The sequence below is a fragment of the Chionomys nivalis genome, chromosome X, assembly GCF_950005125.1.
Source record: "Chionomys nivalis chromosome X, mChiNiv1.1, whole genome shotgun sequence".
NCBI classification, from domain to species: Eukaryota; Metazoa; Chordata; class Mammalia; order Rodentia; family Cricetidae; genus Chionomys; species Chionomys nivalis.
Genome location: NC_080112.1, coordinates 101,055,298 through 101,199,476, shown reverse-complemented (window position 1 = coordinate 101,199,476; position 144,179 = coordinate 101,055,298). Strand labels below are relative to the sequence as shown.

The 144,179-nt window shown below is 38.8% G+C and overlaps 1 protein-coding gene across 6 annotated transcripts; it reads right to left on the bottom strand.

Moving 5' to 3' along the window:
- Positions 1-32,996: 32,996 nt before the first annotated feature.
- Positions 32,997-135,926, bottom strand: Pcdh19 (protocadherin 19). 6 transcript variants are annotated; one of them, XM_057759726.1, is made up of 6 exons: positions 132,080-135,926; positions 129,088-129,228; positions 128,075-128,402; positions 78,863-78,921; positions 71,421-71,593; positions 32,997-37,741 (listed from the first exon to the last, which is right to left on the bottom strand). In XM_057759726.1, the coding sequence occupies exons 1-6, from the start codon at positions 134,224-134,226 to the stop codon at positions 37,152-37,154; spliced, it is 3,438 nt and encodes a 1,145-aa protein (XP_057615709.1). In that variant the 5' UTR covers positions 134,227-135,926; the 3' UTR covers positions 32,997-37,151. The 6 variants fall into 6 exon arrangements, with proteins under 6 accessions (XP_057615709.1, XP_057615710.1, XP_057615712.1 ...); XM_057759727.1 differs by having other exon boundaries at positions 71,421-71,590; XM_057759729.1 differs by lacking the exon at positions 129,088-129,228.
- Positions 135,927-144,179: the final 8,253 nt, after the last annotated feature.

Here is a 144,179-nt window from a genome sequence, read left to right as displayed (position 1 = left end):
GGCTCCCACAAAGCCATTACGTGCAATAATTCTGGGTTTTTTGTTTTTCCATATAAAGTTGATTAATGTCCTCTCAAGATCTGTGAGGAATTTTGATGGGATTTTAATGGGGATTGCATTGAATCTATAAATTGCCCTTGGTAGAATTGCCATTTTTATAGCAGCATTGTTTGTAATAGCCAGAACCTGGAAACAACCTAGATGGCCCTTCAATGGAGGAATGGATGAAGAAAGTGTGGAATATATACATATTAGAGTACTACTCAGCAGTAAAAAACAATGACTTCTCGAATTTTGCATGCAAATGGATGGAAATAGAAAACCCTATCCTGAGTGAGGTATCCCAGACCCAAAAAGAAGAACATGGGATGTACTCACTCATAATTGGTTTCTAGCCATCAATAAAAGACAATGAGCATATAATTTGTGATCCTAGAGAAGCTAAATAAGAAAATGTACCCAAAGAAAAACGTATAGGCATCCGCCTGGATGGGGGAAGTAGACAAGATTGCCCGGCAAAAACTGGGAACTTGCGGGTGAGGTGGCATGGGGCCAAGGGGAAATGGGGTGAGAAACGTGAGAAGGGGAGGATGGGAGGAGCTTGAGGGAATGGGATGGTTGGGATATAGGAAGGGTGGATACCGGAGCAGCGAAGTATATATCCTAACTAAGGGAGCCATCTTAGGGATGGCAAGAGACTTGACTCTAGAGGGGCTCGCAGGTGTTCAGGGAGATGTCCCCAGCTGGTACCTTGGGCAACTGAGGAGAAGGAACCTGAAATGACCCTATCCTATACTGATGAATATCTTGCATATCACCTTAGAACCTTCATCTGGCGATGGATCGAGATAGAAACAGAGACCCAATTTGGAGCAACCGTCTGAGCTCTTAAGGTCCAAATGAGGAGCAGAAGGAGGGAGAACATGAGCAAGGAACTCAGGACCACGAGGCGTGCACCCACCCACTGTGACAGTGGAACTGATTTATTGGGAGCCCACCAAGGCCAGCTGGACTGGGACTGAATAAGCATGGGTTGAAACTGGACTGTCTGAACATGGTGGACAATAAAGGCTGATGAGAAGCCAAGGACAATGGCACTAGGTTTCGATCCTAATACATGAACTGGCTTTGTGGGAGCTTAGCCTGTTTGGATGCTCACCTTCCTGACCTAGATAGAAGTGGGAGGTCCTTGGTCTTCCTGCAGGGCAGGGAATTTGGACTGCTCTTCAGTATGGAGAGGGAGGGGGAATGGAGTGGGGGGAGGAGAAGAGGAGTGGGGATAGGGGGAGGGGAGTGGGAGGAGAGGGCAATATGTGGGAGGAGGGGGAGGGAAATGGGAAACGGGGAGCAGGTGGAAATTTTAATTAAAAAAGAATAAAAATAAATAAATAAATAAATAAATAAATAAATAAATAAATAAATAAAAAGTCATCGTGTTTGCTTTTAGCTTTCCTTACCACTGAGAAGCCTCATGATTTACAAGGAATACAAGACATACCATAAGTCTTGTTGCTTCTAGTTGACACGTCTCACACCTGCTTCTCACCTCACCTGTATCACACCCACGCAGTCGTCAGTGTCATGTCCAGAAGTGTGATTTAGGTTGACCTCCCTGCCTAACCACTCTGTCACAATTGGGGGAGTGGAGATGTGTAGCTTATCCTGAGTAAATATCTATGCTTTAAAAACAAGGAAAGAGACCTGGCCAATCACTCCATGAGTTTCCAACTATTTTGTCTGAGACATACCAAGCCATTCCCTAGGAAGTTTTAGACATCAACCAGTCAGATTTGTCACAGTGATGACCCGTCAAGGCTAGCCACACATGTTCATGAATGAAGGAGGTAACTTTGCCTCAATTATTGCTGGTTTTAAAGGGGAGTGACTTCTGAGAATAAGCTTGGGAGGGGCTTGAAGATGTTGGACATATGAAATGGAAATTTACTTCGCTTCATCTAGATTTGCCTTGCTTACTTTTCAAAGTTTAATTGAATCCAAGAGCCAGGCAGCATCATTTTCTGAAGCAAGGGCACTGTTGTGGTAGCCAGGCAACACAATAGCTCAACATGACAGGAAAAGCCACCAAAGGTGTTTTAAGATTCCAGCCCATTTTCACTTACACAGCTTGACATAGAGTCGACACAAGCTTGCATCTCTTTTAAAACATAATGGGCATTCTATTATATAGCTCACTAAAACCAAGAGTATGAGGCTTAAAATGGAGGCATCAGCCTGCAGTCATCCTCAGGAATAAATCCCTCTAATAGATGCTTACCCTGAGGCTGAAAGTGCAATTATCATACAATCTTAGTCAGACTATCATGTCTCAGCCCACTCTTTCTCTCTGCAACCCTCTGATCCACTGCTGACATGTCAGACAAGGAACAGCCAGGAAATTGTGGTCTTGCCATCAGAGAACATGTAGAAGTTTGATGCAAAAAAAAAGATGTATTTCACTCCGCTAGCTCCTTTTCATCCTCACTTGATCATTTTCCTGTCTTTTGTCTTTATTTTTAAAGCACAGCTTCCTGGCTTGTTATGAATAGAGTGACTAACTCAGAAGCCAGTGCCATATCACAGCAGTGATTCTGTTCTGTCTTAACACACACACTTAGCACCAGAGCTCAGAGTCTAACATTTGCTTAACTAGCAATAAATGGTGGATTAAATTGAACTGAATTGAACTAAGCCACATGTAATAAAATGGAAATGAATAAAATTCAATTCTTTTGGATTTATTAAACGAGGACTTTCCTTTTGTATACATGGCAGCTTTCCAAGTGTCCTCTTTCAAGTTCCTCAGACAAACTGAGAATAAACGCATGATCGATACAATTCAGCATACATGAAAAACAATGAATGGGCTAGTAGTTTGTCTTTATAATGACAACCATGTAAATACAAATTGTAATTATGTCATTGGTACGAAACAGACAAAAAAAACCCACAAGAGATTATGTTAAGGTGAAGTTTCTATTAGAAAGCACAGTAAACAAGACAAAGTTCATTCCCAATATCACTGACTTCTGCATTCTAGGCCATCCTTTAGCCCTCTCAAGCTTTCAGTGACCTGGATCTTCATGGGCTCTCTTTCCTTCCTATCCTTATTAAAAATATAAACTCAACAATTGATGAAATATATGTATTCACAAATATAAACCATCAAAAAATCTTAGAAGTATTATCCCTCCAAGAGATGCCTGCATGTTAAAAGGATTTAAGCAATTTACACTTAAGGTTAATGATTGCAGGAAAACACTAAGGACCATGTTGACCTTTTAGTACTCCCTAGATTCTGCTTTACCAACAGGAAGTAATTATTCCTTTGACTTTTCACTGGACACTGTTAGAAAGATAAAGGTGTCATTATTGGTGGGTAACTATTTTGATTTTTTTAAAATTAAACCTATGGCTTGACCCCCGTTGTCTTTAGTTTCCAGTTGATGAATTTTAAAATAGATAAAAATCAGACAGATCTTTTTGGGGACTCTTCTCAATAAGAGCCATAGAGAGGACTATCCAAACCAGGCATCTCTTTTAGTTTGTTAAATTTTTTGTGGCTCTAGGCTGAAGTGCTTGGAAGTATATTCTGAAGAGTCAGACTTGAAACAATCGAAATATACCTTTCGTTTGACTCATTCTCTTCCCTGAGGAAAAGTTAAGCTGTGCCTGTGGAAGTTCCCAACATCACATCATCTCTTCTGCCCACTCTGAAAAAGCAACTCTATTCATTCATGGGAGAAGGAATGAACTCTCAGCCAGAGCCAGACTACTAGGAAGAAAATTGCTGATGAGTTTACTCTTGATTGGAGTAAGAAAAAAAAAGAAAAATAGAATTTTTTCTTAAAAATATTTAAAGGCAAAAAAATCACTCTTCCTGCTGTTAAGGCTTACCACATCAATAAAGTAATCAAAAGACAGAGCAATTCACAGATGTATATGGAGAATCCAGAAATAAGCCCCACAAACATGCTCAACTGATTTATCACAAAAATGCAAAAGACAGTCAAAAGAAGAAAGTCTGGCAATTAACAAATGATGTAATAGTAATGGGACAATTAGACAACCATGTGTAAAGAAATAACAAAATGAAATGCTGCCTTATGGGATATGACATATCAGAATTCACTGCAGCAGTGGTTGTCTGCACAACACGAAGCCATTTAAAATTCTAGCATGGAGCAGGTAAGGTCTACTGAGGCCCTCCAGCTAGCAGAGGAGTTATTAGTATTTGATGGCTCCTGAAGGAGGGAAAGTCATTTTTCTTTGAGGGCATGGCCCCTAGTAGATTGCCCATGACCCCAGCAGATGGCCCCAAACACATGTGCATATGGGCAACATTAATTGTACTCAGATTATTTTTCTTTAACGAGTAAGAAGTTGATATCCAGTTATGCCAGCACTATTTGTTAAATATACTTTCTTTTTTCCATTTGATATTTTTTCCTTCTTTGTCAAAAATCAGGTGTTCAAAGGTGTATGGATTAATATCTGGGTTTTCAATTCAGTTCCATTGGTCCTCCTGTCTGTTTTTATGCAAATACCAGGTTGTTTTCAGTACTTCTATAATAGAGTTTGAAGTCAGGGATTGTGACGCCTCCAGAAGTTCTTTTATAGTACAGGATTGTTTTGGCTAGCCTAGTATTTTGATTTTCCACATGAAGTTGAGTACCATTCTTTCGAGGTCTGGAAAGAAAAATCTGGGATTTTAAATCTGTAGATTGCTTTTGGTAAGATTGCCATTTTTACTATGTTAATTCTACCTATCCAAGAGATTGAGAGATCTTTCCACTTTCTGGTGTCTTTTTCAATTTCTTTCTTCAAATATTTAAAGTTCTTGTCTTACAAATCTTCCACTTGTTTGTTTAGAGTTACTCCAAGATATTTTCTGCTACTTGTGGCTATTGTGAAGGGTGATGAAAATAGACCCATATCTATCATCGTGCACAAAACTCAAGACAAATGGATCAAAGACCTCAACATAAAGCCAGCCACATTGAACCTCATAGAAGAGAAAGTGGGAAGTACACTTGAATGCATTGACACAGGAGACCACTTCCTAAATATAACCCCAGCAGCACAAACACTGAGAGAAACATTTAATGAATGGGACCTCCTGAAACTGAAAAGCTTCTGTAAAACAACGGACACACTCAACAAGACAAAACAACAGTCTGCAGAATAGGAAAAGATCTTTACCAACCCCACATCAGACATGGGTCTGATCTCCAAAATATACAATAAGCTCAAGAAATTGGTCACTAAAAGAACACAATCCAATAAAAAAAAAATAATGGAGTACAGACCTAAACAGAGAACTCGCAACAGAGGAATCTAAAATAGCTGAAAGATTCTTAAGGAAATGCTCAACATCCTTAGTCATTAGAGAAATGCAAATCAAAACAACTCTGAGATTTCATCTTACACCTATCAAAATGGCCAAGATCAAAAACACTGATGACAACTTATGCTGAAGAGGTTGTGGGGTAAAGGGAACTCTTCTGCTTTTCTGGTAGGAATGCAAGCTGGTACAGCCACTTTGAATATCAGTATGGCATTTTCTGAGAAAATTAGGAAACAACCTTCCTCAAGACCCAATAATACCACTTTTGGGTATATATCCAAAGGATATTCAATCATGCCACAAGGACATGTGCTCAACTATGTTCATAGCAGCATTGTTTGTCATAGCCAGAACCTGGAAACAACCTAAATGCCCCTTGACTAAAGAATGAATAAGGAAAATGTGGTATATTTACAAAATGGAGTACTACACAGCAGGAAAAATATAACAAAATCTTGAATTTTGTAGGCAAATTGATCGAGCTATAAAACATCATATTGAGTGAGGTAAACCAGACCCAGAAAGACAATTATCACATGTACTCAATCATAAGTGGGTTTTAAACATAAAACAAAGAAAACAAGCCTACAAATCACAATCCCAGAGAACCTAACCTAGACAACAATGAGGACCCTAAGATATATACATAGATCTAATCATCTACATGGGTAGAAAAAGACAAGATCTCCTGAGTAAATTGGGAGCATGGGGACCGTGGGTGAGGGTAGAAGGGGAGGAGAGAAACAGGGAGGGGAGAAGAGAAAAATGCAGAGCTCAATAAAATCAATTTAAAAAAGAAAGCAAGAAAGAGAAAAAATAAGAAGTTGAGAGGAGAAGTTGGAGAGATGTCACAGAACTTAAGAGCACTTTCTATTCTTACACAAGACTTGGGTTTGATTCCCAGCACCCACATAGTTGTTCACAATTGTCTGTAAGTCTAGTCCAAAGGCATACTACACCTTTTTCTAATCTCTACAGGCACTGCATGTAAATTACATACATGTGATACACATATATGCATGCAAACAAAACATCCAAATAAATAAATTAATAAATAATAGGTAAGTAGATAGATAGATAGATAGATAGATAGATAGATAGATAGATAGATAGATAGATAGGTAAGTAGGTAGGTAGGTAGGTTCGTTGTCATTTTTAGAATGTTGCCACCCTTCCCAGATTACATACATATTTTTAATGATTTATTTATTTTATGCATATGGATTTTTTATCTGCATGTATGTATGTGTACCAGTGTTGCTGGAGTTCCTTCCGCTCCTTCAGCCAATAGCTGCTGAGATACCAGCCCATTGGGGCATGGTCTCTCTCTCTTTAAAAAAGCTGCCACTGCCCTCTGCTCTCTCTCTCTCTGGCTTCCAGCTCCGTTTCCAATGACTAGGCTCCCTTCCTGATTGCGCAGAGGGCTGTTGTCTGGGAATGGTGATCTGTAAGTTTTTCCCCCTTAAATAAATAACCATTCTATTAATCATAATTCCAAACTGGTGTGGGATTGTTTGTGACTTACGCCTTCATATCATGTGTGTGATTGGTACTGGTGGAAGTCAGAGGGGGATATTACATCCTCTGTAACTGGAACTGCAGATGGTTGTGAACCCCCATATGAGTGCTAGCAGTCCAACCCAGGTCTTCAGCAAGAGTAATGAATACTCTTGACCTGTGATCCATCTCTCCAGCCTCAATGCATATTTTAAATTAATTGAATAATTATGATAAACAATCAAGATTTGGAATTACTATAACTTCAGAATCCTTCAAAAGTTCATTTTCTGGGGGTTGGGGTTGTTGTTTGGCTGTTGTTGTTGCTCTTCCAGAGAACCAGAGTTCAGTTCCAGGCACCCATATGGCCCCTCATAACTCTGTGTAGCTCTGGTCCTGAGGAATTCCAACACCCTTTTTTGGGACACTATGCATAGTGGTACATTGACACACATGAAGAAAAACGTTCATACATGTAAAATAAAACAATGACTAATTTCTTTTGAGATCAGGAACGAGATATGTTAAAGAGGTTGAGAGTAGTAGAAGGGTGAAATAAGGTTTGAATATGATTGGTGAGTTCCAGGTTAGATGACAGCCCTTATCTTAAATAATAGGACAGAGATTGGCTGAGGACAATGTTGTCCTATTACAGTGTTGACCTCTGGCCTCCATATACACACACAAACACATGCACATGCACTCATGGGCACAGATGCACACAAACATGTAGGCGAAATATCATCCTACATATATACATATCTATTATATATAATTTGTATAAATTTTAGAAAATGAATAAAGTTTAAAAATTACTAACAAAGCCAAATGCTAGAAAAGGCTTTACCCAAACACTGATGAAATGTAAATTGATATATTATTCACTTTTGAAGTAAAATATAAGTTTCTTATAAACATCAATATTCAACTACTGTATAAGCGACCACCACTTGTGCAGTAATTTTTTATAAACCTTATTTGTAATAACCAAAAACTGGAAATATTTAAGATGTCGTTCAGTAAATTTAGGTTAAATATACTGTGGTATATCCATATTGTACAGTATTGTACAGCAATAAAAGGGACGCAGTTATAGGTACATGAAACATTTTAGATAAATCTCAAATGAATTATGCTAAATAAAATAGTTTATTGTTTTCTTTATCCATTTATACAATATTATTGATATGTATTATATAAATATGTAATATGTAACTAGAAATATATAAATAGGAAAAAGCAATGAGTGATAAAGCTCTAGATGAGGGATGGTAACAAAAGGGCAACATGAGGTTACTGTGTGGTAACAAAACTGTTCTCTGTATTGAGTGTGATGACAGTTTGTGAAGCTACATATGCGATAGAGTTCCATAGAGCTATATACATATAGCAAAACATTGTTCCCTAGCATACAAGATAATAAAAATCATATGGTAGAAGTGGGGTTGAATGGTGAATGTACATGTTTTACAACTTGTAAATCTATGGTATTTCGAAATATGAAAATGGATGTGAATGGGCTTTGATGTGAAAGCCATTTTGACTTGTTGTATTGGTGTCTTTTACCATGGTATCCATCTTACGAGGCTACAGGAAGAAAGATGCCCATGGCAAGCTTAAGCATACAAGTACCTTTGTAGAGATCTAACGTTGGACTCTCACTAGAAGCTGACACTAGTAGGAGTCACTCCACCAGGCCTTAGATGTCATTTTTGTTTCTGGTAATGCTTTAGAACAGGGACAGATACAATCAAATACAAGGACCGTAGTCCTTGAAGCAGGGAGCTTGGCAGAGAGTCAGAAATAACAGATCTCCCAGTGAAGGCGAAGAGAGTGGAATGGAAACGGGTCTTGAGGGCAGACACGAGGGCAAATCACTGAAGGAAACCTTCAAATGACTATTGCCCTTTTACTGCGACCAACCAGAATGGAAAAAAGGGACAGAAGCAACCAGTCTTACTAAGTTACTTTCAAACTGTAAAATGCTATGTTTGACTGTTCTACTTGCTGGTTTTCTCTTCTGTGATGTGAAGGAATGAGTTTTTGCTTCACTGAAGATTCTACTTCTAAGTTGTGTCCTTAAGGTATTACATGTTAACAAAATGTTGACAGATCAGACAGCATTTTTAAATGCTGCTTCTTTTTTTATTTTGACTGAGTTTTTTTCTTAAGCAGAAGTACTGCTAGCAGCACCTTCAGTGTTCATTTCATCAAAGGACTCTCTAAACATACCGTATATTTATTGCATCTTTGGGAGTGATAATTTTCTTCCCAGCTTTCAAATTACTACATATTTGTTACTGCACCACTGAGGGAGGAGATCATTTGTTATTAGTTCCTTGTCTGACGTGAAACATTTAATTTGAACTGAAACCACTGCACAAGAAAATAAACAGTGCATTTCATACTCAAAGTGTCTGTTTCCCTCACTGAGAGGCGGTGGGAATCATTTTGACCATATGGTGGGTGTTTATCATCAGATGCCTCATGAGTATCTCTGCTGTCTGTTTCGCTTTTCTCCTTAGAATGGTGAACTGGCTCTTTTACAAAGAATCCAGGTCAGCCTGCTTTCAGATGGAACATGTGACCTCCAGAAGCTCATCTGAGTTCCCCATGGGAGATTTTTTTTTGCAATGCCTTTGACCAGGCCACAACTCTCCAGAGGTGAAGTAGAGTCATGAGATTATCTTGGATCCTAAAAATCAGACTGTTAGGGCCACGCATACATCTTTGTCACTCAAGATCAAGAGTTGGTAGGAAAGCCATTTAGTATATATGGACCTCAGCTGTCTTAAACACAAAGTACAAGCAATAATATTACATAAATCCTCAGGGGGACTGGGAGGAGCAAATGAGCAAAATGCTGTAAATCAATCAAAACAAAGCCTGGGAGTAATAAGTGCATGATTTTCTCAGCTGTTACTTTTTATTCTGAAGACCTCTTCTATCCTTTTCTTCCAGTAAGAAAATTTTATCAGTGCCAAGCTGCTATTCTTGTGAATGGGACAACACAGCATCTTTCCTCTAAGACTTTAAAAGAAAGTATGAAAGATATTTAGGCAACCATGGTGATGGGACTTGATAGGTGTACCTTCTCTGACATTTCTAAGAGGAGACAATGCCTCACAGCAAACTTCCTGGTTTTCTCCCTTCCATGATGTTTCCTGAATATTAGGTGAAGAAGTTGTGCTGTAGATGCACCAATATGCACTGAGCAGGCTGTATTTCTTTATTTAGGAATATGTATGTATGTTTATATATGTGTGTGTGTGTGTGCGTGTGTGTGTGTATATACATATGTTTCTATGTATGTTTATATATGTAACAATAATTGAAGAAGAGATCATGGATTTGGAGAGAGCAAGGGGATTTGGGGAGAAGGAAGGGAATGAGTAAAATGATGTAATGATATTTTAATTTAAAAATAAAAACAAAGTATGAAAGAAAGAAATCTAAGCATTTCCTTCTTAAAAAACTATTTTTACCACATTGAAGTTCGCCTAGCTAGAGTTGAATAAATCCCAAACATTTTCTGAGGAAAAAGTTCTGCAAAACACAGTGGAAAACTGAAACCCAGTTTCAAACTAGACCAAAAACAAAGCCGTCTATGTGTGTATGTGTGTGTGTGTGTGTGTGTATGTGTCGTTTATTTTATTTACAAACAGAAACATCAATCATAAGTAGAGAAACCTATTGAAAAAGAAGCCTGGATCTTTATTGTAATTTACATACATGCATCTTTACAATGGCAAACTATTACAGTATTCTAACCATTATGTCTGTTAATTTTATCATCAACATATTATGAAAGTATCCTATGAAAAGGGAGACAATCTAACATCGAAATGATTAGAGCACTACTGTATGTGACTATAGCTACAAAACAAACACCACAGAAAAGATAATATTCATCCTTTCACCCAAATCCATACCTGATGCCCCTAGTTATCATGCATCTGTAAACACACACATTGCACTTCAGATTTCTGTGGTCCTGATCCTGACTAGATGAGTTAATGCGTGGGAGTCCTATTACCTTAAAACACGTTTCACCTTTACAAATGCATGACTTTTTAGGCTGAAATCTTGTTGCTATAAAGCAGTCCCTTTAGTCTGCCTTAGAGTTGCATATTGGCACAAGTTGATGAACTTTCAAAAGTAGAAAGTATAAAAGGGCTCAGGAGAAGCACACTAGGCAGGGATCTGAGCTACCCCTGCCCCTGCACAGGCCTTTTAATGACAGTACATGTAAAAGATATATCAATACCTATTTCCCCGTCTAATCTTCTAAGAACACCTAGCATAGTTCTTTCCACATACTATGTAGATAATCAAGATTTTGTGACTACCAAATATTATGTCTTTGTATATCCAAGACATTTTATATATGTCTATAGTGCAGGGTATTTACTGCCATAGCCTTTGCTGTAAGTTTTATTGTTTAAAAACAGACACAAAAAAGACACAAATGAAAAGTCTTTTACTTACAGTAATTTTTGGATCTCTTCTGGTTATTGCTTTTTTCACCACTCATTCATCTTATTTTACTGATGCTTGACTACAAATCATAACTTGTGCTTATTATGTCATCTTCATAACTCTGAATGAAATGCTATTTGATAAGCAGGCATGAAACACTAGCCTCTCTTATCTAAACCTATCCCACTACATATTTCTAGTGTCCATTAACCTATCAGCCATACATATTAAGTCAAATATATTCAATATATTGTCCTTTTCTGCTAGAGATAAGAATAACACTTCAGCATAAAGTTTAAGAGGCCTCAAATCACATTTTGATTACCATTTTCAAAACACGAATCTGCTGTGTCATATCTAACCCTCAAAATACACTTCTAGTAAAGCATTTCAAGAAACTAGCTTGATTATTAAAAGAATCGATAGTTTCTAATTTTGGTCCACAATAGTAAGTTAATACAATGGAAACTTACTAATAGATAAAGTTACCTCAGCAAGGCACTATCATAATAAGATTTTCCTTTTAGATCTTTGAACATTTTAACACAATAGAGATTTTATTAATCGTAAGAGAACAATTGACTGAGTAAAGTCTGGGAGAAGAACTTCTCTCCATTTCCCAACATTTCCCAGTTGCCTATAGTTCCCCATCTCAAGTGAGCTCAGCAACAGCATCCCCCATTCCTAACTCCCTGTGTAACTAGCGTCTGTGCTCAACTCATGTTTGGGAAATCATATTAGTGAGACGTTATGGGTATAGCTTCTGATTTTACTAGGAGAAACAATCTCACAGGGAAATCTTGCTGATCTTCTGGTTCTTAAGATCTTCCTGCCCCCTCTTCCATGATGTTCCCTGAGCTTTATGTGTGGAACTGTTTTGTAGGAAGAAGGGGGAAAGGTATGGTATAATTAGGAGGATAATGATATTATATGAAAGGGAACTTTACAAGTGTTTTTCCTTTAAAAAAAATTGACATGGACAGAAGTAGCAAAAAAAAATCTCCTGAGTGAAGTAACCCAGACCCAGAAACACAAATTCACTTAAAATTGGATATTAGCCATTAAGTAAATGATAACCAATCTAGAATCTGTAGACCTAAAGAGGTTAAGTAAAGGGAAAGGAACTGGCGAGTAAGGATGTATGGATCTCCCTGGGAAAGGGAAATAGAATAGATTTTACTATTGTACTAGGGACAGCGTGGGTTGGGAGCAGGAGGGATCAGGTACATGGGAAGATGGGATGGAGGGAGAGAGTATGGAGAGTGATATCTGGAACTGGGTGGCATTTTGGGGTGGTGTGGAAACTTAGTGCAATGGAAACTTTCTAGAACTTACTCAGTAGTACAGGATGGCCCCAAACTCACAGAATTCTGCCTGCCTCTGCTTCCCAAAGTTTGACTTAAAGGCATGTGTCAACACTGCCCCGATATTTATTTAATTACTTACTTTATGTGCATTGGTGTTTTGCCTGTATGTGAGGGTTCAAACACCTTGACTAGAGTTACAAGTAGTTGTGTGTTGCCATGTAGATGATAGGAATTGAACCCAGGCCCTCTGGAGGAGCAGTTAGTGTTTTTAACCACTGAGACATCGCTCTACTTTCAATTATTTAAAAAAGGAAACTGACAAAGGCCAGACTGATTGTTGAAAGGAAATGCTGCCATAGTTAGGAAGAAGGGGATTAAATGACCTGATAGATTCTTCCCTCAATGTATAGCTCTGACTTTGCCACTCAATTCATACTAATATATTCAGACAAATTGACTCTAATATTTCCATGCATACAATACAGGGAAACATGCAGTCATCTGAGTCCCAGTCTCGTGTGAACAGATTAATGTTGAAATTGACACATGGGTGGGTCCCTTACTCAGATGACAATGTGTATTCACTCTACATTAGCAGGATTAAAGCTGCCAGACAAGGAACTATCCAGAAAGCAATCTGGCGAGGTGACAAACTTGAGTCTCTAACATTCTGTGAATTTCTAGTCCACACCACTTCCATCTGCTAAAACTATAGCAGCCCCAACTATAGCCCCGCAGTCTCCATTGGGAGCAGATGTTCTCTCTGGAAATAAGTTTCCCTTTTAAAGATGAACCATCAGACTCCATTTTAATCTGCTTTCCTGTCATTTGCTTTGTTACACTTTCTGAGCCAACAGATTGTGAGGCACCAAACATTTTAAGTGGGGCTCTGTAAAATTGCAACATCTAGCAATAAATATTAATGTTCATTTATCATATGTTAACTAGAGGTGAATGTAAAGTTGGCTAACATTTGATAATAAATAGCAAATTATTTATGCAATTAACAGTTGATTCCATCTTAGCAAATGTGGTCAAAAGAAAACTTTTCTTACTACTAAAGATATGAAACACAGCCTGATATGGAATTCTATTACATGGCATTTTCTAAAGAGAAAAATTGTAAATAATGAATGGCAAGTATCTTTTCTAATATTGTAGTCAATTTATGTGGCAATATTGGAGACAGTGAGATTTAGTCTACTTTTTCACACCCACAGAAGCATGGGTATAAACAGATGCAATCGCACACACAGCATAGAAAAATAAACAGTTCTAAACTTTTTCTATTCAAACTTTTTAGAAATTAAGTTAGATAAAGCCTAGGAAACTAGCCCAGGGGCACTCAGTTGGAAGACAGGAGTAAACTGGATTGGAGTTCTGAGCTCTATAAGTAAAGATAAAGCATTTAGCCGTTAAGCCAGCTTCATCAAAACACTGCAAAAGTAGCCTGTACCACCAGAACAGTGCTTCTGGAAACATGAGGTTCATAATCTTTCATAAACTATGCAACCTGATTAGTGTTTCACAGTCTTTATAGCAAAGCACATAGATCTTATTGTGTGGATATTGTACAGATAGACCAAGAAATGATATTAGTGGCTTAAAAGTAAATGGAAACATTGGCTGAGAATGGGGACATTACAGGTTGGTTTTTCTCTCAGATCAAGTATGCATTTATGTAATTGTGTAAATATTCCAAATACTTATTTATAATACATATGATAGTGAAGAAGGATACAAGACTCAGCTGTAAGGGGAAACGATAATGTGACCAATCTTTTAGGGTTGAAAGAAAGATGAAATAAATGAACAAAAACAAGTCAAATTCTTCCTTGATCTTGCATTACTTTTTCTTCATTTACTTTGTGTGTGTGATTGGATGTGCATGCAGAGGTCAGGATATCACTTCAAGAGCTGATTCTCTCTACTTCCACAACCATGTGTCATGAGGATCAAAATTAGGCTGAAAGACACTTAAGGAAATGTTCAACATCCTTAGTCATCAGAGAAATGCAAATCAAAACAACTCTGAGATTCCATTTTATACCTGTAAGAATAGCCAAGATCAAAAAACACTGATGACAACTCATGCTAGAGAGGTTGTGAGATAAAGAGAACACTCTTGTATTGCTGGTACAGCCACTTTGGATGACAGTGTGGCTATTTCTTAGAAAATTAGGAAATAACCTTTCTCAAGACCCAGCAATAGCACTTTTGGGTATATATCCAATGGATGCTCAATCGTGCCACAAGGACATATGATCTACTACGTTCATAGCAGCATAGTTTGTCATAGCCAGAACCTGGAAACATCCTAAATGCCCCTCGACCAAAGAATTGGTAAGGAAAATGTGGTACATTTGTACAATGGAGTACTACATAGCAGAAAAAAATAATGACATCTTGAATTTTGCAAGCAAATGGATGGAGCTAGAAAACATCATATTGAGTGAGGTTATCCAGACCCAGAAAGACAATTATCACATGTACTCACTCATAAGTGTCTTTTTAACATAAAGCAAAGAAAACCAGCCCACAAATCACTAACCCAGAGAACCTAGACAACAATGAGGATCCTAAAAGAGACATACATAAATCTAATCTACATAAGAAGTAGAAAGGACAAGATCTCCTGAGTAAATTGGGAGCATGGGGACCTTGAAAGATGGTTGAAGGTGAAGGTGAAGGAAGAGGCAGAGAGGGGAGCAGAGAAAAACGAGGAGCTCAATAAAAATCAATAAAAAAAAATTAGGCCATCAGACTTGGCATTAGGCACTTTAATACACTACAGCATCTAGTCCACCCAATATCAAACTATTAACACAAGGACTGTAGCACATTAGATACTTAGAAGGTATAATGCTTAAGTTTCTTGCCCATCTCTTCAAACAACCCATAAATCCCTTAAGCCTGAGTCCCAAGGACCTACATTACCACTGAGGTGTTGAAGATGCAACTCTAGGTCTTGCACATATTATGCAAATGTTCTACCACAGACTTACATCCCAGCCCTCTTATTGTCTTTGAATGGTAACAGAGTACAATAGGTAAAAGCTGTCTCTACATAGCTTGAAGCTTAGCTCTGCCGTTTAGTCTCAGTGAGATATGTATCTTTCTTTTTCATTTCCTGATCTATACAATGGTGCTAATAATGTAATCAAATTCATAAATGTGTTTGGAAGAATTTGGAGAATTCATTCTGTGAAGAAATTATTTTCTCTCTTTTGCTCAACAATGCAATCCCAGTGCTGAGAACACAATAAGTGCTCAACACAAATGTGCTGAGTGGCTATACATAAAGGACATTCTCCAGACCTTGGAAATTCAAATTATCTAATTTGAAAAGATTAGCTATTATTATTATTATTTGTTCAATCAGAAGATAATACAGCACTTAGTACAGTTTATGCACTCAGGAAATAATTTCACATTGACTGAATAAAAACCATCCCTCTAGCCTAAGCAAGTCCTCCTTCGGGATATACTATTAGCAAGATCTGATTGTACATGACTCCCTTGCTGATGCCATATATTATGTAAATGTAAAAATTTTGAGAATCAGATCAACAGCAGACATGCAAGAAATCTCATAGATCCATAATTAAAGGCCCTCATTTCACTCTTTTATTGTGTATTTATTCAACAATAAGAATTGTTGTGGTTTGAAAGTAAATGTGTGGCTTTTTTGGAGTAGGTGGGGCCTTGTTTGAGAAAATGTTTCACTGTGGGTGGGGGGGCTGGCTTTGAAGTCCCCTATGCTCAAACTACACTCAGTGTGGCATAGAATTCACTTCCTGTTTCCTGCAGATCAAGATGGAGAACTCTCAGTTACTTCTCCAGCACCTTGTCTATCTGTGTGCCACCATGCCCTACCATAATGGACTAAACCTCTGGAACTGTAAGCCAGTCTCAAATAATTTCCTTTATAAGAGTTGCTGTAGTCCATGGTGTCTCTTCACAGCAATAAAAAACGCTAAGACCCTGTGATAGTCATGGAGTCCACAATGCTAAAATAGTTCTGATTCTTGCCATTATAGAGATATGGGTTATTTCTCTTCTGTTCAGTTCATTTTTTCTCATTTCTGAAGTTGGAACATTGAATATCTTTAAAGTATCTCCTATTTGGGAGATAGAATTAAACTGGCTGATTGAAAGTCATGCAGTTTGAAATTAGCCTACTTGTGTCAGAACTCCATTTGTAGTACTTGCCAGATGCTGAGGATTGATAAGGTCAGAGTCTTCATACTTCAGTTTCCTCTGTCACAAAAGAATGAAGACTGTGTGGGGATGTGTGTGTATAAACACACATATATACATAAATATATGACTATATATAAATACATGTATATATACTTCAAAGGTGCTAAGCACATAGTAAATGCTCAAAAAATAAGTCATTAATATTCTAATAATATCATTCTGTCCTGCACAATCTATAGATCCCAAAGTGAAATTTTGTTCCCTGTAAGTTCAAGGCCTAATTATGGATATCAAACATGGACAATCTTCCTATCAACCCTATTTTTTAAATTTATTTTGATTCATATCCTTTTAATTATGTTAGATTTGTCAGATGAAAAATGAAAGACCTTCATCCTCAAAAATAATATTTTTTTCTTACTTGTGGCATATTTTTAGAAATTCTCAGTAACCCCAACCACCATTTAATAACACCCCAGGAATGGGCGTATGATTTCCAATGGATTCTAAATTTCTTCTACTCACCTGGAAAGATAGACTTTCCCATCCATGTCCACTAACTTCTAACCAAGGCACAAAATTTTGATCTCATTACTCCTTAGTTTGTCAAAGACAGGTGCAGCTACTTCACAACATGTGGGAAGAATTTAAAGTATCATCAGCTGCCATTTGAGACCTCTGCCAGGATTGATCAAGGTCAGATATTCAGATAACTATCTGAAAATAAAGAAATGAAAAATTCCCATATGTTCAACTCAAATTCAACCCAGGTACAGGTTCTGGATCCTTCTACAACACCTCTCCAAGGTCCAAATGAGCATGATTTTCTTGAAGTAGCCTCATTAGAGTTTTTTGAGTTACACTAACAATTATCTATGCAAAATTATGCTAGCATTTATCAGAGTAGCCATTTACTGACAATTACCAAGTTTTTAAAAAAGTAATATTTTTCATACTACTTTTATCTACCCTCTCTCAATATATTCTAAGTAGGGTCTACACACACACACACACAAACATATAAACAACATACATATGCATACCTCTTATATTCCAACACAGTTACAATCCAGGAATAAGAGTAATGAAAATGCCACAAAGTTAAGTGTGACATTTATTCTATTAGGAAACCCCATAGAAAAGTTGAAGACTTTTCCCATGGATTCTATGATGAACTATAATACTTAACTAGAATTTTGGCTGGTAGAAAGAATAAAAGTACTTAACAGAATGAGTAAACTAAACTGAAATATTTGAGGAAAAGTAATTAACCACATTGTGCCAACTCTATAACCTCAGGATGGGAGTGTATCAGAAGCCCAGTACTTTTGGTTTTCCTTGGTGGAATTTACTAAATTCTAAAATTTATTTTTATATTATATTTTATATTTTCATTTTATATTGTTATTTTACTTATTATTCATTTTCCCTTTCCCTATTCCTGAGTGTTCTTAAGTCAGCAAACACTGGACTTGTCTGTTATTTCTATACTGGGTCTTCTGACTACAGGGTAATGAAGTTTCTTTCTCTTAGTGGAATAAATAAAATGGCCAAAATCAATTTGGGGTAGAAAAAGTTTTTCGGCTTACAGTCCATCATGAAGGGAAGTCAGGACAAGAACTCAAGGTTGGAACCTGGAGGCAGAAGGAGAATCCATGGAGGAATACTGCTTAATTACTTAATGATGTATTCCGCTTCTATTTTTTTCTTTTAAGTACAACTCAAGAATGCCTGCCTAGCGGTGGTGAGCTTGGGTCTTCCATATCAATCATTAAGAAAATGCCCCCACAGGTTTTTCTTACAAGTCAATCTGTTGAAAGTGTTTTCTCAATTGAGAAACTATGATTCCTTCACCCAGATGATTCTATCTTGAGTCAAATTGACAAAAACAAAGGAGCACACAGGGTGATCAAAATGCCAAAAACTCAAAAGGCAGTCTTACCCAAAGAGTCCTCTTTCTTCTTATTCTCTATGAACTTCAAGGCCTCTCATATACTGAAAATTAATAAATCTATGTGTGTACAAATCACTTGATTTATACTATTCTTTTAAAATATTTTATTCCATAACACACAGCTTTGTGATATTTTTGATCCCATTCTGATGATCCCTAGACTGACAATAAAGTTTACTTTGAATCACAGGATGGAGTTAGCTACTAGCTGACCAAAATTAATCATAGACGTTTTGGAGAACTGAGCACAGATAGACATGGAAAGTAGTAGTGCAGGCTTAGAGCGGGTCTTATCCTTTTTGGATAAAAGACCGAGAGAGAGAGAGATGATCACTGTTCGCTTCTCCACCACTTCTCTAATCATTCAGGCTCTTACCCTGATACCTGACTCCCAAGTTTTTCGTGATAAAGAATAATTAGTTGAACACTTCATCTGACTCCCCTCATTGGGCACCATGTGTCAATGGATTTTTGTTAGGGGGTGCCAGCTCACAAAAAAGTGACACTGAGACTTATTATGAATTATGAAAGTTTAGCCTTAGCTTAGGCTTGTTTCTAACTAGATCTTATAACTTAAATTAGCCCATATTTTTAAAAATATACATTCTTCCATGTGCTCATTACCTCATTTCCACTATGCCCATCCTGGTTATTCCATGTCTGACTGACAACTCTGCCTTCTTACCAGAGCTCTCTCTGTTCAGAAGTCCCACCTAAATTTCCTACCTACTTAATAGCCATTTAGTTTTTTATTAAACCAATCAGAGTGACACATCTTCACAGTGTAAAAAAAGATTATTCCACATCATTTTCCCTTTTGTCTAAATAAAAAGAAAGGTTTTAACTCTAACATAATAAAACTACATACAATAAGAACAATTGTCAGATATTGTCTAAATAGAAAGGAATGGTGTTACCTTTAACAAATGAAACTATTTACAATAAAAATAATAATTAAGAATTACATTCCTTTTTATTTCATATGTTCAGAGAAAATACTCTATTATTTTATCTTGATGAGTTGAAAGTCTCATACCTAAGAAAATTTTTATTATAACTTGTATTACCATTTTAAAACTATCTTTTTAGACCTCAAAATATTTTGAGATAAGCAATTTAAGCTTTTATGTCTCTCAAGCTTATACAATTTACACCTCTTTTGCAATTTCTTTTCTGAATTTGGTAACAAAGAAAACAGTAACTATAACGATCTAGTCTTTAAATCCATCAGAGACCCAAGAAGGATACAGTATTATCTGAGTAAATAGGAAGTACACAGCAAGCAATATATATATATATATATATATACACATACATACTTTTAAACTGTTATGACATTAATGGTCCTATAGAGTATGAAATAATTCTATGAAAAGGCTTCATCTAGTTTCCTTTACATGATCTAAGGCTTGAGCTTGAATCAGGTAGCTAGAAATTAAGTTTGTGTACCCTAGATATACTAAAATACTGTGGTCCTTTAACCTTTCTGAAATCTGTTGCATATGACATTTAAAATGTTTAAGTTTTCTATTGTGAACATAAGGCTTTTCATGGCAGTGAGGCATGTCTGCTCCAGGCAGTACTAACATACTTCAGAAAAGATGATGAACATTGAAAAAACTCTATGTGGAAATTGCTTTCATTTGTGACAAGGTTAGCCACTAAGCCAAGAAACTGCTCTTGCCTCAATTGTTGTCAGAAAGCTGACCAAATTGGACAAACAGGACACAAAAGAAGAAAACTGCCACACTTTGCCAATACAATGTAGGAGGGTCCTTCAAAATCCCTGCTTCATAGAAAACTTAACAAAGAAACCTTGGGGTGATTGTCCAGGAAGTCAAATATCTCTGTCATTTCTTAGTTTTGGAAGCTGTTTACTCTGCAGTTCATGCTTACTCAGTTAATAATATGTCCTCTCAGATCTTTGATGAAGTCGAGTACTAGATAATTATAGTTTTACAGTTTTCCTTTATACAAAATTCAGAAAAGAAACTTAAATAAGAAATGTAAAGTTTATAAGGTTGAGAGACATAAAAGCTTAAATTGTTTATTTAAGAAAATGTTTTGAAGTCTGAAAAGGGAGTTTAAGATGGTAACGCAAGTTATGGTGGAAAATGGGAAATTGGACACATCAAGAGAGAATAGAGAATGAAATATTTTCTCTAAATTTGCCAAATGCTAATAGACTAGATACTGTAAATGCAATTCTTACCTGATAATTGTTCTTTGTTTTTGTCTTTGGGGTTCACCTTCTTATTTAGCTTCTCTAGGATCACGAATTATAAGCTTAATGTCATTTGTTTATGGCTAGAATCCACTTATGAGTGAGTACATACCATATTCATTTTTTGGGTCTGGATTATCTCATTCAGTAAAGTATTTTCTATTTCCATTTGCATGCAAAATTCAAGATGTCATTGTTTTTTACCGCTGAGTAGAACTCTAATGTTTATATTGCCACACCTTCTTTATCCATTCTTCTGTTGAGGGGCACCTAGGTTGTTTCCAGGTTCTGGCTATTACAAATAGTGCTGCTATGAACATAGTTGAACAAATGCTTTTGTAGTATAATTGGGCATCTCTTGAGTATATTCCCAAGAGTTGAATTGCTGGATCCAAAGGTAAGTTGACTCCCAGTTTCCTGAGAAACCGCCACACTGATTTCCAAAGTGGTTGCACAAGTGTGCATTCCCACCAACAATGGATGAGTGTTCCCCTTATTCCACATCCTCTCCAGCATAAGCTGTCATTAGTGTTTTTGATTTTAGCCATTCTGACAGGTGTAAGATGGTATCTCAAAGTTGTTTTGATTTGCATTTCCCTGATCGCTAAGGAGGTTGAACAGGACCGTAAGTGTCTTTTGGCCATTTGAACTTCTTCAGTTGAGAATTCTCTGTTCAGTTCAGTAACCCATTTTTAATTGGGTTAATTAGAGTTTTAATGTCTAGTTTCTTGTGTTCTTTATATATTTTGGAGATCAGACCTTTGTCTGATGCGGGGTTGGTGAAGATCTTCCATTCAGTAGATTGTCTTTTTGTCTTAATGAGTTTCCTTTGCATTACAGAAGCTTCTCAGTTTCAGAAGATCCCCTTTATTCATTCTTGCTCTTACTGTCTGTGTTACTGTAGTTATACGTAGGAAGTGGTCTCCTGTACCCAAAGAAAAACATATATTTATCCTCCTGGATATTGGAAGTAGACAAGATTGCCGGGCAAAAGTTGGGAGCATGAGGGTGGGGGTGGGGTGGGGGAAGAGTAGATGGGGAGAAAGAAGGGAGAAGGGGAGGATTGGGGAGAGTTTGGGGAAATGGGATGGTTGAGATGGAGGAAGGGTGGATATGGGATCAGGGAAGAAGATATCTTAATTAAGGGAGCCATTTTAGGGTTGGCAAGAGACTTGGCTCTAGAGGGGTTCCCAAATGTCCAAGTAGATGTCCCCAGCTAGGTCCTTGGGCAGCAGAGGAGAGGGTGCCTGAACTGGCCTTCTCCCATAGCCACACTGATGAATATCTTGCATATCACCATAGAACCTTTATCCGGAGATGGATAGAGATAGAGACAGAGACCCACATTGGAGCACTGGACTGAGCTCCCAAGGTCCAGAAGAGCAGAAGGAGGGAGAACATGAGCAAGGAAGTCAGGACCGCAACGGGTGTATCCACCCACTGAGATGGTGTGACTGATCTAATGGGAGCTCACCAAGGCCAGATGGACTGGGACTGAATGAGCATGTAATCAAATTGGACTCTCTGAATATGGCTGACAATGAGGACTGACTGAGAAGCCAATGATAACGGCACTGGGTTTTGATTCTACTGCATGTACTGGCTTTTTGGGAGCCTAGTCTGTTTGGATGCACACCTTCCTAGACCTGGATGGAGGGGAGAGGGCCTTGGACTTCCCACAGGGCAGGGTACCCTGACTTCTCTTAAGACTGAAGAGGGAGGGGGAAGGAGGGAGTGGGAGGGAAATGGGAGGAGGAGAGGAGGTAGAAAATTTTAATACATAAATAAAGAAAACAAAAAAGTTAAAACCCTTTCCATTTTATTTTAACAAAAAAGAAAAAATGTTGTGAGATATTTGATTATACTGCATAAAGATATGCCATTGTGACTGGTTTAATAAAAAACTAAATGGTCAATAGCTAGACAGGAGGTATAGCATGTACTTCTGGAGACAATAGTTCTGGGAAGAAGAAAGGCAGAATCACCAACCTGATGCAGAGAGAGAACAAGATATACAGGAAGCAAAGTAAAAGCCATGAGTCATGTGGCAACACATAGATGAATAGAAATGGAGTGACTTAAGTTATAAGGGCTAGTGGGAAAAGCCTGAGATACAGATCAAGCTTTCATAATTAATATCTCTCTGTTTTGTTTTTGTGGTCTGGCAGCTCAAGGAATAGCCAGCCTACATATTTTTTCATAATATATTCAAAAGCTTGGGGTCCAGTTTCTAGAAATTCCTTGACAGTTACTAGCCTTCTAATAATGGGAAGAAATTCTAGGCGGCCATATAACAGCAGATGGTGTTTAGCCTCACAGGTGAGTATCACACAGTTTATAACTAGAAAGCAGACCAGACCAGAGGAAGGGACTTGCCTATAATTTCCATCCATGTAGGTAGCACTACTCCAAATATGGATGGGCTGTGCTGACCAATTAATTACTTTTCCAAGAAACAATTAGAATTTCTTTTTGCCTCGTTTAGCTTGGAGAAGAACAAGTATTTCCCTACTCTATAAATACAAAAGTGAACAATTTTGATATTTCAAAATGCTACAAATCAAATTATCTTTATGACTTCAGGTAAAAAGAAAGGCACAGTGATGGTCAGGTCTATGTAATTAGAAGCACTTGACACTGAAAAAGTAATTAAAAACATATTGTAATATAATTCACAGCCTTTATTCTACCATATAGGCCTCTCACAATTTCTCACAGTATCTTTCCTCACCTCCCCATTACCTCTTCTGCTTTGCATACCAGAACACTGAGCCTCCATAACATTTTACTACTGCTCCCCAGTCCCTGTCCTTCTGATTCTCTGTCTCTCCCTCTTTTCCTCCCTCCCTTTCTGTCTCTCTAGAGCCGAGATCTCACATGCTACTCAGGGTAGCCTGAAAATCTTGGCTTCAGTAGATCTTCCTGCCTCAGAGGCCTGATGAGTTCAACTGTAAGGGCAAGCCATATCTTTATTTCTACAGATATCAGATACAAGCATGAGCATTTGTAATTACAAAGAGGTGGTGAAAAATAAAGCAACCTTGGAGCACTTCCCATCCCCTCCATACTCACCACGTTGGTTTAGTTTCCCATTGTATATAGATTTGTCTCTCAACTTTTATTTTCAGTTAGATTGACACTGGAAAAATCTGAGTCAATTCAATGTGGTGCTGAAAACCTGAATATTCCTCCTTTGTCTTCACCTCATACTCAGGTGGCTATTTAGGTTCTTACACAGAAGTTATCTTAACAGGTTTTACCATCTGTTACAGTGCTGCTATGGCTCTTATGGGAATAAGAAATAGCTCTCTGTTTAGTTTTGAGGTCTAGTCCTCAAGAGAGAATATATGTCTCATATGGGACACTTAGTTAAGAGTCCATAGTTGGAGAGGTCATAGGCCCATGAAGGAACACACTATTATTTTGATAGGTGGTCTTGTTGTTGTCAAAGTGTCTTCTAAAACATCTATGTTTATACCCATAGCATTCATTTCAGAATATTCTTATTGCAGCAGACAGTAGTCAATGCAGGCACTGAAAACTGTTAAAATGGCCGAGCATAAGTGACAATGGATTGCTTGACCCCAAGTGAGACATTTATGCCATGCCCTCCAAGGCTGAGGGAATATCGTGAAACAAGGGGTAGAAAGAATGGAAGAGCCAAAGAAAACAGCAAAAATGTCTCTTCTGGAAATGGCAGAGCCTTTCCACTCATGAATTTGCTACAGTTGTGATTATCTGTAAGACTTCTATAAGTTGGGCCCATCAACATTTCCTCTTGAATAGGAGAGAGGCTTATGAGAACCCACCCCTTTCTGAGGAATCTTGGCAGTTGATAGTTGCTTAGGGAGAGAGGGTCTCGTTTTGTTCAGTGGTGTAACCATTGATAAGGTGATACTGCTTTGATGAATAACCTCCCATTCAAGCTTAGACAAAAAAGTCTAATGTCGGTGTCTCACCTGCAGAAAGAAGACATGAAAGTAGATAAGGGACTTGTGGGAAGAAAGGTTTCAGTGAGAGAGGAAAAGATATAAGAAAAGTTAAGCCTGGCGGTGGTGGCGCACGCCTTTAATCCCAGCACTCAGGAAGCAGAGGCAAGCGGATCTCTGTGTGTTCGAGGCCAGCCTGGACTACAAAAGCTAGTTCCAGGACAGGAACCAAAAAAAGCTACGGAGAAACCCTGTCTTGAAAATCAAAAAAAAAAAAAAAAAAAAGTTAAGGGGGTTGAAAAGAATTAAAATTCATTGTATAAATATCTCAAGTTATTAAGGAACTAAAAAAATTTAAATTAAGAAAAGGAATTATCTTGTCAGTCAGGCCTACCTTGGAAAACCTAGCTGAAGTTTCAGTAACCCTGCAGATATTTAATATTCCTGTTTTCTGCTGGTTTATTCTCCTTTCCCTAGCATTTTTTCACAATAAAACATAATGTATTCCATCAATTTATCTTATTTATTGTCTGTCTTCCATCGATAAAATGTAAATTCTGTGGACAAAGAATTTTGTCTCTTATTGTATTCCTAGCACAGCTCTATCTTTCAATAAGTACTCAATATCGGTTTAATGAACCAAAGAATTAGAAACCACAATAAGTGTACATGTTGGTCATAAATGTACAGCCTCACCTGTGTGAGTGTGTGTTTGTATTGTTAAACTATAGTTAGGGAAATTAGGAAAGAAAATAAGATAATACCATCCACTTTATCTATAAATTCCCCTACTCACAAACTCTTGTTCTCACATCATTCTATCTTCTCTTCAAATCAGGTAACAACATCTGCAAAGGTTTTTGATTTAAGGCTTTTTATGTGTACACGTGGTTTACTTGCATGCATATGTGTGAATGATATGTGTGTGTGAAGCTGGAGCAGGCCAGAAAAGCGTGTCAGATCCCCAGTGTGAGCCAGGATGTGGGTGCTGAGAACAGAATCTAGGACCTCTGCAAGAGCAGCAACTGCTCTTATCCACTAAGACATCTATCTCTCCAGTCCTCCGTCTTGGTTTTTAAATACCACTATTACTGTCCTACTTCCATACTTTGCTTTCCAGGTATAAATCATAGCAAAACTTACCCACTTCTCCCAAGCGTCCACCCTATGTACAAATCCATTCTTCACAGAATCTGACATGCAGAAATACCACGTTCCTCCATGTCCTCAAAGTTTGAAATGCTTGCAATAAGTCTGCATCTAAGGAGGTCATATTAGCACATTTGAGATCAGAGTAAAGTGAGACTTGCTACAGCTATATTGCTTCTGAAGATTAGAGAGAGAATAGTGCTTACAGATAGACGAAAGGCAAAGTCAGGTGAAGAGGAAAATAATTGGCTTGACATCCCAGATGCAATGCTAAACATCAGTGTGAAAAGAATCATTAAAGAATATGATTTTCTGAAAAAAAGAAAGCAAAACAGAAAGATTCAAACTGCAACATTCTCTTTCAAGATGTATAAGGTATAGATAACATGATCTAAAAATGTCAAGCTAATATGCTTTGAAATATAAGTATTTTTTTCCTTCTTCTGGGTTGTGTTGTTAGAAAAGATCAGTCTTGCGAAGTGAAGATAGACACTGTGTTTTGTGTTAAATTATCCTCTATCAAATATACTTATTTATGTACATTCATATAAATGTTATCTATATTAAGAAAGAAAAAGAGAGACAGTTTGTTGTGTGACTCATTGATTTTCTTCCCCTTTGTGATGTGTAACATTCTTTCATAACTCATGGCTCACTAATCAATGTTAAATGCTTCATTTGTATTTCAAGGGGAAAATATTAAAATAGAATATATCTATATAAAAGGGATGTTTATTTGAAATAATCCTCTACTTAGACTTGTGAATAAGGATTGAGTGATAGTGACATGTCTCTGGAACATTTACTACCCAGGGTGGAGGGTAGAATATGCTACACTGTGAGAAGGGGGTGTTTCTCTGAGGATTCACAAAGTCCCTGGAGTTATGAACAACAATATAATGAAACACAGAGGCAGCAATAGAGACCATATGGCCAGAAAGTCTAAGAGATTTGCTATCTGGCCTTTAATAGGAAAAGCTGACCCTTTGTGCTCAGAGTTGAATGGAAAATCTGAGAGTTCATTGTAGGTAACAAAGATAAGTATTGTTTGTGAAATGTTCATTTCAGTTACAAATATGTGGTGTAAAATGGATTTCTTACTATAGGGAGCTGACAAAAAAATTGAAAATCCCTCTTGTAATCCGTGTTAAGGAAATTAGATTTCATCTTAGTGAGACCATTGACAGATCTTCTGCAGAGGTGTGATTTAACGGATGCTGTATTTTAGCAAAATCCCTCTTGCTGCAGTGTGAACATCTGACAGAGATAGAGGCAAGGAGAGTGAGAAGAGAAGAGAAAAGTTAGAAAATTATTTCAGTTACCCAGATGAGAGATGCTGATGTCTGGACCACAATGTTTACAATGAGAAAAAAGAAAGTTGACCAGATACTTTGAGGGCAGTTCCTGGATATTGATTTGGAGGCAAAAAATTACCTGTGTCTTAGTCTCTGATATACCCATTTTTTCTGCTATATGTCAAAAGGGAGGAAGGAAGAGAGAGAGAAAGAGAGAGATAGAGAGAGATAGAGAGGGAGAGAGAGAGAGAAGTTATAATAGCATGTACAAAGCATCTCAGTGCTTAGCATTTTGGGTAACTCAGCTCTGACAGACCAAATTCTTAGGGCTATATTCAAAACTGAGGAAGCATTGGCCGCTGAGGCGTGCTGGATATGGACACTTGAATAACAGGAACTATTAAATGAGGTGTGTTTTTGTCTCTTTATATAGGGCCCCTTTAGGAAGCTGCTCTATTCATTGCCAGAGGCTTGTAAATTTCTTTTGCCTTTCCACTTAACTTTGTCTGAACTCACTTCCTAGTTTAGATACATATCGGGATGCAGTTAACTTGTGAGAACCAGACAAAAGGATCTAGGGGACTCATCAGTACCCTTCCAATTCCACATAAACTGTGAAGCATGCGTGGAAACCAACTCAAGTTCTTGGTGACCCAGTGCTCAAAACTAATTCTTCCATGATGCTTTTCCTAGTAATACCCAGTGATTTCAATTTCTTTTTCAAACATGCCTTCCATCCCCATCACCACTAGCACCCTGCTTTTTAGCCTTTAACGTCTCTCATCTTCTGCCAACTTTTTGCATCTAAAAAACTAATCCATCCCTGTTGTGAACATATATTGGGATTGACTCCAGCTGTGCTGACCTGTAACACACATGAATACATCCTTGACAGATTGCTTGAAATCCAGAGGGACAGAAGAATATAGGGTTACCAGACCTTCATTTCAAGGGCTGTTGACTAGCTAGAGTGCACAGACTCTAAGAGGAGCCACAGTTCTGCCATGCATGACTAATACAACTTGAAAGGGAGCCACTGAGTAGAGGAGTAGGGAGGTGCCTAGGAGGCTGATCAAAAGCACCCTGACCTGAAATTCCCACTGCAACAATCACTTCTCAGAGACACAACATTGGGATCCCAAAGATGTTCAAATGTTTTTATTTTTAAGATGAATAAATAAATGTGTTAAGATATTAGCACCCACTATTAAAACTGTATCCATGAAGAACTTATCAGGATTCTTGTTGATTCCTGAAAAGTAATTGAAGAGAGTAATATTTTCTTAGTAAACAGGCATGACTTTGAATCTTAACACTTCTATTTAGTAATCATGTCTCCTTGAATAATCTCCCATATGCACTCTGAGCCTCAATTTGTTTGTATATAGAATAGAGATGTTATCATCTCCCATACAAGGTTGCCTTGAGGACAGGATGCTGTACCGAGAACAGGAAAATGGCTCAGTAGATAAAGGTGTTTACCACCAAGCCTGAGGACCTGAATTCAATCCCCAAGACACACATAGTGGCAGGAAAAATACTGACTCCCACAATTTTTCCTTTGACATTTACATGTCAGCAGTAGTATGTGCTCCTGAACGTGCACACATGTATACATATCCTCTCACACAAAATAAACAAAAAGCTGCTGGGGAGATACTGCTTATAAAGTGTTTGACACATAGTGGTTCTCTACTAGTCCCTGGTACTCTGGCACATCCATACACAGCTGAACTTTAAAAAGTAAAGGAGGAGACAGTGGAAATACTTCTAAGACAGGGAAAGCCCTAGTTTGGGACAAAGATCAATACTAGAGGACCCGGAAAACTACAGTGAAGTCAAGGCTTTGGGCATTTGGGGGAAGTTAAGATTCTAAAATGCAAGATACAACCAGTACACTAAGGGATTTGGGTAACTGGAAGATTCTTGTCTGACCATTTCCCAGCCATCTTCCTTTTCCACATAAAAAAATGATCCAGTCACTTTGGAAATCAGTATTGAGTTTACTCAGAAAAAAATTAAAAGTACAGTCAAAACACTTCTGGATAAGTATGCCTACATGTGTGTGTCTGTGTGGGGGGTGGGGGTGTACATGCACACGCACACATGTGCACGCATCGGTACAATAGCACAAATGTGTATGTTCTGTGTAATCCAGGTCAACATACAAAAGAAATATCTGGTATTGATAACTAATCACCAACTTGATGGATTTAGAATAACCATGGAATCAAATCTCTTAAGTTAATTAACATAGGAAGACTTGGCCTAAATATGTATTTACATACCATGGGCTGGAGTCCTACACTGAACAAAAATGAAAAGGTGAACTGAAAACAAATGTTCGTCATTCTCTACTCCCTGACTTCAGTTGCAATTTGACTGGGAGCCATCTGGACCTGCTGCCATGTTTTCCCTGCCATAATGAATTGTACTCCTTGAACTATAAGCCAAAACACACCTTTTTTTCTTAATTTGCTTCTTGTTAGGTATTATGTCACAACAATGAGTAAAGTAGTCAATACATATGCATTCCCATATTTATCATGACACTACTCACAATGAAAAGATTATGGCTCACCAAGAAATGAATGGATGAACAAAATATGATATATATGTATGATAAAGTTTTACTCATCTATAAAGAAGAAAACAACATGTGATATTTTAAGGAAATAGGTGGACCTATATAGAGTATATTAAATAAAACAAACCACTCCCATAAACAAGTAGTGCTTGGTTTCTCTCATATGTAGAAGTTGTGGATAGGGAAACAAAAGATGTGAAACTAAAAAGAGATCCAGGATACGGAAGAGAAAGGGGAAAGTTGAAAGTTGGGAGGAGTAATAATAACATATGAGGTGAATATGTTCAAAATACTTTATATGCATATATAGAAATGTTATAATGAACTATGTTGTATTATATAATTAATATACACTGATAAAAATACAAGGAAAAAGTAGGGAGTTAAAGCGTCAAGCAGGTGTAAGAGCCACTTACCAAAATACGGGAGAATTATAACTATAATGGCAGCACCCATCTGTTTTGATGCTAAAGAATTTTTTTCAACCCCTATCACCTTCCAAGTGGTGGAAGTTGCATCCAGGACATCTTTAATCATGTCTATACCCTCAATTTAAAATAATGAAAGTGGTTAGGCACATTTTTGTCATCAGTACAGAGTCTATAATCTAGAAGAGAATACCCTCAAAGCCATCAGCTATGGATACCACACACAGAATGTCAACATGACACATAAAGTACCTCACGGGTACTTCGTTACTACTATGAAGCAGATAATTTCATTTGTTTCGGTTTCTAAACTTGAACGTATTTGAGTTTATGTTTATATAATATTGTCAGTTTCCCATACTTAGATAGTGATCATTGTATTCCTAGGGTATGTCTTTGTTATATATGTGAAGATTCTTCATCATACGAGAATTTATTTTCCCTTCTTTGTTCCTAAGAAGGAATTGACTTTTTTGTTCTATCGTCCCTTCCCCACTCAAAAGAAAAAATAGTAGATGGAAAACAGTCCAAAAACTATTTTCTTTGTGTTTTTGGTGCAGGCTACCCCAGAAGCATTCTCTTGACCTCCTGTGTCTTAATTGTTTCCAGGCCAGTGACATATCAGTCTCTTTCCAATATGCCTTTCCATCTGTGAGACCATGTGAACATCTGTACATATACCAGTGTATGTTATTCCACTGCCCCAGCATGTCTGTTTGCATTCTGATGAAACAGCTATTAAAATGCAGTACCGAATCTCTGTCTATTGCTTTGACTCTAGGGCTAATTCTGGGGAATAAGATACAATCTCAATTTAATACAGGTGAGCAGAGATAACAGAAAGATGGAGATCCAGGAAGACAGTGGATTTCCTTGAGATCACTTTTAATTGTCTGGAAAGAATAGGTCATGCCGAAGCAATTTAGCCTTTAACCACTAAAGGCACTATTTGTAATGGTCTGATGTGCCCCCCTTCCCTCCAGTCACCCCCTCCAGTTGCAGCCAGAAGAAATACTTGCATCCCGAGTGCTAAATCCTACAGAATAATTGTTTGGATAAAGAGAGCTTGTCGGAACTTTTTCTGCAGCCTTGTTATGTACAAAGTCAGAGCCTCTCCTGATGCTTCATTTTTAAACCTGAAGGCATCAAGGGGCAGCCAGGTCATCTTTGTTTTACACTCTCTTTTCCCCAACTGACAGCCTCAACTAAAGCTTGCCCTTTTAACAAATTAATTCTGCAGAGAAGTCCCACTGTGCAGTTGTCCCTGAAACGATTTATTTTAAAGAATAATTTTAGTGTGCTTGTTTAAAATGGCTCATGGGAAAATCTTCAACATCCCGAATGTGAAATGGGTTTCCCTCCTTCTGTAACAGTATTGATAGGGCTGGCAATAGGAGAGGTTACAGTGTAAATGACTGGGGCCTGAACCCAGGAAGAAGCCCCTCAGCTAGCAAGCTGGAAGTTTTTGAAATGGGAAAGGCAAACGGAAGTCTTTGCCTGAACATCAGTGACGCCCAACACGAACTGGTTACTTCCAAGTTCTGAGATGCTTCCACCCATAATCAAGGGGAACAAAACACTCTCCAAGACACAGTTCACCAAAAACTCAATTATTTTTCCACAATAGCCTTTAATACTAAAATGCATTAAATTTTTGAAGCAGAGAAAACACATTTAAGAGGGAAACAGAGAACCACCAGATAAAAGGAAACAATGTGGCAGGTAACACCATTTAAAACAGAACTGTAATAATTTAATAAAGCTGCTTTATCATCTTCATAAAATAGACAGAGTGGTGGTGATTCTTTTTTGTCTTTTCTGTTTTTACAATGATTCAATCACTGTGAAAATGTACATAACATACAGATCAGCATATACAACCATTTCATCTTCATATAATCAGCAACAGAGACTGCTTAATGAAACGTACTGTACTTGTATCCTTCTAAATTGCCACCCTGGTTTGACAGGTAAACAGTAATAGTGTCATCAGGCTCATTCCCCTCACTAGAGGAGCAAAGACGTAAGCCTTTTGCAACTAATACCTTAGCATTCAAATAGCACAAGGAGGTATTTGTTGCTGAATTTCTAGCTAGACCTAGTCTGGCCCTTGGTCATTAGTCTGGATCTTAGCCTTCCTCAGCTGAATGCCAGCCAGTGCCAGTAAACATCTACTTAACCGGTGCTGTAAAGTGTTAGCTGGTTTGTTTGCTAAGGTTGACAGCAACATTCAGTTAGTAACAAGGTCATCTTTAATTGCCAACACAGCTGGAGCAACAGTTACCATCATCAGATTTCCCTAATGACCTACAATGCTTTCCAATCAAGATCAGGTGTTTCTAGGTTGTTCTTTCCCAAGCGCGCCTTACAACGTATACTTCAGACAAGGTGGTTGATTTTCTTTGTTTTACAAAAGCAATGTGATTCCTATTTGAAATTAATTCACTTTTGCACGACAAGTGACCCACAGGCCAATTTCAGTTTCACAAGAAAACAAAGAGAGCTGCAACAACTTCATTAGGACAATGTGTTTTGCTCTGGAATATTTCATTATCAATATAAAGCCACCCAGTCCCAGTCCCACCCCCATACATCCCCTTTGAATATTACTTTGATACATACTTAAACTAAAGAACAACATCTCAATACACTTTAGTGTCAGCAGATACAATTTGACTCATGAAATGACATCCTTAAAATGTAATTTTTACCAAGAAGGCAAACACTAGGACTGTATACAATGGACTTCTTCAGCTCATTTATGCCAGTTTTTCAAAGTCAGAAGGGTCTTATTACCCTGTGAAAAGAGCCAAGCGGACCAGACTTGTCGAGAGTGTCTTGGGGGAACATTTGGCATCAAAATGATCCCCATAAAATGGATTATGTACAGTAATAATCCTTTCTCCACCTTGGATGCCCCAAAAAAGCTATCCCTTCCATCCCTGCCTCTCCCAAACTGCCCCATGTCTTTCTACACCAAGTAGACCACTTGTGTTTGCATTTTAGTGGTAGGTGTAGAAAAAAAAGTCCTCTGAATTCCCCTCTAATAGTCATATGCTGAGACGACAGGATCTGGAAGGTACTCTGTGTGGTTTTATTTTCAGAGTTCAGAGTTACATCTTTCATTAATGATCAGCTGGTCACCATGTCAACAAATTTGTATCAATGTCCAGCTTAGGTGCAGTTAGTCCTATGAGGCAAGTTTCCTCTGGATCATTGTCTCATCAGTATCTCCTAGGCATCTGTAGATAGGAAAAGAAATCCTACCCCCAAACAACTGAATAAGAAACGCTAAGGATTAGGCTCTACCTAACTGTGCTTTAACAAGCCCTCAAACTTGAGTGGGCAACTAACTCATGAATTTCTGTGCCAATTCCTCCAGATTTCTTATACAGCCATTCTAGGCAGGGATCAAGACCTATCATTTCTAAGAAGTGCCTAAGTGATGTTGCTTTGAGATGATATTTTGAGAACCACTGTTGTGCAGGAACTACGTGATTCCTTAACCCACTATCTATTCAGTACCAAGACAGACCCTCACTTTTTCTACTGGCTTCAGAGGAACAATGAAATACTAAGTTTCATTCTGAACAGGTTAATTTACAAGACTGCACAGGGGGGAACAAGTTTCCACAGGGCATTGTGGATCACTTCTCCCCATTTCTTATTGAATAGCATGTTCCCATGTTTGGGAGAAAGCAGTCAATCAAGGCAAATTAGATACCCTATACTGAACAAAGACATTTACCTGGCCAGGAAATTTTTAAGCATGTTACACTTCATGACCCAGGGACATCAGAATACGTGGAATATTGGGAATTAAAATTGTTCCCACATGTTTCTGTGTAACATGTTTGCAGAAAGAAAAAGAAAAAATATTTGCTCCACTGGCCTTGGTAGCTTTACATCACATGTGTTAAAAAGGGAGGGGGAGAATCCCGAGTCCGTGGGGAATTTAAGACCCTTGCACAAAAGTCCTATTTGCAAGCACAGTTGGCCTGTAGAACCTGCCTACAAAGCTCTCCTAGGATGCGCTTGCACTTCCATCAGACTATTGAAGGGGGAAAGATACTTCCTTAATGAGAATTCTTATGTATACTCAGTAAAGAGTTCTGAAACAAAAAGCAAAAAAAAAAATCTCTGACTGCCCGCTGAGAACAATGATTTTAGATAGACTAAGCTTGGAACTAAAATGAAATTCTGGGGAAAAAATTTTTAGTTGCTTTTTTTAAAAGGCAAAAAAAAAAAAATCACTGCTAATGCCACCCATTTTTAATTGGCTGGTAAGACACATGGCAGGCAGTGGCCTCTCTGCATTCCACCATTCCATCTCCACTTTCCACAGTCTTTCCAACTACCTCGTTTCCACGGAGCAGAGTAAGAAATTCACCTGTAGAAAGCTATCCAATCTGACTACAAAGAGACCTTGAGGTCCTAGAAACAAGATACTATCCGATGGATCCTGGTGAAGATCAGTCTCAATTCTATAGGCAGCCATCCCAACTTAAAGGGCACTTTTAAAAAGCTAAATATGTTAATCAAATAGTCACTTGGAAGGAAAAATAAATACCTAATTTATAATCTACTACCACAAAAATGAAATAAACTAGAAGAGGAGAACATATATGAGAGAAAGTTAAATGAAGCAAGAGAAAGATGTAAAGGTCTCTAACAGTGTCAGGGAGAAATTTGCAGCCAACCCAATATTTTGCATGAGGTAGTATTCAGGAAATAAGGATGGATTTGTAGCTTCGTTATATGTTTCTTTTATCCCCAGAAATCTTCTCCCCTACCTAACCCCATGCCCAGTGCCTTACCCACCCCTTCCCTTGCAACCCTCCCACCTCCCACAAAAGAAAAAAAATCCTAGTAATGTATAAAGCTAGGAACTCAGATAAAAATAATGAAAACATTTCAAAGAGCTGACTGTATCTACCTAAACTTAAGAAAATAAATTCTGTTTTGAATTCTAGTGCTCTAACTTCTAGGCTTTCTTTCTGAGTGTTCTTGAATTACAAAAAAATGAGAGATAAGGGGGAAGGAGGGAGGGAGGGAGGGAGGGAGGGAGGGAGGGAGGGAGGGAGGGAGAAAGGGAGGGAAGGGGGAGGGAGGCAGCGAGGGAGGGAGGGAGAGGAAGGAACCAAAAAACTTGTTTCTTTAGAAGAAATTCCTTTAAGACAAAAGTAGAGCAAAGGGGACATGTTTCTTTAGTTTATTTTAAATAATGAACTCTTAGGCTGCAAGAATACTATGTTGGCTAGCGAATATTAATAGACAGATGATAAAAGGGGGCATTTGTGCAGTGTTAAAAAGAACAAAAAGAATGGGTGCTCTGTCAGTTTAAAAAGGCATATTCCTAGCCTACAGCAAAAAAGAGTTACTAAATCTAAGGGATTTTTGTTTTAATAATTTCTTGTTCACATTTTTAATCAAAAAAGTGTTAGTCATAAAAAGACGTGTTCAAGTGTCTGAGTGTCTCCGTTTAGAAGGCACAGTAATTAGATCAGTGATGTTAGTACCTGGCTTTTCCTAAGTGTACACTTCATACTGCTTACTCTATCGTTATTTATAAGCCTAAGGTAAAGAGCAGCATGGAGCCCTTGATTCCAGCCCATGATGTGCTTTACCATCTAATTCCAATCATGATTGGGAAAACACTGAATCAGGAAGTGTGTGTCTAAAGAGATGGTAATTTAGATCTCAAAATAGACTCAGTCATGTTGCATGATTTTTAGATGATTGGAGACAGGGAATTTCTCAGCCTGAAAACTGATAACATCAGGAGTAACTTTCCTGTTCAGGGTCTGAAAATTAGAAAAAAAATAATGCATCTCATAAAATTTTCAGCACAGTATTTCTGACAACTGCAAATTAGATAGCAGCATATCCAAAAATGACTTTCTACAATGATCTAGCACAGACCCGGGCAGAAGACTGAAAGACAGGAGAAATCCTCTGCAAGGTAGTGAGCAACCACTACATGGATTAAAAAACGTGAGTATCCACCAAGTACTCAACATCTAGGTGTGGTGTTGCTCATTCATCTGCTGTCTCAGTTTCTGCGTTTTGTTTTTGTCTGTATTTTTATTATTTTTTTAAGAAAAGAAAACAACAACCTTTAAAAGCCTTTTGCCATCACCACACACATAGCAATTTGCAATATCAAATACAACAACAGCACAGCTAGCAAAAGGGTTCTTAAAGCAGGGGAGTCCACAGCAAAGAAGCGGCATAGGAAAGTACTCGAGCTTCAGAAACAACCTTTTGGGGACTCGATTTCACGTCACTGAATCAATGAATAGTATACAATAAATGACCAATAACTTGTCTACACTACAAAAAACAGTGGCGAGCTTATTAAAGGTGTCCAGAGCTTTTTTTTCTTTTTTTTTTCTTTTTTAAATGTAATTCTTCACAAACAATGGTAATTTATATTATCATTTTGACATAGAAAAATATATAAATTCAAACACTTAATACATAATACTTTTCACAACTGAATTTGCCTCTGTTTCTCCATCATCAAGGCCCCATGAACAACTCAAGCCAAAGCTAATTTGCTCCAACTGAACACCCCTGCTGCCTGCTGAAACGAGAGGGATTGTCACGGAATGATAGTCACTTATACACAATACATTTAGGGAAATCTCTACAGTGCAGCCACTCAAGAACCAACCATCGGTGAGTAAAATGAGTAGATGCTGCATCTTCACTAGCCAGTGTGATTTCTTTTCTTTCTTCTTCCCCAGATGGGTTTACAGAATGATATCCTTCAGACGCTTCACGACAGGAGATTGCTTGTCACGCCCTTCCTTCAGAATAGGATTGACCTCATGCATGACTTTCTCACTGTCGGCTCCACGGGGTTCAGCTTCAGAAGGACGAGAGGCGCCATTGTTGGCATGGTGCTCCAGATCACGAGCTGGAGGAGCCAGGGCAACCGTGTAAGACATAGTAGGCTTGGTAGGCAGAGGGCTCTTGAGATGCAGTGGGGAGGTGACAGGGCTAATAGCCTCACAGCCATTGCCTGCCTCCCGGATAGCGCTGTTGACTTTGGGGCTGCAGATGGTCACATCGACAGTCCTCTTGACCTTCAGGATGGGCCGCTCCTCAGCGCGGTGGGTGCTGACATCTTTTCCAAAGGTTGCGAATGTCCGCTTGGTGGGGCCGCAGTCGTCATAAGGCTCAACATCAGCAGCAGTAGCTTCAATGGACAGAGTGATGATGTTCCTCACGTGCTCAGGAGACTTGGAACGGATAGGCATGGGATTCCGAGGCATCCAGCATCTATCAGAGTGGCCAAGAATCCGGCATTCCTCCCTGCAATGAAATCCTTCATTCTGATCTGTAAAAAGAAAAGGAAGATATCAATTTCATCAGCTTTTTTCCGGTAATCACTGTAACCCCACAATGTTCTGGTCTCTCTGGTACCCACAGGCCCTTTTGGGAAATAGCACTTTGGATAGTCCTTTATTGCCTTTTGGGACTAGTGTGGAGAAAATGGATTTTTAAAAAGCTATAGATCTCCCTCTAAACATTACTCGTTTTTTATGATCCTCGCCGTTCCCACTGCTGACAAAACAAAAATCCTAAAAAGAAACAAGTTATGATGAAAACATAGTTTTAAAAGTTTATCCTGAGTGCTAGCATGTGGAGAGTCAGCAGTTTTATCAACACCTACTGCTAAAAACCACCTATGTTTGAAGCTGCATTCAACAGAAGAGGACGTAGTAACAAGGTAGGAAATCGAATGTTCACTTTATCAAAGAAACTTGCCCACAATTTTTATGAACACTATTAGCCTCTTTCCATTTTACCCATCATAGATTACTGTGGATTCTACTTGAAAACCTAATACATGGTTTCTTTTTGACGACCAGTTCCCCCAAGAAAGCACTTCATTATGACATCACGATTACCAGATTTCTTATCAGAAGGAATACACTGTGACCTTTTTTTCCAGAGAACTCACAGGCTTCAATTAGTCCTACACACACACACACACACACACACACCTCTTATATTTTGGATAACATTTAATTAGCCACAAACTAGCTCTTTCTCCTTATTTGTTTGAATTTTCACTTTTGCTAAGGACTTACTTTGTAATGAAACATCCATAGCTAGTAGGAATGCAAATTACAACAGCTATGAGGGAGAGCAAAATAGAAGGTTCCTCAAAAATTATAAAGCAGAAAAACTATCTAATCTACATCATTCTCATTTCTGGACATCTATTATTGCCATGAAGATGCACCATGACCATGGCAACTCTTATAAGAATGGTCATGGTGCATCTTCATGGCAATAAAACCCTAACTAAGACAACCACAAAAACATGTACAGTCTATCCCATGTTACTAAAACATAAAGATTTTGCTGATTGGTTTAGACATACTATAGAAGATCTCAATAGTTAGAATCCACAATTATTACAATAACATATTTTTATCTTTCCAGCTCTGTTTCATTCATGACTAAGTCTTTTATTTGGCTCTCAGAAGCCTACAAAGATTACATTACTAAAGCATGGATAAAGGGTTAACAAGAGCCCAATCATTGAATAAATATGAATTAAAATAGTTTGTTTATAGCCCTAATTTTCCAGCTTAATTGATGTTTATGACATTCTTATATAAAGATGACCTAATAAAAATTTTCATCATATTTTACAATGCCTCACAATATGATCAGCTTAATATTTACAAAAATAAGACTCTGAGGTAGGACTGGAGGAGGTAGAAAGGCTAGAAGAAAAACAAAGGCAAAGTAATTAATATTCGAATTCATATAAATTAAGTATAAGTGTGTCTAGTAGAAACAGAAAGATATAAGGTCCTTGGGTTGCTGTAAATCTATAGACACCTCATCAGGTCTGAATTCCTCTTATATAAGAGGCAAAATTAACTCTCCTTTATTTAGGCTATTTATTTTCTTTAGTGGAGTCTTTATTTCTAATAGATAAATACACCTCATGGTGGATAACATTATTCATGAAGTCTCAATTAAAATTTCACTTTCTCAACAGTCTAAGGAATCACTCAATAATCCCTTAGACTAAGGGCTCATAGAACCTCCCTTTCATAGTACTCATCCCACTTGAAATTGCTTATTTAGGTCATGTATGTTTTGCTTGCTTTTTGAAGCTCTAAATGAGCAAAAACTATGCCAGTTTTGTTTTCCGCTACCCAATAAAGCTAGCAAAAAAAGCCACTACAGAGTAATAGTGAATAACAGTTTAACTTAATGGAATAATAAAAAGTACAGAAAGAACAAAAAGAAATCTAGATCGATCCTCAAGATACTATGCCACTCATGTAACTCTTAAAATTGGAATTAAATGTTCTAACTAATAGAAACAGTTTAGAAACCTAAAAAGCAATCTGTGTCATTTTGTCAAAGACAATAAAAGTAGAACTTGAGAAACATTAGTCAAGTGACAAGTGGTTTTGGATGGTTCTAAAGAAATCTTGTATGCATTTGACATCCATTTGAAAATATAATTATTTCAACCTGGAAGTTTTCTATACTAGCAATAGTTAGCATGGAATCAATCTATTGTGATAAATTAAAAACTTTTAACTTTGTTTAAAAGTGTAGTCTATGAATTTAATATGTTGTTCAAATATCAAACACTGCTTCTTAGCATCTAAAAATTGTCATTGATTCCCATAAAATATAAGACTAATATGACCAGAGATAAATCTTTCAGATCTACAGGAGAAGTTAGTATACTCTGGCAAACTTATTACTTAAAAAATATTACAAGACTTCATAACAAAGTTCATGTATCAATCTATTGTGCAGGGAAATTACCAAAAGGAAGAATTATTCAAGAAAGAATTCTTTTTTATTGATTTTTATTGAGCTCTACATTTTTCTCTGCTCCTTTCACTGCCTCTTCTCTCCCCTTCAACCGTCTCCCAAGGTCCCTATGTTCCCACTTTACTCAAGAGATCTTGTCTTTTTCTACTTCCCCTGTAGATTTCTTAAAGGCACTTTCAAAGCCTTCAGAGTCTGAAGAAAGAACATCTGTTCTGTTTCTATAATGTGACAAAGCATGCAGAGTACTATTGCGCTCAATGAAAAAAGCATGAACAGGAAACTTGAAAAACAGCTAACAGGAAACTTGAAAAACTCAGGACGGCGAGGGGTGCACCCACACACTGAGGCAATGGGGATGATCTATCGGGAACTCACCAAGGCCAGCTGGCCGGGGACTGAAAAAACATGGGACAAAACCGGTCTCGCTGAACATAATGGACAATGAGGACTACTGAGAACTGAAGAACAATGACAATGGGTTCTTGATCCTATTGCATGTAATGGCTTTGTGGGAGCCCAGGTAGTTTGGATGCTCACCTTAATAGACCTGGATGGAGGTGGGTGGTCCTTGGACCTCCCACAGGGCAGAGAAACCTGCTTGCTCTTTGGGCTGAGGAGGAAGAAAGACTTGATTGGGGGAGGGGGAGGGAATGGGAGGTGGTGGCGGGGAAGAGGCAGAAATCTTTAATAATTAAATTAATTAATTAATAAAAAAAATCAGCAAGAAAAAAAAAGAAAAAGAAAAACAGCTAAGAGCAGGAAACACGGTGGAACTCAGACATTATATGTTTGCTTGAATCTGATTAATAGTTTGAGAACTGACTTTGCTTAGGTGTTCAGAAACAGGAGAAAAGGACCTTCCAATATCTGAAAAAAATCAGTAAAGACTTAAGGACAGTATCTCAAAGACATAGGGGAGTGGAATTACACTCATTTCATAAAGAAAAATTTAACCATTAAAGATAGTAATCCACTTTTTGGGTCTGGGTTACCTCACTCAGGATAGTGTTTTCTATTTCCATCCATTTGCATGCAAAATACACAATGTCATTGTTTTTTACCGCTGAGTAGTACTCTAATATGTATATATTCCACACTTTCTTCATCCATTCTTCCATTGAAGGGCATCTAGGTTGTTTCCAGGTTCTGGCTATTAGAAATAATGCTGCTATGAACATAGTTGAACAAATGTTTTTGTCATATGATAGGGCATCTCTTGGGTATATTCCCAAGAGTGGTATTACTGGGTCTTGGGGTAGGTTGATCCCGAATTTCCTGAGAAATCACCACACTGATTTCCAAACATGGGATGTACTCACTCATAATTGGTTTCTAGCCATAAATAAAGGACATTGAGCCTATAATTTGTGATCCTAGAGAAGCTAAATAAGAATGTGAACCCAAAGAAAAATATATAGTCATCTGCCTGGATATGGGAAGTAGACAAGATTGCCAGGCAAAAACTGGGAACTTGGGGGTGAGGTGGGATGGGGGTAATTGGAATGGGGTGAGAAAAGTGAGAAGGGGAGGATGGGGGGAGCTTGGGGGAATGGGATGGTTGGGATAAAGGAAGGGTGGATATGGGAGCAGGGAAGTATATATCCTAATTAAGGGAGCCATCTTAGGGTTGGCAAGAGACTTGAATCTAGAGGGGCTTGCAGGTGTCCAGGGAGCTGTCCCCAGCTAGTACTTTGGGCAACTGAGGAGAAGGAACCTGAAATGACCCTATCCTATAGCCATTCTGATGAATATCTTGCATATCACCTTAGAACCTTCATCTGACGATGGATGGAGATAGAGACAGAGACCCACATTGGAGCACTGGACTGAGCTCCCAAGGTCCAAATGAGGAGCAGAAGGAGGGCGAACATGAACAAGGAAGTCAGGACCGCGAAGGGTGCACCCACCCACTGTGACAGTGGAGCTGATCTATTGGGAGCTCACCAAGGCCAGCTGGATTGGGACTGAATAAGCATGGGATGAAACCGGACTCTCTGAACATGGTGGACAATGAAGGCTGATGAGAAGCCAAGGACAATGGCACTAGGTTTCGATCCTACTGCATGAACTGGCTTTGTGGGAGCCTAGCCTGTTTGGATGCTCACCTTCCTGGACCTGGATAGAAGTGGGAGGACCTTAGACTTCCCACAGGGCAGGGAATCTGGACTGCTCTTCAGACTGGAGAGGGAGGGGGAATGGAGTAGGGGGAGAGGGAGAGGAGTGAGGAGACAGGGAGAAGAGTGGGGGCAGGGGGAGAGGAGTGGGGAGAGGGGGAGAAGAGTGGGGAGAGGGGAAGGGAAATGGGAGGCGGGGAGGGAAATGGGAGGCGGGGAGGAGGCAGAAATTTTCTTCAACAAAAATAAAATGAAATAAAATAAAAGAAGTCTTACCTCTAAAAAAAAAGATAATATTCTATCTATAAAACATGTAAAGGGATATCCATGAAGGCTTATACAGTTTTACAGACTTAGAAGCCAATAGTATGAAGCCATCCTGTAGTCATTCTAATTCTGATGAAACTTGCATTACAGATTTTTGTAATAAATAAAATAGCTACTTGTATCTCACTCTCGTATGCCTTTATTCCTTCCCTAAATCATTCATTTTATTCTCCACTTCTCTAGCCTCCTACTTCTTAGCAGTCCTTAGCCCCATAATACTATGCTCTGATACACAGCAGACAGAATCAGTAGGGTGGCATAATTGTGATTGACATTTGAAATACTGATGTGCAATTATTTGACAGATGTCAGAAAGTGCGCTCTGCAAACCAGTCTTTATGCCATGCAGAAAAATCCCTATACTTTTCATTTATTTAGATATACACATTAAGAAATACCAGTGGTAATAAGAGGGTCCTTTGTCAAATTCAGACAATCTTTTTCCTTTGGTAACTTAGAACACACCAAGCCCAAATTTTATGGAGTGAGGAAGAATAAACACAGCTTCTGGTGGAGAAGGGTCCAGGTGGGAATGGGATATTGAAACAAAGTTATTGAGAATGGCAAAATGATGCTACCAAAAACAGAGACCAGAAGAGAAAAAAGCCAGGCCTAATAGCCTAACATGGCCTTTTCATAATGGTGGAGAACACTGGGAATTCTATAAAGGTTAGTTTTTGTTTGACACAGGGAAGGCAGATGAAAAGACTGGTGAATTCCAACTTCATCCCAGACAATTAGACAGATCAGCATTCATTATCAAGGGCCACCCAATAGCCAGCCTCTGATGCCAAGTGGTACATAACCCTTTCTCTTCACCTGCAATTCACTTACTACCAATGGAACATGGAAAGAAATTTAAAACATGGCCCTTTCAAAATTCAAAGAAACTGAATTATCTCCACTGGAATGTTTAGTGCTGAGCTGGTTGAAGAGACAAGTTAAAACATATTGAAGTATATGTGCTTGAGAATTTAACATTTATGATAGATGACAGTGTGGCATGTGCAGTTCATATGATCTAAGGTGCAATTTTGGCAATTACAATAGTTCCTGGCATTTTCATTCTTGTACTGGTGCTCCATTCAATTCAGTCCATAAAGAACAGATATCAATATGTGTATAAGTATAAATCATTTGTGCTGATTCATGGGGGGACAAAGAACTGAAGCAAAGGGCTACAAAGAAAATTGACACAGAAGAATAAGTTGTGACAGTGACTGAGACTAACAGAGATTGAGTGGACTAAGATCTTTGTATGTGTCTTCTGTGATGAAAAAAATATGTGACAAAGTGCTGGGCATGATCTAAGTGCTTATAACCCACTTAAAAAGGCATCTTTACAGGCGAAATATGAGATGACACAGGTCGATGAGCTATTCCTTACAATATGGAGCACCGAGGTACAGCAATGAATGACATGAGACTGTTTTCAAGGGTCTCGCTGTAAGATTTCCACAGAACCTAGCCCTTTAGCCCATACAAGTAGAACTCTTACAACACCTAGTCAGTTCTCTGAAGAATTCAATCCATGTATTTGTTTTTGTGTAGATTAAACAGTCAGATCATTTCATACACTTAGAAAGTATCCATGCTGCTGGCAATGTGGGCTCTTTACACTGTGCTTACCAGGAACTCTGAACCTAAACTTAGCTATAATTTGGTCTTGTCAGAAAAACAGACAAATTATTAACACATCATGAAATTGTGCAAAAGCCACTTGGTGATGGATTTGAGCTTTTGAGTGCCTGAGACAAAAACACATAGTAAGGATAGCATAAGTAATGTTGGCAGATAAAGCAAAAAGACAGGGTATGTTAACCAGGAGAAAAAATATTCCCTTGTAGCAGAGTTGGGGATATGACAACAATGCTTGACTAACATATGGGAGATTATGGGTTCGACACCTAGCACTGAAAACAAAACACTTTCATTTTTAAAGTGAAAATGTAATGTTGGAGGTGGGAGGAACATCCAGCAGCAGTGGCCCCTTAACAGGAACTGACATTTCCTTCAGTTAAGTCCCAGGACACTTGATTCTATGGAAAGTACAATACTGGCCATGAGTCAATAAACATATTGCAATTTTAACTTTCAGATTCCTTAGAGTTTTTTTTTTTTAATTCCAAACAGTTTGTAGGACTGATGGGGCAAATTAAAAGACTACATTTGCAACTCTCCAATCACTCATCCAGCTTTGAAAATAAAATGTTTATTAAGCCAATCATTGCCTCTTGCAATGATTCAAAGGGCTAGTATGCCAAATCCTTAGCTGAATAGTAATCATTGGAAATGACCTCTGGAAGTAAGCAGGAATGTAAGGGCATCGGTATCTGTTAGTTACCCAAGGTGGACTATCTCTTATCAACAGAAGCCTTGTAGAAAATTTTAGCATTATCTCGATGATTCAGTGGAACTTCAGCAACCATCTGGAATGCTGGGGCGTGGTGACACTGCTTCTGGGTGCAGCACACAGCACCATCATTAAAAAATTCATTTCAGATATCTTCCTGCAAGCTAATAAATTTTATAGCAGTTTCAATCCTTCTTTCTTGTGACAAAGAAAAGCTTAGTTCCAGACAAATTAAAAGTAAATTGATTGCCTTAGGGAAATATATTCAAATATCACTTTTCTGTGCTAGAGATCTTTGGGGGTGGAATATTGGGTAGAATCGTAAAATAGCTAGTGGAGATGATGTAGAACATATAGGTGTGAGTATATGAAAATGATAAGCAACACACAAAGCACACTCAACTCATGAAATCCTTATTTGCACAACTAGGAAGAAATCAACTTAAAATAAAATGTAAATGTGTCACTGGGGTGCAGACCTAACATTTGTGCTGGAATTTATGAATAATAACCATGAATAATGAATACTAAAATTGAAGGGATAAAACATCACCTTCTGTTTACTTGTCACTAGCCGTCTCTCATGGACAGTGCTCAATTTTGTTCTTTTTCTCTTTTCTTTAAAACCACATAGAATTATTCCTTTTGGGTTGTTTACTTAATCACTCCACTTAAAGGAAAGCAGACGGCATGTTATTAGGTATTAGCTCAAAATCAATTACACAAATTCAGAGGCAAGATCAATTAATCTCCTCTTTGAAGAAGTCTGAAAATATGTGGGTAACCTAAATTTGCCCTATGATCTTATCCAGAAGGAAATGGCCCCTATACTTTTAACACAGACATGCATCACTGTGCCCCTCCTTGCCATCAGCTTTTCCAACTCCTCACTGATGCAGCGAATGGCAGCTACATAGAGCATTAAAGGATCCTTGCTATCTATTTGAGCCACACAGCTGTGGGGGCTTTTCCTGAGTTGACTCAAAACTATGCCCACAGGAGGAGCAGAACACTCTTGGGCTAAAACAACCTGGATTAAAACACTGACACCACAGTTTTAGAAAAAAAATCTTGTAGTAATGGATGCATAGTAAGCCTAGATCTTAACAACCAAATCCACCCCTGCATCTCTCCTCCCTCACCTACTCTACACACCACCATCTACACCACTACCAGTCTTAACAATTATTTACATTCACAAATTAGGGCAAGAGAAAAAAATCAAAATATTGCTGAAAAGAACAGACTTATAAATTTAAATCCTGGGCCCATTGGCAGATATCCTTGGCATAATCTCTTTATTCCAAAACATTGCATCTACTAAACTCCAATCTTACTCTATTTTCCCCTTGTTGGTTAAATGTGTATCTTTCATGACTGGATCTGTGAAACATAGGGCTAATGAGCAAATTCCATGCAGTGGTGAGAGAAGCCTTGAGCAATCTGTGTAGAAAACAAGACAGCACTGGGAGTAGAGAATTGGAAGCTTCATTCAAACCTACATGATTTCCACTCTCTGATATTCCAATTTGGCAGTTATACGACAGAAGGAGCAGAAGTGTTTAACATGAAATGTTGGACTTCAGCATGAAAATACTCTAAGAGTAAATTGAAATTATTAATTACAGAAAAAGCTTCTTTGGCCCTAGAGCTTTCTTACACCCTTAATTCAACTTCTTTTTTTTTTATTTGCTTCAATCAGCTCTGAACAGAAAAATAATCTGTCTTATTATTAAAATGCACATGAAATAATCAGCTTTGAAGAAAAATGCAAATGATGGTGAGTTAAGAAATTAAAGATCATCATTTGCTCATATATTAAGACATGGCACAAGTTTTTTATCTAACCTAATATGAATGAGCCAATGGGTTTTTCTGGGAGTGGAGAGCTTTGGAAAGAAAGAAGAGAATGGAGCATATAGAAATGGTATATAGAAGACTTCAAGAAACATCCAAAGAACACTCTGAATACATACACATGCACGCAGATGCACACACAAACACACACACACACAAGGGAGAGGAGTTGCACACAGAGCTGTAATGCTAACATAACTTCCTGGATAAGATGTTTATGGAACAAGGGCACTGACAATTGATTTTCTTCTCTTGGGAAATCTTTGCACTCTTCAGAGAACAAGGGTTTGTACAGAGTTTGTTCAAACTGAAAAGTTTACATTTTAACACTCTGTTGTCCATCCCAACCCAGGAGATCTGTGGTAGTTCAACGGACTACTTATGAATAATCATTTTACCAACACAAAAGTGGGCAAACTGTTAGGAATGAATCTAATTCCCTGTGTACCCACCACTAAAAAGGCACACGTGAACCCAGTGCTTGAGAAGCAGTTTTGTACTGTTCAAAAGACTGAAACAAAAATTTGTTTTCTTGTCTGCATGACTATTAAAAACCACATTTTCTCCTGGCCATGTCTGTTTCCTAAGGAAATGAAAAGGAAGCTGTCCTTCCTTCTGTACAGCCCAACTAGACACAGGGCTTCCAAAAGAATCTTTAACACTAACTAATATTTAAAATAGAAATAATCACAGTAACCAAATGTTTCAGGTTACCCAGGTACTCAGAAGAAGCCAGAAAAAATGGAAGAGAGCTACCAAACAGATTATACAAAAAGTAGATGTGACAGGTTATGGCGGTACACACCTATCATCCAGCATTTGAGAGGTAGAGGTGGGAAGGTCAGGATTTCAAGATCAGCCTCTACTGCACAGAAAGTAAATGTGGCTGGCTGTGAAAGTGCACACCTATACTGATATCACCAGAGTGAGAGAAGGCTAGAGGTTCACAAGTTCAAAGTCAGCTAAGCTACATAGCAAGACTCTATCAAAACAAAAACTAACAGTAGAGGTTAAAGAGGATGCTCCCATCTCCCCTTTGTTGAAGAAAGTTCTTGAACTCACCTCAGAAGAAATCATCCATCTTCACTATTTACTTTCTTTTGATCACAGCCCACAGATTATTCAGAGCAGGGGGACAGTGGACTGATTGTGCACTAGACAAAACAATCCTATGCACTGCACACTGTCAGCTCATATGGTGTATTTAAGACAGAATTGTCTTTACAAAATTTCATCATATTCCTAGATATTGCATGAAAGAAGCTTCCACTGCTCAATGAAACTTTTATTCCAACCTCCAAATATTAAGTACTTTTGTAGCTTAATTCCTGTTTCTGTCTGCATCCCATCTTCCTTGTCTCCATTCCATAGTGTTCAGCTCCTTTCTGCTGTGACCAAAATACCCACTCATCTTACGGTCTCTCTTCAGACCTCGTTTCTCTTCCTTCAGCTTTGTGGCCTTTCCTTGTCACAGCAAATTTTTCTACTAAAAATCTCATACCTCTGTGAGCTACAGGGAGTCAATGAAAGACAATAGTAATGGGCAAAAGTCTGCCAGGAAAACCACTGATAATGGAAACAGTCCATTTTCTGGAGACATTTCCTCCTTTCCAGCAAAGACCCTTAAGAATATGCCTGACATTTCTGTGGGGACCCTCCTATTATTAGAAACAGCTGTGTCTGGAATGTCCTTAGTAGGATATGTTACCAACACTGCTTACAAGATAAAAACTTTAAGGACAGAAATATTAACCATACAATTGCCTAGTCTGCATACCCTACAAAAGTGCTCACACTTTAACATTTGCCATAAATAAAACTTTAAAATCTTAGCAATGTCTTCAGTTTCTATAAAGGTGCCATAAATTTTTTATTTTTTCAAAGAACAAAATCCAGACCATTCAGTAAAGGACTCAACTATTTGCTCAGTGGAAACTCAGAGCTTAATGTAACACTGGCCTTCTCCTGCCCTTCACATCAACATCATTGGGCCATCAGCCACGGCCTAGAGAAGTGAGTTTCATCTTGGTGAATTGGAATCTTTAGTGTCAGACACAGTCAGTCTGACTAATGGGAGCCACAGCTTGCCAAAACCCACAGCCTCCCTGTCTGTTCCACCCATCAAATATGTTTAGAAGTCTATGGCACAAACCCAGCATGCTACAGATCCCAATCAACTACCAATAGCTTAAGTGTAAGTGATTGTGGATGAAGTACAAGCCAAATGTGTTTCCCTTTTAGTTGCAGGAATTCCAATGCTGTTATGGCACCCATAATGCTACCACTTAATGATTCAGACAGGCATCCACCAGCTAAGTGTTATGGGATGATCTGCACATGCTACAATTACAGCATTCAGCACAGTTAATAGGTATCCCAGTTTGAAGTCCCAAAGGCAACACATGAACAATATTGACAAGACTTCCCACATGTCAGTTAAATATGATGAAAGATGGAGGTGTCCCTATATCTCCCACTGAGTACTCTGAAGGCATGTTTCCATCTCTTTGGAATCCCACAGATATTGAAGAAAAATGCCTGTGTGTGTGGATGTTTTGAGTGAATCTCTGACTTCACTGACATTCCAGTATTGATCATCAAGAGTAATTTACTGAACTGTTTTTGCCTTTCTACTTTTTAATACTTGTAGAATGACTCAAACCAAACTCAGTGCTCTATCAACTCAGCATTCTTTTCTCAATTCATAACTTCCCATTCTATAAATATATTCAGAGACAATGATTTGAAATGAGTGGCTCAGGAAAATGACCTTGCTTTTTATTAAATTTGTGACAATCCCACATGTACATACAATGAATGAACTGTGGTCATACCCATCCCCATTACTGTCTTATTCTCCTCACACTCCAGTTGACTCCCTTCTTTCCAACCAGCTCCTTCCTCCTTTCATGCATTTTTCGTATGTGACAGTCTTGTGCATGTAGCCACATTTTCTGTGTGTTCACGGATTCAACAGCCTTGCTATGTCCTGAGACAACATGTCATAACACTGTTCCCCATCTTCTGCCTTTTCCATTATCTTTTTATGTGATGCTCCCTGGGCCTTGGAGGAGTTAATACAAATGTCCTGTTTAGGGTTGAGGATTCTTCATGACCTATTCTCAAAGCTTTGCCCAGTAATGAGTCTCCACATTAACTCTCACCCACTGAAAAAGAAGCTTCTCTGACTAAGACTGAGAGGATCACTAATGGATGAGTACAAATAGAAATACTTGGAGGAGAATTTGTTCATTTAGCAAAACATCAGTAGTGTGTAACCTTACCAACCTTGTGCCTAGGACCTCCTCAGTAAGAGGCTCTTAACCAAGTTTGTAGTGCCAGCCATGAATCTCTCATATAGCAGGCTCAAAAACAATTAGAAGAAAGTCCTTAGGACCAATGGAACTGAATCGAAGATCCAGATATTAATCCACATACCTTCAACCACCTCATTTTTGACAAAGAAGCAAAAAAATACCAAATGGGGAAAAAGCATATTTAACAGATGGTGCTGGAATAACTGGAAAACAACATGTAAAAAATGAAAATAGATCCATATCTATCACCATGCACAAAACTCAAGTCCAAAGGGATCAAAGACCTCAACAAAAAAACAGCCACACTGAACCTTATAGAAGAGAAAGTGGGAAGTACACTTGAACGCATTGGCACAGGGAACCACTTCCTAAATATTACCCCAGCAGCACAGACACTGAGAGAAACAATTAATAAATGGGACCTCCTGACTGAAAAGTTTCTGTAAAGCAAAGGACATGGTCAACAAGACAAAACGACAGTCTACAGAATGGGAAAAGATCTTCACTAACCCCACATCAGACAGAGGTCTGATCTCCAAAATATACAAAGAACTCAAGAAATTGGTCATCAAAAGAACAATAAAATCCAATAAAAAATGGAGTACAGACCTAAAGAGAGAATTTTCAACAGAGGAATCTAAAATGGCTGAAAGACACTTAAGGAAATGCTCAACATCCTTAGTCATCAGAGAAATGCAAATCAAAACAACTCTGAGATTCCATCTTACACCTATCAAAATGGCCAAGATCAAAAACACTGATGACAACTTATGCTGGAGAGGTTGTGGGGTAAAGGGAACACTCCTGCATTGCTGGTGGGAATGCAAGCTGGTATAGCCCTTTTGGATGTCAGTGGGGCAATTTCTAAGAAAATTAGGAAACAACCTTCTTCAAGACCCAGCAATAGCACTTTTAGGTATATATCCAAATGATAATCAATTGTGCCACAAGGACATGTGCTCAACTATGTTCATAGCAGCATTATTGGTCATAGTCAGAACCTGAAAACAACCTAAATGTCCCTCGACTGAAGAATGGATAAGGAAAATGTGGTACATTTACACAATGGATTACTACACAGTTGGAAAAAACAAACAAAAAAAACGACATATTGAATTTTGCAGGAAAATGGATGGAGCTAGAAAACATCATTGTGAGTGAGGTAACCCAGACACAGAAAGAAAATTATCACTGTTCACTCATGAGTGGTTTTTTAACATAAAGGAAAGAAACCCAGCCCACAAATCACAATCCCAGAGAACTTAGACAACAATGAGGACCCTTAGAGAGACATACATAGATCTAATCTACATGGGAAGTAGTAAAAGACAAGATCTCCTGAGTAAATTGGGAGCATGGGGACCTTGGGAGAGAGTTGAAGGGGAGGGGAGAGGCAGAGAGGGGAGCAGAGAAACATATAGAGCTCAATAAAAATAAAAATGAATATCATCAACTGGCTTATACCTAAATGCAATGCCACTGCAGTGCACTGAAAAAGTAATGTTTTCCTTTCTTTCCTGAACACAAATATGTCCTAAAATCCATATCCATTGGGAATCCAACTATCACTGTTTTATCTGGTGATTATCTCCCCCAAGAATACGATGAAAAATCTAAATCATGAAAGTCTACTCTTATCCTCAGAAAGTTCATATTTTAGAGCTCAGGCATATGTATGCTTATGTGCCTCTTCAACCACTGGGATTTAGACTACTACACTGAGCAGATCCAACTTCCTGTAGAATTGCGGAGGGAGGCATGGAGGAAGGATTGAATGCTCCATAATATTTGCATTTATTTTGAAGAAATCACATTTATTTCATAATAATAACACTCAGATTTTAGAGCTCTGTAGGATTATATATCAATTCATAACTTAAACAAATCCAAAGAACAAAGCTGATTTCAGATATTGGTTGCAATATCAAATTTCTGCAATCAAATAAATATTACCCACCCTTCATTCCAATTACCACATGGAAGAACAAATAGAATGTAAATTCAGCTGCAGTTTTAACAGGCATTTTTAGACTTTCGTGGTATTTAATATTTTACATTTCCTTATTTTCTCTAATACCTGCCATTTCTTTGTTTCCTACTGTTGTAAGTGCAGCATCCTGAAGATATGATTTTTCCTAACCCTTGCCTAGTTCTCATCCCCTACTGATACTAAGCTATAAAACAGTATAATTAACTCCAGCTGCCCCATCTTCACTTTTAACTCTAGGAGCTGAGCAAGCCGACCCTGCAGGGTGTGGACTAAAGTGGGTGGAAGAATGTCTGGCTCGATCCCAGCCATGGTGTGCCTCACCCAAATTGCAATCCTCCCCCACTAGACAATACCTAAGTTCTGCAATCATGTTTACACAGCTGGAACTTCACAGCCCCTGAAAATCATGCAAAGAAGACTAAGACTGCTCCCTGCTCCATTCTGAATTTAATCCTATTTCTTGAAAGAAGAATAAATGAATGTATTAAATTCCCAGTGTCATGATAAGGGCGACTGGGAAAGAGCCTGAATGCTTCCCTTCTGAACAGAATGTTCATTATCATGATTGTGGCAGCCCAAAGGCATGAGACTTTTTATCTGCTACAAATAAGCAACAGTCAGTGATAACTTCCTCCAGATGGAACAGCAGGACTACCAGAAAACAAGACCACCCACTTCAGAAATCATTTTAACATTATCTTTAAAATGACAGAGTAAATTACTTTGATTAAACAGCATTTCTTGCCAGTCTGGCACTTGAGAGTATAGATGAGTCCGTTCTCCCGTTCATAGAACCTCTACCTGAAATCTGTCATATTCCTGTTCACCAACGCTAAGGAGTCCTCCCTACAGCCCCATCAGTACCTATAGTAAAGAAAAGATAAGGCATAAGTTTGATCCTAGCTTGACACCGTGTGTATTGAGAGTCTAAAGCCACAGAAGTGCTGAAGATTGCAAACTTTAGGGTTTTTAAAAAGGCAGAAATTTCTGCTCCAACTCTTTGTCCAAAGACAAGATTATCCCAAGAAAAATGAGGCATGACCCATATTTACCGGAGCCAATCAAAACTTTACCTTCTTCACATCAAAGGGAAAGTTTATACCTCCACAGAACATCAGAAGCCAGCCTTTCTCAGTGAAGGTGACATGTGTAAAAGGAAACCCTGCTTCTAAAGGCAGTCTAGCAAAGTGTCTAAGACTGTGTGAACTTTGGAGCAAAACTGCCTCTCAGTCCAAGCTCTGGCACTTCATGGCACTGCCATGGAAATTACTTAAAATAACCATGACTTCTTGGATTTTTTTTCCAATCTGGATGAAAAGACAAATAAGACTGACCTCTTGAGATTGATGAAATAGTTAAAAGATAAAAGAAAAGGACACTGAGCCTTAAAAATGTCTAGCAACATAGAAGAACAATTCCGTACACCTCAGGTGTAATTACACACATAGAGAGAAAGCTCTAACTCATTGGGAGCTATGGAGTCTAAATTGGTCTCATCCTTCACTATGTATCCAACTATTGCTTGAATATAAAGCAAAAGATGCTAAAAAACACTTTCTCTTAAAGACATCACAACGTTAGGCTACACTGATGATTCAAATGCCACCGAGGTCATTCTTTTGTGTTGTATTCACATTAAGATGCAAGTGCTATTTGGAAAGGGGAGAGCAATTTGTTCACGAAGTGCCTGGAAATAATTGAGACCTTGAAGAAACAAAGCTTTGAGCGGGTAAATTTTTATGTAGTTAGTAGGAAAGAAACAAATAAAGGATGTGATCACAGGGCTCTGAGCAGAAGAGCTACTGGTAGGGGAAACTATGAAAACCGAAACAGTAAAAACTGTGTTTGGTCCCTGGATTCTCAAGTGGAGGCAAGGTCCAGGCAGACAGATATAGTTACAGGGTTCACACAATTGTTTCAAAGACTGGGCCATGAATACACCAGAGAATGTGAGAAATGCTATTTCACGTATGCTTGTTTTTCTTCTTAGGCACAGAGCTAATGTCTTTGTTACAGATATGATCCTTTAACAGAGGGAAACACGGACATGCAGAATATGTTCAAATTTAAAAGATAGACTTAAGACAGGAAATATTAACAGGAAGCCGAATATGTTAATTATGCAGAATAAATTGAATGAGGCACTTGGAAGAGGCAAACCAAAGAGGTTGCACCACTCACATTTGGAAAGGCAGTACTAAGTTGACAGTACAGAATGTTTTCCCATTGATTAGCTGGAAGCATAATGTGAAAAAAGAAGCAAGGACAAATAGAGAAGTTGACTTTATATTGTGAAAGCAAGAGAAAGGCACGATAAGAGGAAATCCCAATAATGAAAGTGAAATTATAAAATTAAAGGCCAGGGAGATAGGGAAAGTCAAAACGCCTAGAGAAAAGCAGCATTCACTTTCTTAAATAGAGGTGCAGAAAGATGGATAGGCAAGAGGACCCTTTAAAATCAAAGTAGAGAGCTTATGACAAATGAGGACCATTTAATTCAAGGACAAAATATATTTATGGTGTCTTATCCTTTATTTCTCCACTAAAAACAAACCAGGCTAAGTTCTTCTCATAGATCAATATCTCAAAAGGCTAAACAATGAAATCACTGGGAATGCTAAGGTATATGCAGTTCTGAAAGATTGCTAAAGCTCACATACCATATGTATTAAGTCCCCAAAAGACTTAAGGGCCTTCAAGGTAAATTGGAACAACTCTGGTCATAGGATTTTGGTAGGTATAAAATATAGGAAATGGGCTAGTAGTCCTGAACTAATGGCAAGTTAAGAAATCAAAGGAAAGAGCTAATCACTCCATTTTGAGAGAGGCAGTGGCAGCTGCCAAAGCCTCAGAGAGGAAACAGCTGTGTTCTTCACTTAGGGGAAAGACCTAATTAAGTTGAAAATTGTGAACTATTCAGAAATGGTGAAGGAAGATGAAAACAAGAATTGGATGTATAAGGAAAAGAGGACCACTTCCATTAAAATGCACACATTTGAAAGCTAAACCCATACAAATAAGGGCCAAAACGAAGGAAGAATCTCACAATGTTTAACACAACCTAAACTGACCAATGTTTTTTATCTCCATGTCCCTCAGAATAATGGAAGGATTTTTAGACACCAAAGCCTCATAAGTAAGTATTAGATTTCCTGACCCCTCTTGTTCTTTAAAAACAAAGAGAAGTTCAAACTTAAGAGTCCCCCAATAACCTTTTCGTGCTAAATAAACTCCAGTAAGCTAAATAGGACATTAGCAACAGTGAGCCCTTCCAAGTCACTGACCCTACAATACAGATAAAGTAATGAGGGGCTCACAGAGAGAAAGAAAAGTCCTGGAGATCACATAGGGAGTTAGTGCAGAGCCAGGACTTCAATCCATGTGCTTAAACAGGACTCCCCCCTCACCATACACACAACAACAACAAAAATAGATGATAGATACATAGATAGACAGCAGATACATAGATAGATAGATGATAGATAGATAGATAGATAGATAGATAGATAGATAGATAGATAGATAAAAAAGTGGGGGAGAATTACAAATCCAGGATGACCATTTACAAGTTACCAATATATATACTATCATACGAAAAGCCTGGCATGGTAGTTCATGCCTGTGTTCTTAGCTCTAGGGAAGCTATGGTAAAAGGATCATAAATATAAAACCATCCAGAGATACAATACAAGATCTGTTCTCAATGAAGCAAAAGCAAATCTAGAACATCTATGCCTCAAGAAACCTGTGCTCCAATAGGCCAAAAAAAGACTAGAACCATCTGATCCCAAAGAGCACTAATCAGAGGAAATGATGAGGAACAGAAATAAAAAATTGATTTTAGCAAGCATTTGGGGTGGGCTGGGGGTAGGGTATATACCAATGGGAGCAAAAAACCAGCCAGGATAAAGTAAGAAACAAGAATGGTCAAGCTGAGAGTCAACTGGCATATTGTGGAAAACAGGATTTCCAGTGCCACAGACAACACAGCAGGCCAACTCAACGTAAAATGTAAGAAAGGGAATGGCCAGGAACTATGAGGATGCTGATGCTGTAGATACACCTGGTACTATCAAACATGACCCTTGGAATACTTAGAGCAAACCCATTATTTCCCCCATTTCTGAGCAATGCTTCTTACTCCTTGATCTTTTTGGCATCATGCTAGGCTTTGCTGCATTTTCCTGAAGCAACATGTCTTCCAAACTGGAGGAGGCAGAACTTTTTATACCAAAGATGAAAACTTTCTGCCAATCCAGTACCTTTGAGACTTCAAGTCAAAAAACGATATGCAGAAAGCAGAAACTTTCTTCTGATCTGTGTTCTGTGTTACAGCACAGCTATCATCTATAGAATGGCATGGATGAGAACTTCCCTGGAGAACAAACATCGGTAGATAACTTATATTATTTAGTAGTGTTTAGAATGAATTTATGAACACTTGCTCATTTGAGATAGCCTCTGACCTGTGTGGGAAACTGGAAGAAGAAAGAGAGAAAACTAACTCTACCATATGAAAGTAGCTATAAAAAATTGTTCAATAAAGGATAACTGACTCAGAAAAACCGAGCAAAAAAAAATTCTGTGTAATTGACTCTACCTCCATTTTCTATAAAAAAAAATAGTATATGAAGTGGTCCCTCAAAGGAAAGAGCATAGAACAAGGCTATCCTGAAGACAGGAGGTTTAGAGGAAGACCTATACAAGAAACATCAAGGTAAAAGTATATAATAGGAAGGGAGGGAGAGAGTGTAGTTAAAACAGCAGTGGCCCCATAGAAGAATGGGCTTGATGTCTTAGTTTCAGACAGATGAACTGTGAGAGCTATGACCTGTTAGCCAAGAAGGAGGAGCTGTTATAATCTTTAAGGAAAACAGAGACACTTAATAACTAAGAAAGAAGGAATGAGCAGGCAATTAAATCCACTGTACCCTTAAGACTTTTTTTGCTCCCTAATACTAGGGTTAAGAGCCTCTTCTCTTGTAGACCTTCACCAGATTTTAGCTTAACTGTATTTTTTGATAGACCAGTGACCTGCTACTTCAATTTGAATTTTTTTACCCCAAGCTTTATGACATTGCCATTGAGCTGCTTCCAATAAATGAATGCCAAAGGGAGGAAATTAAGATGAAAGAACAATTACCCCTCAAAGCAAGCACACCATACCATCTGTTAACTTGAATATGGCACTCATTACAGACCCACTGGCAAATGGCTAAGTGCTCAGGAATCTGAAAAGGTTGCGCCCTGAACCCAAAATCAGATAAAAGGAAGCTCAGCAGTGGAAGGGCTTTAACAATTATCAAGCCCCTCTCTCTTCCTGCATTTAAAAATCAGGCGAAGCATGAATTAGCATGGCAAAAACGCACATAGGTACTGAAGCAGTGTCAAGTAACGAAGAGATCAGCACAGATCAAGCAAGGATATTCACAGAACAACTTTGCCTGTATTATAAAGTGGGCAAGAGACATGGATGAGAAGGGGGAGATGAAATCAAGAATAAGTCATCGGGATTCTTTTGGTAATTCCAGCTTAAGTGCTTACTGAAGAATAAGCATTGTGCTAGATGTTTGTCATACATTACCATCTTATTCAGCTCTCACCACCTATCGCCCTGGCAAATCCTACCAATAGCCTTCATACACAAATATGAAATTTGGGCAGGCATATAGCATGTTTATATTCACACAGCTCTTAATCTTTGGAATGTAATGAGAACATGAAACCCTGACTCTTAGGTCAGTGCCCTTGTTGGTAAATGAGATCACATTGAGATGAAAGCATTCAGGCCAACAGAACATGAAAGGGAAGGACACAAGGGGGGGAGGCAATCTAGCAATCTTATTCACAATTACTGTGTCCTAAGAAGAGGTGTGATACATATAAACATCACTATGGTTATTGATTCTAGCCATACTACTCATCATTCCACCCTATAAACACATAAGCTGAAATTTTGAGAGGGTAGTGACTTATCCAAAGCAGCATAATAAACAAATAATATAGAAATTGCAAGTCCTTGTTCGTACTGAGCCACATGCCATAAAATTATTTTAGGGATTGTAATTATCTTTCATATTTTGCATACAGCACATGGATTTAGATTTTTAGGTCTGGAGAAGTTATGTACTTTCAGCTATATTTGTCATGGAATGTCAAATTATGAAAGGAAAATTATTTTCACAGTGAATCTGCCTTTTTAAAACCATGGTGCTGATCCCTGTGTTCTAAATTCTTTGTGCATGTCCTTAATTGCACACAGTTCTCTTTTGTCCCTCCTTTCCATTTGCATATTGACAAGTACAAGTACATCAGAAGGTCCTTTATAAGCCACAACACTTTATGCTGCTAAATTGCAGCCTGCTAGCTAGATTCAATAGCATAGAACCAGTAAGAATGAGTCACATAACTTAAAGTAATACAAGACAAACAATGCTAAGGAATGCAAAAGTAGAATTAGTTTTTCATTTATCATTTCATTTATATGAATGGATGTCTCCTAAGATTTTAAAACTTTGTAAGATCCTGTGGTTGATCGGTTTTTGGTTTGTTTGTTTGTTTGCTTGTTTCATTCATTAACAAATTCACTTTTCCCACTACAAAAAAGGCAGAAATCCAGAGGCACATAAATTCCCATCATTTCTCAGATGACAGTGTCCCCATGGACCTGCTGTGAGCTCATTCGTATGGCAAGGAGATATGACCTTTCAGGTAGGAGCTGGGCAGGTTTCAGAGCATTGTTAGAAGAGAAAAAAAGAACAGAAGTGATTCTTTATATATTTTTTATCTTGGGGTGACCTTTTAGAAGAAAACTATAAATGAAAGATATTTTATTTTACTTTGTGAAAGTCTGACCATGATGCAGGAACAGGAAAAACAACAAAAGAATCACAATGATATCTGCCAGTTATCAGCCACTTGAAGCAAGAGGAGAGCAGGTAAGGGCAATATGGATGATCCCAGCGACTAAACTGTGCATTTTTTGACCTAGGAAAGGCTAAGTAGAATCACTGCCACCAGAGATTTGCTTACATCACAAGGGTGCCAGGATACATGCATTTTTTAAAGTTAAATTAGCCCAGACTTCACTTCAAATCTTTCGTGGACATCCTACAATCTTTTCTGTCTAAAGAGGAGGCTGGTTCACAAAAATGACTGGATAGGGAATGGAGCTTTCTAACATTTCTAACAGCTCCACACTTCACAGTGAGTAAATCAAGTAACAACTATCAAATGTTCTTTTGGACACTGCTAGATCTGGGTAAACTGGTGAAGTTGTCTGGACTCCCTTTTTTCTTTGCATTTGCCACCTCTAAGACTCTATTCAATATCTAGAAATCATCCTCCCTGCATCCCCTTCTAATTCCCAGATTATAACAATATCTAATAGAAGGCATTTATAACTTAATATGAATATGAAAACATACATTCCCTCTCCTCCTATGCAATGCCTGAAATTCGAGCTAGAGTCATAAAATGCAATGTTCCAGCCTCAATTCAAAGGATCCCAGACAACAGCAAGCAGATAGGGAGTCTGGGAGAGGAGGAATGCTGATATCAAACAAATTGGAGAGGCTAGTTCACTGACTCAATCTATTGTTTATGTTTTGGGTACGTAATACATAAACATCACTACATGTACATGTTTATGTAACTACATGTGCCTTTAATCACTACTGCCCAGCATGGAATACTATTAAAATATTTGTATTCTCTCATTAGAGACAGCTCATAATAACTACACCATGTATTTATAGGACACAGTCTATCTAGAAGACTCCAATGAGAAGCAGAATATTCAGTCTTACCTATGAGGGTTAGTTACATCACATATACTAAAGGAAGTCTTGATTATATCTCATTATATCACTGTCAATATAAGAGTTTTAACCACAGATAAGAGTACCTTACTTCATTTCTCTCTCATCACTTCATTCTAACATTCTGTACATTTCTCAGTTTATTAAGGGTCAGACTTTATCCTCACTTTAAATGGTTCTCATTCTTCGGATTTTTTTAATTCTATGCTTTCTACCACTTACAGTTGCTGTGAGGATAAATAATATATTATAACGTGTTACTTTTCATAATGATTCCAGAGACTGTTAAGATTCAAATGTTCTATATTAATGGCAGTGGAAATTTAGGATGCCATAAAGACTCTCAATAATGCTGCAAGTTGAATATGTGGTTCCAAACCTGAATTTCTGGTATAATAATTTTAAGTGCTAAAGGAGCCTGGATGATGATTAATAATGTTCTCCTTGAAGATGTTCTAATTTTCTAAATCAAGTAAGATCCTGTCTAGCTTTGTAAATCTCATTTAAGAGACAGCTAATTTCTCATCTAGATATTCAGCCCCACAGAATCTGTAAATCGTTTATTTTAGATAGGTTTTTATTTAGAATACAATAGAAAGAAACCACTAAGAGGTGCTGCAGATGGATAAGCAAAAACACAGGATCCAAAATATTTCATATGTTCACAATGTTATTTCTTTATAATGATAAATTTATTTGCAAGTGTTACAAATACCAAACGGAGTAAAATGGGGAACTATGAGAGACAAATAATACTCTCTTCCATCTTCTCTATCCAAATACAGTATTTTGAATGGTGGGAGGACCATCTGAAAACATATTGTTTTGAGTTAAAGCATACTTCAACTTTGAAGGTGTTTCTTCCTTCCAAAACTACAACACTCATTCCTTAGCTCATTGTCCAAAAAACAAAACAAAACAAAAAAAAAAAAAAAAACACAACATTAACTTCACTCAAGCAATCAAAAGAAATTCAGTCCAAAACACAAGGCAGACAGACAGTCTAGCAGGCTGGCTGTGGCTAGAGCCTGGGAATTGGACTGTCTGACCATATGACATATATATGGTGGCAACAATCTGCTATTAATTTCTGTACTATCAGAATCTGGAAAACATTGGAAATTACAAGACTACAAAAATTTTCTGGCATTTTACTTACCAAAAAAAAAAAAAATACAGATTAATCACTCACACTTTACTTTAATGGTCAGTCATTTTCCTTATGAAAATCGCTATACTAACACAATCCTTAACATGACTTGTGTTTCTTTGGGAAAGACTGAACAGATAGTTATAAATGGTCACTAATTGGCATCACAAAGGAAACACCAAAAGGTAAATAGGAGACGGTGAGTTTAAATGTTAGTTTCTTGGTGCTTGTTCTGGTTGGTAGTTTAGTTCAGTCTGCTTACAGATTCATTAGCTGAATAGATTGATTAGCAGCTGAATCCAGGAAGCATTAACTTGCTGTGTTAGCAAAAGAATAGTGGGATTTGATATACCTACCCTGAAGTTTACTGGGGTCCAATAGTAATGTTTTCTACATCAAAAAAGGAAAGATTCCCTTCCATCCAATTTCAGTTTAAATCAATTCTAAATCTGAAAGTGTTTGGTGAAGCTCAAAGAGGTATAATCTACATTGGCAGTCTGCACAAACAAAGATCTGCCTATAGGTCTTTGAAATTCACTTGGTGCTTAAGCATTGTATTTCTGAGTTCTCATTTTGCCACTAAGCAAAATCACCCAGTATACAAAAACTCGGACTTAATAGAGAACTCACAGATAATCACTCAACTTTTCTGAAATGTACAAACAGTTTGATGAGCATTGAGTCCAGAAAAATAATTTGTACTTTGAGCTGCACTCTGGACTTTGTCATCAATTTGTATTCTGACATTAATACAGCTGTTCAACTGTTTTGTACATCCGTTTTTCTCCCAGAAAGAAAAATGGAACAGATATTTATATGCAGTATGGCTGTGGGATATAATAAATGCTTGAATTAAAAGAACTAAATTTTCTAGCTAGTATGGCAATAACGAAAGTTTCCCAAGTTTAAAATAATTTACTGTTGCATATCAATAATTGTTTAGTTTCTGTCTCTAACTTGCCTTGGTTTATCAGCAAGGTATAACCTGACTCTTAGAAGCTGGAGGCATTTTTTTGTTTCAAAAAGCTCATTTTTCAATTAAATTAAAATTAAAACCATTCTTTTGGTTCATCTCCCAGATTAAAGCTAACTGACAGCCTCATTAATGATTAAAAACAGCAGGTGGTGATGGATTGGAACAGTTTGACCAGTCTAAACATCTTGGAACCTACATCATTCCCCTTCTCCCTCTTTTCCATGTATTAAAATGGAAAGATTCTGTTGTTCACACAGGTTGGTAACTTTACAGACCGAAGAGCAGGGAGGAAAGCAAATCCTTTATTAGAAGGGGAGAAAAATACAGAGATAGAAGGAATGGCAGCAGAGACGTTGGAAAATACATCTCTGGCACAGAATTTGAATTTGCAAACTAATGCCTGGGAAGTTGCCTTGTTATAATCAATTAGGGCTACCAAGTTTTCCCAGGTAATTAGAGCAACGTATGCTTACAGATTTTCACTTTAAAAAAAACAGCATTATAAATTATCCTTTTATTCAAACCAGATTTCAATTATTCTCCCACAAGACTTATAGACTAGATACTAGGCTACAGGTTAGAAAGCGCCTAGGGCTTAACCAGTTGGGCTAGGAACCCATAAATGTGTATGTACGGCTCCAACTTCAACCCTATTGAAATTTTTCATGTTAAATTCAGACAGGATTTCAAGTACTCTCATTTGCCACAGAAGTGGGTATTACTAAGAGTAAAAGCAGCAAAACTTACAATTAAATAATGTCTATTATGCTTTTGTTTAGGAGCCTGACTGTTTGTTGCCAAAACTTGTGAAGGATAACAGAGTTTCTGATTACAGGGACCCTTAAAAGAAAAAATGTCTCTCAAAAAGCCTCTTGAAGGTGGTAGTGTGAATTCAGAGTTCATTTTCTGATAAACTCCTTTAGCACCTCTTGGAGTCAATGCCTTTCAAGTCACCTCTGCTACCTGCCAGTAATCTTTTTGTCTCTGCCCCACTCCCACATTGACTGGGCTACAGGTTCGGGAAACCATATCCAAATTGTTATATTGGATCTGGAGATTTAAACTCAGCCCATCGTGCTTGAACACAAAGTGTTCTTACGTGTTGAGTCATCTCTCCAGCCCCTCACTGTTTCTCGAGTAACTTTGAAGAACAATTTTCTATTCTCTTCACTTAGCAGAATAATTGTTTTTTTAAATATTATACTATTCTTTATAATTACATAAAAAGTCTGTAATTTCCACCAACCTCGAGTTTTAGAAGGTCATGTGTGACCCAAGTCTAGATTATTTAAGCCCTCTAAAACCAATCTACAAGAGCAGGTGTATAGTACCCTAACAAGCAATGTTCCTCATGACCCTAAGACCAACTTAACTCTTGTCTGACCTGGTACTTGGTGTTTTTTCCAAGCAGGAGTTTTATTGTGGAGAAAGTCTTATATGAAGAAAAAGTGAAAATGTTTCCTTATGGAAAGTTTACCCTTTTAATGTGGACATATCAAGAAGCTTGCCCTAGCTCAATATGTACTAGCAATGAAACATCAAATGAAGATAGAGATTATAAACACCAGGGAAAAGCCTAATTATTGATTAAAGAAAAACATGTATGGCCCTGGAAGGTTATTATGGTTCTTAACCATACTGTTATAGACAGAATACATATTTTTTAAAAAAGTTTCACAAAGGATAATGATATTCCTAGTTTAGTGCATCACTGACATGTAAAATAGTCAATATTATAGCCTCTTATACTATGGGCCACAATCCCATATAGGTTTATGTAACTGAATGTGGGGATTGTAAAAAAAAAATGCCAATAGCAAAATATTTCTGGACACACAAAAACGACCAAAAATTTTTGAATCAAACACATGTTTAGTCTGAGGTGTTTTAGGCAGTGCTAGTTCACAGTGAATCCTGCAGCAGCATTGCAGCCCTGGTTCTTAAAGCACAGCACGTACACTTCACACTGTGTCTACCATGATGCCACACAACAGCAACTAGCACTGCCTGAAGCACCCTTGGTCAAAGTATCAAATGGTAAGAATTTCTGGGTTTTTATTGCACTGTTCTTCTAGAAACATCATGACTTAGTCACACAAAACAAAGGCTACTTAACAATTGTCTACCATTATTCCTCAGAGTATATCAAATTAGTATATTTTTAATCATATCATCTTAGAATACTATATTTTGGAAGTTGATGTTTGAGTTGCTGACTTGAGTTTCTTTCTTCCTTCCTTTCTTTCCTTCCTTTCTTTCCTTTCATTTTTCCTTCCTTCCTGCTCTCTCTCTCTCTCTCTCTCTCTCTCTCTCTCTCTCTCTCTCTTTCTGTTTTTTTTTTTTTCAAGACAGGGTTTCTCTGTGGTTTTGGTGCCTGTGCTGGAACTAGCTCTTGTAGACCAGGCTGGTCTCGAACTCCCAGAGATCCGCCTGCCTCTGCCTCCCGAGTGCTGGGATTAAAGGCGTGCGCCACCACTGCTCGGCTTTGAGTTTCATTTTTCAAAACTCATTAAATGAATTTTGGTGTGAGATTTAGGATATAATACTGAAGAATTCTGAAATGGACATAAACATATGTCTGCCATTCTGTGCTATATATTTATGCAAAGCAGTTTTCTCTTCATTGAGGATTATAAAATCAAAGTATTTTTCAACTCTGAAAAAGCTAAGATTTTCTGTATCCTGTAGTATAAAATATTCATCCAATATTTAACACTTTATAGAAAAATAAATAAGTACATTCATCTTAATCATATGCAAATTTCCTTTCATTTTTATAAATGGCAAAATTATGTGTATGCAAAGATAAATTTTTAAAATAATATTCTCTATGATTAATTAACAGGAAATGTTTTATTTGTATACTTATTTGATGTACAGATAGACTTCAAGAACTTTAAACATTTTTAGAAGTGAAATAAGGTCATGAGTGGAAAAATTTAAGAAGCCAACATTGTGACTTTTGTCTCATCTGCTAAACTATTGGCAGCATATCTATTCATCATGGCCCACAGAACTTACTTTTGCATGAAACATCTGGAAAAGATTCACCTAGCAAATCACCCAAATAGAGCATAATATTATCTAGCATACAATCTTAGGGTCTGGCTTCCTGCTATTTCTCCAATGGAATCCCATTGCACAAAAAAGTATCTTTTAAAATGCATTTTGCTTTCCAGTTCAAATGATCTTAATTGATTTCTTCATTGATCATATGGCAATCTCTTCCACACTGGACCATTTATGCTATTGGTCCATAAACTCCTACAGAATCAAACTCTGAGTTGCCCATTGTGCTCCCTTTGTATAGTCTCTACCCTCTAGTGCTTAGAAACACTAAAATTCATAATGAAACCTAAGGAAGATATCACATGGCATTCTTTGGATAAGTGATAAATCTTTTATCATAATTGGTATTAATAGTAAATGTTAAAATGACCTTGAATATAAAACAACTAAAATTTCCAAATAGAATATTTAAAATCTTGTGTATGTGTGTGTGTCTGTGTGTGTTTTGTGTGTGTGTGTGTCTGTGTGTGTCTGTGGACTCATGAACACATGTGTGCACACACATGCACATTAATTTTCCTATCTGAAAGAAGATAAACATCTGGTTTTATTCTAAATGTCTTGCATAGAGAAACTGATGGCAAAGTGTAAAAATAAATTTTCTGATCTAAAGGCTTATACCAAAATAATGTTAGTGAATAAGAACAACATGTATGCTTCCACTAGCTAAGAGCAACTTTTTATTGCAATGACTATCTTGTCAACAAAATATAAATAATGCTTTTGTATGGATCCTATTATCTAATACAACAATGCAGTTGAAATAAATAAAACTCAAGCTCTCACCTCTCTACCTAACTTCAGTGTCATGTTTGACACTGGGAAAAGATAATATTTCTGAGTATCAGAAAAAATGAGGAACAGGGCATTGAATATCCAAAAGCCATCAAGGTAAGAAACCTATCATCCCATGGTGAAATTGAACAAAGATGAACAGGAAATTCAACCTCAGAGCAAGTATATTTTCAAAATGTTTTCTAATATTACCGTGCAAATTAAAACATCAAGAAATATGTGTCATGATGTTTTCATTAAATAAGATCTTTCTTAGTCTTTTGTATTGGCACAATATTGACAATTTTATCATTGAGGTCATCTAAGTAGACCCTAAATACTGCAAAGTAAAAATATGGTACTTTGGTAGTCAATAACAGCAGAATTAACACATTCAGCTTCCAGTGCCATATACCTCAAAAATATAGTCAAGTGACAAATGGCAAGATGGGTCAGTAGGTATAGACTTTTAGACCCAAGCCTGATGGACCGAGTTCAGTCCCCAGCACTCATATATTCATATGTGCAAGAACAGACCCAACTTTCCCAAGTTGTTCACTGACCTGAAAAACATGTTTGTCACTACATCACTATAAGCTTGATCTCTCTCTCTCTCTCTCTCTCTCTCTCTCTCTCTCTCTCTCTCTCTCTCTCTCTCTCACACACACACACACACACACACACATATACACAAATACAAATATAATAAATAAATGTGGTATGATTTTTTTAAATATTTGGATGAAGTATTAATGTGTTTTGTGTATGCATTATTTCTGCTTAATGTCAAAATACTATATTACCTGGGGCAGAATGAATGAAAATGAAAGATACATATGTAGCAACATTGTAAACATAATCCTATATTCAAGTAATTAAACATTCCAGTGGGTACATTTGCAAGAAGATGAAGATATTTCTAAAAGTTTCTATTGGAGGAAAACTAGGGAAGAAATAACCACATGAATTGCAAAATAGTGTATCTATCCTCAAAGATGCTAATTCAGGTCCAGGGGGATCTAATCAACCTCTTTGTTGAAGTAAAGATAAAACTTTTTGACAGCAAATGCTATTCTGATAAAATGGAATTTTCAATTACTCTATGAACATCTGGCCCATGCTACAATTTCTGGAATCCAGCAGCACATTGCTTTGCAATGTCACAAAATATTCTCCACTGAGAACTTCTTGTTTTGCCAAGAGATTAATTGAAATGAGTGTTTGAAAATGTAGTGAGGTGAGAGGTAAGTCTGGGGATAGATAAGGAGATAAAACTATTCAGTCACTGAATGATAATTTACTTAAAAGGCTACAGAAAATGAAATTCCACACTGGTGATAGAGTGTTGAGGGTACAAACATCTTAATACACTTGCGGTTGACATTAATCTGTGCATGGGGTGAAGACTATGGGACATTTTCATGACAATTTTGTAGCAGTAGTCACATTAGGTGCACACCAACTTCTTCTGATTCATGTTTTCACGCAAATATGTTGAGTGATATTTAGGTGATAATCTTAATAAATAAACAAATTAAGTAAAATGCAGAAGAACTTAACACTTTCCAAAATAAAGCACTGATTATCTTGCATTTGAGTGTGTTTGGATGTGAAAAATAGATCAACATCACTGTAAATTTCTGTGCATTGCTTCTTTTTGGTACCAATTAGCATGGGAAGGAAACCAACTCGGTGTTGTAGCAAACTCCAAAGTAGGTGTATATTAGAGCAATTACAGTCATCTTTTCAGTAGATGAATTTATAATCAATGATTAAAATCATAAGGAATAAAATTGAGTGTGATCTGAAACAAATTACTTGGGCTTGGAACTAGTGTACAGTTTTGAGCTATGATCCCCAGAAACTTCAGTTTCATACTCATATTACACAGTTAAGCATAATGCAATAGCCACAGCACCATAAATGACCTTGCAAAAAAGGTGAGAGGGCAGCAAGAGGTCTATTAACCCCAGCACTATTCCTCTCAGAGAAACATTGACTACAGAAAGATTCAATCTGGTAATGCTTTCAATTATGCAACAAAACCATGAGCCACTGACATCTTTCTTCACCCTACTTGTCAATTTCAGCCATTTAAGGAGTCAAAATTCTTATCTTCTCAAGAAGGTGGTAAATTCACTGAATAAAATCAGATAGGGAAAGCACTGGTTAAGAGATGAGATTGTGACTCCCTAGCTCAACATCAAATCACCTCATGAGCCAAGTCAGAAGATAAGCCTGCCTAACGTGACAACACTTAACTTGTTCTCAAGGTACTTTGAGACCAATTGAGAGATAATATTCTAAGAAGGACCGTGTGTCAAGAGAAAGCACATGTTAAAAAAATGTTTCATTATCTTCCTTTCTGGGAAGCCACAAGATCCACAGGACTGGGGACAAACCGAGATAAGCCATATTAATTCATGGACATGATGGATGACAAATAAATCTGGAATTCTGTAGCAACCGGGGAATTAAGCTCAGCAAGTTCACCCACCGCCTGTTCTGTTTTCAAACTCATTAAGAGATGCCAGGGTTGAAAGTAAGGTAGACAGCAGAGGCTCTTAACATTCCTTTGTTGCTATTCTGACCCAGCTCACAAACATGTTTGTGGAAAAATGTAATCAAAAGCACAATCGGAACTCTCCAGTGACTAGGGTTTTGACCTTTAAATTTGAATGTCTTTTTAAAAGTCTCCTACCTTCATTGAACATAGTGATTCTAGGGTTTCTATGCATAGGAAGAGTTTCATAGAAAAGCTACTGAAAACTACGACATTTGGCCCTTTACTCAAGACAGAAAATCTCCCTGCCATTCACATTGAGAATTCTTATGCTGTAGCAAAGTTACAAAAATACTGAAGATACTTAGGGCAGTACAATGAAACCTAGGTCTCCAATGTCTCTTGAAAAGAATGAACCAAATATAATGTGTAGCTTTCTAAATATTGGCAATACAATATGAGCCCATATAACACATCATTCCTGCCTGCTCAAGCAAAAATTATAGGCGCGTAAAGTCATTTTTAGTTTGATATTCCTGGGATTTCTCATCAAACACATGTTCCCACATGTAAGAAAAAGAGGCAATGCTAATGCTAAAAGTAGAAATGTCATAAGGAAGACCCAGTTATAACACCCAAGGTGAGTCTAACTCCCCAATACAGTGATGTTAAGGTAACCTTTACTGGTTACATTTGGTGTGATGTTGCAATGGTTCTCATAAACCAGAAGAAGTATCAGATTCAGAACTTTGCCTGGGAAGTTCAAAATCAGGCATGTTTGGGGAATTCACCTAGTGAGTGCCTTTCAACTACTGAGCCGGAGGATAAAGGAAGATGCACTTCCATGACTGTAGGTTCAAGGCAACAAATGTTTAAAAATGTTAAATGGCTGGAAAAGTTGTGATGATTTTCAGAGAAATATAATCAACCCAAGTTAGCTGGTGACACGGTTCCTGTGGCAAGCCTGGAGATGATTTGGAATACCACAGCTACATATCATTACTAAACCATCGGATGTTGTGGGCTATCACAGGTAAAGACCGAGATGCAAACAAGAGTTTAATTCCTTTTGCCACTCAAACTGGAAAGGACCAGGTCAAGGGTTGGCTCAAAGTTTAGTCATTGTCAGAGCAATAAAAAAAAAGAAAAGAAAAGAAAAGCATGTCAATCAAACACCAAAAAACAAAATGTAAAGATGTTGTCAAAATGATATACCAAGAAAAAATGTGTCTACAGGCACGGATGTGTGTGAAGTCATCACTTTTTTATGTAAGAGAGTCTTTGGATACTGTCACATATTTGTTTTCTAATATTCTTGCTATTATTCAATCTACACAGTACGTAATACAACCCGTTTGTAAGAAACACTCAGAACATCTAGCTGAAACCCACTGATGTTGTTTTCCTTGAGAAATGTGACAAAAAATTAAAACAGATGTTGGTCCAGCCAGGCATAAAGCGAGAATTAATTACGACTATTTTCTTTCCTGGAGTCATTTCATTTTGGAGAGCATCTAACAGAAAACCTTCCTGATCTCAATTGAAGAGCGCATTTCTTTGAGATACACATGAGTAGGAAATGATACATATCTGTCTGCATCTTCTGAGAATTAAATTGCCTCTGTTTCAGCTATAAAAATGTTTAATTCTTTATCCTCAGTCATATAGGAAGATTTCCCAGAAAGTATATTATCTCTGCAGATGTCACCACTCTCCAATTAAGGAAAGAAGCAGGGTACAATTGGTAGTGACCTCTCTATATTATAGACTTTGACACTTGAGTCTCCTGAGGAGGGAATGGATCAGACAATTTAATAGAATCTACAGTGGCTAATTTTTTCCATGAAAAAACATTTTGTTTTGTGAATCATGCATTTTTGGGATTCATTTAGAAAACCAAAACAAAAGAGTCTAATGATGTTTACAGTGAAATGAGACAGCTGACGACCAGCACGGAATCACCATATTTTGTTTTCTCATCTTTAAGACTTTTAGCAGTAGGACTTCCAGCTGAGCATGAGACTAGCTTTTCTCAAGACATAGCCAAGCATTCGGAAGCTTCACTGAGCCTAAACACCAAATTGAATTCATACTTCTTAATTGGGAAAGACAGGCTGTTTGCATACCATGTTTACATCAGTAAAATATTGAAAGTGACATTTGTGCCCAAGTCTGTACGAACAATCTGCCTTAGCTGAACTCTGCTACTGTTTTCAGACCCTGGTTTCTGCCTATCACAGTTTTAAAGAGCACCTCTCTCTAAAAGTGCTTGTGCCTGGATTCGTACAAGCAGATTCTCTTCCCACATGGGGATGTGGCTCCTAACATGTGCTTTGTGACTCACTCATCTCACAATAACAGAAGGCTTTGTATTGACTCAGTCACATTCTTTTGACCTGTCTCCCCTGTAACCAATGACATGGGCTTCTGCAGTAGCTCCATGGCTTTGGAATAGTAGTCCTGTAGGCAAAATGGAAAGTCTAGCATTTTCTATCCTCAGGAAAGACTACAAAATCCATGGGCAGAGAATAGTCTCTGGGGAAAGTTTGCTAGACTAGTAGAGAAATAAATCCCACCCCTCTGGTCTCATTAGAGTTGCATTCTATGCAATTTAATTGATCAGCTGAATCCATACACCATAGCATAACAGTCATTTATTCCTGATGAGAAAGGATCTGCTTACTTCCTATGGGCTCAAAGCAGTTATTATTTAAAAACAATGTGGATTCAGTCACCTTATAAAATTCCCCAACATTATTACATCAGAAGGTAGACTTATCCTGATAGATGTTGGTAACACCTCAAAACTCTCCATATGCTGTTAACACGTGAGCTAAGGGAATCCCTTCATAATAACACGTGCTCTGTAGTAAAGTAACACAATATGTCTAGAAAGATTCTTGGTTCTTTGGAACACATAGTTTCAACTTAACGTTGTCCATCCCTTACCATGGTCGGGCATCTGAGATCCCATGGAGGTCACACTGGTATTCAGCACATCGTTCACAGCAGTATCACAGTACAGGCTCCTCTGGACATCATGCTCGCTGTCAGTCTGGTCACTCTCCTCATGTCCACTATCCTTCAGGCTGTTGCCCTCCAGGTCCTTGAAGGTGGAGCTGCTGGGTTGAAGAAAATATGTTAATTTACAACTGTGATAGATCTGATTCTTAAAATCTTTCCAAGCCAGGATGATGTCAGCTCTGTAAGGAGGCCAGCAGGAGCTAGAGTGTCCAAAAGGGAAAAAAATATGGAGAAGAGACATTTCTGTTTGAAGGTAATACAACTTAACAATACATAGAAGCTCTCAACATTGGATGTTGATACAGCTAATTATTTTCATTTGCTTCTTTTTAGTGTTACACAAAAGACAAGGAGGAACAAGACAAAAATCTAAAAGCACTTTTAAAGAATGTTAACATTGCGGTTTTTCTATTTTGATACAGTTAGAGTCAAATAGAAATAGCCAATGTTTTCTGAGAAATTACTGTTTATGAGTTACTGTTTTAAGAGATCAACATTAACTTTTTAAGCCATTCATGCTGTACAAGGAAAAGGTGCTAATAATATTACTGCTTGCAGATGAGATAACAGAGATATATAGAAGTTAAATAACTTGCCCAAGGTCACACTGCTGGGGAAAAAAAGTATAGCACATGTAAGATCAACCCTTGCTTGTCAAGTTTCAGTGCTTAAAATCTTAACTATTATGAAAATTGCTTCTCTAGAGATATCTAATAATCACCAACTATAAAAAGCAAAAATGGCAGAACTTGAAAAAGTGTAATTAAAATTAAAAGGATGATCAAGGTTGGAGAAACCAGGTCAGTTTCCTAGTTGTTTGATTGCTTGTTTTGATTTTAAGACAGGGTCTCATTCTGTACATCAGGTTGACCTGGAACTTGAGACATAGCCCACGCTAGTCTTTGAACTTGGGATAAGCCCCTTCATCAGCCTCCTCCTGCATCCTGGGATTACAAACCTAAACTGCAATACCACATGTCTTCCTGCCAGTTCTGAGTAAAAATGGCAGAGGAACCAATTCAAAGAAAAGGATGACTGACAGTAGCTGAGAAAAACAGTTGGTACATGGAATGTGTTTGGGATAATTTTATGTGTCAACTTGACTGGACCAAGGGTAATCCAGGTAGCCAGTTAAGCCTTATTTTGGAATGGGTCTTTGAGTGGGTTAGCTGATTGAAGAACTGAATAAAGCATGGATCTTTTCCCAGTATTGGTGGGACTCATCCAATCCATTGAAGAAGACCTGAAAAGAACAATAGGCAAAATGTTGAATATTCTTTATGCTTGAACTGGGACATCAACATTCTTCCATATTCAGTTCTCCTCATTTCCAGGCTTTCAGGCTCACACTGGGATCTCTACAACTGGGTCTCTAATTCTCGGGCTTTCAATTATACCATCATCTTCTCTGGCCTTCTAGCTTATTGGTGACAGAGCACAGAAATTCTGAATATTCAACAACTACATGTATCAACATCTTAAACTGCATGAATCAACATTCACAGCCCTGCCCCTCAGAGACATAAGAACATTCACTACATATGGTAAAGAGCTATGCCATGAACACAAGGATACACTGCCACTCTGCACGTTTGTCCTAAAGGAAGCACACGGAAAATTAACACATGATCAACCTGGATGTTGAATCCTTGGTGGCACAAGCATAAAAAGTGAAAGCTCAAGAGAGCAGTAACTGGAATAACGAAATGAAGAGTTTGGTGATGGGAAGCACTAGCCTGATTAGTTAACTACTTCAGAAAATATATCTGAGCATCAAAGTCACTAAAATCCAGTCACTCAACAGTCACGCAATTCCTCCAAATTATGTCACAGAGATAACTCAGTCCTATCCACCTACCAGAATGCAGAGCTATTTAAGAAAGTTCTACAGTTCTTTCGTGATCAAAAAGACCAATTGGAAACTTATGATTTAAAAGTGTCTCACCGTTTCCACCTTCATGGCACAGACTCTATGGCTTCCTGTATATACTAATTCAAAGCTTAAATAGATTCAAAGTTTATATTTTAGAAACAAAAATTGGCCCTGCTTACAAGCACTCATATACCTCAAGAGAGAACAAATGACCTGCCTCGATGATATTACAGGCTGCTCCATTCTATAACAAATATTAGCTTTTCAACCTATATCATCTGGTTCTGAAACATAATGAAAAGTTCTTTAAATCCTCAGCACAAAAACTGCCATGTTAAGCCAAAGATCTCAAGTCTAAATTGAATGCATTTCAGCAGTTGCCAAAATTTGCTTGAGATATATGATGGCGAATGAAATAGTCTACAGACAAATGTAATTGGCCATCCCTTAGAATAGAGCATCTTAATCTTGGCACTATTGAATTTTTAGGTCACATAATTCTTAGTTGTGTACATTCTGTGCATTATGAGATGTTTAATGGGCCTATTGGCCTTTGCCCATTAGATGCCAGTGATGACCACCACCAAGTTTAACAGTGAAAAATCTCCTCAGGGAGACACTGCCAAATCACCCTCAGTTAGAACAACTGTGATACATTTTTTTTTCACCAGTATTCTTGTAATATAGCATGCAAGAGAAAGCACTGAACTTGGAGTCATTAGGGCAAGTCATAACCCAAAATCTGCAATTTTGTTTCTATGTCTCTGGGCTCCATATCTAATCCTCACAAGATCATTCTGAGGACTCATTGAAATACTTTGCACAAAATTCCAGATAGAAATAGATGTTCAATGAAACTATCCTTACTTAATATGATCATTATTCTGTATTATAATACCTCATTCACATTACAGTTAAACAGTATGGCTATGGTAATTTATGAGATTGGTATAAGAGTTTTATATTTATTTAATGAATGTTCCTGTCTTCCTGTAAACAACTGTCAGCCATTGTCCATTGTTCTATTTCTCCTAAAATCAGGAACAGAGAATTATCTCTCCTGTCAAATATGTATCTGTGCTTAATTGAATGATAAAATATATGACCTTATACACTTTTTTTGACTTCTCAAAATCTTCAAGCTAAACATAATGTTTAATTGCTTAATTATCTTATCTCTCTGGAAGCTGGTAATCTCTATCTCACTTCTCCTAATTGGTTTGAGATCTGACTTTCAAAAATTTGGTCATCTATTTCATATGCATCAGAATACTGCAATATACCTCGGGGCTTCCAGGTATTTTGTTTGATTGTTTTTTGTTTGTTTCAGATTTCAAAAGGCATAAATATTAAAACTGTGAAGGATTAGCTACTAGGATCTAAGGAACTGCTGGCGTGAGCAAGAGAAGAAAAATCAAAAGTATGGCCACCACCTTCTCATACCTCAGGACAGTTAACTCATTTAAAGATCAGTTTGCCCATCTGACAAAAAAAGTAGCGATTACTGTGATCTTGTAAGGACATTTAGTAGCTTAATGGATGAATTTGTGTAAGGCAGTTTAAGAACCAGTGAGCAACATGCTGCAAACAATAAAACAGCCTGGTAAATGGCTACTCACCCAAAACAAATAACAATTTATGCCAGGCATAAAAAATGCTGATTTCACTAGCTTTATTACCTGTGGACCTCTTGGGAGATGAGAGACTTGTAAACCGACTTTTGTGGGACAATAAATTAGGGGCATCTGTTTCCAATGGTATTGTAAATGCAAACGTTTCTATTACTGCTCTGGTGGCCAGCAGAGGTACAAGTTTATTTGAAAACACCTAGAACAGGGTGCTATACACAAGGTTTTGTCTACATAGGCTAGAAAAAAATATTACACTAATACTAATACTATGTGTGCCCTTTAAAATAATAATTTTGCAAAAGATAGATGAATCTGAAAAGATGCAGGTCGTATCTCCAATAGTCTATCCCACGTATTTAGAGAATGTCATTTGCAATTAAGAAGAGAAAGTCAAAAGTATTGTAACTGGCTTTTAAAAATATAATCCAGAGTGTTTTCTGGACCACCTCTGTCATTAATCACCTTGAAACATGTTAAAATTGAAACTTCTCTGAAGCTGGAGTTAAGGACTGCCTTTATCAGTGTATAGTATTGCTCAGAAATTGTTGTTTTCAAAGATAGTTTACTGCTGTTTTTATTTAAGTGGAAAAATTAGGATGTTTCCTTCCACTCCTTACTCATGGTTATCTGAAAAAGACGTACCAAATACTTACTATATACATGGCACCATAGCAGATGCTGCAGAACTCCGGGACAGTTTTGTTGGTAAGGAAAACCCCCATGCATAGCTTAGAAGCCAGGGCTCATTTTCCTCTCTAAACTGTTTCTAATGTGTTGCTCAATTGCTATTGTGTTTTCTTTGAGCTACAGCCTCGTGTTCTGCTTGGTATGGCTCCAAAAGCACCACAGGAGTAGATATTAGCCGGCAGTGCAGAGAGCAAGATTGAGGAAAGAATGTTGCAGCCGGGAGAAAGTAGCACTGCTGGCCTTTCTTACTTTGAGACGATAGCAAGGATACAAACATAGTGGGAATAAAAATTACACTCTGAAAAAATATTCCCAACTCACTTATTTTGCTAAGCTGGGCTTCTCTCAGAAACTACCTTGGGTATATCTTAAGACTGCATATAATGTTATAAAAAATACTTCAGAGCTATAATGTTGGAATTCCTCAATACAGAAAATTGTGGGGAATATGCCCTAGACCTTCTTTGTCCCTTCCAGATGCAGTCCTCATGCTTTTCAATTTTGATGCATGTCTATAAAACCTTGTTCCCCTTTGGAGTTCTATTGAGATTACCCCTGTGGTTGCCAATAACAGAATATAAGACAATAGAAGATGGATGTTAAGGTACTGACTGTCCTATGAAATCACTTCATCATGACCACAACCCTCAAATGACCAGAAGTCATTCTTACTCCTCCCATGTTTCTCTTGATAAGTTGTTTCAGTAGCATTTTCAACTCCTTTGTTCTTATACCAGAAAAATGACATGCATTTTCCCCATCTTTTTACAGTTTCTTATAGAAACTCTGACTGCTGCAAGAAAGGGCCAGAGATGACCAGTGCTCAACTCCCAAATGTAGACAGCTGTAAAAACATAAAGTGTCTGTGTGTAAGAGTCAGGCGAAGAAAGTTCAAAACAACATTCCAGGAAATGTCCGTGGATAATTAGAAATTGAATATCAAGTGAGAAAAATGTATAGGAAACAAATCAAAGTTCAGTTAGGTTGAGCTTTGCCTGACATTTTAAAAAATCAGAGATTTGCTAATAAAATTAAGACTGATGCCAGGATTCAGAATTTCCTGTCCAAAAGGTTTTTTTTTTCAAACATGAGTCTTGAAGAAAACATATACACCTCTTAAACATCTTGGGGAGCCAGTTGAACACTCTTCCCCTCACTGGGGATCGGTGCTGTGTTAGTCACCACTGTCATCTACCAATTTTACACTTGCAATGGCTATCCTCTCGAAAAGGATAACACACAAAACAGCCTGTATCTTTCTAGGGATTGGCATTTTTAAATGTAACTTTCCCTATAAATTCTAAGGCCTTAAAGGTGTCCCAAAACAGCCACAGTTCTATAAAAAGAAACTGACAAAACTGTATGTGTTCCCCAAGCTTTCAGATGTTTCCTCTTAATCAGGTGATGATCCTTGGTAAATAAACTACTGTCTTTTGACTTCAGGGCACATCTGGAGATATTTCCTCCAAGAGCTCACTCAGTTCAGGATGTAGCTTTTGTGCACATGTGTGTATAAAAAATACATGTAAAGTAATTAATCAAAATCACAGGTTTCCAGTGAGTCTCAAAGCTGTCGTGGAAATACATGTATCCCCAAAGCTAAATACTTTAACATAAGTCTTTATCTCATAAGTCTGCCTTGTAAGTTGGATATTTGAAGCTGATCTAAGAAGTGCAGGTCCCCAGGAGTCCCAGCCTTCTACTAGGCTATGAAAATCAGGCTCATGTTATCAGTTTAACCTAGTCAGAGAATTTCCAGGTGCCCAGAACGAGCTAGCTCCAGAGACTTGTAAAGATCAAGCAAGCCACTGTTTTTACCAGTTCAAAAAGAAGCTCTGAAAATAACAGTCCTGAAACAGAAAACAAAGCAGTATTTTCCCGCAAAGCCCCTCTAATCAGTACATATAAAGAGGCTTTTCCTTTCTTCCTAAAATAAATAATTTTATTTAAATTTTATTAAAATAAATAAATAGATAATTTTCAATTCTTTGCCTTTTGTTTAGAGCATTCTTCCCCACAACTCAAAAATTTTCTAAATTATTCTATGACTGATAATACAAGGACAGCCATTTTTAAGATGACTAAAGATCATCACTTAAGGTTACAAGCTATCCCTAGCCAATATAGATGAATCTACCATAGTTTTGGGGGTTACTGCAGCATCGTAGATTAAATTAGATGTGAATTCAAGTTTCTTATACTACAAATAAGGATTTTGTTTTTGCTTTGAATCCCACTCTTACAGTGATATAAATTTATGGGATTACAGCCAGCAAAATAATAGAATTTTCAGAGCTTTTCCACTACAGCTCTAATGCAGCCCGTTTGCTCCTCTGCTTTATTGCTATTATTTTAACAAACATGCCTAGTGTTCAATTTTAACTGCAGAATAACTACTGGACCATTCAAGAGGCTAGTTACATGAAACAACAATAAAGGTATCATCGGAATGGTCAGCTTCTGGGATACTTTTGCACACAACGTTCTCTCCTTTGCTTAGTTTTACCTCCAGTGAAGCGTTTATCCTCCTCCCAATACCAAGAATTTAGGGCTCACCATAGCAGGAGGAATCTTTTCAATACTAGCCTCTGCTTTGTACTCACACTACAGCTAAGTTGTAAGCAAGCAATCATACAAATTTCAGATTTCCACCAAAACATTTCAAAATGCTTTGACAAGTATTAAATTGGAAACTTTTCTTTTTCCTCTCTCTTTTCATCTGTCATTTAAATGTCTTTAAATTTTCAAAACTCTCAAAATAACAACAACCTCAGAACATACTACAAGCTCCACAAGAGAACAAAAGTTGAGGCTTCCTAATATTTAAACTGAGTGGCAACAAAAGTTTGGATATCAGTATGATTTTGAAAGTTTTCTAATTTTTCTAATCTTTCTAATATTGATCCCAAAAATCACCAATAAAATATTTTATGTCATCCCAATTTTATTTTTATTTTTGCATATGTTTTGGTGGAAATAAATATTGATTCTCTTTGTGTGAGAGAATTAGCAGTGATCCTTACTTTCTATGCTTTCTCTATATTTCCCACACTTCCTAGCACAAGCACATAGAACTCACAGTCAAAATGGTATCGTTTCTAAAAATTAATGGTTTGGGTTTTTTTTTCATATTAAATCAAGCTAAGCAGTAGGACTGTGAAAGCAAACCAACATACCTTTTGATCAGATGGGCACGGCTGTTCACGTAGTTAGAGTCAAAGGAATAGTTTTCAGTCTGCAACGAGAAAGAAAAAGATTAAAAACTGATTCACAATAAGAATACATAATGTTCTACTTAAAAGGATTATTTTACAGTGCAAAGCAGTAATGGGGCAGCAATTTGATGAATGCCTTCTTTGGGGCCTCCAAGGGCCCTCCAAAGGCAGCATCTTACTCCTGAAGGCCAGGGTGGACTTGATACAAACATTCTCTAGAATATGGCTGGCTACTGACCATGTAACCACTTAGAGACAAGAGACAGTATGACTCACAATAGCTACAGAAACTAATTGCTCCCAATTCCCCAGGAGAGACCATTTTATGCCCATCAAATTGACTATAAGTTCAAAGGTATTTTCATTAGAAGTAGATAATTAACATGTTAAAATATTTATTCCAAAGATATGGAAATGCGGCAAGGTAATCCCCTACTGTGGGTTTAAACGCTGCACTTCCCTTTGTTTTAAGACTTTTGCTCAGTATCGGTTACACAAGATGGCTTTCATTTTATCACAGATATAAAGGAAAACAAGTATTATGCCCAAAACAGGGTAAAAAGCAGTCCACATGGGGTAACAAAGCCTTTCATGTGTAGCATGAAGTTTGCAAGCAAACCCCTGTCTCAGTTCCTATCATTAAATCTCTACTGTGTAATCTGGTTACAGAAGCTGGCTGGAGCAAGGGCTTTACAAAAGCAAGTGCAGGGTACCTGAAAGATGAAAGAGATGGGAAAACAGCTTTTGAGCACAGGGCATCTGGGCAGTTTGAAGGGGGGCAGTCTTAAAATGGATAGAAACCAAGGACACATCTATACTAAAGTCAGTGTCCTAGAAAACACGATCATACACCCATTGTTAAAAGCACAGCTCTTGCTGAACCTTTGTATGAACTCCAAATGCCCAAACACATCTCTTCCCTCATCCTGCCATTCAGCTATTCCCACCATTCTTTAGCGGCCTTCTGCAATCACTTCAACTGGAAGTGCCTGGAAATGGAAATACAATAGCTGTCTAGAGAACAAAATAGCAGATTCTTTTCAGATGACTACCTGTCAGACATTGACTGCCCGAGGCTCTTAGATGCAATCCTGACATTCAAAGTTTCACAGTTTGATAGAGGAGAAAATGAGGCAGGTAATAGCAGACCCAGCTACCACATGGACACTAAACAGCCAACAGTCAGGGGAAGGGCCCTACATACCTAGAAAGTACACAGGAAGCTGGCACTAACTAGTTGGGAGGATAAAAGGAGAGAGAACTGAAAAGAAAACAAAACCCACCAGCGTCCAGTACTTACTCGCATATGTCCATGCTTCCACACAGCCCTCACTTGAAGACAGACTGGATAAATTCTATTGACACTGCTACTTCTAAATGTTTAGATACCCTTTAGTGTAAATAAAATAACAAGTAACTTCTGATGATATTGGAAGAAATAATTCCAAAGAATAATAAAATAAAATAAAAATAAAAACGGTCAGTCCATTTTTCTGTATTGATCTGTAAGTGAATGCTGAGATTGTGCAATAAGTAATTAGTGGAGATATGTGTTGGAAATATGACCTTAGTATTTGCTATAATAACTTATTCAGAAGTCCCTTAACCAAGAAACATTCCATCTAACTTTTTTTTTACCAACACAATGGGCAAAATGGTGTTAAGTGTGGGTTGTTTTATGATATTCACTGCAATACTCAATTTAACAAGTTGTCCCCAGCTGAAAATCATGGTACCCTATCAAAATAGGAGATGGACTGAGCACTCAGTGATCTACTTCTTTGTATCATTAAACAATCTTTGCTAAATTTAACTTAATTTTCTGTGCCTCAATTTCCTCCTGTGCGAAGTACCATAGGAACATGAATTCAAAAGAGAAATTCAACAGCATTTATCAGTGTTCACGATGAGATTCCATGCCAACACTGATTTCTATGGAGCTTGACATCACAAGTAGAACCAGAAATTTACTTCATTCTCATAAAGAAACAAGTGCCTGGCCTGTTCAAACTTACTGAATCTTTACAAGAAACATAGCACCAAAAAAATAATAATAATAATAATACATAGATACACAAATCACTAGAAAAAAAAAGAAAAGTAGAAGGTATCGATTGGGCTTGCAGAAAAATCAGGAACACCATACCAAGTTACCATCACATTAAGAAAAATATATTTTCCAGAAGAATATTTTACATGTGTGTGCAAATGAAGGCATTTAAATCTCTGTGCATTGTGATGTCCTAACCTCCATGCACCATGCAAGGACCACATGTTTAAAAAGAGAGAAATAATCATGCAAATGTTCGCTCTGATGACTGTATTATTTTTGACTCCTTAGGGAATAATCTATCTTATCATAAGGTATTCCACTCACTGTCAATGAGTTAGTACTAGAGAAATCTAGAAGTCCTGGTCATAATGACCTTAACAATTCTTCTCACTCACCAAGGTTCACAAATTGGCTAATCATTGACAGATGTCACAGGTATGATATGACATTCAAGGTAGAAAAATAACACTGAACTTTATCATCTTCCTCTATCTTCTCTCTTCTTCAAACTTAATGAGTAAGCTTCCCAGTCTTGTGAATTCTGAATTCCAAATGAGGATGTTCCATTATGCAAAGCAGCAGATGGACCATGCTGCATCCTCGTAAAACAGATTCTAGAATCAACTTTCTCAGAATGAATGGAGCTATTCCACCTCTTTGCCTTTACAGTTAGTTTCAGTCCCTAAAGAAGTAGCTTGGTTGCAATTCCAGGAACAATCTATGCAACAGAATCATTCACACGTGAACAGAATCCACTATTCTGGCTTGAGCACTACATTCAGAACAACTGAGTTAACTGGCCATGAAGGCCTATTATGTTACGTATCTACATTTATTAGTATCAAGAATTCTAGATCAGTCTGAGGAGACGTCTTAGTACACTGTACAAGCATGAAGACAGGACTCTGCATGCCCTGGGCCCACATAAAAGCCAATCGTGAGCCTGACAGCTCACCTGTAATCCTTTGGGAGGCAGAAACTGAGAATAACCAGATCATGCTAACTAGCCAGACTAGCTGAAACTACGAGTTCCAGGTACAGTGGAGCATGTCTCAATGCATAATAAGGTAAAGAGTGTCTAAGAAAAGTACTTGACCTCGACTTCAGGTCTATATGCACGTGCAAATCTACCGCACACACATATATCTGTATGAAAGACATTCTGTCTCAGACTGAGTCCAGGTGTGTACTCAAATCCAATTCTTGTGCACTGAAAGAATGGAGTTTTTCTCATCTGGTGAGGAGTGATACCTCGAGCACCTTGAGAAACAAACCATCTTGTCTTAATGAACTGGAACAGCTTGCACATCTCAAATGAGTGTTTCCCAGCCCCAAGTGCATATCAGAATCATGTCAGGAACGTTTTAGAAAGTACCATCTACCAAAAATGCTGCGCTAATTGGCCTGGAATCCATGCTACTTTTAAAGTTTCCATGGTAAGGTGAATGTACCTCCATGGTGAAGTTCAAATGTCATAAACAAAGAACTGGTTACAGGCTTTGGCTAAATGCCCCATGTTTGCCCATACAAGCCAATTGTCATATTGTTGTGTCATATGTTGATCATATGATAGCATTTCTGAAGCTTATCAGTTAAGGTGATCTCAATGTAGGACAAAGAACCATAGAAGGAACAGACTTTTCAAGAAATAATAACAGAGTTTTACTTTTGTGTGTAAACAAAGCTCCTGGTTGGGCTTTTTTAATCAAAATTTGCTTGACATTATTCCAGTCTCATCTCTAGGTATTCTAAATGGCACATAACATGAAACATTTGAAAGAGAAATTTTTCTCTAAATGTCACATTAATTTCACTAGGAAATGTCCCCATCTAATGAGACAGCCAGGTTAACACAGAAACACAGCAAGAGACAAGAACAACATTTGTTTCTGAAAACGTAATTTTGACATTAAAATTGGGTCAAAAGCAAACTTTAATTTCTAGTCTTGATGGGGAATATGTCCCTTTCAAAATCATCCAATACTCTCACAAATTCTTTTTCTAACTAGAAGCATTTTTCCCTTAGAAATTCACCAAGAGGAGACGTCTTGGTCTTGAGTTAGTAAAACTTGGTTTTCCTACAGCTCTTAAAAAATGAATATTTCTATATAGCTGGGATGTTCAGAGGTTAGAGATTTTCCCCTTTAAGAACTGAAACTACCTTACACTTTAGCTGTTTCACCAAATTTTTTGTATAATGTAAAAAAAAATCTTTTCTTGGTTATTTGTGACTACCCATCTAAACATAAAATACCCTGCAAGATTAAATTGTACCCTCAATGACACCCAAAACATAATTTTGGGTGACTCACAGCTTTAACTTGAAAGGGAACCCTAAGTGTTGCTGCTTTTCAGGACACTTTTGCCATCTTATCTTGGATGCTTTTACTCTACTGTGTTCTTGGAAACCATAAAATTATATGTCTGAGCATAGTCTAGAAAATGAGCTAATAAATTCTGAGTAGAGAGCATGGAGATAGACAGAGTCTAAAATAGAAATTACATGGCCTTCAATATATGGACTTTTGTGCAGTATTTTGGGCTTTCTGGTTTGTATTTTGCCTGCTTAAGTACTTTCTTTGTTTGCTACTTTCTTTCCTAAGCATCCTTCTGGATATGTGAAATGTGGCGTGAGACTTTGGGGGTGGGTAATATGTTATGTTTCCATGTTAATAAGTCTGGCACATCAGAAGTCAACTACTTCCACTTTGTCAGGCCCTCAAGGAAGCAGAGAATGCCCTACTTTAATTGTCATTTTGTATTACTTTTCCAGTTCACTGAGTTGTGCTCTAGTCTCTGGAAGAGTGACTGCAGCTCTCTCAGCACCACATTTATCACTAGAAGAGACTTAAACCCTAAGGAGAAAGAAGCCCAATAAATGCAAATATCCAGACTAGACTCTTTGCCCAGTGGCACAAATCCCCAGGCCACTACAACAAGCTATAAAAAGGTTTCAGACACTTGAGTTAAAACAGAGATTTTCGAACCTAAAGGTTTGTATTTCAAAAACGAACAGTCTTTTAAATTGCACCTTACAATTCCCACCAAACTGAAAAGCATTACAACTGTAATTCACTCTTTTTAAACTGTTAACTCTTAAGTCATCTTAGTGATTCAAACTTCGAAACTGAAACCCCGAATCAGATGCAAAGCAAAGTGATTTTAAATTGCTGCTTACTTTCTTAACAACTAACTTCCAATAATGATAATTGTGGCCACTGATTAATGGTGAAAAGACCCATAACCTTTTCCAAGTTTGAATACACTCTTAGATACTCAAATGACCATCCTTTCACAAGTTTTTTAATGAATCGACAGATGACTTTTTTCCTGCTTCCTATGCCTAACACATAAAAAAGAAAATGTAAGTTCTGCATAGCGATAAAGCCAACATGCCTCCAGCTAGAATGTATATTCAAAGATTCATCCATCCACACAGCATCAGTTAAAATAGGAATTACTGGCAGCAGAATAAAAGACACCATCCCAGGGTTCCTATCACTAGAAAAGAAAACTACTCACCACAGTTAAGTCTGATGTTTTATATATACCTGACCTCCAGTTCTGACACATGAACACACATATCTGCAAGCAGGCATGTATGCCTACATGCACATACGTGTATATGCATGTGCGTGCATGCACACAGACACGTATACACAATTGGACTATAAAGAACAGTGTGTTGTCCAGGAGGAAGCTAAATTTTCTACCCATGGTTGTCATTTACTTGAATTAATCATTTTATTCCTAGAGAATTTAACCTATACATCGTCAATGTGAGATTAAACAAAATGATCTTAGTGTTTCCTTTCAAGCTCAAAATGTCTAGGCTTTTAAACAGAGATTCTGTTGAACTAACTCATTAATTCATCTATTTAATAAATAGGCTCCAAACATTAAGAGTAATAAGTAGTCTATGTCTTCTCAAACTAATAGACTTCTTTCCAGGGATTATCAACTTGACAAAATACACACACTGAGCCTGGCACATAGCCATCTGCACATACATGCATATAATTATATACATGCCACTGTAATGCAATCTAAGGAATTATATCAGTACTTTATAGAACTAAACAGAATCTTAACTTGAGCATGGTGGGTGACTCAAACAGGAAAAAAATGGTCCTTGGAATTGTTTACATGTGCATAACACATACCATAAATGTAAGAAACATCTCTCTACTATCAAACATTGTAGATGTTTTAAGATTTTTAGGACCAACTCCCGGTTCTGTCCTCAGTACCACTACCACAGTCTCTGCATCACTTGCCACTCTTGCTTCATTTCTATTGTTTGATGCTTCAGTCCATTGTGCAAAATGATGTTTGGACAATCATTCCTGCCCACTACTGTCATCACAACATTTCTGTTTTCCAGTCCTGCAGTGATTCCTTGTTACTATTACCATTAAATCTGAACAAAGCCACTTTTGTTAAGCAGTCTTTCCATATAAGACCTTCACTTCCTCATTTCCACCTTCTCTCATCTCACATGTGTCCATTACTGATCATCTCGTATGCTTGTCATGTTCTCACACTCTGATTACATAATGTACATGCAATTGTGCATTTTCTCAATGCCTGGGACTATTTCACATGTAGCATATCAGTTTCTCACCCAAATGAGCTAGAAGCTCTCTTTTGAGGAACCTATGCCATCTGCTACAATTCTAGATAGTTAGTGAGAACCCATGTTATGCTTTAAGAATAAGCAGAGAAAAGATGGAGGTGTTAAGAATAAGACTACTCACATGTGAAGGTAGACGACCAAATCTGCTAACCCAAAGTGGTCCTATTTTCTTCAGAATGCCTCCATCCTTCATACTGTCTTCTGTAGCTACAATTCTTTCTTTTATCTCACCCAACCTCAACCTCATAAGTATGTACATCCTAAATACTACTGTCAGGGATAAAATCTGATGTGGTGTTTTCTGTCCATCTAAACCCATCAGTACTCTGAATATTTCTAGGAATGGCAGTGATACTATATGACATTTTTTTCTAAATCAGGGTAGATAAAAATTCTATGAGAAGATAAGTGATAAGTATTCCTCTATGTAGATCCTGAGATATAACCTGACAGCGTGGCACCTACTTTTCCACATGAAATAGAGACCTGTAGGATACTACTGAGTTTCTGAACAGGGCTGTCAATGTGTAACAGGGACTCCATAGTTAACACATAAGTGGAACTGAAAGAACTTCCTACATGGCATCCTTTCACGATCATTCCAAGTTGTCAGACTACCTAGATATGACAGAGTTATCCTAGGAAAAAAATGCTATTCTCTTTGGGTTGAAGTTGTATCTTTTGAAGAGCAATCCATGTCCTTTTCCAACAAAGGTCTCCTGAACAAGCCTCATAGCTTTCTATGGAAATCTGCACAATTCTAATGCAAAAATCCTGCTGAAAGACTGGTTTAATTGTGGTACCATCAGGCAAGCAAACACAGGCTTCTGCATAAGGTCCTTGAACCTGTCACTGAGTCTTTAATGGGACATAATACACTCTGATACAGGATCTTCTTATAGAATGCTCTCTAGAGCCACTTAAGGCCTACTGTATGTAAAAACAGAAAATCAATAAGGCCACAGTATGAGTAAATGCAGGTTAAGAGTAAACAAAATGAAGTCATGGAAGGCAAACTACATCATCCCACATAAACAAAACTCGGCTCAAGGATTAAGTAGCTATCAACCAACCACATGTGAGCAAACTCTGGAGATGAAGCACCATCCCAAATATGGAGGTACGACACATTAAAGCTATTTTGCAGGCAGGCACTAGCACAGAATGCTTTCATCTCCAATTATCAAAGTCCTTTACAAGCAGGTGCCAACTGTTAACCTTCATCCTTCTAAAAGCCAAGAAAACAAATACACAGGCTAAGTACTACAGCCAGTCTAAATACTGACTCAGCTGGAACATGCCTTAACAACGAGAATGACAAGAAAACCACCAGGAGCACTATTCCTGGCATCACCTACTACTGTGGAGGAAAACAAATATAAGACTCATAGCTCCGTCAGGGAAGGAACCGGCGTGTTTCATGCTTGTTTTTACTCTGAGTGACATTTCTTGGCTGCTTCTAATGAATGGGTGAGTAGAGTGTAGTCTTTCAGTTAGATAAAGGAAAAAAAAAAAACTTGGCAGTTGGCACACTAAGATGGTTCACCAGACCCAGCTGGAGGATCGAGTCATCTGAGTTAAGGGATCCAGGAATGAGCGTCTCAATTGTCATTTGGAGGCAATAGCAACCATCTTGAGAATGTGGGCTAAGATAACTGGCTGTAATTTATGCAGTAGTCTCAATTTCAGGAGCTATGATATGATAAAAATTGATACAATTTATAATAATAATAATTTGATCCTCAAACTGTAAAAAAAATACAAAGAAAACAAAATCCATATAAGGGCCCCCCACCAACAATGACAATTAGGGATCCACAGTATGAGTTATATTGGATCTTGGGGTCCTCTGGCTCAGAGAAGGCCCAGCACTCTTAGAACCTAAGGTGGTCTATTCTTTCCCATCAAGTTCTACTTTACCAGTTTCTGAGTTCCCTGCTACTTAGCAGCTATAGTGCCCTGGCTGCCTGCAGAGTACAATTTCTATTGAGTGAGTCTTGTCAGCTGAAAAGACTTTCAAAATATTTGGAAGGTAAGTGGCAGGTTGCCCTATCCCTGTGGACCAAAACAACACCCCCAAATTCACTTCCTACCCCAATCCCATTATTCAGATTATACATCATTTAAAGCCCGGTCGCCTCCACAAGTTTATTTAAAAGTAAAAGGGGAACAGTCTTTGGCATAGCACTCACTCTAAATTCATTTCCCTTGTACCAGCTTGTTGCTCAAGTCTGTGCTATGTGGTCATGCTGGCAAGAAACAATGGAGCAATCTCCCATCTTAGAAATAGTGAGTACATTAGCTTCTCATATTGATATTTTCTAATTAGATACAATAGATCATTTCCTTGTTTGCGGTCAAGGAGACCCTCCATGGTTCTCTTTGGCTGCAAACCCTCTGATTACTGCTATGGCAAGCAGAGTAGTCTCAGCAAACAGGGACGACTGGAGGGAAGCATGTGCACAGGCAGCGTTCACATGCTATTTCCTGCCGCAAACAACTACACAGACTGTTTCTGAACTTTTAAGTACTAATTTCTAATTTAATGAGGCACAATAAACATTTCTCAAAATTGGGACTGCACGGTTGCTTAACATTGGCAACCTCCTAATTATGACTGTAGTTTAAATAAAGGGTACTTCATTCTATACAAATTATTAGGTACTGAATGAAACCCACAGCAGCTCCCAGTTTCTGGTGTCAAAAGAAAGCATTGCAGGAAATCAGTATTAGGGAGAGAAACTTTATGAGCTGTAAATGAGAAGTAATAAGAGCATTCAAAATTTGTGGTGGAAATGTTAAGTCATTCTCAAAAACCCCCTACCTGTCTTCCCAAATGTCAACAGACCAACTCATTTTTTATATGGTAGAAGGGAGAGAAGGAGGAGGGCGTGTAGAATTTGACACATGTTGAGGATAGAAATTCAGCAAAAGGCTACCGTGTGATGCAGAGTACTGCCAGCCATGCATGGAGAAGGCCATTATTGCACCTCACAAAACAGTTAATGTTATCAGCAGCTTGAAATTGTCAAAGTATTAGCAATCTGTAATGCAGTTATGGAAAGAACCAACAGCACAACAATTACTAAAGCACCTTGTATTTATATGGAACCTTTTATCACAAGATTTCCAGAAGGTTTAACAGGCTCTTACAGAAGGGGATCATTTCCCCCCACGGCTGAGACACAATAGCCATTCTGCACTAGTAACAGTAAATACAAAGGGCTGCTGGAGAGAGGGAAATTACTAAACCTGCAGATACCATGAAGGAGGGGAATTATTTTTAGACAAGCAAAAACCACATATCCAAGTTGGAAACGAGGGCTGACAGTAGCTACATTTTCTGCTCATGGCACCGAAGTGAAGAATTTTGCTTATCATTCAGCCAGCATGACTTCTGTGAGGTGCTTGATGACTGTAATAGAGCAGGTGCCTCCTATTAATAAGAATTAGCGTTTGGAAATGAACACAATGCACAAAAGTTGCCATTCTTTTCCTGGAAGTCTTTTAGCTAACACGAACTAGCTAATCCCCCTGTTACCACTATGAGCTAAATAAATATTATTAACTCTCCTAATGGCATGACAGATGAAGTGAAGAGATTTACCCTCTACTAGAAAGAAGCACTGAGCATCTGCAACTAGAATTTGAGACTATTCACACCAGGTCCCATGCTCACACCACCAGGCCATACCTCATTAAGATTCTGGGAAAAGCAGTGAAATGGAAGTAATTAGGACTGGCTGACTGAGTATGCTACTTTGGAGAGAAAAAAATCCCCAGCATGCTTAAACATGACAAGTCCAAGGGCAGTGAACACAACTACGTCAATTTCCTCCCAAAGGAAGATTAAGAAATAATGAGGGGGAACTCCTCATTCTCCCTCCTCTATCAGATTCCCAGCAGCAAAAACCAGGAAGAATTCCAAACTCAACTGTCAAAAAAAAAAAAAGAAGAAGAAGAAGAAGAAGAAGAAGAAGAAGAAGAAGAAGAAGAAGAAGAAGAAGAAGAAGAAGAAGAAGAAGAAGAAGAAGAAGACTGTCAGAAACAGAACACCATGCTGTGTCAGACAGGATAGTCCTTCAAACTAGTTAATTTATGTTTGCCTTCTTTTGCCCACATTCTACCAGCTACCTCCATCTCCAGCTCTTCCCTGATCTTTTGTTCAAGTGGATTTAGAGCTCCTTTCTTTTCATTCATTCTTAGCTAGTATACTCACTCCTCATTCTGGATAGCTCGATATTTGTGTCTATTTCTATTTTGTTCTGTTGGTTTTTTTGCAACATGGTCTCGTGTAAACAAGGCCAGTTTTGAACTAATTTCCTCCTGCCTCCCGAGTGCCAGGATGACACATATGTTAAACCATGCCCAGCTCTTGTGTCCACTTAAAAAAAGACAATTGGTTTGGTCTTAAATCAGTATGAATAGATGTGGCAGTTATTCCTTAACACACACACACTTTTTTCATGAAGAAAATAACAATACATGTTGTGTTTAGATGTTTAAATTACTTTTGCCTGGTATAACCAGCTATACTTAAGGCAAAAGTCACCCTGGAGACGGCATACACAGATGGCTCTAAGCTTAGAAAAGATCATAGAACACTTTTTTAACTTGCAGAAAGCTTTTGAAATAAAGGAAAAGGTGGTTCTTACTAGATGTTAGGCTTGTTAACATCATGGAATCTTCCTAATTCTCAATTTCCTGAATTACAAATCTATAAACTGGAAAAAGAAAATGTCTGTCCTAACCACCATGATAAAGTTGTTATTAGTGTCAAATGGAATACTGTATGTGCAAATGCTTTCTAAAACTGTGATTCCACAGACACGTGGCACATCTTATTATTAGCTCATAAACTTGCTTTCTCTTGAATATTTATTTCTCTTCTAACTAAATTCTCACTGACAATTGTGAATACATTTTTTTCTATATTTTCCTGCTGGGATATATTATCTTATTCTTGTACTAGTTCCTTCTTTTCTCATACAAGACTTGCTGCATGTATGTGTCTGTGCGTGTATGTGCGCGCACATGCGCACATGTGTGCGTGTGAGGGACAGAGAGAGACAGAACTAGCTTAAAGATAGTAGAAATGACCTCACACTATCAAAAATCATGTGAAAGGCAAGATTTGAGACATTTTAAAAGTGGTTATAAACTAGTTTTCTTTCGCCCCATTTCCTTCCTTTGTTATGAATATCTGTCACAGAATATCTTTTTTAAAAATAAAATACCCTCATCCCAGGGTTAAGTAAAGCACATTAGCATGCATAATTCAGAGCTGTCAGCTGGAAATGAGCCATTGCAAGACTGGTTTAGTCTGGGGGTAGGAAAACAGGATTAAAGGACTAGACAGCTGCACCAGAGACTACTCAGGACCAACTATGGGCCCACTCCTTCAGAGATGCACTATCTAATAGGGTAAAAGCATGCAACAATTGAAATTGAAATGAACAAAAGCACAATGAAGTTTATGTTTTCTTTCTTTGGTCATAGTAACCGGGTCTCAAGAGCTCAATAGTCACATGTAGCCAGTGGCTACAGTTCTGTTTGTAGACCATTTTGTTGCCCCAGAAAGTTCTAGTGGCAGCAGGAATGGAGAGGAAAGATGTTGGCTTGTGACTCAGCATCTCTGGTATTGAAATGTGGCACACTTAGTGACCTATGAATATGCTCTCCTCTCTCATATCACAGAATACCTTGTAATGCTTATCTGCATGTTAACCCCACTGAGACAGACACTTTTCAAGGATAGGACTATATCTTCAGGGCTTGTAAGTGTTACTTGTACAGAGCAGGTACTCACAAATTAGTGTCAGCTGATTAACCAGCTATCTGAGATAGGGAAATCTCTCACTTGTCTCTTCAGGAGACTAAATCAGGAATGTCAAGTTTTATATACTTTTTCAAGATTGATTGTTTTGTTTCTGAGACTGGTGTGTGTGTGTGTGTGTGTGTGTGTGTGTGTGTGTGTGTGTGAACAAGTCTCAAGAATTTAAGCAGGAGGAAGGAATGGCTTAATTCAAAACTTGAATTTTACATTTTCTTATCTGTTTTTCCATCATTTTCATTTGTTCAGAATATTATTTAGAAGTCTTTAAAAAATAAATACTAACACTAACCCTCTAACCCCTAATCCTAACCCTAACTATAACCCTATAACCCTAACCCTAACAAATACTAAAAAACAAAAATTCAATATAAACAAATTAATTTAATAGAAACAAATACTAGTGACCTTCATTGTTCCTGTTAATATGCAAATATGCAACATAAATAATTCTGAATACAACATAATTCTTCAAAGAGGACATTTTATAATCTAATAGAATATAAAACATCTTTTAGGCTATAGATCTCACTGACTAACTATAAAAACGTTATTTTCTGAAAAAGATCCTGTATTGATATGGGATCCATTTTACAGAGCCTTGTGTCATCTGGTAAGTCTTAAGAAGTGAAGAAGCAAAGTATTCTTCTTTTTAAATTGATGAGAGAAAGGACGCTCACAGAGTTTCTGAATCCACAATCAAGTAGACAAATATTGGAAGAGTCAGGGTGATGTGGGATTCTCCTCTGTATGCTGTGAATGCCATTGTCTAATAAAGAAAATCCCACTTCTGACACCAACGCTAGGAGAAAAAAGGTGGAGTCAAGAGAAGCCATGTAGCCCCGCCAGAGACAGATGCCGGAATTTTACCCGGTAAGCCACAGGCTCAGGATGATACACAGATTAATGGAGATGGGTTAATGTAAGATATGAGTTAGCCAGAAATATGTTTAAGCTATTGGCCAAACAGTATTGCAAATAATATGCTTTCTGCGTGATTATTTTGGGGCTGAAAAGTCGAGAATGAAACAAGTGGCCTCCTACAACATCAGAGCAAGAATCTTAAACTCGCCGGGGCGGTGGTGGCGCACGCCTTTAATCCCAGCACTCGGGAGGCAGAGGCAGGCGGATCTCTGTGAGTTCGAGACCAGCCTGGTCTACAAGAGCTAGTTCCAGGACAGGCTCCAAAACCACAGAGAAACCCTGTTTAAAAAATCCAAAAGAAAAAAAAGAATCTAAAACTCCCTACTTCCCAAACAAGGTGTGTGTCCCCTAAATTTATAAAGAATAAGAAATAGAAGTTCAGTTAGTTGATTTATTGCTTTCATTTTCAATCTATATTTCTTTTGAAATCTATCCTTCATAAATTAAAAAAAATCTATTTTATTCAATATTAATTATTTCTTCAGTTCATACTAGAGCCTTCAGTTGCTTGATTGCCAAATGTGGTCATTTGGAAGGTTTTTAAATCAACATTGCATCCTGACAATGATATGTTGGCTACTGTGAACTTTGAAGAATTCCTTTTGGGTCTCAGGACCAAGACAAAACTATATCCTCAAAGATCGCTAAAATTCAATACAACTTTAGCAGTTATCTAATATTCTTTCTTCCCTCTCTTTTCTCCCTCTCCATACCCCTCACTTTATCCCCCACCCTTAGCATTCTGGATACAAGATAACAAGCCTATGAGGATCTTCCAACCAGCCAAACTCAGCACAAGTAGTTACCAGAAACCTAGACCTAAGCAGAACTTATCTCTCCCAACACTGATTGCATAGCTCATCTCTTTCCACTTGCCCAGCTTTCTCCTATTGTTTCTCCAAAGAAGAATAAAATCTAGCACTCAAAGTCTTCTCAGCTAAATTTCCCATGGGAAAAAGTAAAATTTAGTGTAAATGAAATTTATAAATCACTTTTTGTCAATTTTCTGTCACTTAAGAAAACTAATTGTGCCTAGGGAAACTGTAGAAAGAGAATATATGATCCACCCAAGGAAACAAACTGTCTTTAGCTTACTGGTAGGGAGATTTGGAATGATAAAGCCCTCTGAAATACAGCCTCATTCTAGCGAATGACTTGCTTGGTTGCCACTTAAATTGCTCATCTATAATTGCTAGAGATAAACTGCAATCAAAATATAGTATCATTTATTAGTTTTGCCCACTGGGGGTTGTTTGATCATAGGGACATTATACAAAAGGTACATTTTCTCATTTTTACTGCCTCAGTGGAAACTCTCTGGCATTAGTTGGCTGAAGGGGGTGGACTGGTGTTAAATATTGCATCCAGAAAGCCAATTTCTTTTCAGAATAGGACTGGGAAGGTAACTGTGGGTGACTAACAAATATGTAGGAAAGGAAGAGTCTGTTCTGTCCACCTCCTAGGAACATCCACACAGGCTTACTTGACTCACCATATGAGAGTCACACCTTTGGGGTTGGTTCTTCACTCGTTCATATTTGATGAACTCACTCAGATATAAACAGACTGCCTTACACGATTTTAGAAGGTTTGCTGGGCAAATAGTGATGCAAACAAGTTTACATGGGAAGTGTTTAAACTACTTAAGAGAATAAATTAAAGTACTTTAGAAGCAATTTACAAATAATAAATATGTTAATTGCACATCACTCTTATTTATTCATTAAAACAGGTCCAAGGACTTCTACTTTGCAAAATGTCCTGGAAATGACTTTGTTAGTCTACTTTTTATTACTCTGTGAACTTGAAAGAAATAAAATTGCATTTACTTTTTGTCTATCCTTCTGACTGGCCTTCACTCCAGTTAGTCCCGATTAATCAGGTTTGACTGTACTATATAATACTAAGAACAATGACAAAGCCACCAGTTCAAGTCAAAAAACATTAAAGTCACAGAAGTTCCTATACAATGTTTAAGATCTGTGTTTGTGCAAACTATAGGCATCCTCTGGTACAAAGAGTAGAAGGAAGCAATCAGGGCGTCAAAGGAAAAGCAAAAGAGATCAATCACAAATAAAAAACTTCTTGCTTTCTGAATGTCCTTGAGTATTGCAGAACAAATGGTAGCTAAGACAGCTTGAAGCCGAAAAATTCTTGCAATTTAACAGATCCTGTTAAGAGTAGGTGCAGACTCCATGGTCAGTGCTAAGGATATGGACTGTTCTCAAGGAGTACACTTAATGTCACGTGGCTGGAAGTAAATGAAGAGGAAATTACAACACAATGCTGTGGGTGCTTCTGTGGGTGGTATCTGAGTCTGTTTATACTGCAATAACAAAAAGCCTAAGATCAAATAATCCACAAAGAGCAGAAATTTATTTTCCATAGTTTTGGAGGCCTGAAAGTCCAACATTAAGGTGCCAGAAAACTTCATGTCTGGTGAGAGCTATTCTCTACTTCCCAAATGGCACCTTGGTGCTGCATCCTCCAAAGAAGACAAATACTGTGTCATCACATGGTAAAAAGCAGAAAGGCAAAAAAGACGAGCTAATCCTTTAAGTCCTTTTATAAGGGCACCAATGCCATCCATAAAGGCAGATCTCTCATAACTTTACCTCCACAAAGCCCCACCTGTTAATAATATTGTATTAGGTCTTACATTTAAACTTGTGAGATGGTAGTGGGGTAAAACAAACATAAAATCCACAATTACAGTGTATGCAGAGAAAAAGAAAGCAACAGAGAAGTCCTTGCCCCTAGAAAGCATGTGCCATGAAAACTGTCTTCAGATATGTGCAATCTATTCGAGAACCGAACAGGTAATGACCTTTGGGTTAAAAGGTGAGTGTTTTGCTCTAGGTCTAAAGCTCAATTTTTTAACTTAGATAACAGTATGGGAGAGAGAGAAAGAGCAAAAGCCATGCTTATCCAAATCAAGGAACTTCTCCACAACCACAAATCCAGCTGGATTTGGGTTGGCTCTTCTCTAAAGTTTGGAGGACAAGTTAAATTCCATACTAGTGTAAAAGAAAAAAATCAATGTCCGAAGGGTTAGCTAATTAAACCTCAGAGATTTATTTTTGAGCCAGTAAAGGTTTTCTCTGGTGGTCAAATGTTCATGACTTTCAAATTCTTCTTGCAGTCTTTGCATAAGGATGAGTCCTGAGACAAGTAGACCCTAGCTTGAATAATGTCTTTTATAACTTACTCTAGCCCCCAAGATAAAAAGGGGGTAATGGAGCCCTTTCTGCCAGTAGCCTGTAGGTGGAGACCTTCACTTTCCTCAGTGGATCAGATAGGCTCTTAGCTCTACAAGGAAAGATAGCTGTGACATTACCTCATTTGATGGAAAAGTGAGACAGCAGTTTCTTCTCCCTTTATGCATTTCATGGTTTAGGGATGTGGCTTTTATGGATGCTTTTTTCTATTCTTCTCTTGCTTGACTGGCTCTGTGTCTTTACTCCAAAAAGCAAATCAAGTGCTATTGGGTCACCCTCATGCATTCCATGTACTGATTGAGCCCTAATCACCCTGTCACTCTCCAATGAACTGTGTGTCACATCAAAAACCTCATCCTATATAATGCCTTAAACAAGGGAAAGTCACAAGAAGCAAGAAAAATTGTGGCTCACTGACAAACACAATGGCTACACAGAATGGTGTCTCTGCGTCTTTTCTGCAGCAATAGCAGAATCTGGAAGATTCTGAGAACAGAATCTTTATGTCCATTAAAGCCTTAGGCCAATAATGTACATAGTGTTGCTGTACAAACATGAAATACTTTTGTTTCCTCTTTTTCCCAAGTTTTTCTGCTGTGCCTAAAAAGACATGAAAAGATAATGAATAAACAAAAGTATGAGTGATCGCTCACTGTTCCATGTTTTCTAAAAAGAGTAAGAACTCTGTAGCAATGAACAATTTCATAAGATTTGGCTTTTGAAATTTTGCTTTCATAGATTGATATTTCTTCTGTAATTCAAGTTTATTGCTATTATTATTACTACATGTGCCTTTTAAAAGGAATGTATAACAGTGAAAAACCTCAAAATTTTCTCCCATGGAACTAATAGGGAGATGGGAAAGGGGGTAGGGAAAATAAGAAAGAGTATTAATAAAGTAGGTGAACATGATCAAATATTATTATATAAAAGTATGAAATGAAATATTTTATGCTGTGCAGCTTTCAATATCTCTAAAAGGAAAACAAGTCAACATCCAGGGTTTTCCTAAGTCATTACTTCCTTCCTAGCCCCTAAAGCATGCCACTATAAGTCTGCAGAGAGTGTTATCTTACTCTGTTTTTTTTTTTATAACAGAATACCTGAGACAGGGAAATTGTATAGAGAACAGAAATTCATTTCTTCACACTTCTAGAAGCAGAAACATCTAAGAAGAGAACGATAACATCTGATTGAGGTTTTCTTGCCATAATGTAATAGAAGGTATCACATGATGACAGAGAGCAATAGCAGGACAAGTTTGCCCTCCTATAAGAAAATAATTCTTGTGCTATTGAACTCACTCCCACAATAAAGTCATGGATCCCCTTACAAGAGCTTCACCCTTGTGATTTAAGAACTTCTCCAGTGTCCCCCTTCATAGGACTGCAACAAGGATCAAGTTTCTAGCACATTAATTTTGAGGAATACATCCAAGCTACGGCAGGTGTCAAGAAGATGGAAGATAGCATAACAACCACCAGTCCTACCCTCCTAGAACTCTTCTATTCTCCGTGGTGAGCACCTGTTTTTTTAATAAAGAAATGTGATATAGAGCACTTCACAAGAGAAGAGTAAATCCCACAATCACACAATGGACAAGGGACTGGTCTCCACACCCTTTACTCATTTCCTGACCATGTTTAAAGTTCTTTACAGCCCATGAGTGTTCCACTTAAGAGAAAGCATCCAGAAGTGAACATCATTGTCCAGATACATTCTGGTCAGGAAAGACGTCAGAGGGGCTGATGTCCCCCGTAAACAAAAATATATATTTCATTAATGAGAGCTAAGATTGCATTTGTTTTAGATATCCCTTCCATTAGAGTATATGTGCATTTCCAAAGACTCGTTATCAGCTCCACTCTAAATTAGCATCAGAGACTAATTCCAAAAAAGATCACCAGACAGGCAAGTAAAGACACTGAAGGAAAAGGAGACTGAAAGTCTAAATAACCGATCTATCAAACAAAAGAAATTCTTTTGTTTTATGTCATCAATATGCTCAAATGTAGACATTTGGAAGCTTCCAGACCTTCACTTATAAACAATTAATTATTCCTGCTCACTAAAACAACTCCATATCACAGTAAAAATAGAAAGCCACAAAACCAATCTATTGCCTACTTAATAAACTGAAAGAAAAAATAGCAGATGAACTATATTCCATAGACACCCATTTTGTTGGCCTTTATTGAAAGTCAAAACTCTTCTATATGCATGTCCTTTGGACAAGTCTTTTGTTCTTCTATCTCGCCCACTCACCTCTCTGCACTATTAAGAATTCAGTAAATATAGTCAATTATTCTAAAGGTGCCAAAACTCTCATTTCAACTGGTTTCCCAGTTAATGTACCATAGCAGAGAATGAATTGTTATTACAAGGAACTAAAAATAAAAATGTTTCAGAGTCCATAATTGGCTTGTCTTGTTGGACTTTTTAGGGAGCCAAAGTACCAGTTCCAGACTATTAGCCCTTGGTTTGTAGAAGAATAATATATTTCCTCATTAAAATACTTCGCTCTCCATAGTTTAAAAATAAAAAAGTTGCATTTTGTGCTGTAATTTTTCATTTTTAAAGGGTTTTGAAGCTTTGGAGGCACAGGGAAAGAACAAGAGACAAACAAATAGTAACTCTGCTGTGAAAGTCAGCCATTACCTTCATTAATGCTCGCCCTCCTCCTAAGTCTGCTTTCTAGCAGCTCCAAACTCACTACATCCAAAGGCCTTTCATGTGCTTCAAAAACAGGTTGTGCATTTATGTGTTTGTGTAAAGATTCATATGTTTAAAATAAAATGCTAGGGGTTGACTAGGTTAGAGGTCTATGTGCAATTATGGCAACCACACAGCGGAAATCACAAATTCCAAGATCTCCCTTCACAGCCTAATCTGGCTGGAGCTTGCTGCTTTGCAATGCTATCATGCAATGGTCCTTCCACTGGAGTCCAGTGAGTCCAAACGTCTGGTGCTCTACCTATGGCCTTTCACTGGCCTCCATGAACAAATATTATGTGTTAACACTGAGTATGGCTTTTTATCACACTTAGAAGGATTGCAAACAATTATCTCTGTGATCATTTTTAATGTTTCCTGAATTGTGCTCTAGATTTCTAAAGGTACCATCTCTTTAGTCCTTAAAAGGGCTTAGTAGGATACAAGAGTATAGGAGTGGCACTAATGAGTAACAGAACCATCAACCTAACTGGAAGAGAGTCTGTGTAAAGTGAAAAGAAACAGAATTAAGATGTACCTAACCCATCTCTTTAAATTTACGAATGTTCTCCACTCTGCACTATCACCTTTTTTTTTTTTTTTGGTGTATTTTTCTCCATAACATTTACCTTCCAAAATAGCATTGTATTTCCCTTACTGACTGTAATATCCTTGTCTTTTTACTACAATGTTTATATCATGATGTTAGGAATTTGTTAATTTATTCCTTGCACTTACAGACCTGAAAACAGAAGTTAAGCTTTCCATAAATATTTGTCAAATGAATGAATGTTCTTTATGGATTAGGCAAATGGTTGCATTAAATTTTTAAATGTTAAATGCAGGATACAATCACCCATTTTTAATTTGGTGACAATACATTGTAGAAATGGGCCTAGAAATTCTTCCCCTTTCTTTCCTGTTTTCAACTTTCGAAGATTTAAGCGCATGGACCTTACTAACTGGCAAGGATGCTCAGAGAGAACCTAATCATATCCGCCTTCTTTATATCCTGGGCACTCTGTGAGTACTGCTAAGACACTCTTAGTAACACTTTACCTTGTCATTTCCAACAGGGCACCTATACAGAAAACCGAAAGAGGGACTGCCTTTCCCTGTTCATGAGACTCCAGCAAGGCACTGGGAGAAAGTGCGCTGGCTCGTTTCTGAGGCATTAACCTGGTAACTCTTGTTAAAAGCTGTTTAGTAGTAGAATTGCCCCGAAACTTGAATTTTGTGGGTCAAGTAGAACTCCAATTTGTAACCAACTTCCAGAGGAGGGGGGAAGAGAGAGGAAGAGATGGACTGGGAGAGGAGGGAGGGGAAGGGAGAGAGAGAACAAAGAATGAGTTTCTGTTCAATGGGAATTCTGTTCATAAACAAGTCACCTGGAATTTGCAAAATCCTAGAAGCTTGGAGTGAGTTGTGTTCAAGTTGGTATAGACAAAGAACTCTGGGTCACAGACCTGGTTGGACTCAAGTTCTGGTTATGTGAGACATCAGAAAAATTACACAACTTAGTTTCTTCAAATATCAGTTCAGGATACTAGTAGTTTCCAGGCTCTTAGAGGTGTTGTAAGGATTAATTTAGTTAATACATGGAAAATAAATTCATTAAGTGATACAAGCTAGGTGTTGAAACAATGTCTTTAGTTCTCTTTGCTTCTCATATCCTTTCTTATTTTAGGAAAGACATAGGACGTAAAAATTTGCTATTTAAAACCATTACCAGGAGTCTCCAATTCCTTTTATGAACAATAGCATCCTCTGAAAAAATGACCTCATTAAGGGAAACCAATTTCCTTTTAAATCTGGCCTTCCTTGTCTTCACACTAACAGAAGAAAAACAACTTAACATTCATAGATGTACAGAGAAGAAACTTGGACTTTCCAGTCTATCTAGTTGGGGAGGGGGAACAAAAGGAGAAAGATCTTCACAGCTACATCCTGTTTGTTTCTTAAAAAAACAAAAGAGCAAAACCACCTTCAAGCAACATCACATGATCCCCAAGGCATTAAATACAAAAGGCCTCCAAATAAATTAAAACTTGGAAAACCTCAGAGGGGAAGAAACCCAGGTGAGAAAAACTCCCAACTTCCCGGTGAGGAAAAAAATGAGGAAAGAAAACTGATACTGTGGCCAGGCTGTAGAGCAAGGCAGGAAAGTTTTAGATGAGCCAAAAACAAAGCAGGGCTATGATAAAAGTGGAAGCCAGAGGGACTGTCCCTTGAGAGCTCTCATAGGTGAAAGGAAAGCAGTGGCCTCAGGGAACTAAGTGTTTAGCTCTTCTTCTAAACTCCATCCCTTTTCAGCGTGGCTTGTGCTTGTGGACTCTCAAACATCCAAGAGTAGGAAGAAATACAACAAAAATAAGGCTTTCTGGAGGGGAGCCACCTCTAAAGGGTGAGAAGCTTTCGTTAACTTCAAAAGTAGCTTCCATAGAAGGATTCAAACTTTTGTTCAAACTTTACCTCCCCCATTTTGATAACATTTAGGCAATACCTTGGGAAAAGGGGGACAAATAACAGATATTAAATACCCTAATTAACCCAATTCAAAAGACATATTTGTATGGCTGTCATGACAACTGCTTTGACTAACTTGCCAAGAATAGCTTAGCTGTCCATTCAAATAAATCCCTGATAATTACCAGTCTAGTTTACTGGGCTTCTGTGATAATAATAATTAGTGCTACTATGCAAAAGGTCGCACTAAACAATTTATGAATGATGCATTTTGCATGGTGATTACGTGAGTCACAGGCAATGTACAGAATGTTCACCATTATGCTATTAATGTGAAGGAAGGGGGTGGCTGGATTTGAGGCAGTGGCTGACTCTATGGTCTGTATAGATTAAAAAAAAAAAAAAAAACAAGCAGAAGGAGAAAAGTGGGAAATTCTGCTGTTAAATAAGGCATATCCAAGAAACAGTGGGGGTATTTTGCAACTAAATATTTCTCTGAATCTATACTCCATATGTTAGGATCACAAGTCTTGGATTCAAAAGAGAATCAAATATGAAATATTTTGAGTTGTGAAAGTGCACATCTTGGTGGGAGTGTTTGTTAGATTAGGAAGATAGCATTACACAAAAGGAGCTCAGAGAAGATTTGGGAATAGTATTTGGAAGGGGAAGCTTTGTGTTGAGATGTGCATGTGAAGTCTACACAGTATAGTACGTTTCCAAAACGAAAATCTCCCTATCTTACTGGCCAAACAAAAGGACATTTTATTTGAAGATGAACATATTATTCTAATGAAACAATGATATGGTCCAAATGCTCCAACTGTAGCAGACCTTTAGAAAATGAATTCTGAATGTTGCCATCATGTTTCATCCTAGCAAAATCTCTTTACACTAAACAAGTTAGATTAGGAAATATGGATATTATACTCTGTGTTTTGAACATGCTTTATATCTGAGTAGATATAAAAGCTGCATATATTGAAAAAGTGGTTGCTTTCCATTTTACCTTATTTTCTAATTTCTTTTTTTTTCCAGGGATTTTTAAAAAATGCACAAGAGACTGGGAGAAGTGCTTTGGAATACTGTCTTATGGCCCGATCTGGCCATCACCCTAGTGAACCCACAACAATTGTAGTTACCTGCACAAGAACAGATCAGTCAAAATTCTGGCATAGACAGGGGAGGTGCTCCCCAGGCCGCACTCGTTAATGGGGAGCTATTGGCAGTTTAGAACTGTCAGAAGAGGAATAATCAGTTTCTTTTGAGGATGTGGCCACTGGTAGGTTGCCCATACTCCAGTGGGTGGCCCCTCACACATGCACATATGGGCAGCACTCAATGGACCCCGGGGGGTTATCAAAACCGACAAAGACATGAACGTGGAAGGGCTATTGTTGGGGATAATACAGAAGAATTGGAGGGAAGAACTGAGGAGTGAATATAATGGCTTTATACTGCATACATGTATAAAATTCTCCAGAATAAAGAAAAATTAGGTAAAAAAAAATCTTTTGAAAAAATAGTAAACTGGGTGGTCTTGCATGCCTTAAATCTCAGCACTCGAGAGGGAGAAGCAGGTGATCCTGGTCTGCTTTGTGAGTTTCAGATGCCAGGATTGTATAGAGACCCTGTCCTAAAAACATATAAAAATAAATACATAAATTAGGGGCTGGAAAGATGGTTCAGAAGCTAAAAACACTAGCTGCGCTTCCAAAGGAACTGGGTTCAGTTCTTAGCATCCACATGGAAGTTCATGCCTGTCTGTAACTCCAATTCCAAGTAATCTGGCACCCTCACACAGACATGCATGCAGACAAAACACTAATGCACATAAATAAAAATAAATAAATCATTAATAAATACAGTAAATAATCAACCAACATCTATGTTTGTATTTAATGCCTATGTCAAATAACTTTAATTATTACTATGTTTCTTTATAAATCACTGTTATTTCAAGCTTCAGACTAGGCTATCAGTACAGTTCACATTAAACTAGAAATTTGGCATTAATGAAACACTCCAGTTGAGTTGGCAAAAAGAGACACAAAACACATCCCCTTGTTGCCAGTAAACTTGGATTTTTTTTTTTTTTTAAACTACAGCGAATGCAGAAAAGGAAGGTTCATTGGTAGTAATTACTGGAATGCTACAGTAAAGCACCTGGAACAAGGCCTAACACAGGCAGGGGTCAAGGAATGTGAAGCCACATGAAGAAGGACTCAGACAATAGCCATACCACTATGAAAGGTGAGATTGTGAGTTTACCCCCAAGTTGAGACTCTTGAGAGATAAAACTCCAACTGCTAATGCGTCTTCCGCTGCTTGATGCCTGTGGGAAACCATGACTCACTCCACTTTGCATTTGCTTTTTATCCTTAACTTCCAGGGATGAATAAAACTGTGCAATATTTTATGTCAAAGCATGTCGAGGCATGTTAGAGAACAGTGCGCACATGAATTATTTCTCTTTGCCTGGTAACTATCTTTTAGAGCTCTCATGCTGTGTTAAGTCCCTAAGAAAATAAGACTGGTAAAAGAGTATCTTAAAAGACCCAAGAGTTTTATCCCAACTCTCTCAGTAACTTCAGGGGATTCTCCTAGATGTGTTTTACTCGATTGTATTAATTTTTTTTTCATTATGGGAGAAAGGGTTGTCATTATAATAAATAAGTTGCCTTTTAAAACGACTTTATGCCAAATACCAAATGGGCCCTAGAAGAGGAATAAAGCTAACACTTACCCTTCATGTAAGAATCCTTCATCTTATGGACTGCTCTGCCCTGGCCTCCCTCCAGGAGATCACACTCCTTGAGGAGGGAGGTTATTCTGCATTCCTTTGTAAATGCTGCACCACTCAGCATGGACCCTGATGCACAGATGCATGATTCCGCACAGCTGAAGTAAACTGAATCTGTGAGCAGATATAACTGCCTGGGGCACTGAAGTGTGAGGTCAGAGCTTGTGGAGAGCTGCACATCAGAGAATGTGCAAGAGAACTGAATCTGCGAGTGTGTAATTAGCAACCCAGCTACTGCTGATGAGATAAAGAATTCAATACGACACAACACCAAACACAACTTAACAAGCAGCAACCCATGTAAGGGAACCTAATACTCTGTACATTATGGAGAGAAAAATCCTGCTAGGCAGCGAAGTGTAAGGGAATCTAATCTACTATGAATGGAAGACAGCCTAATGGGAGTTGATGCGATTGGAAATGCAATGTACTGGAGTAGAAGGAAACCCAATACAGACTAGTAGGAAAGAGGGAATAAGCTTTGGTGATTAACCAGACTGGTCCCTGGAAGTTTCCTTTGTTCCAAAAACACAAAATCAAGCAGGACGAGTATTCAGCAAAGGACAGCAATTCTTTTGAGAAAAGGCCAAAATGACCCTGACTGTACAAACACTTTTCTGAAGTTGTTCATTTAGACCAAGGAGCAACCTAGGCCCGACTCCCAGTGCTGCTCCCATTGTGCAGAAGCCATCCGAAAATGAGCAAGTTGGCACCACCACTTACCCCATCACAAACAGATACTTGGCAAATGCCCGTTGTGATTATTAGTGTTCTGCTGGCACACAAAGCAATAGTGCTTCTGCTGGGTGCAGAACCTAGCATGTGGCCTGCACAAGTAGACCTCTGAGAAAAAGCATGTACCTTAGAGTACCACAGGGGAAAGGATGAGAAACACTAGAGTGGAAAATAATTCTGATTTTTTTAAAAAATAATCTGTTCTTCAATACAGCTCTTTTCCAAGCTCAGTCATGGTTAAATGACATGACCATTATTTATGAGAAGCCATAACTGTGCTTGATTCTATCAAAGACAGAATATGCTAAACTGAGTCGTACCTGTTCCTCATACATAACTATCATTATGAGGCTAATTGTTTATAAAGCATTCTGTGCTTGTATTAATGTGCAAGACAATATAACAACCAGTAGCCAGGCAACTCTTTGAGACACCAGAATCATTTGAGCAGACTAGAACAAAAGGCAGGTTAAGACATCAGACAGAGATTGGCACTTAGGGCAGATGGATGTGAAGTGTGGGGGCTTTTGTCAGAGAACTATACTGAGCTGCACACCTCCTTGCTCCCTGAAGCTGGGCTCTGGGTGTCTTCTCTGATTATGTCGTTGACACAAACAAGTCTCCACTTTCATCACTACTGTCATGCAAAGACACCCTGGTAGGGGCTTAATCTGTTCTCCCCTGCCTCTCAGGTATCATCCATAGACTTAGCAAAGACATATGCAGATCCTTCTCTGTGGCCAGTGATGTTGGACACAGACAGAGTACAGCTGGATACTCTGACCTTGGGCAGAGTGAAGAGGGCACACTGTTAAGAGGAGACAATCCTCTGTGGACTGCAGCAAGGGGCAGACTCAATGAGGAAGTCATACTGGGAAGAAGCTGAATCTCCCCCTGGCCACATCACCCTCATTATTAGGATATGTCAGGAAGCGGGGCAGCTGCTAGCAGGACAACAGCCTGGGGAAAGCAAAAAGGAGTCCAGACTGTCTGCTTTGCTACCGGCGAAGCAAGTCCTTTCCAAACCAGTCACGTAGGTTACTAGCAACTCCCAAGACCTCTCCTCTTCTCTTCTCTCTCTCTCTCTCTCTCTCTCTCTCTCTCTCTCTCTCTCTCTCTCTCTCTCTCTCTCTCTCTCTCTCTCTCTCTCTCTCACACACACACACACACACACACACACACACAGGGGTGGGGGAGGTATGAACATATATAGAGTTCATCCCAGATCTCAGGAACAGTTCTTTTTCCTCTGATTATCCAGACAGCAGCCTTGACCCACCCTTACAAAACAAGTGGAAACTGCTTGTCCTTGATGGAAATATTTCAAAGAAAAAGACAGAAAAAATGCATTCCTATCTCTGAGGAATGTAAAGATGAGATAAAGACAATAAAATTACTGTGGCCAAGGGAATAAAAGCTGGGTTTTGGTGCATTTGTGCGCCCTCTGCTGACCTTCATGCAGAACTTCACAGAAAAAAGTTAAAAACTGAGACGGGAAACAGAAAATAGGGAAGAAAGCTTTCTTCTGCGGAGTCCGCAGTTTGTGTGTCTGGGTTGGGAGGTGGGGGATTGAAAACTAGTTTCTGGAATTAATATCAAGAGCAGTCAAGAAAATAACCCTAAGTGCTGCATTGCCCCTTTCTGATTCCACACCACTAATGTGACTAGCTATGCCTTGCATGTATTACACATACTTTTCAACTGAACCACATCTGCACGCCACCCACAAACATGTGGGGGTGAGGTGGAGTGTCAATATCAAAGAGCCGAGAATGAAAGGTTTGCCGCTACAAATCAGCCATCTGAAGCTGGCTGCAGGCTGCTTCTTTCTTTGTCTTGAAATAGAGTTCTTTGCACGGCTGCTTTTCAGGAATAAATTTGCTTTTTGCAGAATTCATGGTAGACTGTGGTGTTGGAACCACAACCTTCCTGTCTCAATTCCTTTCCACTTTTATAACCAATGTGTTAGATTCAAGATGTCAGGACACAGATTCAGACCATCTTACAGGAGGAGAGAGTCGCTTCCTGAGGTTAAACCAAAGATTTCATTCCAGATCCACACCTCAGCAACCACAATGCCATTCCATCACAGCTCTCAACCCTAAAACCTCTGGCCTCACCCTTGGAAGGTTAGCTCAGACATGACATCCTTAATTCCCCAGACTGGGTGCGATCAGCCTACTTTTCTCTCTCACAAAAAAATGTACACTTTTCTCTCCTGATAGTGAACTTTTTATTGGTGGTGTTTCATCTTCCCACTCCAGGAAGTCAGAGCCACGTTACTTTACTTGTCACTGTTTAACCAGCATCTAGACTCAAAAAAAAGAGACGCATGGAATTAGAAAATAAATATACCCATGTTAAACCAAAATAACCCAATCAACATAAAAGATTTACCGGGACTGATTCAACTCTTAAGAAAGCTTTATGAAACATCTCCCCTAAAGTCTCTGTTTTCTGGGTACCCTTTTTCTCTAACAGCCAGATAGGCTTAGTTGTTTTAAGACGCGCTGGCAGAAATCTTATGCCACAGTCTACTTTCTGCTTCAATCACCTCTAATTTTGTTTTCAAATTCCAAATCAAAACACTTCTCTCTGCCACAACTTACCACTGCAAGTGTTTGTGCTATGTTTATTAATTTTGCAAACCAAGGAACTGGTAAAACATTATCTTGATAATATTTCATTGTATCCTGCAAATAGGTTATCAGCTGATAACCAATTAATTTTGAGTTCTATGTACTCTCATTTGGTCTAATGATCACATACAATATCTATAAAGTCTATTCTGCAGCAGAAAAGAGTTAACAAGTATATGATCTATATCTGATCTTTAAATTTTTGAGCCATCTTCTTTAGTTTGCCCACTTTGAATCCTTATCTCTAAGACAACTGCCAATTTCTAAAGTTCGAGACCAAAGATATACTATTTTAAAATTCATTTTCTTTCTAGTAGGCGAGTAAATACAAGATATTACCCAGCCTGCAAATGCTTAACAACCTTAAGACAAAGCCAGAATGTCTAAGCTTACTGGAACTTCATATACCTGACTTTAAAATGGGCTACCCCACAGCACCAATGGAAACAATTAAAACCTTTTGTACGGCATGCACCCATCATCGTAAAAGACAACAAACTCGGACAAACTGAAGCCCCCAAAGAAACAAAATTCTTCTGTCCCTGAAGATGGATTTTTTTTTCTCCAGTACTCGAGACAGCAATATTAAACTTCATTTGGGTTTCTGTTGACTTGATTTACTATAAAAGGAGTTTTTCTCCCTGTGGCTCTTTGCTTTCAATAAGAGAAAACACAGCCTATGGAACATTTTAGGTAAACTGTCAGTGTTACAGGGCACAATGTATATGATCCTCTTTTCTCTGGATACATCATTATCAATCACTAAATTACCTTTGGCCTGAACATAAAAACAAGAAACAAGTGAAGTGATCTGTTTATTGTAAGGAACTGATTCGTAAAGGACATGCAAAAGGAGCTCTCCACCTGGTATGATAAGCTTTGCATTTTGTACATTTCACAATAGTTAGGATGATGTAATATGGGCAATTACACACGAGCAACTAGAAAGTTGTCGTCGAAAATAGCTACAGCACAGCTGAGGTTTACTCTGGGCCTGTGGTTGAGATCAAAGCAACAACCTACCCAGTACACAAAGCCAGTACAAATTCAAAGGAAACCTGGAGCTGAATTTGGATACCATTTAAATCATACGTACAAGGATTACAATTCTGTAAGCAGGAGAAGAGGGAAATGGCAGCCTGTACTTAAATAAACAGAAAGTGGTTGGTACTCAGCAGCTGGATCTGGTAGAGAAAATATCTAGCCATTTAAAAGGGAAAATTGATATATCAGGACTACAGTGTATCTGAATAGGAAATAGTTACAACAAGCTACATACTTTTAAAGATTTTTTTAAATTTTTTTGATTATTTATATTATTTTAAAAACATAGTGAAGCAGACTAAATAAGCTAAAATTCCATTGACTCACTACCCATTTTAGATAACTACCAAGGTTTTATGAATCATTTTCAAATCTATCTTCCCCTTTATTCTTTTTGAACTAGGATATTTTAAAACAACCCAAAATATATTTTTCCTGAGAACACTTCAGTATCTCCGATGCATGAAGGCTTTTTTTCTTGGAACACATTTAGATTTATAGGAAAATTAAGAAGATAATACAGAGAGTTTCCATGTGTATAGTGCCTAGTGTTATTAATATCTTCCATTAGTCTGGTGACCGTGTTGCAACTAATGAATGATATTGAGAAATCATTATTCGGTTACTTATTATTTCATTGGCAACAATTCACTTGCAGGAAGAATGTTTTTCTTCCAGGATTCACACACTTCATCCAGTTTAAACGTTGTGCAGAGAATCAAGCTTTTACCCTCCTCCCTTCATCAACCCTCCCGGCCTTTCCCTAAAGTATAAATTGGTCCCCAAGTGGCCAAAGTGGAATTCAAGTCCCTGTTCTTGGCCACTGCCATATTTTATCCTGAAACTAAGAACAAGGGATAACTTTTTTCCAGTAGGAGCTCATGTGCTGGGGTGAAGAAAGATGTATCTGGGACAGAGCGCTTTCCCAAGAACAGAAGCTCTTCGCCATGAGCCTGCTATTTAAAATTCATCTGTAAGTCACGTGCATGAAGGCAAGAAGGAAAAGCAGTGGCCCTGAAACAGAACCCAGGTCTACAGAAGCAGCAGGTCACGGGAGAAGAAAGGTTTGCAGGCTGTATTTATTAAAGTGCAGGTCACAACCCCAAGCCAGTGGTCCATGAAATTGCCATCTCTAGAGCTTCCTAGCTAATGGAGATACCCAGCACAGAGTCACATAGGAGAAAGGTTGAAAAATGCCATATTAAGGACTAAATTGATATCCACTGACTCTGGAAAAAAATACAAGGGGGATAACATCATAGAAGGGCCTTTGGCTCTCTCACCAGCCCATCTAGCTAACTTTAATTCATGTAGGACCTTCTCCAACTTTAAACCAAATTATCAAAAAGTGTTACAGTGAATAACAGTGAGAAACCCTGAAGGAGCCAATATGAGCATGATAAATACTGTTATTTCCAAAGAAAATTTCTCTAGCTAATACAGAAAGGTGTGCTGGGATGGAATTTATTTGCAGTGCTAAAATAAATGGAAGTTTCCTTATTTTCATAAGTGGATTGTGTTGTCCCATTGATGTGCATTGCCAATTACCTCATTTCAAACTGAGAATTACAATCTGGATACTTTCCTGAGGCAAAAGAGATGTTGCCAAAATAGATAGTAAACAGTTATTGAAGTCTTACTATGTCCATGCTACTTTATTCACATTGAATGTTCACCAAAAAAATAGTCTGTGAATTTGCAAGGTAGTCACTATTGTCCTTATTTTATAAATGAGGAAGCAGAGGCAGAGGGAACGTATTCTGTTCAGTCACTCAGCTACTGACTTTAACTTCTGAAAAAAAAAGGCATGCAATCAACCAAAATAACTATTACATGGACATCTAAAGTCCAAACCATGTCTAAAAACAAGAAGTTCTTAAGACAAAATGTAGATGCATAAGTCAAATCTTCTCCTACAGACTCTGCCAGCTCTTTTGTATTGAGAACATGTAAGGGGAAAGGAGCTGCTCAACAGAAAAGAAAACTCATAACAAAAATGCAATGAGAATTATGTAAATACACTGATGCCATTAAAACCAAACATTATTAAATAAAAAGAGCTGGTATTTCCAATTATTTGTCAGACTTTTTTTAGTCTAAACCTTAATATAATAATTTTTAAGATTTAACATGACTTCAAGTTTCACCTGAGAGAATTAAACAGAAAAACCAAAATGTATTTTTAAAAGACAATGGAGGAGAAATTTTCCACATGATCAATTAAAAATCTTTTATGAGGAATTAATAATTAAAACAGTAATGTGGCAGTACAAGACTACACAAATAGATTCAATGTCCCTAGAATATATAAAAAACTTAAAATATAATGTTTTTTAGAAACACCAAAAAAACAGAGGGTAAAGAGTAATAAATAGTATTGAATCAACCAATTGATTAGTCACAAATATCTAATTGCTAAAACTGTCCATATGCACAATAAATTTCAAAAAAGTACACAAAGAAACAATGTATATGAATTGAGAATGAATTAAGAATGAGTTAAAAGCAACAGAATAAATCACAGATTCAAAGATAAAATGTTTTCTATGTGTTCATTCTTAAAAAGTATACTAGGTTGTAGAGCTTAGTATGGTCAGTGTTCTGGGTTCAACTCTCAGCAAAAAGCCACACAACAAACTGAACAAATTTTTGTATTAAACAAGATTTACCATATACATATAATATATGTATAATAAGATTTATACATACATATAATATGTATGTATCTTAATCATTCCTCGTTGATGTGTTATTAGAAATAACAAACAAAGCAATTTTAAACAAAAAATAAAAATTGAAATTAGATGCACATTTTCTTGCTTTTTCTCTCATTGAAACAAGATTCTTATTTCATATACTATATCCCGATTATAGTTTCTACTCCCTCTACTCCCCCCAATTTCTCCCCAACAACCCCTCCCCTCCAAATTTACTCCCTTTCTGTTTCTCATTAAGAAAGAATGGGTGTCTAAGAGATAATAACAAAACAAGACAAAATAAAATATAAGATTAAGTAAAAACTCTCATATCAAAGTTGGACATGGCAACCCAACAGAAGAAGGGTCCCAAGACCAGGAAAAAGAGTCAAAGATCCACTTGTTCTCACAGTCAACAGTCCCATAAAAATAGTAACTAATAGTTACAATATATACATTGAGGGTCTGATGTAGAGCCATGTAGGACCTGTGCTTCCTGTTTTAGTCTCTGTGAGCACATATGCATCTTGCTTAGTTGTTTTAGAGGGCCTTGTTCTCCTGGTGTCTTCCATCCACTCTGGATCTTACAATCTTCTGCCTCCTCTTCCATGAGGTTCCCTAAGCTCTCTGGTGAGGAATTCGATGGAGAACTTCAATTTAGGCTCTCTCTCTCTCTCTCTCTCTCTCTCTCTCTCTCTCTCTCTCTCTCTCTGCATAATGTCTAGCGTGGTTCTCTGCACCTATTATCATCTGCTGCTGGAGGAAGTCTCTCTGATATTAGATACACATTTTCATCTATGAATTTAATCATTCTCCCTCCCACTCTATCTCCTGTTCTCTCCATTGTTGTTCTTCCAGTAGCTACCTACTCTAATTAATTGCCCATTTATTCTTCCATACATTTTCATAGATATGCAAACTAACAAAATATATCTTCTCTTTCCTCTCCTTTTAAAAATGAAGTTTTACTGTGCTGTACATTTTAAATATAGTTTCATTCATTATATTTAGAGAGTCTTGTATATCAATATATAAAACATTGTTTTTCTTTTAATATTTTCTTCTGCCTGGCACATAGTTTCCAATATTTCTATGTCAATTTTTACATATATATAATCATATATTTATATATCATGTATTGTCTATATACCATGCTGCACATGGTCAATCATGTCTGAATAATGAGTTCCCTAAACCTGAATTTGCTAGGTTAAAGGGTATGTATGTTTGCAATTTTGAGTGAGATTGACAAATTGCCTCCCACTGGGACTCAAACCAATTTAACTCCCCCCAAGAACGTATGAAACTGCCTGTTTCCTCCAGTTTCCTGTACTAGCAGTGATAGTTAAAATATAATGATATGACTAGGAGGTATATGGTTGTGGTAGAATGCTTGCTTAGCATGCTCTATGCCCTAGGTTTGAGCCTAACAGTGAAAAATAAAGATAATAATAATGCTTTATGACTATAATAAAATCAGATCATATACATTTCTAGGGGAAACACCATAACTCTTTAAACCTTTAGATCAAAACAACTTCACTTCCTCGGAATTTATTCTAAGGAAACAATCAAAGTGCATAACATGATTTAGTTGTAAGGATTTTGTCATGGTTTTATTTATATAAATTTTTTAAAAGTTAAATACCTTCAAGGTTAAATGTTAGTGACTGAATAAAAGCAAACCTTACCTATAGCCTCAGGGTTAAATGTTAGAGACTGAGAAAAAAAAAAACCCTACTTATAAAATTTACCTACAGCTATTTTCTAGTTAAATACAAAAAAAAAATTCATACAGTATGTACTACAAAGCTCACACTTTTGCCTAGTCCTTTGGAAATGAATAATAACTCTTGGATTCCATATCTTAGCAAAGTAGCTTTCCCCATTCTTATAATCTTTATTTTTAATAAAATCACATGCGAATTTTAGATTGTACAGCTCTGTGTAAAGTGATTTTTTAAATAAATAAAACAGATGTTTAATGATTTTATACATAATTCAGTGAACAAATATGATCTAGTCTCTAAAATGTTCAAAATATAATGTAAGAATAAAAAGAAACACTCTCAACATTAAAACCATTGAAAATTTTCTCATTAATTAAACAACATTTGTATTGTCTCAGGAACTGAGCAGAATGTCAATGTGCCTACCCTGGAATAGAATTGTGAATAACTTAAAGTCTTAAAATATTACCAAAATTTTCATTTTACTTCACTATTGACATGAAATGATTTCATATTGAGTAACCAATAAAAACAATCATAAAAGACATTGGAATCCTACTTCTCCCCAGAGAGCAACATATTCCTTAAAAATTGTTAAGTAAAAGCAGATACTATAGTGTATTCACTACTTCTTGATATTAACAGATGTGTCTTCAAAGATGTCAACAAATTAAAAAAATCACCATTTGTTGAAAGGGCTCTTGTGTATCCATAATTTCTCGTATGTCTCCATCTCTCTTATGTTAGCACTAGTGAACAAAAATCTCTCAGATACAACATATAATCATGTCTGTTCTTGGGCAACAGCAGTCATAGAGAATGGAGGGTAGATGGTAAGAAAAGGCCTTTAGACCTATCTAGGACCCACAAACAAGTTTAGAATTGGGCCTTCACACAAATCAGATAGATATCAACATGTGATAAGTATAAATAGAATCAGAAGAAGAGAACAAAGAAATCCTCTTACATTTTTGTCATCACCTTATACAGTTTTATATTTACTTTAGTGGTGATAAGAATTTACATAATATTATAGACTTTATTCTCGGCTTTATTATATTAAGTTCTTCCAAATCCAGGCTTCAAAGCAATCGAATATTTTAATTTCCTGGAAATTCTCTTCTAATCCAATATCTTTCATCATCTCATCACAAAGAAAAAATATTAATTTTTTCCTTTAAGTTACTTCATAATTCTTAAAATTTCAGTAATTCTTCCAATGAAGATAGTTTTATATTAAGAGACTTACAAACTGGGTCAGGGGGTGGAGGGTTCCTATCAATTTACAGTCCCTTCTGTGCCATCACACATGAAAAGTGAAATCGATCGCTATTTCAATAAAACAAACTTACAGTTCAAATCTAAAGTCAAGTAGTTAAATGACTGCACATAAAAGAAGTGCAGTCCTGCCAGGTGGTGGTGATGTGTACCTTGATCCCAGCACTCAGGAGGCAAAGGCAGGTAGATCTATGTGAGTTCGAGGCCAGCCTGGTCTACAAGAACTAGTTCCAGGACAGGCATCAAAGCTACTGAGAAACCCTATCTCAAGAAAAAGAAAGAAAGAAAGAAAGAAAGAAAGAAAGAAAGAAAGAAAGAAAGAAAGAAAGAAAGAAAGAAAGAAAGAAAGAAAGAAAGAAAGAAAGAAAGAAAGAAAGAGGGGGGGAGGGAGGGAGGGAGGGAGGGAGGGAGGGAGGGAGGGAGGGAGGGAGGGAGGGAGGGAGGGAGGGAGGGAGGGAGAGAGAGAGAGGGAGAGAGGGAGAGAGGGAGGAAGGGAGGAAGGGAGGAAGGAGGGAGGGCGGGAAGAAGGGAAGGAAGGAACGGAAAAAGAAGTACAGTCCTAATGAAGGCTATAGTCCCCATTTATGCAATAGGCAGTTTATATCTTTAGGTTGAAGTGTTTTCCTGCAAAAAAAAAGTAAACACTTCATTCACAATCTGGGTAGTACCTTGCAGGTTTCTCTTCTATTAGCTTTGGGGTAAGGTATGTGGTTTCTTTGTTCCATGAGAAATTTTTTCATAGTAACTCTAGATATCTATAAAGATCTACTGAAGTAAACATTTTACAATTAGATTGCCATGTAAGGGAAATTAAATGTTCAAACTGTGAGAAAACTGTGTTTTGAATTTCTGATATTCAAAATGGCACTGCTAGTTAGGGAAGCGATCAAATGATTTTGCCTTTCTTAAAATGGTTGAAGCCATTCTGCTTTACTGAAAGTTGGTTGAATTTTTAAATTTCAGCATCCAAATGACCACCAACACATAAGTGCCCTCTCTTTAGTACAAAATTGACAGGCTATCATGTTATAACAGTCTTATGTTTCCGAATTAAGGAACGGGGACAAGAAATCAAACAATACAGAATACTATACAAACTACCCATTGGATACTAAAAGGTGTGCTGACAAACTCTCTGCCTAAAGTGGTCCTTGCCTTTTTCCAGTATTGAAAATCTGTACAGGTTGCAGTTAACAATTATAATTTTAAAGTTTCTTATCCTAAAAAATACAACTTAAAACTTTTAAACTAAATGACTAAAGCTAACTAAAGCAATTTACTCTTACAAGAACACACATAAGGGTATAAAGAAAGAAGAAAATGTTTTGCCTAACACTATTTCCCATATTTTAAAGGTGAACATTAAAGAAAAGCATGAGTTTTAAATGTAATCCTTTGTCAGTTATCAATTCAGAGAAACCTCAAAAAGAAGAACTTATAAGAGGAAAACTGCCAAAATTTGATTCAAAATGAAAATAAGAAACATATTTGTCCTAGGCCTCCTCAAAATAACTTATACAATCTGTCTATGTCATCTTTTGGTCTTAATACTCACTGTAAAGTCTAGCAGCTATTTTTTTAACTAATTTACTTTTTCCCAAAAAAGTTGCGTGTTAAATTAAATGTAGAAAATTTGGAAAATCAGTAGAGTACACACACGCACACGATACCCTAAAATAGACATCTTTATATTCAATTTATATAAATTAATGTTTGGTAATATCTCTCTCCACTTCAAAACAATCGGAGCCAATGTGTATGCGCTGTTCTCTGTTCTGTTTCTTTCAAGTTACTATTGATCATGGGCATTTTCCTCTTTCACTAAATATTCCTCAGGAATTATTTTATGCCCCTCACATTATTCTAACAAATGTGTATATATCAAATCATTTACATAAGATGGTATTTGAATATTTCCAATGTCCTATTTCTATCAGTTATACTGAGATTAACACCTTGTAACACCATACATTTCTGTGCAAATCTAAAATTATTTCCTTAAGATAAATTACAAAAGTAGAAATAGATACTATAGGTCTGTTAATATACATGGCCAAACTGCCCTCAAGAAAGACATGAATTTCACTGATTGTATTCTGTGTTGTAGTATATCCAAGCATGCCATTAGCAGCCCTGAGTATTGTTCCTTTTTTGATCTTTGTTAATATTATAAGTAAAATCTAAAATCTCCCTTACTAAATTATTCCTGTGATTGTGATTGCTTTAGGTGATAAGTTGGTGAAGATAAAGTTGTGGAGATTTTACCTTGTATTTTATCCACTTCTTTATTACTTGATCTTTTAAGTAATAAGCATGCATCTTTTTTGCAATTAAAATTTAATGTCATTCCATTTCTACTATCTGCTAAACATAATTAAAATATTTTCATATGCCATGGCTATTATCTTATTGCTAAGATAGCAGTATGTTCACATCTATTGCTATCTTACAGCTTCTCTATGAAAATATCCTAATGCTTGCCTTTTTATTGATTTGTATCAGTTCTTTTTATGTAAGGATATTGTTTAAGTGTCCCTTTATCTGAGATGTCACCCCGACTTTCCTAAAACAGTCCTTCTTAATACACATGTATGACTTATGCTTTCTTATTTTTCCATGTCACCATCTGAATTTATTTATTTATTTATTTATTTATTTATTTATTTCCTTCTATTCATAAATTGTAAACTCTGTGGGGGCCGGAAAATTTCTTTTGCTCACTTTTATAGCTCCAGTGCTTTGAGTAGTGACTAGCATGTCATATGCACTCTACAAATATTTGAAGAATTAATTAATTAATTAATAGAGTTTTTTAATCATAGAAGCAGAACAGAATAATAGTTACTTGAGGTTGTGTGTTGGAAAAATAGGAAGAAACTGGCCAAACAGTATGACGTTTAATAAAAATGTGTTCTATGTTTGATATGCTGAAGAGCCACTGTAGTAGACAACACGGCATTCGTACTCCTAACGTTTGCCAGGAGGGTAAGACTTACGTGTTCTCACTATTTTAAAAGTGACATTTGTATGAAATGGTGGATACATTAATTAGATTGGTTATGGAAATTATTTCTCAGTGTATATAGACACCAAATATCAAGTTATGTACCTTAAATGCATAAGAATCCCATTTACCAAATAACTCCAAAAAAGCTGTAAAACAAATTTAAATACACTTTCTTGATTGCTGTATAAACTTAAAATATTTTCTCAACTTATGTGTTTTTAATTTATCTTATGAATTTCTGAGACATAGACTTTACTAAATTCTATACAGTGACTCAGAGCTATAAGTGTTTTTGGTTTGTGCCCATTTCCACTTCCTTTTCATATTCAAAAGTAGATATTTGACTTCTAATAATTTTATCATTCTCATTTTAATTCTTTAAACTGTGAAGATGTTTATTTTGTAATATAATGGAAAATATTTTTTAATTGTTAACTGACTATATAGCACCATCTAGTTACGTCTCTTTTTGCATCACCAGTGATCATCTAAGCTATGAGGGTAGGTGCTTGCTAGTCTTTCTATTTCTCAGAGCGGAGTACAAAAATAGTAAAGAAAAGATGATTGCAAATATTTAGTGGCTGGTGAATGGATGGATGTTTTCAAGCCAAAATATTTTTTTTTGAAAAGAGTCTAGCTACTAAACAGTACTTCCATTCACTAAATTCTAACCAAACCATCACAGTGGGCCAGGTTTTATCTAGAACAAGTGAATACCCTGTAAGAGCTGGGCTCTTTAACCACTAAAGAGCTAAATTCATCAGTAGCAAAAGATATTCAATAAACAGCAGACGCTGTACAAAGGGAATGGTATACAATTGGCAAGTCTCCCAAAAGACTCCTAAAAATGATTTTTCAGAGGTTTTCATTAGAACACCACTTCCCAAATTGATATCCACTGACTTCCCCTACCCCTAAAGTAGCCAGTGATTCTCCTAAGAAAAAGACTGTCTTACCACAAACAGTGTACCAAATTCTACTGAATGTAATTTACCGGCCTACAACACGGATTGGGTTTAATAATTCTGGACTCAAATCTACCTCATTTTTTTTTTTGGCTCTCAAATAAAACCCCAAGTTCCCCGTATTGGTTCTGTGAGGCTAAGTTAGCCTCCTCCTATGGACTAAAATTAAAAATAACCACAACAAAAATACATTTTTATTGAATTCTGTCTCTTTGCTGATAATCTATAGCAAACAACAAAATGAGCAAAGCCAAACTGAACTGCCTGTCGTGCCAACAAATCCCACAAAGAATGACAATCGGTGAAACATATTGTTAAACATGAATTGTAGCTAAAATATTTATCTCAGCTGCAAGGTATTAAAATGAGAAAACTTTCCAAGTGGAAGCTTCAAACAATTGTATTAGAAGTTGCCTAATTTGGTTAGATTGGCCTCAGAATGGAATAAAAAGCTGCTTATTCCATTATGTTGGCCTTTGTCAGTATAAAAAGTTAGATAATTTATCAGAATACATAAAACCTTTCTCAAAAACACCTAACTTTGAAAGGAGAGCCTACTGAATTCCAGCTTATGAACATTTAGGTACGGTGATAATCATCAACAGAATTTATATGTACATGAATCTGTCTTCTCTGCAAAATCCTAGCTGGGCAGGCAGGAGTAGTCCATCTACTATTTATTCCTAAAATAAATACAGGCAAAAATGAAAGAAAATGAGGGCATTCATTGCTGCCTTTATGGAAGAATTGGCATGTACTGAATGACATACTTGAGTGACGAAGACATTGTATTTGATACCCAATGCTGATTACACGGAGAATATGCTATCCTCATTTAAAAGCTACAGAGGCATGCCTACAGTGTCACTAGCCATAGATAAGCTCCTTACCCTCAATACGACCAACAAAGTGGGCATTAACATCAATAGACTCAAACCTTAATGTAGTCAGCTTTATGAAAACCTTCAAACCAATGTTACAGAAGTCCATACAATTGTTCTGAGATTAATGAGAGACTGGAGATACAGTGACCCAGTTCCTTAACAGATTATTTCAGATTTGGTATTATTTAGTATTTGTTTGGCTTCTGCAAAATTCTTGATGTTTTTGATTCTGAATTCCGTACTAATAACATGTTTCAAGAAAGCAAAACTCCTTTCTGTGAGGTTCTGAATTTTGTTTTACTAGCCCACTTCTCCCTTATCACAGGTCTCTGGATTGCTACATTGTCATCTTTGAGGTCAGTCACACTCTAGAAAGAACTGTACTGAGGATGGAGTTTCCCAGGCTCAGAGAATTAGGAGGACAAAATGTTACAAATTCCCAATACATTTTTTATCAGGTGCCCCCAGCTATGAGGACATGCACAGTCACAAACCTTTGCAGTTCCGGATTTTTCTCCACTTGCCGTGATCTCTTCTTGAGGATACCTGATGATCAAATGTAAATCATGCAATAATACCCAGTGTCCTAGCCTTGATAGAATGCCAGCTTTTAACAACTCTTCTCTATCAAGTCACCACACAATGCAAAGTTTGTGGGGGGAAAAAAAAAAGCAATTTCTTTTTCTTTCCTCTTCAAGTATACCCATACCACACTGCCATGGCAATGAAGAACGCCCCACTTTTCCATTTCTAAAGGATTACCAGTAGAGGCAAAATTAAAAAGAGTGACCTAGAAGTGTAAGAACACATATCCCAATAACAATCTCACGAGTCATGAAAAAGCTTGGTGTTTTTTCTGTGAAATTTGACATTTACTTCTAAAAAGCTATAACTACTTCAAATTGTTTTGCAACTTTAAAATCACACTATAAAAGGGGGAAATTCATTATTTAATACTGATGTCAACATGTTCTCTTTCCGAAGCTCTTAGGAACAAATGTGACTATCAACATACTCTGTCACCTGAAAAGCGATACTTGAGAAAATGGAAAAGCACTAATTGAAGAGGTGATCAGTATAGCAAAAATCACAGTCGATGCTAGTCATATGAGTACAGTGTGCCCGTGTCTCCACCACTGTCTCTGTGACTGGCAACACAGACGAGAAACTGTCTTCCAATAAGTCAACAAGCATTACCTGTAGCCAAATGCCAACATCCACCTCACAGGTGTCAATGTCAAACATAACTGTTGAAACACAGATTTTTAGTTATTCAAAAATGTCACAAGGGTTAAACAATACCTCTGACTACAGGCAGTCTGCCTACTCAGACATCCTCATCAGAAAAGGTTTTACAACAAATTGCCTATACATTTTGGTAGTCTAAATCAGTCAGACTTCTTGAAATCAAACTATGGGCATTAATGAGAAAGAGAAGGGTTTTAAACAAAGACAAACTCAAAATGGACAAAACAAAAAACAGTCCTCAGGAAATAATTTCCAAAGAATTAAGCCTATTCACTCTAGGATATACTTAAGCAGAGTCTCACATGCAGCAGTGATTATTTGACAGCCTTTAGCTCAGAATTCTGAATTAAAAGTCATTCCAGAAAAGTCTATCCTTGGCCTCACATTTGGGTGATAGCATTGTATTTCTCATATAAGCAATTGGAATAGGGTAGGAGAGTGGAGAAGATGGCTCAGATGATCTAAAAGTCATCCAGGTGTCTATGATCAGCCCATGCAGGGAATCCATTTTGTTCAGAAGAACAAACTACAATAAGAAAAGAGGTGCCCTTCATGCTCTGGAAATCAGATTTAAGAGCAACCAATCTAGAAGGCTGAGGCCGCCAAGGCCAGTTACTGGTGGTACTGAAGGAGAGCAGCTTGCCACAGAATGAAGGCCAGATGGGCCCCAGTGGGAGAAGATGAAAACTGGCCACCCTGGCACTCAGAAGCTTACTGAAGCATCAGAGGACTATACCCATGAAGACAGCGCTTAAGCATCTGACATTAAGAAAGCCTGGTGCTAGTCCACTAAGGCTGAGCTCAAGGTGCACACCTGCTTGACACAAACTTCTTGTCTCCCTAAATCCCAAACACGTACAGGTCTCAAGCTGTTCCTAACACTGGTTCATCTTTCAGTCTCATTTCTTTTGAAAATCCATTCTCTCCCTTCTCAAATCAGTTAAAACAAACATTATAAAGGAATCCTTTCATATTTCAAGGTAATTTTGGGGTTCTACCTAATTCAGGAAGTCGTCATTTTACAACCTAGGGGGAAAAGGAATAAACTCAAAAAGAGAAAGTCAAAAGAACTAAAAACAGTCCAGGCAGGTTTGTGCCATAGGCTTACTAAGAGTGTAGCTGGAAGGGAATGACTGAACTAAATTTGGAAAGCTATACATTTTTATTTCAATTTTTTTAATCTGTAGAAAATAAGAAGTATAAACATTTGCTAAATCCACACAATGTGTATCTGTCTGGTCTGGACTGTATATTTTTAACTATTACATAATTGCATTTTTAATTAAGTGAAATGCAACCAGGAGTTAACCCATGAGAATTCGAGAGCCAGTTAGCTTCCAAGGGAATAAGGAATTTGACCCAGCTATCAACACTTATGTAAATCTTGACATGGTAATGAGCCCGTTTTAAGCAAACAAAATACGTTTAAAACTCCAGACTGCCAAAGGAAATCAGTTTAGAGATGTTTGTTCATATCGTATTAGGATCATTTCTTTAAGAAGGAATCCACTGGAAGTTTCTTTAAATACAGAAGACCACCCTGGTTTTGATAACAAAGGGTCTAATTTGCAAAACAAACACTCATTGGCTGTCAACTTTTTAGGAATACACTTACCAACAGAGGTTTACCTCTAGATCCTCCGAAGAGGTCTGTTGTTTTTCTGTTCAGAGGGAGAATGCACTTGGAAGTTGAAGACCTACTATAAGCTGCAGGCAGTCTAGTTTGGCTATGAAGATATGCACCTGGGAAAGTCATTTGTTTTAGGGTGGGAGGTACTGGGCATTGAAGGTAGCTCACTCATGCATGCGACTAAAATATATTCTTAGCCTCTTTGTTTTCTTTTTATTTTGAGATGAGGATTCAGTGAGTCGCTTAGGGTGGTCTTGAATTCACTCTGTAGACCAGGCATGGCTTGAACTTGAGACACTTCTGCCTCAGGCTCCCTGGAGCTGTGATGACACAGCTGTGCCACCAAGCCCAGGACATTTGCCTTTTCTGTAACTGTATTTTCTTGACCGTGGAGTCCCTTTCTGATAACTATTCCAGGAATTCTATGGAGCTTTGTGGCCGCAGCCAAAATTTTAAGCAAAACACTAAACAGGAGCCAAAAAGGCTTCTTCATGGGAACCCAAGCTCCTAGGGCTGACAAAGCCCATCTCACCAGTGACAAGACTTTTGTTCACCATTCCTCTGGGGGACTCAGGGAGGCATGAGCACACTGGAAGCTGGTGAACCCACTAAGCAGCCTGCACAAAAGTCACTCCTCATATTCAACAGGAAATGAAACTTGAAGAGCATTTCCCTCTGCAAACAACCAACCCTCCGGGATTTCACTTCAAACCTCTCAATTGTTTGAAGTAAATGAAGCACACGTTAAAGGCCAGTCAGCCACACATCAAGATATCCAGCCTCTTCTCCTTGGGGGAAAATGGCTACTCCAGCACCAGCCTCTCATTTTTCAGATGCAGAACTCTTACACAGATGCCTTCATTTGGCCACATCTGAGACATTATCCAACCAATCCTGGCCTCCCCTAAACAAGGGGCGGTCAACATCTGAAAGCACAAGCAGGTATCTACTGCAGTACCATGAATGAAAGACTATCTAGTTTTGGCAGCAGGTAGCTCCACCTTTTTTCCATTCCTCTAAGTCCTTTGTAACTATCTCCTGCATGCTAAGTTTCAACATCTAGGCACAGTATATGGACTCAAAAGTAGTTCAGGACAAGTTTAGGGAGGAAATGGGACAGCCCTTTCACTTTATAAGTCTGACTAACAGAAGAAAAGCAGGTCAGACCACTATGATCCTGCGATAAGAGGAATTCCAAAGCCCCAGAGCTTTCTCTGGAAAATGTCCTGCCTCCAGATCCCTGGGGAGAAAAATCTCAGGATCATTAGCAAGCACTCTGGCTAAGCTCAACTTCAGGGAAGGTGTACAGGGAGAGAGATGATCTCTCAGGTAACCAGTTAATTGCCAATAAGGAATGATAATAATAAATTAGCAAATACTAATGTAAACTAACTCAGTTCTGCAGCAGTTGCGTGGAGACGACAGAGGAACAGTTTATTCTGGAACACATCTTGCTGACTGATGCCCGCTGGGAAACACACTACCTCAGCTAGTTGTGAAGCAGGCCTGTAAACATACAGTAGGCAACGAGTGGCCCAAGAATATCTACTGGTAAAAGTACAGCCCTAGCCTTGTGAAAAAGTCAAAGACATTTAGGGGAAGCATTGTTTTCCTCTGCTTCATCCTGTAGCCTCAGGATTTCTGTTGACCTTTGACTTCAATGAGTCCAAGATACCCTAACAAGGAAGCGTTTTTTTAAAAAACTAAGTTCACTGGAGGAAAGGTCTGTTGGTTTGCTTTAACTGCAAGTGATACTGTGCCGTATCCATACTTATAACTAGCTTCATCATCGTTACCAGGTTTCTATTGCTTTTCTGGATCTGTTGTCTGTCTTGACTGGCTTGTGGTTATCAACAGCCCAAAATTTTTCTCAACTTATTGCAAATCCCTAACTTCTTTGTTTGAAGGAACAAAGCATGCTGAGCTATTTCTTTTGTTTTCCTTCAAGGCATAAATGATGTTTTATTCTCTGTATTTTCCATAACATAGCCATGCACTCAAACAGTTTTGCAGAATAACTGGAAGCATCCATTCCCACCTGTCACACATATCCTTGTTCTGCAGATTCTTCCTCTGCTACATTACTACTTATATAGCTGTTACACCGATAACTTGTGTAAAGCAAGTGCACACAAACACACAATTTGGATGTTTCACACCAAAAATGCAACATTTTGCCAGGAAATGATTTCAACCTAAAACTCAAGGAGAAAATTGATGACTGTGGGTAAGTCAAAATGGAACAGAACCCCCGTGAATCTATGTGGGAGCTTTGGAAGTTTGTGTACTATGCACCCCGCACAATTGGCAGCTCCAAATCATTCAGCATCAGAAACTAAACAGTTAAAGCATCTCACAAAAGTTAAATCTATTTGGACCACCTCACCTGCCCTGAAAGCAAAAAATAGACAGAGTCTACCCAAATCTCCATTCTTCATAGGAAAAACACGAGGTCTATTTGCTCCCTCTATTGACCAGAGCCACTACTGACCAAAAGGGAATAAAACAATGCCAATGTACAAAGGAATAACATTTTCTAGAACCCAAAAGCACTCACTATTCATGCTTACATCCACGTAATATCAGAAGAAAACAAAACACGGCGCATTAAGGGATTCACAGAACAAATTGACATAATTTCAGAAAATATTAACAAAATAACAAATCCAATATCTTTCTTCTTATTCAACCTCCTTCTTTTTTCTTCTGTCTTCTACACACGCACACACCTCATTCTCACATAAAGTTGATAAACTAAATAAACTAGGATGCCAAGGAATGTGAATCTCACCTTCCAAGTTAAAATACTTCAAAGGTGCACAACATCACTAATTCTAAAAAAAAAAAAAAATCTTCTGCAAATAGCAACGATACCTTCCACTTTACCTCCTCATATTTGCATACAAAACCATAAAATTGCCATAGCTGGCATCCCAAGCAACAGCAGAGGATGGGAAAGTATTCATATCCCATTCTGTAGGAAGCTATCTATGCAGTGCAAGAAGCTAAGTTCCAATTCTCTAGACAAGTGCTCCACTTCCTTTACCTAGCCTACCTAACCACATTCAGGTTCCTTTTTCCATGTTCTTAGACCTGACAACTTTCAAAGGTAACCAGGTTTATGGATGAAAAAGTCACCCTCAGGGCTCAGGGTAATTAGTGGCAGAGTACCAGCTAACATGCACATAGGTCTTGGTTTGAGCCCCACCACCCAAACAAAAGCCTGAATCAATTCAGCACCAAACCTAGGTAGCTCAGCATCTAATTTACATAAAAAATAATATAAGGCTTGCTTTGGAAGGAGAAGTACTTAAAAGCATACAAAAGAACAAGTGGTCATAGCTATCTTTTTGATGCCTGCTTGGCAGTTGAATCCTTTGAGTGATATTGGTTCCCCAGCTAAATTGTGAACTCTCTGAGGGCAGAAGTTTCTTTCCTCTTACACTTATTTGGAATCTCCAAGCTACCTACTACATAGCGGCGACACTGTGCCTTACAAAAACACTTTGTGATTTCATGAAATGGTGATCCATTTCTATGTTTGGTGGAGTAGAAGCAGCGAGGGGCAAACACAGTAGTTCTGAGTCTACTTACTTGTCTAACTACTATGTCAAATGAGCCCTGTTACCATAGAAATAATAAAGGGAGTGTGTGTCATAAAAGGTAACACAGCAGAAGAATCTAATATAAAGTCACCTTTGGTCCCAATCTGAAGAGTAAGAATGTCACATATGCTTAGGAAATGAACATCATCCAGAATTGAAATTGTATTATTTGTCTGTTTCTCTTAAGCTGTCTAAAGGCAAAGATCAAGTGTTTTATCTTTGCATCACTAGCAAACAGCAGATACAGTATTTGACAAAGTCAAACCATGCAATAAAGCTAGTTGGTTGAGTTAATGAACAAACAAAAATGGTCTCATGAATTAATATAAAATATAATTTTAGTGTCATGACTTAAGAATCATCTGCTTATTACATTATAGCACTTATCACTCAGTACTATAATTTCTTAATAAGTGAATTGTTTCTTGAATGGATTAGTCAATTAATGAGGAAAGTGTAAAGGTAGGACATATATCAGAACATTATTATTCTAGGAATCTTACTGCACAATATAGCAGCATTTAATATCACATATTGCAAACTACCTTTTTGCATGTTGACCTTATTATAATGTGAATTCATTGCATTCATTGTTGGTTTGGTTTGGTTTGGTTTGGTTTGGTTTGGTCTGGTCTGGTCTCTGGAACTACAGACCCTACAAGGAACCTTACAAGGAACACGCATTCAACAAATATCAGTTGAATAAATGCACCAATCATTCCTCTTCTTCCTGTCAATGTTGAGTGGCTTCTTGTTTGAAAGAAAAGACGTGTCATTTTTCCCTACTCAAAGCTTCATGGTAAATACAGGTTAAATATCTTGGTAGATGCTTGGCTATGAGCCCTCCAGGACTGTGTACTGGAAATACACATGTAACCTCAGTCTAACCAGATCTGTTCAATTTTGTTGGACAAAGAATAGCCGGCTTTGAGTGTCAGAGAAAGCAACAGAACTGAGACTTTAGCTTTCTAAAATTGTTTTATCTGGTCCTTAGCAGAAACTCAAAAAGGACACCACGATACTAGGCGAACCAGAAATCATAGTTACTATCTCCTGCTTCTTCCACATATTCAATAGACATCATGGCTCCCTTTTCTCAGGAACTTGAATTGATTATAAAATAATCACTAAATCTTCAGAATTCAATACTTTTTTGTCCATTTCCCTGAGCAATAGCAAACCAGCAATGGGATATCAATTGTAGTATTTTTTATCTTCATTGTTCAATGATCACTATGAATCAATGGTCTGGTTACACCACCTTGTAGGTATTAATTACACGGAGCCAGCCTAAATTCCTCTTTGGTTATAAGAGCCTGGAAAGACAGACGCAAGTGAATAGCCTGTTGCCAGTGTGAATCTCCAATTTTCAAGTAAAAAATTCTACCTTTTTACAGACACCCATTAACCACAGACACTCTTTACAATTCATAACGCTTTATTTTTCCTTGGAAAAACTTTCAATAATAGATGTACTGACTTTTTTTAGCTGAGGAAACAGAGACTCAGTGAGGTTGCATGGTAAAGGGTGACTCCTGGACTCAAAATCTTGGTCTATTTGATTCCACTACAAACCCTTATCCCTCAGTCTCTGTGACTGAACTATTAGTGGTCCACAGTGTCTCCCCAAGCAGTGTATGATTGAGGCCCTAGCAGTATTAAGGGTCATTAAGTCATTAATACTTAGAAGTAAGTTCACATGAAATAATACTAGACTTTCAATAACTCGTTGTTTATGGAATTAGGTACTTTAAATGCTGGTGCTTTTCTTGACAGTGGACTATTATGAGTTTCTCATTAAAAATACTGCTTTTCCATGCTATTAATTCTGGTAGGAACTATTTTTCAGGAACTAGGAGACACAATGTAAATGGTCCTAAGCACCCTTTGCCATACAAAACTAATACAAACACTAAGTCCATTTTATGTTCACACCATTGCCTAGGTATGTCAGTGTGAATCATTCCTAAAGGCAGAAAGTACCACTCAAACACCAAGAAGTACAGAGCAAGGTGTTCTACTCCTCCTTTCTGTGTGATCTTCTCTTGGAGGCTGAACAAGTTCCTCTGAACCTTTGTTTCACCTTCTACCAAAGAGAAATCTATCAAGATATCTGATTGCAAGTTCTTAATGAGAAGGTGCTTGTACTGGTACACAGGAAAACTGTTGGGATGCGCTTGAAATCTACGAAATGGCTTCTGTAATGACCAGAAGGAGAGCATGTCTCCCAGTGTATCAAATTTCTACCCAAAGAGGTATTTAAGCAATCCACAGAAAATGAAACCAACTTAAGGACTTGTTTTTAGCCTTCTACTCAGTCCCCCTCTTTCTGACTCTTTTACCATCACTGGTGTATTACCCTACTCTCCCAAAAGAGTTCAACAACCAACAAATATTTGGCCTTATTGTGTTTTTTAAAATTCCTCCATGAAATCACTCAAACTGAAGAGAAACAATTGATTTAAATCCATGGCTACTTCACACAATTGTTCATATTTGTGACAATTTCAACATCCTCAACTGTCAAACGATATTACCAGAACTGCTAAGAAACGGCAATGTGACTTTTTAAATTTAATTGCTCGTATCCTTTTAGCCATAGACTCAGCAAGATGGTAGAGAACAGTAGTATGAGAAGAGAAAAAGCAAACTTGGGAGTGGCTTTAGGACTCTGAACCACCAGAGGAAATTGGAGTTGAAGCATTATAGGGTTTCAATCATTTTCAAGACTGCTTGGCAAGCCGAAGCTGCTTTAGTCTCCAAGCTGGTGCCACTGGCTTTTGAGCATGCATACTTGCAACAGGTGGAGCAATATTTTACCATGCTGGGACATTATGAAGGCATGTAAAGGTTCAGATCATTTGAGTTCAGATTCCCAACCCCACCCCTTACACAAAAGCCCTCTATGTTAAATCACTCTTTGTCCCAAAAGGCACTATTACCAAATACTGCGTGTGGAAATAGGCGTAGACAAGGAATATGCCTCCAGAATGGCCCATGGTAGGAGGGCAAGCAGCCTCAAAAGGAGATCTGAGAAGACCTCACAAGAGCTCTTAGCTGCACTCACCTCAGGCAGGGGCACACCATTGATGATCAGATCAGGCTGCTGGGGACCCTGGCTGTTGAAGGAGTGGTGGTAGATGTGGCTAGCAGTAGTGTTTCGGGTATTCTGGTTCTCCACATTCAGGAAAGTGCTCTCAGAGCGACGGCAGCCCAGGGGCAGTGTCTGCTGGTGGTAGTCGAAATAGTTGAGGGACGAAGTAAGGGAGGAGCAACTGACAACATTCATCTTGTCTGTCTCCTCCACATCCCGAGGTACAAGGCGGATGTCATTCTTACTAATTTTTTTCTTCTTACTTGATTTCTTTTGATGCCCATAGGAGTATTCAGCGATTCTATGTGACAGAAAAGGCAGCACGAATAGATAACACCTTCCCAGACCATATACTGATGAATAAACATTAAGCACCCCAGAGGGTTGCACCCCATCTCTGTTCCAGCTCCTTATTCTGGCGCATTACATCATCGAGTTTCTCCCTGTGCTTTTTGCATGCGAAAACAAGCTGGGGGCCATGAAGTCTTCCTAGTAAATATGCTAACCTCCCACCAACCCTCCCAAAGAAATTTTCAAATTTTAGATTTGGAATTTTTTATTGTGAGTGGCCAGTGAGCAGGGGTGGGGGATATGTGGAAAGTTGAGCCTATGGGAGAGAGCATGAAAATGCTCAAATCTGAAGCTTCCCTGGAACCCAGAGGCCATATTGGGCGAAGTAAAAAGTAAGTGCCAATTTAACATAAAAGGAGATAGAGGGAAGTAAGAAAAGCCCTTGCCCCTTGCCACCGCCTCTAGGAATTTGCAGTGTGGCAAACATCGTGGATCAGCTTCCTCTGCGATTAAACTGATCACTTTTAGACTAGGGTAGAGGTTCAGACCCTGTCCTCCAACAGCTCCTAGCTCTGCTCATCCACACCCTCCTCCCTGCCTTAGCCCAGCTCCCTTCTACTTTCCACCCTTCCCCCTCCGCTCCTAGAGAAATCTGATAGCCAAGCCCATTTGAATGAGGGGAAAAGCCTTTTTACCTCTTTCCCCTTAGGCTCACTTTCTCCTCTGCCTTTTTGTCTTGCTGCTCGCTAATGGGAGAAACCGAGACGCAATGCAGACACTTGCTGTTTTGTCCTTTTATAAAACAGCCGAGGAGACAAGTGATGGTTAAACAATTACTGCAAAGGAATTTAAAGGTTAGTGCATTCAGCATCCTTCTCCATTCAGGTGTACCTACAAGCAGCTGTGCTGCAACTGGAACATAAAAAGCTCAATTTAATTAACACTGACACAGACCCAGGAACGTGCACCAAAGACACCAAGCATTAAGAGACTTGTCAAAAGAAACACATTAAAATGAAGTCAGAATCTCAATGTCATGTATTACTTTGCACATAATAAATTCAGCTTATTGTTTAAGAATTCAATATCTAAGCAATAATCAGCAAAACAATAAGGTTAATAAATAATACAGGTTGGACTTTACATGAGAAAGAGTGTGTCTGTATTCTCACGCAACAAAGCTAATTATCAGAATACAAAAAAAAAAAAGAACCCAATTCAAGCAGCAATTGCAGATCATCCCACAAGTCCCATAAATGAATGCATTTCAGGAAGAGGTCCTACAGGAGCAAAGAACTAGAAACCCCTGCCTAACCACATACATAGAAAGACAGGCTCCTGAACTTTAGGATTCTAAGACGTCTGAGCAGATGGGGAGTTTGCATATCTACCCATATCCACCAAGGCAAATTATTGCTCTGTCCCTGCGACCTACCTAGAGCTAAGCAATTTATTTCACCTCACCCTTTTGCTCTCTGCCCAGTCTGACTTAAAATGATGGCAAATTGATGATACAGAGGCTGAGGAACAGATAAAATCCCCCAAACCTCAGGATCAGGGTTACATTTCTTTTCTAATCTGTTTACTGAATCAATGCGAAGTTCTAATCATTTTGTTTACCCATGATGGGTAAGTTTGGCAATGCCCCATCCAATTATTCAGCTGAGGCATTCATTGCACAGCCCATTCTGTATTGACCAATTATTTAATTAAACTGTACTTCATTAATTGCAAGCCATAGCAGTGAAGAGTGCTTTACAAAATCCACATTTGGGTGAAGTTGGAGAGCACTGAGATTTGCACTTTTCCCCCCAATTCAAAAGCTCTCTTCCCTGTTTAATGATCTCCCTGGCAAGCTCTCAGAAAGAGCTCTTACTTCTAGTCATATATCACCAAGAAGTGGCAAACCCTTCAATATCTTTATTTCAAGCTGATTTCCTTTTCATCATGGGAAGGGTCTTGTGCATTTACTTTATGCTGAGAAAATGGCTTAAAAAGAGTCCCCTCTATCATTATCTCCATATAAATAAAATTTTATTGACCCTGCATTTTTTTTCTCCTATAAAAATCACCATTGGCAGTCACAGGTTTCAAAGGTAAGAGCAATATTAATTTCCATTTCTCCCATCTGAAGTGACTTGGTACTGAAGGAAAGAAAAGTCACGGCCATTTCACCAGTAACAGGATTAAAGCATTTATGAGGCATTGCAGCTGCTCTTTTATGGCACCTGATTGATATTCATGTGTGGTTAGCATTTGTCTACTAACTTGTGTAATGCAGAGAATAGTAAAAGGGAAACAATAATTGCATGGCTGTTACATATTCAGGGAGCTCTGATTCACAGAAGTGTGTATTTCAGATGGTGTCAGATACAAATCGGACCTACAGGAACATATTTTGACTGATTAACATGCATGCACAGATGGCACAAGATACAGTGGCTGTGTAGGTGTGCTGAAAACACACACAAGCACACACACCTTGGCTGGAAATAGCAGCACCATTCATTTTCAGCAAAGTAAAGAAAATAAAAATAACTTTTTCAACTGTTTCGATGAGACACTGCTGGAAAAAAATTATATGCATTATCCTAAGTAGGATTCTAGAAATTCTTAGACTTATTTCTTCTATCAAATTGCAAGAAATCTTCAACAAGAAACTCTAATGTGTTAACCAAAACTTTTAAAAATATTACATTACATGCCATTCAAGTTTCTACAGATCTCCCCTCTCTTCTTTTTCCTCTCCTCTAGTTTCCCCACCCCCACACACATCCTACACACACTTCAGAGAAACTGTAACATAATAGCCCATAGTGACATCCACTGGTAGCGACCAGATCTTAATGCCACAGCACAGCCCCACATTAGAGAAAAACATAGCCAACTCCAGAAGACTGCTATTTTTACAGAAACATCTGGATACAGTCTTGTCTCTTATTGGGATGTTTGGTCTTCACACATCAACCAAGCAGATATTTGAAAACATACAGATGCCTGACAGAATTTCACCTTGTCTAGCCAGATGTCTTGGGACTAAATACAAAACAAGCCAAGAATACTCTAAAAACCACTAATGACCTGCTTCCCCACACACTGCTTTCTGTCTTCCTCCTACTCTCTTTTTCCCATCATAAACTCTCACTCCCCAGCTCCCTCTTGAGTATAACCCCACAGCAGGACAAGGCAGCTGTCAGTACTCTATCTCCTTTTAGCTCTTGTCTACAAAACACTGTGCTCCAGGAAAACCAAGCCCTCAAATCATGATACATAGAACTTTTGCTAAAAATATGAAAATCTGTCTCTCTTTAGCTCTCCCTCTCTCCCCTCCCTCCCTCCTCTCTCACTCTCTGATTCTCCCTCCCTCCACCTCTCTCATTTTTTCTACCTTAACTTCATGGAAGACAGCTGTGCAAATTTTAAAATGATAATTGCTTTTCTGCTCATCATCATTATGTGACAGAATCCATTCAAACAGTAAATGATTGTCTTCCAGCAAATTGTCAGATCAAAAGAATTGATCAACGTGGACTGTCACAAACTTTTCACCCTCCACAATGAAGCACTGCGAGTATGCTGCATGCATTTAAGCAGGAAACAAAAGCACTGGGGTTTTTACACAGACACAAATACACACACCTTACTCATTCAAAACACAGAAGGGAAAAAAAGAAAAGTTGGCTCTACCTGCAGTTGTAGGTCCGGATCTCTTTGTTGTCACGCTTGCACTTGATTGCCACGAATATCATAGTGACAAACAGGATGCCAGCAATGGAGCCCAGAGCAATAATGAAAATCAGGGATAAGTTCACAGAGCCCATTGACTCTTGGGCGTCAAGAGCCGGGGACAGGTAGATTAGGATAAGGGCAGAGGCAGAAAGAGACGTTTTGCCATGGTCACGGGCCACCACTATCAGCTCATAGGAAGCCTTGGAGTTTTCATTAAAGGTGCGAGTGGTTCTGACTTCTCCATTGACCTGGTCAATTTCGAAGAAACCGCGGTCACCTTCTGTCATGTCATAGGTGACTCGGCCATTTTCACCCTCATCATAATCATCTGCCTTAACCATAGTCACCAAGTAGCCTATGCCGGCGTTTCGAGGAATATAGATCTCAGCAGTGCCATTGATCAGGGGTGGGGCGGTGATTACTGGGGTATTGTCATTGACGTCGAGGATGATGACCCTCACTGTGGCGTTGCTCTGCAGCGAGGGCAAGCCGCCATCCTTGGCCACCACCTTGAATTCGAATGCCTTGGTCTGTTCGTGGTTGAAGGATCGTAGCGCATAGATATCACCAGAGTTCGGATTGATGGAGACATAGGTGAAGACGGGCATGTCTCGCACCTGTGATGGCACAATTTGGTAGGAGACACTGCCATTGAGACCCACATCGGGGTCGCGGGCAGAGACAGAGAGCAGATAGGCGCCAGGAGTGTTGTTCTCCTGTACAATGACTTGATAGTAAGGCTTGGAGAAGTGTGGGTGGTTGTCATTCTCATCAGTGATGCGCACAGTAAAGGACTTGGCACTTTGCAGCGTTGGCACGCCACTGTCTCGAGCCTGAATTGTAAGATTGTACTGGTCGTGCTGCTCGCGATCCAGCCGTCCATCAACAAGGATAGTGGAGAAGCTTTCATACTCCTGCAGACGAAAGGGTACATTGCCCAGCAAGCGGCACTGCACACGTCCATTGAGACCTGAGTCGCGATCAGACACCCGAACCAGGGCTATCACGTAGCCCGGGGGGGCGCTCTCGCTCACCTCCACAAGCTCGCTATTGACCGACAGTAGGTTGATAATTGGCGGGTTATCGTTAGTGTCCACTATGCTGACGGTGACTTTGCAATGTGCGGGGATAGAGTTGGGCCCCAGGTCCTTGGCTTGCACATCTAGCTCGTACACGTGGCCCTCTTCATAGTCTAGCGCTCCGGTGACAGTGACTAGGCCGCTGTGTGGGTCAATTTGGAAAAGTTCACGTGTGTGGTCATTGGCATAGCCGTAGAAGGAGTAGATCACCTGGCCATTGGTGCCCTCATCTGGATCGCTGGCATTTAGGCGGATGACAGGTGTATTGGGAGGTGAGTTTTCAGGCACACTCACTGAGTAGGAGGACTCTCCAAACACTGGGTTGTTGTCATTAGAGTCAGTCACCTTGATGCTGAGGCCAACTGTGCCCATGTGGGGTGGGTCGCCTCCGTCGAGTGCCGTGATGCGAAAGTTGTAATGTGACTGTGTCTCGCGGTCCAGGCTCTTCTCCACCACGAGTTCGGCAAAGCGCGAACCGTCACCCCGCGTCTTTATCTCCAGGCCAAAGAGCTCGTTGGGAGTGAGCTCATAGGTCTGCACACCAAAGCTACCCGAATCCGGATCATAAGCGCTGTCCAGTGGGATGCGCGTGCCGGGACTGGCTGCCTCAGAGATCTCCAACTCAATCTGTGCGGCCGGGAAACTGGGAGCATTGTCGTTCAGGTCCTTGATCTCCACCTTAATCACACAGATCTCCATTGAGCTGGACATGACCTCTAGAGAGATAATGCACTTGGGGTTCTGGCGGCACAGCAGGTCTCGGTCGATCTTCTGCTTGGTGACCAACAGACCTGAGCTGGGGTTGATGTCCACCAGGTGCGGAGCTGAGTTGGACACCACACGGAACGTAGAAGCTTGCCGCGGATCCATCGCGAAGCCCGCCTCCCGCGCGTCCTTGGCCACGTTAGCGATCACCGTCCCGGCGCGCTGCTCCTCTTCTACTGAGTATTTAAGGTTAATCAGGGCGGCCGCCTGCGTCCACAGGACTGCCAGCAGCAGTAGCATCGGCAGGAAGAGGGACTCCATGGCTGCGCGGGGCTCTGCCTGGCCTCGCCTCTCCACACCCCTCCGAGGCCGTCGCCGCCGGCGCTCCAGCTTCCCGCCGGCTCGGGCCGCCTGTTGCGCGCGCCCCGTGGCCCCGGGGGCCGCGGGAGGAGTCCCGCCCAGGGCAGCCCGGCGGCGCACAGGATGAACCCGTGCTGGCTCCAATGCTGAGGTCGTAGTGGACTTGGCAGCGGCTTTCTGGGGGCCCGGGGACTCCGAGGGGCCAAGAGAGCGCCGCACGGCCCCGAGCCCCCTCCCTCCAGCCCGGCTACTCAGTTTTCCCCCTTCAAAGTTAGCCAGACGCGACTGGCCGCAGCGGCGCAGGGCTGCGGGTCGAGTGGCGCTTGCACGCCCCAGACGGCCACAAGCTTCAGAGTCAGGACCGTACTTGGAGCGCGAACGCCTAAGGCTGTTGGAGCGCAGCCTTTCAGGCACTGCCCGACCAGCCGTTGCGCACCAGCACTGGGGCAGGCGAGCGCGTAGTCTATGCACCTGGCATGCGCAAGGACCTCCCCCAGCGCGCCCAGCTCACTGCGGAGCAAGCTCCCGCCCGGTACGCGCCCTCCGGACTCGGGGGGGGGGCACTCCGGCCTCTTCAAGGCCTGTTGAAAAGAAAAGGGGGGGTCGTAGGTAGAAGTCTGAGTTGCTGACAAGCTCCTTGGGCGCCTGGGGATTTGGCTGAGCTGGAGGGCTGTCCCGGGGCGGGCAGAGGAAGGGGGAAGGGAGAGATGCGAGAGAGTGCTCTCTCTAGCGCCGAGGTTGGCGTCCGAGGGCGTGGGGGGCGCGTCTGCCCAGGATCCGAGGTGGCCACAGGGCTCCTCCCACAGAGCGGTTGAGGGGCTATGGGCGTTTATATCTCGGAAATCAAAGTTACCAACGCAGCCCAGGCTTCCGCCTCAAGTTTATGAAAATGGGAAGATGGCAATTTGTCCAAGAAAATCAAAGTCCTGCTCTTTCCAATTGCCCTGGGGGGAGGGTACGGGGAATGGGAAGGTGAGGAAGAGAAGCTACTACAGTACCGGCTAGAAGAGGCGGGGCTGTAGCTGCGGGCACCCGGGGCTTCTTCGCCTCTCCAGGTTTGGGTTGGGGTGTCGCTCCAAGGACCGCCGCCGCCGCCGCCGCCGCCGCCGCCGCCTCCGCTGCTGCTGCTGCTGCCGCCGCCGCCAAAGGAAGCCCTCCTTAGTTCAGTTGCATGTCGCTGGGGTCCGCCTCTGCAGCTGCCAGGGTCGACGGTTTCTGACGCCTCCAAAGTTTACTTGCGGGAGCGTCTGGATCCCATCCTCCAGGAGAAGCACTGTCCGTCTGTCCGCCCCGCTTAGGGCTTCCGCCCTCCCCGGCGCTCGCGCGCTAGGGAGGTCTGTCTATCTGAACCAGGCTGTGCGTGGATGTGCCAAAAGGAGGAAGAGTGAGTGTGTGGATGGGAAGTGTGAGTGTGGAGTAGGAGAGAGCAGGAAGAAATGGGATTGGGGTGGGAGGTTGGATCTCAGATGAATCGGCTCAGCTGGAATGCCGCTGGAGAGGACAGCGCACCGCCGGCCGGAGAGGGGCTAGGGAAGTGGATGCCAGTGTCCCCCGGGCAAGCCAGGCATGGTGAATGGTAGCTGGTGCTGCCGTCTGCGCCGGCTCGTCCGTCTCCTCTCTGAGCCAGCCGCCGCTGCTACTGCTGCTGTTGCTGCTCCTCCTCCTGCCGCAAACTACTGGCCGCGGAGTCTGGAGAGAGCTAGAGAGAACCCGAGCTGCCGAGCCGGGCTACGCCAGGCACTAGCCAATCAGCGCGCAGCCCAGCGGGCTCCGGTCTTGGGGCGGGACCAAGGCGTGGGGAGGGGCGGAGGGGGGGAGGGGAGGCGGGGCCAAGCGGAAACTTACACACCGGCCCAACCGAGTGGAGTACCCTGCCCCGCAGAGCCCTTGCGGGAGTCGGGGGAGGCCTGACTGGCGCGGGACAAGCAGAGTTAGGAAGGGAGGGTGGACCGGACTTGAGGAGTGCTCCCATTGAAGCTGAGTCCACCTAAGTACTGAGCGCCTCTTGCATCTCTTGTTTGCAGAGATTACAGGAAAAAAAATGAGGATTTGATTTTCTTGCTGTTTATCTCCCTCATGTATCTTCATATCTTAAATGCAACATTCTCTTCCCTCTGTCTCTCTTTCTCTCTCCTTTGTCTCACCGTTCTGCATTTCTGTTTCTGTTTTCTCTTATTCTCGGATAGTGGGGGAAAAAAGAGGAGCAAGCGCCCCCGCGATGGTCATTCATCAAGCTCTTGGCCAGTGTGTCTTCACTTTTGCCAAGAGCAAGGCCGCCATCCACCCAAACCATTATCCCTCACTGGGAAGATGCCGCACTCCCCAGAACACCTCAACACACACACACACACACACACACACACGCACGCACACACGGGGGGGGGACGGAGAGACGGGGGGGGGTAATGTTGGTCCGGTCCGGCTCACTCAGGTCTCTACTTAATCAAATGGGATCGGTGACTCAAAAAATGAGTCTCCAAGGTTTCAGGGTACATTTTCTCGCCCCTCACCGAACCCTGTCGGATAATTTAGCTCCCTATAAATAAACTACGTTTGAGAAATCCAGCGGAGCGGACGCCGCCGCGCCGCTCTGCACCGCGCCAGTAGAGCCTGGATCCGGATAGAAGCTGTGGAGTGGGCGCGCCGTCAGCCGAGGTCCCTGGCAGCTGTGAGCCCGCCCTGGTGCAGTGGGCGCTCAGCCTTCCCCTGGGGCCTGGTCTCTCTGGGGCGGAGGGGGGGGGGCTACCAGTTCCCTTTGGGCAGCAATGGCAGCTGTGGCGTCTGCCAATGCTGGGAAACGGGAGACCGGCGTGGACAGGGTTGACATCAAGCTTAGGCTGCTTCTGAACCAAAGGCACACTAGAGACAGAGGGGGACTCCTCCCTGCCCAAATCTAAGGCTCTTAATTAAGATCGCGAGCTGTGAAGGGAAAAAAAAGCGCCCTCGACGAACATTTTTTTTCCTGTTTCTTTAGAATTTACAGATTGAGGATGGGAAGAGCTTCTGAATTCACAGTTCTGGAAGACAAACCTTCTGAGTTGGTAGTCTCTATTATTTGAGCGTCTCAGTTGAACAAACTCATAATTAGCTCAGCGACTTTGGCCCGAACCTGAGGGCTCAAAATGAGACTCGCTTTTGCCGTTTATAAAACATTAAACAAGAATAGGAAAAAACGCGTTTGGACACATAATGGATTTTTTTTTTCCAGAACTGCCATCTTCTTTCTGAGAGCAACCCAGCTGCTTAAAAGAATATATCATCCAAAAGGAGCTAGTTTAGCAGCCTTTACTTTGTCGTGGAGTGGGGGAGGAAAGCTTCCTTCCACAAAAGGGAATTATTTTGCCAGTGAGGTTGAGATCGGACCCTCTGAAAGTGTAGCCAAGGCCAAGGGGAAAGCGCCTGACCCGCATGCCTCGTGGGGGTTGCTTCACATTAGAATGTAATTCAGCCCCGAACATCAGAGAGAAAAACCGTGGTATCTGCAGTGAGAATCATTTCATTTTGATCATTTAGAGCTGCGGGTAGAAGGCAGAGAGGGTGACTTCAGGGAGTCCCGTCGCCCGCCAGGTTTTCTGCAGACACCGTTAGAGAAATGGGCAAGTAGCGGAAGAGAATGACAACATGGCAGGCAGCGCGGGCTCACCTCGTGGGCTGCTAAAGGAAGGGTTCCATTTGATTTATCATAGTTATTTACCTTTGATGTCAACGAGTGGGAATGAAGTGCAGCTTGGTCTAATTAAAAAGGTCTAAAAAGGCATTTGAAATGGGTTTGTTGTCTGATCACGGGATGTGAGTTCCGTGTTTGGCAGCTTTCTAAAATATTGCTGGAACTATTTAAACAGAACAATTAGCAGCATGCTAAAATGTTTGCATGCTATGCTTAGAAGCTCTTAGCTGTAAACTTTAAGGCGATCTGTTCCCCTTTAAGTTAAAAAAGGATGATGCTGCTTCCTTGTGGCGAAGGCTGTCAGGAACCCGCTGATCAATAAAAGTAAACTGGCGCCTCCACGGCTTGATTGAGCGGGAGCAAAGAGTCTGAGAAGTAGTCTCGGCCATTAACAATCCCCCAGGTAATGAGAAATGGAAGAATTACTCAGGTAAAATGATTAACATTGCCGTGGTATCCGAAAAGATGCACACAACAAGCTAAGAAGACTGCGAACCTTCTTACCTTAGGGAGTGCTAATAGAATGTCTATATGCTGCTGTCTTTTTAAAGATAAATAGGAGAATTCAATTCATGTAGAATGTCATTACCTTTGTAATTGCAATCACATTGGAAAGACATGTTCTGCCTTTGCAAAGACAAACCCCTTCACTAACGCAATGGCACCATTTCCCTGGCTTCCTGCTCGCTGCTCACATTCCAGGCACCCCTCTTATTCCAAGCAGAGCACCAAAGTACTTTCAGTTACCAAACTGCTTTTACAGAAGACCAAATGCTGAGAGAGGCAGGGGGCGTATGGATCTGCTTCCCTTCTTTCCCAGCACCTCCTCCACCCTCAAGCTCACAGTGATAGTTACAACCCCCCCCTGCACACAATAGTTCTTCCATCCCCCACTCTGTCTATAGATAATCCGCACACCCTTTGCTTTCTGACTCGTTTTTTTTCTCTAATATATACTCGAGATTATTGCATTCTAACAAAGCTATTAACTAAACGAGGGGCCCCAAACCACCTTCATTATCAGGAATTTATTAGCTAGCTGAATAAAAGCATTTGCATGTAGATAATAAAAACAAAAAGAAAGTTCTGTTCATTTTAGCTTCCGTTTACTTCAATCCTGAAGGGAGCCCCGCCTCCTCGAGCTCTTTAGAGACACAAGAGGGCCATCTAGTGACTATCTCTGGTATTTTTTTCATCTAACTGCTGTCGAGAAACCACCGGAGGCTCTGGGTTTTGTACAACCGGCCTCAGCTTTCTAGGCCAAGTCAGTTCCTTAGGCTACTGAGGCCAGAATCAAAACTGGTGAAGAGATCGTGGTTTTGTCCTTAGAATCTTATGCATGCCGCTAAAATTGTCGAAAATTGCAATAGAAGAAACAAAAACGGGGAGATCTTTACCTTTAAATCAGATGTGTGAGTGTAAGCATTGCTGCCTCAAGACTCAGAAGGGTAAGTTTGATTCAGAAGTTTAAATTAATAGTAGGAACTAAGATACCACGATATGAGAGACTGTATACATAGAGCTTTCTGAGATATGTTTACAAAAGTATTTGTTTCACTTGCCAAAAAAAAAAAAAAAATAGCATTCAAAGGACTCCAGACTCCAGTTTCCCTCTCCACCTCTTCCTTCTTTTTATTTCTGACCTTGCTGCTGGAAACTGGATGTCTTCTGGCTTGAATTTTTTGTTGTTGTTTCATCCCATAAGCATCCCATTCCCCGAATAATTTGACCGACTGCCTGGAACATTCTCTTAGAACAAAACGAGGGAGGGGGCTCCGCTTTAAAGCTAGCCAGAAAGTCAGTCTCTTTTCCTGACTGCATATCTTCTCTCCTGGCTTAAGACTCACTGTCTAGAATTAAAGAAAGAAAGGGGGGAAGTGGGAAGAACTGGAAAGTGTCCTTACTCAAATCGACATTGTCTTTACAGCAACCCTGGGAGGGTTAAACTCTTTGCAGATGTGGAAGCAGAGTTGTGGAGGGCCGGGTCATTTGCCAAGATGGCCACATTACACAAAACTCAACCACTTTCCTTGTGAAATCAACAAGTGTTGGCTGGGTGCCCAGCATTGTGTTAGGGACCACGGGGTTTTCTAAAGATGGACCGTGTCCCTGTGAAGATTAAAATTCAGTTCATTACTTGAATAATAGCATGTAGTTCTATGCACTATAAATATTCCTTGAGAAAGAACTAAACTGGGGTTTATTATGTTAACAGTTTCCTGAAATTCTAATCCCTTCTACCCCAAATGATTGCCCAACTTATAGTCACTTCCCTCCTCCTTCCTCAGTTGAAGCAAAGGCAATAAGAGCCACAATCAGGGATGTGGGCCTGTGGAGCAGGAATGAGGTGGAGTTTCCACTATGATGCATGCTGCTTCTGACTGTTTTGGAACACCAGGAAAACTAGAGGCGGCGGGTGGGGGAGGGGGCAAGAGAAGATCTTGAGGTCCCTTGTACTTTTTCTTTTCTCTTCTTGCCAAGCCCCACCCAGCCCTTGCCCTGTGACAAACGGAAGCGGTGACAGCAGGAGTTGCGGCAGGCAGCAGGCACATAAACAAAATACAAAAAGTGTTCTTAAGTGCTAAAATGCCTCACTGTGGTCCTGATGCCTGCCTTTTCCAAGAAACACAGAAAAGGTCACGGACAGTGGAGAGTAAAAGGCTATTAATCACTCTGAGTCTTCCCATTTTGACAAGGCCAGCATCCTCAGAGAAGCTGAGTCAACCCTGACCCCAAGCCTTATGCCCTCTCTCTTTAGGAATTCTGTTTCCCACAGGACCAAACCCCTGCTGCTGCCAGACTCATAACTGTCCCTAAATAAACACACATCACGGGGACCATTTAATTAGCAAAGGCTAAATCAGCAGATATATTTCAATAAATGACACTACTCTCTAACACCTTCTACACTACCCTGCAGTGATCACCTGTGAAGTTCTGACAGCACCATTTGGGCTCTCAGCATTATAGCCTCTGTCTTTTCATGTGAACTCTCTCCAAGTGGATTCTAAATGCCAGTTTCCTAGGTGCAACCTCATGCCAACTGTTATTGTTCCCACCAACCACCACCACATTTGAAAACAGCTTCCCCTTCAAAGGCACTCTGGTCAGCTCCTGCTGCTCTCTCATCCCTGAGAAGAAGGAGAAGAGCGACATTTCACAGCCTCCCAGAGAAAAGGCTTTTGGCACCTTGAAAGTGAGGGGGGTTCCCAAATTGGAGACTTCAGAAAAAAATTGAAAATGGGACCACCTTGTTCACAAGAAGAGGGTATTAAAGACTATGGATGTTTGCTTTTAAGATAAACTCATTTTTATTTTTATTAACATTTTTCATCAGTGCTGCAAATCCATGATACCACAACCTGGAGATCCCAGAAGGAGGCAGAGGGAGCACCATAAAGGGGACAAACAGAGCAGAAGTGACAGAAAAAAAGAGGATCCCAGGGACTCTGGGCATGTGTAACTCACTTAGATTAGAGATCCTTATGGGAGCAGAGCTTTAGGTTCTCAAGGTAGACTTCTCTGTCACCTTTAAGCCATTTCTGGTTCTTCTATCAAGTAAAGTAAAAACCGCAGCAGGAATACTACATAAAAAAAGATTTAGGGTACTGAAAGAGGCCTAATCAAAATATCAGTTCAACAAAATATGCCCTGGAGATCAGCTTTCCAAATCTATATATACTGGGAAAATCATATATATACATATGTCCATTCTTACAGTTTGTTTTGAAAGTGCTAACATGACTGGAGAAAACAGATCTTTTAAAGACTTCAGATACAATAGTGCCAGGTCACATTACATTGAAATGAGTGATAATAGCAAAAACAACTTAGAAGTTGAATAAAAAAGTCAAACTGATGAGCCAATATCCTGAGCATCTTTCCGTATTTTGGGTAACTGATGATTTCGGCAAAGCACTAGGTTATTGTATACTTTTAAATTCTAGATAGCCAGGTTGGCTCTAGATTTTCTCTTGACTATTCCAAAGCTTCTCCCAAAACTCAGAAGTAGCCTCCTGTAGCTCACCGGGAGATGCAGCTGCTCCACCAACTGATGTTTTCACCAAACTAGGAAACTTAGTAGTTAACTAATGTTAACATAAGAAGGAAAGAAAGGGAAAAAAACTAATAAACAGGAGGAACTGTCAGTTTGACAGCTGCAGTTACATTACCCAGGCTAGCAATGTAAGTACCAAAGGCATGTCAGGGATGCCACTAACAGCACCGTGCACAGTATCTGTTCAGGTTGACAAGCCCTGGGGCAGTGGCAAGTAAACTGAAAGAGGGAGATCCCAGAAGGAGACAGAGGAAGCACCATAAAGGGGACAAACAGAGCAGAAGTGACAGAGAAATCATTTCAGCAATAGGGAAGTTATGCACTGCTCTTTTTTTCTTGAGTGAGAAGAAAACAATGACTTGCCAGCTGGGAAAGCATTCCAATTTGGGGGTCCAAGAGTTTGCATACTGGTGAACTGGGTCTTGGGGGAACTGCATATTAATTTGTATCTGTTTCCTGCAGCTGGAGCCAGAATGGGCCATAGAGGGCCAATGACCTTTCTTCTAAAAGCTGGGAGTTAGGAGGGGAAGGGAGAATGTCCTGTAAGGGAGGAGGGCACAGCAGCTACACTGAGCTTCATGGTTCTCTTTCAGCAAAGATCACAAAATGCAGTCACACATCGGTACCAGGCAGTATCTACTCTGAGATAACAGCTTAGGCAGCAGTGAACAAATTAAGTCTTTTGCCTAATGATGGGTTGGTAAGAGAACTAATGATCTTAGTGGGGAGTGGGCCCAGCTTGAGGCCTGTGTAGCTCTCCGTGTTCTCTGCCTTGGGAAACTGTGGAACGTCAAAAATCCTTGCTGTCTGCCTGTGCAGTTTCATTTGGTGGAACAGGCAATCAGTTCTGGAAGGCTGACCGAATAGAGTGGACAGAATGATAGCTCAAAATGAGATCCATCAATGACTTCGTTGCAGCCCCAGCCAAACAATCAAAAGCAAATAGTCAGCTTCTAAAATCAATGTTTCGTGAGATGATGAGCCAACCAGTGAAGTTCACATGGGGTTGGATGGGAAGGAGAATTGGGAGGGAAAGCAGAAAAATTTTTTTTTCAAACTACTCACCAAAGCAAGCAGTTGCATTTCCTTGAAAAAGGCAAATTTGGTTCCTAGCAAAATCAGAACTGCAGTCTCCTAGCAGAACAAAACAAAGGAGCAGGGGGCGAGACATTTTTGAAAACAGGAAGGCGTTTTGGCAACAATCACAGGAGGGCTGGTAAGCCATTGTGCTCTTGGGATCCATCTGCTAAGCTCCAGAACATCCTCTTCTTTCTCCACCCCCATCTAGTTCTCAGATTGCAAACACAGGGTCAAGAGCCGGGTCACTTGTGAAGAAACAGTGAAGTGGAAAAGACGGACTCAGCCCGAAGTTGAGGAGAAGAGCCCGGATCCAATTTGTTTCACTCATGAAGGATGTGGTGGGAGAGACGGGCAAGCCCTTATTCTGGTGCCAGTGCAAGGGAACAAGAGTGGACTTAATTAAATTAATAGAAAGTGCATTTAAAAATTAAAACTCATGTGCAACTTCTAATCAACCTAGAGTCTACTACAGTGCAGGATCATAGATAAGAAGTGACTGTATCTTTAAGGACCTGAATAAGTTTATAGCTATTAATAATTTTGTTAGTCATGCAATAAAAACAAACACTAGCAAGGTAATCAAATTGCATGCTCCCTAGCAGAGATCAGGGCAATCTTTAGGGAAAAAAATAAAAGAGTTTTTCTTCAGTGCAGTATATATGAAGACATCTTCTCCAGACTTTTCTTCCAAATATAGAATGAATATAAATTACTTCATTAAACATTAATCATATAGATATGTAGATTCATAATATACAACTAAGAGATTTTCCATTGAAAAAGCATACTTAATCTCATATTCTGATACCACCAGAGTAAGACCCTAGTAGTGGCAATTACCATTAAGACTCAAGAGAATTCATAACACCAAATTTAGCATCTGTTTAACATCTTTTCTTTCTTCCTTTTTTTTGCTACAGGAATTCCATATATAGCCTAGGCTGGCTTTAAATTTGCCATTTTCCTGACTCAAGTTCCCAAGAACTGGAATTACATGTGTCACTGTGCCTGGCTTTCAAATCTTTTCGTGTTTATCCTAGACAACACATGCAGAAACCTTCCTTTACAACTCAAGGTTCTGAATAGTATGTAGTGGTCCACTAAACTGTT

Coding starts and splice junctions, on each gene's coding strand:
- Pcdh19 (XM_057759726.1), bottom strand. CDS start 134,226: ATGGAGTCCCTCTTCCTGCCGATGCTACTGCTGCTGGCAGTCCTGTGG. Junction 128,403..129,087: donor GTGAGCCTAAGGGGAAAGAG/GTAAAAAGGCTT, acceptor TCTGTCACATAG/AATCGCTGAATACTCCTATG. Junction 37,742..71,420: donor ATCTCAGATGCCCGACCATG/GTAAGGGATGGA, acceptor TTCTTTTTACAG/ATCAGAATGAAGGATTTCAT.